The sequence below is a fragment of the Prionailurus bengalensis genome, chromosome B2 (assembly GCF_016509475.1).
Source record: "Prionailurus bengalensis isolate Pbe53 chromosome B2, Fcat_Pben_1.1_paternal_pri, whole genome shotgun sequence".
In the NCBI taxonomy this organism is placed as follows: domain Eukaryota; kingdom Metazoa; phylum Chordata; class Mammalia; order Carnivora; family Felidae; genus Prionailurus; species Prionailurus bengalensis.
The window spans coordinates 109,525,503-109,669,681 of NC_057349.1; positions in this window are offsets into that span (position 1 = coordinate 109,525,503).

The following is a 144,179-nucleotide window of genomic DNA, read 5'->3' on the forward strand; positions in this document are numbered from 1 at the left end:
CTCAATAGATTTCCTACTATTTAAACCTATCAAATAATCTTTCATATACTTCTTTTTAATGTAGGATTTTTCTCTTGAAACCATCCATCCTCCTCTTCTAATCTGAACAAATTACTATCTATGCTTGCCCTTGACTGTGGAATTTCTTTCATATATCTCTCATGCTTCACCTCAATTTCTCAGGACTCATGTTTTTTTCTTCTTCATTTAGTCACACATTTTGAAGAGAAATTTCTCCAAAAGCTTCATGAAAAAGGATAAAAAAGAAGTAATTTTTTGAGTCTTTAAATATTTGAAAAGTCCTTATTTTTACCTTATTTTACCTGATTGATATTTTGGTTGGCTCTAGAATTTAGGATTAAGAATCTTTTTTTTCCACAAAGAATCTGGAGGGCATGGTCTTTGTCTTCTAGCATTTTATTTTGTAGTTGAGTAATCCATTCCCAGTCTTTTAAAGTAATTTTATTTTAAAAAAATCTGGAAGCTGTTAGGGTCTTTTCCTTCCTTCTCTCTCTCTCTCTTTCTTTCTTTCTTTCTTTCTTTCTTTCTTTCTTAGATTTCATAATTAAATGAGTTGGTGTAAGTCCCTCTGCCCTTATCAATTTATTGAATATTCCATTAGTCCTTTCTATGTAGAGATTATTTTCCTTATTCTGGGAAATATTCCTCTTCATCTTTTACTCTTCAGAGTGGGGGATAATATTCTCCCCATTCTCTTCTTTATGAATTCTTTCTGGAATAGGTACTTGCTGAATGTACAACATCTTGGATCAGTTTTCCAATTTTCTTTTTTTGCTTTTCTATTTACTGTCATTTTTGGCTTTTAAATTCTATTTTCTAGGATTTTTTTTTTACTTTATGTCATTTATTGACTAACTCATTTATTGACTAACTCATTTATTGACTATTTTGTTTGGGTATTATTTTAAATTTCAAAGAACACTTTTTCTTTTGTTTTCTGATTATTCCTATTTTTATGAAGTCCTAATCTTGTTCCACTAAAGAAAAATCAGGATTCCTTCAATATTTTCTTGCCCCTAACCCCCGCACCATCTTAGCTTCTCTGAAGTGCACTTTACAGTTTGTTTTGGTCATTGTTTTGAATATTTCAGACTGTCCCTTGACATTCTCTGATGATCAATATATATTCAAGATGAAACATTAATAAAGAGATGGAAGTTCTTTGTGTTGGGGCAGATTTGTCCATTGGATTGGTAGATCTGTGTAATTTTTGTGGAGTGGTTGAGTGTTCCTAGAGAAAGATCCTCCAGGCTTCTGCTCTGAAATTGTAAGTCTCAGCTGGCATACGGGGGGATGGATAGGTCCAGGAACTGTTTAGCTTACCACTGGGTATGGAGATTTTTACTAAGTTCTCTCTTTCTCTCCCCCCATCACCATGCAGAAATTAAGTTCAATATCTTACTTCAGAATTACTTTGGGTCTTGTTTTCCAACTCTGGAACAATTTAGGTTCAGTTTCTCTTGGGAAAAAAAATCATCTTCAGTGTACTTGAGGTGTAGTGACCTAAAAGCACAGAGAGGGGACAATCTGGGAGTCTTACTGCTTCTTTTAAACATTTATAAATATTCCTGCTGTCTTTAAATCTTTGACATGCCCACCTTAAGAGATGCCTGACAACCCTGTTTGTTCTCTGTATTTAAAAATCTCGTATGGTTTGTCCTCTCTGTTTTTATCTTATTTTTGTTTCCCTTCCCCTGTGTTCATCAGTTTCATTTTTTAAATTTCACATTTGAATGAAATTGTATGATATTTGTCTTTCTCTGACTGACTTATTTTGCTTGGCATAATACACATTGTTTCATATGGTAAGATTTCCTTCTTTTTGATCACCAAGTATTATTCCATCTATCTATCTATCTATCTACCACATCTTCTTCTTCCATTCAGCAGTAAATGGACATTTGGGTTCTTTCTATAATTTGGCTGTTGTAGATAGTGTTGCTATAACCATTTGGATGCATGTGCCTCTTCAAATCAGCATTTTTGTATCCTTTGGATAAATATCTAGTAGTGCAATTGGTGGGTTGTAAGGTAGTTCTATTTTTAACTTTTTGAGGAGACTGTAGAAGGGTATTTTTAAAAGAAGAATTAAGAGGAGTTTTCTTTACATCCAATTTTAAATACTTTCCTTTCTTCATCTTTGTTTTGCAATTCCCTCTTAATATCATCTGTTTCTTAGTCTTTTCTTTTTTCTTACCTTAAGTGCTACATTATTCATAATTATCTCACCTATTTTTTTAAATAAACATTGTCTCAATATAGGATTATTGCTCACTGCTAAGTAAATGCTGGTTTGTTTTTGTTTTTGTTTTTTTTGTTTTTTCCCCCCACAGAGAGGTGGTCTGTTTGTCTGCCATCTTCTCCTGATCATCTTTCCCAAATATTTAAAACTGGGATAGGTTTCATTTCCACATGTAACTCTAATTCCATTGTAGCATTTACCATATTATATTGAAGTGACTGGTTTGCTTGTCTTCCTAAAATTTCACCAAGAGTAGGAACTGCATCTCATTCATTACCGTATCCCCAGTGCTCAGCTCAATAACCTCAAATATAATAGGCACTTGGGAAATATTTGTTAAATTAATGAGTGTTAAAATGCATAGATAATTTTCACTAGTGTAAAACGGTAAAATATTTTAGTTTATTAGGCTTATGATTGTTATTATTTTGATCATTATAAGAGATAGTGAAAACTAAAAATTTTAAGATCATATCTCAGCACTAATTATCCTTTTATTCTTTCCCTGCAATTAGTGAAAATGTGACTTCTTAAATGTTTCAAAGAATACCTTTGAATAATTCTATTAATACTTTTTTTGTAGTTCCATTGCAGTTTTGTTAGCCCAAGTTGTTTTAACCTTCAAAAATTTTGCCTTTCAGGTCTTAATTCTAGTGCATTTTTAGGATTTCTGTCTAGTGCTTGCTTTTCTCCTCACTGTGAAGAACTTTATAAGAGAAAGGGGGCAGGCATTATAATACACTTTTTTCATACTGAGATAAACAAAGAACTGTGAGTGGAAAGGTTTATGTGCATGAAATATTTATGCTAGAATGAGGAATCCTTCACACTATAATATAATTGTGATTGTCTCTCTCAAAGTAGTTCTTGGCTTACAAAACAAAATGCTACCCCAGGCTGAACTTCAAAGTAGGTGGAGGCTTCAAAGAGATAGACATTCAGCAGAGACAAAAAATAGAAATAAAAATGAAGCAGAGAGAGAGAGAGAGAGAGAGAGAGAGAGAGACAGAAGGCTCAGAGGTACGTTGGGATGAAAGCACAATACAATGCACCATGCTTAAAATAAACAACTATCAACATGCCCCAGATACAGTACTTTTGTATTTTCACTGATGGAAATCAGTTTTGAGATGTCCAAAAAAAGATTTTTAAGTGCATTTATTTAAGCAGCTGAAATATTTATTTTTGATGTTATCAGCATGTGGTTCAGGTTGTCTCTTGAACATGCTTGATTAAAAAGTGATTTGGCTTAGCTCAGTGTTTTGCTCATCAAAGGAATAAAGCAGTACTGGAGATTTTCACAAATAATCTTTTTAAATACCATGAATACAGTTAGCTATGTTCCTAAAATAATGTTTCCCAGTTCCCTTTGGATACTTATGTACATGTGCAATAATAGTAAAATAAAAAGAAGTCTGGGATTTATTTAGGTTTAAAGTCCAGTAAAAGGAAAGGGGATGGTACACATTTCATAAAGTTAATTCCTAATGATTGTCTTTATTATGCATGTATATATGCTCATTAATGAACATTTATCAAAAATAAACAAACAAAAAGAACAAAATGCTCATAGTTGCAATTTACATCCATACAAGCATTCTTAGCATTTCAGCATATTTTCTTCAAACCATTCTTTTTTATGGTATTATTTATGTTAAAGTTCTTTTCATTATAAATAATTTTTAACTATGGTGAATAACAAAGAGAAGAACAATAGGTAAAGATAATGAAAAAAATGATCAGGAAAGGGAAGTAAAAATTTTTATTTCTGGTACATTCCAAATACTGAAATTTGCTTTCTCATGACAGTCAGAAAACTGCAATGAACACACAGACCCAAAAGCTTTGAAAGTACTGGGCAATAACGCTTGCAGAATTTAAATGGAACACATGTTATTTGGACTCCTTTGCCATGAAAATAAAATAAAAGCCTTACAAAATAAAATGAATATTTGGAACATCATTTACTGGTTCCCCTTTATGTACAAGATGTCATGCAGGGGATATTGTGTCAAAATCCATGGACATTTTTAGCCCATAGCATATAGTACTTGACCCAAAGTAGACGCTTAAAAAATATTCTTTTGGGGAAACTAATGATGTTTTTAACTGCAATAGACTGTGAAAATAATACAACAGTTGACCTGTATTCAAAAAGATTGTGGGGGCGCCTGGGTGGCGCAGTCGGTTAAGCGGCCGACTTCAGCCAGGTCACGATCTCTCGGTCCGGGAGTTCGAGCCCCGCGTCGGGCTCTGGGCTGATGGCTCAGAGCCCGGAGCCTGTTTCCGATTCTGTGTCTCCCTCTCTCTCTGCCCCTCCCCTGTTCATGCTTTGTCTCTCTCTGTCCCAAAAATAAATAAATGTTAAAAAAAAAAAAAAAAAAAAATTTAAAAAAAAAAAAAAAAAAAAAAAAAAAAGATTGTGTAATATTGTTGGGAAGATGAGTCAATACACAAAAATGTGAAATGTGAAAATGAGAATATTAGAGGTCTTCCGAGAAGACAGTGGCCATTGGGGCATGGAGTGTGAGAAACATGGAGAAAGAAAGATGTGAGATGAGCCTTAAAGCTAAGTAAAACTAAGTAGATTTTAAATTCTCTGGCTTAGTTAACTAAAGAAGGAGAGATGTCACAGATGGGAACAACATCAGGAGCAGCAGTTGAGAGAAGATACTGGCCATGGCACGTCTGCAAAATACTATGAAATTGGAAGACTAACAGAAGAATGGTATCCTGAATGCTCAGGTTTAGGGATAAAGCTACAAGAAAGCGGTCATGGAATAATTAGACATCAAATAAGTAGTTACAACTGTGATGAAATTTACAAATGTAAAGTTGTGTACCAAGTATATGGGAGTATAATTGGCGTGTTAAGCACGTAGGAACAATGAGTGTAGCGGCAATGCACCTTTATGTTATTTCTCATTAGCTCTTTAAAATTTGGTGAGGAGTGATCTTCCTCTGTTTCTATGAAAACTCTAGTAGTGTCATGTTTCTCTCATGGTCACTTTAAATCGCAAATACTTTCTAAATCAGAAATTACAGCGTGCTTGTCTTTTGTAATAGTCAAAATTTCCAAGTCCATTCCATGTACAAGCTATCCACTTCTATCTAGGCTTCTATAGGAGTAGAGGTATGGTTGCCTTTTTCTCTCTCACTCATCTCCTTACCCTTTTACTGCTTGCTTTTTCTGGCTCTTCTAGGGGGAAAGGGTGGAGGTGTAAAGCAGCAAGGGAGGGAGGGGAACAGAAAAATTTTTATTTGACTAGGATTATCCTAAAGTGATCTTTTGGTTTCTGGGCCTGCCTGGCATGTCTCTAAAGCTGACTCTGTTGAGGGTGCTTTGTGTATCCTTATTAGGGCCTCTTACCTGTGCTTTCCTTCATAAGGTGATATATTCTCCTCTTGCAGGTTGTATATACCTTCCTCATGCCCTGAGAATCTTGTGATACCTTTAGCTTATCTCCACTGAGAACTTCTTCCCACTCCCCCTCTGCCTCCCTCTGCCCTGACAAGAACCTATTAGGCAGGGCCTAAATCAATTCCACATCTGCTTTCTATTGTGCATGACCCACAACTGGATTTGGGGACCCCAACACAGCCTTTGTCCCTATAGATTCTAGGGATGCAGGCTGATTTCAAGGCAGCCCTCTCTTCCTCAGGTTATCTTTTAACATATAGACCATTTCTCATCCTTCTTCAATTTTCTGGACAGCACACCAAAGACACCAGTTTCATTTGCTTCCCTAACTGGAGGTGACAAATAATGAACCCTTTAAAAGATCTCTTTGAAGTCACTTTCACTAGGCTTGAGGTGCAGATGAAGAACCCTTTTCCACTAATGGACATTAGCCCAGGTATTTCCAAAAAATTCTCATCTTAAAAAATTCTTTCTCTCTATATGAATATGAGGGTGAAGAGTTATTAAACTGATTTTGATACTTTTCTCTAAAAGTTTCCATCTTGGTTTGACACTTCACTTTGGTGAGGATTTCTTTTTTAGAGATTTGGATAAAACTTTCATTTTATATCCTTGTCTGGAAGCATTTAATAGGGTACCTAACAGTTTATGAGACCAGGAAATATTTTCCTGTGGAAATGAACAGAGAAATTTCATGGAATTCAAGAAGAAAGCATTTGAAGAATGGAAGATTGCTCCACAGTAAGAAAGGCATCTGGGGACCCAAGTAAGAGAAAGACTGAGAAGAACCCATTTTCTTGGGGAGCAAAAAGGTTATTGATGATCTTGGCAAGAATAGTTTCTTCATTAGTTAAATTCTCTGAGGTTGAGGAAAGAGGGGGAAGTAACAAAATGGAGACTGCATGTGTAAGGAAACAAACTACAAATTTCAGAGCTTCAGAAAATTTGGAGTGAAGAAGAGGGAAGTTGGGAATTCTTTTCAGACATAAGTGCTGGAGGAGGGAGTCAGTGGATAAATAGTGGTTCAGGATACCAGAGACAGAAGTGATCATGGAAAAGGAGAGACAAGTGGGCTCCACAAGACTGCAGGGGATGAATCTAGAGCTAAGTTAATCATTAGTCTTGAGCAGGAGACTCTTAACAAGTGTACCAGGAGAAAGAATGTGTGTGGGTGCAGACCAAATGTGAAGATCTGGTGTTTGAAAGCTGAGGACTATATATGGCTTGATGTCTTCTACTTTCTCTGCTTAATCACAAAGTCCTCGAATGACTGTTTTTTGGAATTGAGAAAAATAAAATAAACCCGAATAGCAGAAGTCCTTTAACTAGCTTTTATATCTGGATTTGACATGATAGGAAAGATATGTACAGAGGAAAATTATGAAACATATAAGTATAAATATGGGGTTGTGATGATTAATAATTTTACTTAGTGCCTACTTTGCCCAAGAACATGTGCTAAGCTCTTTACAAACATACAATTCCCTATCTCCACTCACCTAGACTACAGTGGATTTCCATTCCACTTTTGCTCCTATAAATCATTCTCTGTTCAGCAGCGAAAGTGGGTTTTTAAAAAATGCAAACCAGAACATGCCCCACTTGAGCCTTGGCACGGCTTCCAAGTGCCTGGAGATATGTCCTGCATCTTCTGGACCCTTCCTGCCCCTTCAACCTCATCTTTCCTCTGTTGTGCATTATACTGTTTTGGAGTTATTGTAAATAAATCTGTTTTTATTTCACTTAAGTTTTCTAATAGTTTTTACAAGGGATATAAAAAAGCTACGGAGTTTTGGGGCACCTAGCTGGCTTAGTCGGTTGAGCGCCCGACTTCGGCTCAGGCCATGATCTCACAGTTCATGGGTTTAAGTCCCGTGTCAGGCTCTGTGATGACCACTCAGAGACTGGAGACTGCTTTGGATTCTGTGCCTCCCTCTCTCTCTGCTCCTCCCCCATTCATGCTCTGTCTCCGTCTCTCAAAAATAAATAAAAGTTAAAAAAAAAACTACTGAGTTTTACTTCAATTTATTAATTGTCTGGTAATACTTCAAAATATTATTTAGGTTAAATCTTTTGCAACATACATATAGAATGAATGCACTGAAACAAATGAACTTTTCCCCAAACCCCAAACTCCTTTATCATATAGCTTGAAATCCTATTTTGGTTTGAGTAAAAAAAGAAAGATCTAGAATGTTGTATTCTCATTTCTATGTAGGGATAGCAGCAGTCAATGCATGGCAACAAGAATTATGGGAAAATGTCAACATCTAGTTTTCCACTCCTTTATTCATTCAGACCTCTCTCTGGCTCCATTTTGTTTTTATACAGCTCTCTCTGAATGAATATGTGTTGGGCATAATATCAAGATAAATTTTCTGTTATTTGTCATAGTGGTGCTTTTTGTAACACTACACTTAGCCTTATTCCATATTTAATGAACCCATAAATTTAGGGTAGTTTTAATAAGGCATTAATTAAAATTTTCTATGAGGATAAAATATGGCTCATGAGGTTCTAGCATGGCCTGCTTTCCTTCCTTCCTTCCTTCCTTCCTTCCTTCCTTCCTTCCTTCTAGTAATTAACAAGAATTTGTCTGCCTGAAACCAGTATTGCACTGTATGTTAACTAACTAGAATTTAAATAAAAATTAAAAAAAAAAAGAATTCGTCTGGATATCCTTAAATCAACATTATCCAGAACAAATAAAGAAAATGTAAAGACATGGTTTGGTTTTAGCAATTCTTTGTATTCTAGTAATTAAAACAAGGATAGGTAAAACTGAAAATAATTTCTACTTAAATGTTTTGGGAGAAGAACATTAGGAGATGTTTACTAATTCAGCGTGATCTCCACAAACTGACACCTTTAGCTATTTTTAAAATTTTGCAATGGGTCAATAGATTAACAATTTACACATCTTAAGGGGAATGTTAGAAAATATGAAGATATTGGGGTGCCTGGGTGGTTCAGTCAGTTAGACATCTGACTTCGGCTCAGGTCATGACATCAGGCTCTTTGCTGACAGCTAGGAGCCTGTAGCCTGCTTCGGATTCTATGTCTCCCTCTCTCTCTGCCCTTCCCTGCTCATGCTCTGTCTCTCTCTGTCTCTCAAAAATGAATAAAACGTTAAAAAAATTTAAATAAAGAAAATATGAGGATATTTAAGTAACACAAGTATCTCAAGTTAATGTGTTTGAAACAGTATGTATATTTTTCTATAATTTATACATTGCTGCTCATTTTTATAAAAGTTTTAAAAACCATTCTCTCTTTGGTACTTCCTTAAAATATCTGAATAACTTTTGTAAATATTACTTATGTAGTAATTGGCAAGGAAATAAACATCACTCACAAAAGCCGGAAAATAGATCTTAATTCAACATAGTTAGTAATAGTTTTCTTCCATGTTTAGTGTATATACATAGATTGATTTGGGTTTTGTTATGGGGCATTTGAATCCAAGTATATAATTTGTTCCAAGCAATTATTTCCCTACTCTACCTTAATAGCTTTCATGACCTCTATATTCCATGGACTATAAGGGTAGATGCATTTGTTTTACTGATTTAATATTTGCTTTAGGGAAGACATAAATGAATGCAAAGAACCAGAAAAGATGGTTTAACAAAGTGCTAACAAAGAAAATCTTATACACAGAGGATCTGGTATGGCTACTAATTCAGCCAATCCTTTTATCTTCGGGAAGCTACTCTATGTTTTACCTAGAATGCCAAGGAGACAGGCATCTTCATGCCCCTATCACACTTATTAGGTAGGATTCCATGCGTTAGAACAGTGGCTCTTAAAGTGTGGTCTGAAGACCAGCAGCATCAGCATCACCTATGAACTTGTTAGAAACGCAAAATTGTGCGCTCCACCCCAGGCTTGCTGAATCAAAACTCCAGAGTGTAGGGCAAGTGACCTGTATTTTAACAGGACCTCTGGGCAATTCTGAGAGTCACTGACCAATAAGTTGCACGTAGCTCTACACAGTTCCTGGGGATGGACTAGAGCTCCATGCAGAACATGATGGATTTATTATACATGGCTTAATTCTGCTTCTTTCTTAACTGAGCCATCATATCCTTCCTCTAGGTATAATGACATGATGGAAATCTGTATGCAGAATTAGATGGGAGAAAAGAGAATTATTCCCCATCTTCTCTATGTTTAAGCTTTTTTGTTATGTAAGACAGAAATTCCAACACAAACTGGTTCAAATAAAAAAGAGTATTCACTCAGTAACTGAGAGTCTAAGAATGAATAATAGTAATAGGTAGCATTTATGGAATGCTAAGTTTGTGTCAGACACTGGTCTAATTGCTTTTCTTGCATCAATTCATTAATACTTACAAAACTTTTCTGAAGATTGTTATATCTCCATTTTAGAGAAGCAGAAATTTAGGCACAGTGAAGTTAAATAGCAGGGTTGGGATTCAAACCTAGACAGTGGACCTAGCTTCAGGCTGGCTTGATCAGAGGTCAAGTCACATCACTGGAAATCTTTTTGCTCTCAAAGTTCAGCAGAAGTCCTGAGTCTGACTCATGTCATCTCAGGATCATAGGCTCATGTCTGAACCAATCACCATAGCCATGGGGGTGGGATGTACTAATCAGTCAAGAACAATCAGGACCATTCTCAGAGGTGAGGGTAGAGTCAGGAAATCAACTCTCTTCACAGGATACTTTTTTATGAGATGAGGGGTGAATGAGTAATGGGATACTACAGAGGAACAGAGATCACCAAAGAAGATCACTTTATTACTCAAGACCTCTCCAAGTGGCATAAGTCCCATGCTAACTAGCTTTGACAAAGAAACACTCTTGCCATGGGAAGGGGAGAGTTTCATGAGGATCTGAGGCAGGAACTGTCACTGGAGACACACTGTTGCCAATACTCCTCTTCACTTTTCCACTTGGATTTTTTTAACGGGCACCGTCTTCAAAACCAAACAATTTCATTCTCCAGTGATAAGTTCAAGATCCAGGAGAAGAGCTGATATTATCTAAGCTTGGGTGATGGAGCTAGCCCTGAGTGACAGCTGTGGCCAGAGAGCTGAAATAAATTAAGGGCTGTTTTATAATAGATGCCCATGGATGCATACTATGCAGTGGACTCTCTCCTTTCTTTTTTCAATTCAAATTATATAGTTTTGTTCAGATGCCTACTTTCCTTTGCATAACCCTAGAATTGGGAAGTGGTGGCCCCAAGATCTAGCCCCAAGTGGTGAGTGATTGATAGAAGCTAAGACTTTGTAAATATTGTTTTAGGAATGCACATATAATCCATTTCTGGTCAAAGAGATGTAAGGGGACTCTGCTGAGCTGTTTCTGAGTTTGGTTTTCCTCACTGATAAAAAGAAATTTATGGGGTCTTAAAAAAATTCTCTAGTTTGTGTAAAAGATAACAGCTGAAAACAGAATAAAGACACTACTTTATATAGTGACTTTGTTTTCACCAGACTTGGATTTTGCTTTTGATTTTATGACTATTTAAATAAATTGTTGATGTATCTGTTTCACAAATGGGTAGCCATTTTTGTCTTTATCTTGACTTGGCCATACATCATAGGTGTTTGAACTATACAGGAAAAAGGAAATGATGGCTCTGTGTGGTTTATCTTATTCGTCTCTTTCCTTTTCCATTTTTCTTGTTAGTAGAGTCTGGTACTGTTGATGAGTTTTCCCTTAAGCAAATGCTGGATAGTTTTCATTTTAGTATTTACAGAACTTTGGGACCTATGAGTCATTATCCTCCAAGAACTAATCGGATACACTGATTCAAGTGATCATTATGTGCCCCCATTTCATTTATAACAATTTTTCTATGTTTCTTTTTTCATGATAGACTCAAAGAAGCTAATTGAGAGTGAGCATGGAAATACCCAAAGAATGATTTTTTTAAGACTATTAAAAAATGGGATTATACAAATAAAGAGCAAGTGTATGCCAATATCAGCATCAATATGTCAGTGTTACTACCAAAGGAAACAGAATGGTAAACTGATTCAAAAGGCATTTGAAGAACTGGATTTTTGTATGCACTGAACAAAAAGGGTTGGATTTCTAGGTTAGGTACAAACCTAATCCTGAAGGGCAACAAAGCCATATCTTTTGGGTACAATTTCATTCAGACAGAAATTATTTGCATTTCTACCAGACAAAATCTACAAGGTAACAGGTAACATTATAGAGTTTGGACTCTGATCACTAATACAGAGTCAAAGAAAGGGTTTGTTGCTCTAGAGATTTCAAAAATTCATGGGGGAGCCTATTAAACAATGCCCCCGTGTGACATTGAAAGCACGTGTAATCATCCTTCTACCCTACTTTTTCCACATTTTTCCTTAACCACACTGATGCTATAAGATTATTACAAAGATTAATAAAATAATATATGTGAAAATTATTTATACCATAAATCTTCATAAAAATGTAGAATGATTTTTTTAGACTATTACTATAATTACACAATATTCTGAAGGCAAGCTTGACTTAAAGGAGTCAACAGATTTGGACCGTATTTTTTTTCCCTAAGATCCTAAAACAGAGACATTGGTGCTCCCAATGGCAGGATTAGAATGAATTTATGTCAGTCGGGACACCACATACACAAAAGTTTAAAGAAATCTTTACTACCCTTGGGGAGAAATGTTGCAAAATAAAATTATGATTGTTTTCTTGTCCCAGCCTGAAGATAATCATCATGGAAAATTGTGAATATCCTACTTCATTAATTCTACAAGTGATCACTAACAAGGTGCCCTGTGTGTTCTTTTGTGAGAAGACAAGGAGGAATAAGATACCCACTTTCTCCATAAGGATCCAGTTTTATAAGCAGAGACAACACAAAAGTAAACAATTGGAAAAAGAGAGGGAGAATAATTATTTGGTGTTAAATAAGGGCAACACGAAGCTCTGATTAATTTAACTTCCTTTCATTTAATCATTTACAAGTTGGTAGTAGTATTTCTTGTCTTTTATTGTATACATTCACTGAAGTGTATATGAAACTCCCTGTTGCTCTAACTTTATATTTTATAATTTTTGCTTTTTTTTCTCTTTGTTCTCATACCTCAAAATACAAAGTAATTGAAGAAAAATAATAATTCAAAAATATTCTCTGTAAATTTTTAAATTTTTGAAACAAGATGAGATGTAATAAGTCTAATAAAAATGTTAGTTCATTTAATTTCCAGTATTAAAAAGAATACAGACCTGTGTTTGAAGAACCAAATAATTTTACATGTCTAAATATTCCCAGTAATTCTATTAAATGTCATGAGTATAATAATGTCATTATTGTATAATGAGTATACTAGAAGAAATTCTGAAAAAAATAGTATTTTTTTTTTTTACTACAAACCAGTAAGTTAGTATTAAAATAGTTATACTAGGGGCGCCTGGGTGGCGCAGTCGGTTGAGCGTCCGACTTCAGCCAGGTCACTATCTCGCGGTCCGTGAGTTCGAGCCCCGCGTCAGGCTCTGGGCTGATGGCTCGGAGCCTGGAGCCTGTTTCAGATTCTGTGTCTCCCTCTCTCTCTGCCCCTCCCCCGTTCATGCTCTGTCTCTCTCTGTCCCAAAAAAATAAATAAAAAACATTGAAAAAAATAAAATAAAATAGTTATACTAAACCAGCAACATAACCACAAAAGAAAAGTTGGGCTATTTTTATGAATACAATGTTAAGAAAAGAGAAGACTACTTGTGAATTGCAGTGATTATAAAATTAGCATAACTTTGTATCTCCTTTGTGTTTGTGAAAACTCCCTAAATATGCCCTTTCAGTTTTTTGTAGAAATTATTTTCTAATAATTACTTGATTTTTATCATAATTCATTCTAGTTTTTAAAGTGCAGTATTTAGAAAGACCCAGGACAGCCCAGAGGATGGAATGCAATATTACTAAACTCCATAAACTCCAGTGGAAGGAAAACTCGGATACTGTCTATAGTTTGTCCCAGACAGACATTTCTGTATTATCACTGTTTATTCAGAATACTCTTCATAGCAAACATGTGGTTTTATCTTTAGAATAAGGTTCAACCTAATAGAATTCCAAATAGTTCTGGTAAAAGACCTAGATGCTATGTGGCCTGCAATAGTAAAACTGAGAGTTCTCATTCATCAATACTATAAGTTAGTTCCATATGCTAACTTGAGATGGTTGCCAAGAAATATTATCCAGTGAAAAATAAACTGTGGTGTCATACAGTCTGATTCCATTTATGTTTAAACTACAACACAAGAGTTTAAATTTATACACCAGTGCGGAATGGAAACCAATGTAGTCCTCTCTCATTACCTATCTGAGTGGAACATTTTTTCTTTATTTTCCAGTCCTTGAATTCATAGCATGGAAAAAAAAAAATATATATATATATATGTGTGTGTGTGTGTGTGTGTGTGTGTGTGTATGTGCAAATGGATAAAAGGTTAAAAGGATAGATGGATGAAAGGGGCTTTTGACTTTGGTCTATATACACTTGCATGTTTGACTTTTTATGAGCATATAATATTGTATACTTTTGAAATACAGTAGAAAGTCAAGACAAAACATTTTTAAAAAAGAAGAGATGAACTATAAATAAGGTCATGGAAATATATACATATATTATTCAAAATATATATTTTATATGAAAAAGCATGTTATAGAATAACATGTTATCTTATTTATTTTAAAGGGAAAAAAAAGCAAAATGTATTGAGAATGGTGTTGAAGAGAAACTTTCACTTTTTCCTCTGTATACTCTGTGTTGAAGTTTATGCAATAAGTATTTATTTCTATACTATTTTTGTTATTTATGATTTTTTTTTTACAGAGAATCACCAGATTGTTTTATTCTGCTAAAGGGCAAGTCATAAAGAAAGTTTTGAGGAATTTTAAAATATATATTCAGTGATTGGATAAGAAAAATTGTTTCACTCTGTATAGGAATTTCAATTAAAAATATTTTTTTAATGTTTATTTTTGAGACAGAGAAAGAGAGAGAAAGAGAGACAGAATGTGAGTGGGGGAAGGTGCAGAGAGAGAGGGAGACATAGAATCTGAAGCAAGCTCCAGGCTCTGAGTTGTCAGCCCAGACCCCAAACGTGGGGCTTGAACTCACAAACCTTGAGATCATGACCTGAGCTGAAGTTGGACATTTAACGGACTAAGCCACCCAGGCTCCCCAAGGAATTTCAATATTAATAAAGGAGTCACTTGTGAACTTTTCTGAAATCCTTTCTGATGCTTTGTTTTCTTAATCTAAGAAATTAAGTCCTTTGTTTCAATATTATATTTTCATCCTTAATATCTCTAATGAAACCTTTTTAACTGCTTGATGTTTACAATATTCTTTTTTTATTCTCGATAAAGATATTTTGCACATTTCAATGTGGTCCACTAATTTTTCTTTCTTATGGATAGACTGAGTTTTTCACAGAGCTTGCACTTGTACTCCTCAGATGTCTGGTTTTTTGTTTGTTTTTGTCTTTTCCTGCGTGTTCAGATTTGTGGAATCTCCATCTTTCTTATTGGTGATGTGTACTTGAAGGATGACTCACATCGTAGCTGACATACCTCTTGGTAAAAATGAAGTTTAATTTTGGGGTAATAGCCACAAAGAGATAAAAGAGTCTCTGGTATTGCATTTTGTAAACTGTTCTCCCTCTGGGGGCTGCCTCTTCCTCTTGTAGTTATCCAGTGAGAGTTCACTGATGGGAAGCTACTTAGTTCAGCACTAGGTGACGAGTCTATACTTCCTACCCACCCAGTGTCAGTGAAGCCTGGATGAATTGCCACCTGTGGCAGGCCCTGGACTGGAGCTTATGCTTTTTGTGCATCCTTGAACTTGATATGGCAGAGTAGGCACTGAGATGGCCAACATGATGTGAGGAGGGAAAAATACAGAGCTAGAAAGCTTCCCTCTAGGTTCTGTGGGTTCTGACCTATGTTCTGATTCTCCAAAATCTTCTCATAGTCTTTGTTTTAGATTCTGGGATCCATCACATTCCTTTTTAAGTTTGTGGAATCTCCAGGTTTGGGTTCGGGGGAAGGATTGAATAGTTCGTGATTGTTCATGATCTGATCCTGACTGACACACTCGCCTCCCAAATCTCCTTGACATCTGGCTTTATCCTTATTATACTTTAGTTCCCAGGTCTGCCATTTCCTCAGGAAGCCTGACTCACAGATTAATATACAACTCTTTATGCTTTTCTATATGACGTTGACAACTGGGATGCCTTCAACAACTGGCCGTGTCTCTAGATGTTAAGGTCCATGAGAACAAGAGAGATGTCTGCTCTTCTTGTTTACATCTTTACCTATGACATCTGTCACAATGCCTAGACGATAGCTGAGACTCCATGAATATTTTTCAAAGGAAAAGTAAAGGGAAGAAGAAAAAAGGAAAAAGAAACAGGTGTATTTTTGTTAAAGTGGAATGCAATGTATATCTATTCGAGAGCAATCTACTTCTGAATTAGTCACATCTGTAATACATAAAAAGTGTGGAAACACAGACTGCCTTTATCCTGGATGCTAAATGACATTTGGCCTTTTTGTTTTATTAATATCTTTGTTACATCAAAAGTAGATAAATTTTCTGGAAAAGAAACAAAATATGTTATAGCATGAAATAAAAATTAATTCTATATTATTCACTGGGAATGAATAATAAAGTGTTAACTGTGTACAAAATATTATGAAGAAGAGACTGTAGAATTCCCAGTAGGCAAAGTATTCCTTACTTAAAAGTTTGAAAATCTATGTGAAGCGTTTAGGAAAAGTTAAACCTTTTTTACTGAAAAAATGACCACAGAAAACTAGTGAAGATTAGAGCAATAAAGAAATAAAAAAGGAAATCGCAGAATCACTTTCAAGATCCTCCTTCTAAATACTTTAACAATTAAATAAGTTCTCCCTATCTGTTCTAACATAAAAGTGAATTACTCAGATCATTGTCTACGTGTTTAATAAAGCAGATAGTTCTATTCTAGGCACATTTCTCATGTTCTCAGATGCTAGTTCATAAAGCTTTTCAAATATTAGACTGTGTCAGGACATAAAATGATTCTATGACTCAGATTTTTTTTTTTTCCTGAGGCATTAGGCTTTGGTAGAAGCCGTGGGTCCTTGCATGTTATCCTCTTATATGATCCAATTCTCCCTTTCTGGTACAATAATTTAATCTCAGAGACACATGTATGGATACATGAACAGACAATACTTCTCCCTCCCATCACCTCCTCACTTATCTATCTAGTTCTCCAGGGTTGTCATCTTCATTCGCGATCTGCAATTACAGGATAAAGTCAATTGCTTTACAATGAAGCAAACAAAAAATTTTTTATCTCCAAAATCTCTACTTTTCTCAGTCTTTCACAATACAGTTTCTATTTAGTGCCAATTTGTTTTGTTCTTTTTGCTTGCCATTGAGCCAACTTTCACTCTGTCATGTAAAATGCACACTGTGGAAGTTATCAACTACCAATTAAGCAAGTTCCAAGTGCTAGGAAGGAAAACAAAACAAAGCTCTCAGCAGGCAAGGCTTATACTGATAGCTGGAAAGCAACAAATTAAGACTAATTCACATAACTTCAGAGCATGACTCAGAGCCACAGATCATGAGTCATGGCTTTCACTAAGATAGTGCCTGCAATACACATGGAAGAGCTTAGTGTATGCAAAAACAAGCTGAAAAATGCATAAATCCACCATGGACAGATCAGTGTATTGCAAAAATGCGTATTATGACTAGGACTGTCATGTCAATAAAGGATGTACCTGTGAAGAAATCAATATTTCAAGTGACCCAAAATAGAGTGCATTGTAAAATAGAGGCTTTGTTTATATTGAACTTGTCACTATGACTATGAATTTCCAGTATGAGGAGGAGTTTGAGTAGTACCTTATGGGACAAATAAGCCACAGCCACTTGAAGACATGCCATGAAGAGAGAAGTAAAAGCAAGACACTCATGCCAAGTCATCTGTGCTTGTGGGCTCAATTTGATGACTTCCCTGCCATCTGATTGGCTCAGGTCTATGGTTATTAGACTCACTCCCTATCCTCACTTGGGGTGTCCTGCCAGTCTTTTGGCATGAAACCCTATTTTCTAATTCCTCCATTTATCATGGTATGGACCATGTTACTTTTTGCTACCCTTGGATCCATTTTTTGCCAACACTGCAAGGATGTTAGAAATCTTACTTAAACCCTGGAGTTTCATCTCCAGTTTTGTTTGTTGTTTACCTGCTACTTCCTCCACCCTCAACCATATATATGCACACAAAGATTCTTCAGTCCATTTTCTTTTCTTTTTTTTTTTAATTCTTTTTTTTTACATTTATTTATTTTTGAAAAACAGAGTGAGGCAAAGCATGAGCAGGGGAGAGGCAGAGAGAGAAGGAGACACAGAATCTGAAACAGGCTCCAGGCTCTGAGCAAGTGGTCAGCACAGAGCCCGATGCGGGGTTCGAACCCACAAACTCTGAGATCATGACCTGAGCCGAAGTCGGACGCTCAACCGACTGAGCCATCCAGGCACCCCTCTTCAATCTATTTTCTGACTGTATGAGGTATGTTATCTTCTCAGCCAGGATCAGTGGTGGATCTTTTTGTAGATGTTACAGATAGTCTACTAGGTAGAGGAAGTGGACCAAAGGACATAATTCCTAGGTAGATAAAGTATGGGTTCAGAGATCTGGAAACAGTTGAATATGTTACTTGGACATATAGGTAAACGAGATAATTTTTTTAAGAGGAGGAGTGAGATGAGTGAAGATAAGAGGTTAAAAAAGTGAGATAATAAGAAGGCCACACACTGAACAAACAAAAAGGAAAACAGAAACAGATTTATAAATGCAGAGAATAGACTGGTGGTTGCTACAGCAGGGAGTGGGGTGGGGAGTGGGCAAAAAGATGAAGGGGATTAAGATGTGTAAACAAAAAATAAATAAATAAAAAGGCCACAAAGAGTAGGGCACCTGGGTGGCTCAGTTGGTTAAGCTCCAACTTCGGCTCAGGTCACGATCTCGCTGTCCATGAGTTCAAGCCCCACGTCAGGCTCTGTGCTGACAGTTCAGAACCTAGAGCCTGCTTCAGATTTTGTGTCTCCTTCTCTCTCTGCCCCTCCCCCACTTGTGCTCCCATGCGCATCCTCTCTCTCTCTCTCTCTGATAAATAAATATTAATTTTTTTTTAAAAAGAAGGCCACAAAGAGTATGGCATTAAGAAGTGAGAAGGGAATTTATGCTGTGGAAGTTTGTAGGAATGCTGGTCTGAATTCTTGGTGGAAGAACACAAAAGATAAGAGACAGGCACATCTAATCTGTTTCTTCCTTCACTGAATTGTTATATCTGTGAGCAGGGCAGAACCCTGGCAATATAAGGTACTGGTGAAGAGAGCAGATTCTGAATTCTAGCAAACTTGGTTTCAGGTCCCAGCTCTACTGGTTACTCTTATATGAACCTGGGCAAGTACACACACTCTTTGGGCTCTGTAAAATAGACTTAACAATTGTATCTGCTTCTTTGAAATAGTTGTCTATGCACACTGTTTCTATCTCGTAAACTCCCGCCCATCAAGATTTTGGCCCCATCATGCCATCCACTCTTGCTGTGGTCACCAGTAACATTCATGTTGCTAAATGCACATATGATCAGTTCTCAGGACTCAACTTACTTAATATGTCAGCTGCATGTGGCAGAGTAAAGGCATCTTTCTATATTTGTTTTTAGTTTATTTATTTATTTTGAGAGAGAGAGAGAGAGAGCACGCAAACACAAGGGAAGGGAAGAGAGAGGAGAGAGAGAGAATCCCAAACAGGCTCTGCACTGTCAACAAGGAGCCTGATGCAGGGATTGAACTCACGAACTGTAAGATCATAACCTGAGCTGAAATCAAGGGTCAGACCCTTAACCAACTGAGGCAAGCAGGCACCCCCATCTTTCCTTCTAGGTATATTTTTTTCCTCTTGGTTTTGAGGACAGCACATTTTCCTGGTTTTTCCTCCCTTGCCACTGGTTGCCACTCTTAGATTTCCTCTTACTGGTTTTTCCTCCCTACACCACCCAACTCTCAATGTTGTGCCACAGAATTTAGTTTTTTTTCTTCTTGTCCATATACATTCCCTCCCTTAGCCATCTCAACCAGTCCTGCCAATTTGAATTCTATGTATATGCCATAGACTCCCAAATTTACATCTTTAGCCCAGACCTCTCTCCTGTATATCAAATTGTCTACTGAAAACCTCCATTTGCATGGTTAATGAAGATACAAAATTTAACATACCCAAAATGGAACTTCTGGTCTTTTCCCCCTATCTCTTTACCTGGAGTCTCCTACCCTGTAATTTGATGATGATTCCAGGCCCACAGTTTTGGAGTCTACCTTTTTCCTGCTCTTTCCCTCATATCCCATATTTAATCCATCAGTTAATGCTGTAGGTTCTACCTTCAAAATATACCTGGTCATTTCTTACCACTACCTGTGGTTTTACCCCAGTCCAAAACCCATCATTTTCACCTAGATTATTGAAATAGTTTCTGAACTAGTGCCCCTACTATCCTTGCCTCACTAAAGTTTCTTCTTAATCCAGAGTTTGAGGAATCTGTAAGTCAGATCATGTTGGTCCTGTACTTAAAGCCATTGGAAAATGGCTTCACATCTCATGCAGAGTAAATCCAGTTCCTACAAGGTCAACTCCTCCAACCATCACCCCACTTCTTTGACCTCACTTCTGTCTCTATTCTCTGCCTTGCTCTCTCATTTCCAGCACATTAGCCTCCCTGTGCTACCTGGACATGCCATGCTAGTCCCCATCTCATGCCCTTTGCACTGGTTGCTTCTAATAGCATTCTTTTCTGCAGATATTCTCACAACTGCCTTTCTTTACACTTAAACTTTTGAAGTGTGTTATATTACAAACTCAGCGTGCCTTGCCTTGATCATCTTATTTAAAATTGAAACCAGTCCCACTTCTGGCATCCCTGACCCTTTTCTGAAACTGCTCTATTCTCCAATAGCACTTATCATTCTCTAAAAATGTATTTAATTTTTTTATTTATTACACTTACTGTTTGTTATTTGACTTTTTCCAGTGGAATGTAAACTCCAACAGGACAGGAAATTTTATCTGTTTCATTCATATATCAAGCACCTAGAAAAGTGCCTGGCACATAGTAGGCATTTAGTAAATATTTGTTAAACTTGAATAAACAGATGCCATGTTGGTTTTTGAAGGTTAAACAACATACTCTGAAACTTACTTTGTTGATTATTTGATAATACGTTATTTTCCAAAAGCTTTCCATTTTGAGAGATGGAAGTAATCTTTAGGCAAAGGAATGTATCTCAGACCAGATTTTGAGGTTTTAATGAGCTGAATAAAAACAGTATCCTAGGGATAGGGAAGTTTTTATCTAAACTTCTAAAATGAGACTGTGTGTGTGTGTGTGTGTGTGTGTGTGGCAGGGTGATTCTATTTTGTTTCACTAATGGCTAATAATCATCTTATATGTATAAAGATCTTTGAAGAAAATTAGTTCAAAGAAAATCCATGATTATAAATGTTTCATTTGTTGAGAAATAGTCTGATAACATTCGGTCTACTTTGAATAATCAGGTATATGGTTTGACATCTTTTCTTATAAAATAGAATAGATTCAGTTCCATCTTTTCAAAAGTATGAAGGTATATTGGGAAGCCACTGATCCATAACCTGAAGAATATCTTCTCTGTGAACAATTATTTTCACTGTCTATTGGATTTAATCCATTTCACTGAATTTTGAGCTAAAAAAAAAGAAGTAAAGATTCTAGAGGTGGCTGAAAATGATGGATAAGAAAGGTAAGCATTGTGCATGCCCATTGAGTCTCTATATTATTGATTTATTATTGAACATTACTTCAGTTCTATTATATATAAGCAGTGTATTAAGGAAGTAAGATACAGTCCTTGGTCTCAAGTAGCTATAGAGAAAATTAAAATAAAATACAAAAGATGCCACAAATTAAATGTGCACAGATGCCGTGTAAGCAAAGACGAGGCTTGACTGCTTCTGATGAAAGGGTTAGAGAAGGGATTATCTGAGCTTATCTAGACAAGTATGAGTAGAATTTCATCAGAGAAAAAAGAAGGGATGTTAGAGGCCCAGGAAAGTAAAAAATCAAATCTATGGAAAGCATCCAGAAAAAATTAGCCTAAAAATCAAGTAGGATGAGAGGGGCAGATTTGTGTTGGAAATCAGAAAATGATAGAACTGATAAATAAGTCAATTTACTAGTTCTTTGGAAAAAAAATAAGGTAGATACACTTACATCTAATTCAATCAAGAGAGGGGTATATATAATGCAAACAAAAAATATGTAGAAATAATCACAAATAAAAAGGAAATTAAAGGAATTCTATGACATTACCTTCTTCAATTCTCAAGTCCATGCAAAAAACCAAAAATGTGAAAATCTAAGTTAAAGGAATAATTCTGGGAAAATATAATTTACCAAAACTGATTCTAGAGGAGTTAGAAACATTTTCAATATTTTGAAAGAAAATAGAGATATTTTATAATATTCAAACACCATTCTTGATAAAAGTTTAAAATAGGAATAGATGGGTGCTTTTATGACAAAATAAAATATATCTGTTTCAACACAAATGTCGGGATTAGGCTTAAGGGTGAAACACTAAAACAAGTTGGATTAAAGTCAGGAATGCCCACTATAATTTCTGACATTTTATACTGAACTGGATGCCCTGGTCTTACTGTTAGACAAAGGAAGAAATCAGACTTATATATGTTACAAAGGAAGAGATAAAGTTACCAATATTTGTAGATAATTTATTAATTATATGTACAACTCAAGTGAATTCCTAAAAATAAAAACAAACTCCATATTTAAAAAACAATGAGGAAATTTAGTAATTTTTCTGGAACAAAATCAGTATTGTCATTCAGCTAATGACAGTCAGAAAATATTTGAGGAAGGCTCTATCTCAATGCCATCTGAACAAGTAAATACTTAGGAATAAGTTTTACTATGGTATGTATAAAATCAATATAAAGAAAACTTTAAATCCCTATTGAAGGACCTGAAAAAAGACATGAACAAATACAAAAAACATATTGTATGCTTAGATAATAAACTTAACATCAATATGTCTCTTCTCAGTAAGGTATAATCCATAAATTTAGTATTATTCAAATAAAAAAGAGTAATTGAAGCTAGACAAGATAATTGTCAAGTTCACTGAAAATATGGAAGAATGGTCAGAAAATAATAAGGAAAAAATATAATTAATGGTGGTAGTGGGGTGTTAATAATTCTATAACACATTACAACATGTTCTAAAACTACAAGAACTAAGATGATGTGACAGTTACTTTACTAGACATTTCAGTGAACAGAATAGCAAACTTAGAAAAAAAAATCTGTCTGTACATATATATACATTGCACACAGGACACAGTATGTGATAAAAGTGCGATTTTGTATCTGTGGGGAAACACGATTTTCTAAATATAAATAACACTGGAAACATTTGGTATCTATTGGAAAAGGTCAAATTTATGCAGACCTCATTATTTACATCAAAATGAATTCCTGATGTTTCATAGCTTAAAATGTTAAAAAAAAAAAGGAAAGAAATCATAACATACTACAACAAGACCCCACCATAAAACAAGTGATGTATCAAAATTCAGTTGTTTACAATGTGGGATTAATACATATTACTGTGAGGTTAATGAAGTGACCTGAACAGCAATAAGCCTGCAAAACCAGTAGGCCCAAACTTCTGTGATAACTAGCTTACCATCTATACTCAGTCTTGGCTATGGTTTGTCATCTTCTCATGGTAGCTGCTTAAATACTGATGGGGAAGATTCTTGGACTATGGTTGGCAGCAGTAATCTCAGGATTTTGGAGAACAGTTGGCACCCATTTTGTCAGCTCCCCCTGAGTAGATTAGGAGCAGAGAATACTGCCACAGAGCTCCCTTCCCAGCTTTGCTATCCATTTTGTGTCTCAACCCACACCTCACTGGGAATAAGAAATCTAGTCCACACTTATTTGGAAATGGGGGCTACATGAAGATGGGAACCCATTATATCTAAGATAAGATTTTCATACAAACAATGTGGAACTTTACTACAAAAGAAATCATGGAAGAGTTTTCAAAATAGTCTTGGAGTGGGGAAAGAAGCTTTTGTAAGTATAACATAATACCAAAAGATATTGAAAAATAAGTTGATAAGCTTGGGTGAGATAGGACCCACTAAGTACAAAGTCTAAAGACAAATAACAAATTAAAGAAAAAGAGATATTTGGAACTGAAACAAAGTTTTGATTTTTAAAAATATAAACAATATCTAAAATAATTGAAAAGCCAACATCTTGACAGAAATGTGTTCAAAAGATAACACATAATTTATAGAAAACAAACAAAATGTTCAATGTGTGTGTGTGTAGAGATTTATTATAAATGATATGAAAATTAAAATGACACTGAGATTGGGGCACCCAAGTGGCTCAGTGGTTATGTGTCTGATTCTAGATTTTAGCCCAGGTCATGATCTCATAGTTTGTGAGTTTGAGCCCCGCGTCAGTGAGGCAGTGTGGAGCCTGCTTGGGATTCTCTCTCATTCCCTCTTTCTTCCTCTTCCCAGTTTGCTCTCTCTCTCTCAAAGTAAATAAACTTAAAAAAAAATTACACTGAGACCTCATGTTGTACTTATCAAATTTTAAGTAAAAAATCTTTCATGATATACTCTGTGGGCATAAGAGTGGGGGAACATCAGTTCTTGTGCTTTTTAAAAATGTTGTTACTGAGAATATAAATTGTCAGGGCTATTTGGCTAGATCTATAAAAATTAAAAATGCACATATTCTTCGATCCACTAATCCACTTATGAGGCTCTATTCTACAAATATATTGTGTAAATGATTTATGTACAAATTTATTATTGAAGTATTTTTTATAATTGTAAAATATTGAAGCAACCTAAATGTCTAATAATAGGGACTGGTTAAATAAATGATTTTATATTCATACAATGGACTATCATGAAGCTGTGAAAGAAGATGGGTATCTATATACTTACAGGATTTCCAAGATATATAATTAATTGTAAAATGAGGGACTCAGAATGGAATAATATACACCTCATTTCCCTAAAAAAATATGCACATATTTTACATTTATTTCATATAGCATATTTCCATATACACATTTTGTAAATACATTTTGTAATCTTACTTAAAATATCCCAGAAAAGATACACAAGAAATGGGAGACTAAGTCTGGGGAATGGGTTGTTGAGGATCAGGACTTTCCACTTATGTCTTTATATTTTGAGTTTTGACGGTATGGACCATAAAAAAATAAGTTTAAAAGGGTTCTATTACTAATATAGTTTATAAACTATGCATTCTAATTTAGCCTTTGTATTTAAAGAAGAAGAAAACAAGACTTAGGACAGTAGTTACAGATTTTCCAGCTTTCTGCAGACAGGACCACAGCTAGATCTTGGATTTTCTGCCTCTCAGTTCAGGGCAAAGTCTACAGCACCAGAAGAAAGTAAATTTACTTAAGTGGATATTATAAAGAACTCACACTTAAGGAAACAAAACCAAAATTTATAGTACATTTTAATTTGAGATTATGTTCTATGTATGGTCTGATACAAAATATTCTTTAAAAAATTTTAAGTTTAGGGGCGCCTGGGTGGCGCAGTCGGTTAAGCGTCCGACTTCAGCCAGGTCAAGATCTCACAGTCCGTGAGTTCGAGCCCCGCGTCAGGCTCTGGGCTGATGGCTCAGAGCCTGGAGCCTATTTCTGATTCTGTGTCTCCCTCTCTCTCTGCCCCTCCCCCGTTCATGCTCTGTCTCTCTCTGTCCCCCCCCAAAAATAAATAAACGTTGAAAAAAAAATTAAAAAAATTTTAAGTTTATTTATTTATTTTGAGAGAGACAGAGAGAGAGGTAACATGAGGAGAAGGAGGGACAGAAGAAAATCCCAAGGAGATTCCACACTGTCAATGCGGAGCCAGGTGTGGGGCTCTATCTCACAAATCATGAGATCTTAACCTGAGCCAAAATCAACAGCTGGATGCTTAACTGACTAAGCCACCCAGGTGACCTAATCTGATACAAAATATTCTGAAAACGTTACTGTCTTTCAATCCATGAGGATGTTAGTCATATCTCCGTCTTATGGCATGGTCTATTGAGTAGCTTTTTCAACAGCGGTGACAGAAATTGAGACTTCTTTATCTTTCAGATTCTCCTTTATGATCAAAATCTTATAGCTGTGAGATAACTACTTAAGGTCAGAGATTATCTGTATCTGTGGAACAAATATTTCCTTCATACCATGTTGACACCATTTCCTTTAAGACTTGGATCCAAACTTGTCTCTTCAAACATATTAGCATTCCTTGTCTTTCCTGAATTATTTCCTCTCTGATTGTGCCTTTAATTCTGTGTCACTTCAACTCTGAAAGCTATAATTGATGCAGTGTGTCCTTCCTTTCAATTAAACTGTACAAATATTTATGAAATTGCAACCATGTTCCATGTACCATGTTTGGGATTTGAGTTCAAAATGTGAATAATAAAAAGCTTCTCTCTTCAAAAACTCAGCTCAATCACTAGATGATCTTAGTGATGAGATATGAGAAGGATTTCTTATTTTGTGAGCCACTAACAGATTTAGGGGAAATAGAAGAAACAAGTTGGAGGACAGAGAGAATATACATCAACTTGCAATTTTTGAAGAGCTTGTAGGACACATACATGGATCTATCCAGAAGACAAAGGAAAACACAACTCTTAAGATTGAGCAAGTGTTTGAGATAAAAAAATAGAGATTTTGGACACATTGCCTAATAAAGGATACGTTGGAGACTAGGCCCTGGACTTGGTGGGAAAAGTTACTGATGCCCATGGAAGACAATAAGCAAAAGAGAACAAAATATGAGAAGAATTTAGGAAATGGTCAGAGGAGGAAGAGGAAATGAAAGCTACTCATTATTTTATGCCAAAGAGTTTAAAAATTCCTCTAGGACAGAACAGTGACTTTTACTTCTTCTGTACCCAATTTCCAAGGCATTAGTGCAATGCATGCAACAGGTGTTTAATAATTGCTTGCTGAGTGGATGACCTAGTGGCATGTATGAAAACCCACCTTTTACTTATTAGCAACATTTCTATTGCTAACTTTTTACTAATTAACAATGTTTCTATTGCTAATATGGACCCAGTATCAAATACCAATATTATCAATAAATCAAGGTAAAAAGGAATATTAAAAACTGATTTTCCTGAGTTTTTTTTTTTCAGTGTTAGAACTCAAACTAAAACCTAGTTAAGTTAAAAAAAAAAGACTGTTCAGACATAACCTACTCACCCACGTTTTCTAAGAGGTTTAAGGGTTGTATGTTAACATTTCTATTGATATTTTACTCTCTCTCTCTTTTTTTTTCTCTAACATTTTGGGCTCTTTTTGTCACATTAGAAACATTAGGCCTAATAATTTTTAAGCATCTTAAAAACATTTGGCTTTTGTACAGGATACCATTTATATAGCTCTTGCCAACTACAGCAACACTTCAAAAATCATATCATAAACGGTTTAGTACCTTGGTAGGAAAAAGATAGTCTTTTGACTACACTGACTCTTTTAGCTACTTGTAACTTACTATAGAAGCCAGGCTAATTGAGTGAAAGACAATGCTCTTAAATTGTAAATTGTATGATCATTGCCTCATTAGATCACATAGTAAACCAGAGTGAGTAAAAGACAAAAATTCTGCATGGATTATTAATTAAGTGAAAAGAGGAAAATTAAAATCAATCACAGGAAAGATCAGCAATGGTTACTCATATGGCAGCTGGATGACCCTCAAACAAGAAGATTATGCAGAAGTGTTGAAAGAGATGGAAGAAGAAAGGCATAACATTTGTTGGACCTGATGGCATCTTACAGGATTCAGGCTCATAATTTCCTAAGTGACTCAGGAGCATTGCACAATCAAAGCTTTGGGAAACCCAGTTGCTTAAGAAAACTCGAAAGAACTAAATTGTGCTTTGCTGACCTACGTCATTATGATTCTTCCCCAGTTTCCCCAAATGCACCCCAGAACGGTGTGTTGACTTGCTGGATAGACTAATTTTTGTTTGATTAAAAATGTCTTAAGAGTTCTTACCACACACATTGATCTATTTAATTTTTTTCTGTAAGTCTAAATAACTAGGAGTCGGAGCCATTAACCCTTCAGTATTTCCTGTGTTATTTTGAGCTTCTTCAAAAGATCTTTTAGTCATGTGCTGAAAATAAATTTAGGCCAAATAATTATTCCTCATTCAGGAAGAGGATGAAAGCGTGGGGAACTTAAAAATAAAGGGGAAAAAATTAAGCAAAGCTGTTGTAATCCCCAAAGGCAAAATTTTCAATCCAGAAAAGTGGATTCCTTTTCAATTTACAGCATAAAAACAACCTTGAGAAAATAAACATCGTGGCTTACACAAGTTTCCATCACTAAAAATTGTTTTTCACTAAAAAAAACCAAACCACAAATATGTGTAAGAAGTGATAGGGGACAGGGTTCTGATATTTGTTTGTTCTATCAAATATCACATTTGTTGGTTTTTGTTTACTGCAACATAAATAATTTCATCAGGAGCTAGGAAAAAAGGCAGTTAATGACTTTATGTTCACAAATGGAAGGTTAATGTTTCTTGCTTCCAAGAATTTAGCACTAGGTAAGTGTCAGGCCGATAATTAATAATTTACAGTAAAAAGCATAAATCATATTCTGTCATGAATTTAGCTTTCCTGGGAAATACACATACTTACTAGCACTGTGTGTTTACTCATTTATCTTACTTATGTTAATAAAATTTGGGATGTTGTCACTAGAAGCAAGGGTTTAGTTTGCTAACATTCCTTTAGGAAATATACTATGTTTAGACAGACTTTTAAAACAATCAGCATCCGGACCAAACATCTGATAAACTGTAAGGCAGGAATAGGTACTTTAATTTTAGATAGCGTAAGGATGACTTATTTCCTCTCAGTGCAGATCCATGGTTTCTTTTTTCTAGGACCAGTGCTGAGTGGGAAGGCATTGAAACTGAGCTTTGAGCAGACTGGGGAAAGATGTTCAATAATACTTTTAGTCTGAGTCAGAACCCCACTTAATCTCTAGGCTTAGGGGGCCCCATTGTTTTTTTCTCATTAGATTGCAAATGACTGAGGGAGTTAACAGCTTCTTTTGTATGCCAAAAGTATACTTTGGGAATAACAGATTCTTACTACCTTTAAAAGTATAAAAAAAATCAGTATAAAAAAAATCTAGTAAGGTAGTACTTAGAGACATTTCTGAAATTTGTATTAGAAAAACACTTTCAAAGACATTTATGTGCACCTCCTTTTCTCTTGTTCTCCCCCTCAATGAATGTAGGGATTTCTACCACTTGGTCTCAAAAAAATGAAGAACAAAATTCGATCATTGCCCTTCCATTTCTTTTTTTTTCCTTTCCTTTCTTTTCCTTTCCTTTCCTTTCCTTTCCTTTCCTTTCCTTTCCTTTCCTTTTTTCTTTTCTTTTCTTTTCTTCCCTTCCCTTCCCCCCCGCCTTTTTTTTGCATTCTCTTCACATCTCCACCAAAGGCTCTTAAATGGCATGGATGTTAATTTATGACACAACAGCTATTGTGTTTGTCCACATCTTATGATTAAATGATTGTGTGAAAATTCTAGTCTCTATTGTTCCTTGATTGGGAAAGTCTTTGAAAACCTAAAAGGTTTTTATGAACTTCAAAAAGGTATGATGGCCAATTGTTTGAACTCCTGTGAAGGAATTCTCCCACTTATTCATAGAACACAGTGTTGTGATGTTAGAAACTCAAATGCTTTCCACACAGGATGTTAGTGCATGCACACATGTCTGCTGCTGTGATGTGGGAAATACAATACTTCCAGGTTTGTAAGGATATCAGCTGTAAACAGGATGCACAGTAACAGTTATGGACACAGTGCCTCTCTCTGTGGAGAGAGAAAAGTTTTGAAGATCTTCGTGGCAACATTCTGCTGCAGTAAATATAAAAAATACATTCAAATCTTTTACCAAATATTTCTAACATACTCTATATATGTCCCAAACACAGGATCCTGTTTTAGGCAATAGACATTAATAAAATTGTAGAACATCCTTCAAATATCCCAAGCATAGCACATATATAAGGTTTTGAAAGAAGTGCATTTTCATTTTATGATAAGTAAAAAGTATCATTTATGATAAGTAAAAAATAAAACATAAAGAGAGATTTGATCTGGTTACTCCCAAATTCTCTTCAGATCAAAGACAGTGAGAGTTTATAATTGCATGCAGTATACAGAAATAGCTTTTGATTTAATGAAAAGTTTATTTATATATTAGTTTTACAGGAATTTTACAGCTATATCATTATGGCAAAGTATAAGCATTTACTGTTTAGTAGGGTTTATATTGCCATAACCATTGAATTTATAACTGTCGACCTTTCATCACTTTTGGAAAGACATAAGTAAGCAACACATTCAGAATTGCCTTTGGTTGAGACTTGCTTCCTGGAAAAGTCAAGGGAAGGCATTTTAGGCAGTATACATAATCTCTACAAGTTGTCTCTATGAGATAATAATTGATTGTGGTCTCTCATTCTTTTAAAGGGCAGAATCAGTGTGATGAATCTAAGGAGGATAGTAAGGAATCCAATCTTCCAAAGAAATGCTTTCTTCTATCCACTTCCCCAAATCATTATTACTATCATTAGGCTTCCTCTTTCCCTTCTTTGCATTTTACCATGGCAAACTTCCCTCAACCCTGCCAAATTACACACACACCTCTCCTTGCTTCCTTGCAGTGAAACTGAAATCAGAAAAAACACACAACTCCACTCAACCCAATCTTACCTACATCTCCATTCATATTTTCAATTGATTCCTCTTTGGGGCCATTTTCTTTCTGGTTTTAGTTCTTGCTGCACGCATCAGCTGCTTATTTACATGCATCTTCAACTTGTATTCAAGATTCTCTAATCTGAGAAGAAAAATGCAAGTAATAGCCACTTCTATTTTGCATGCTCCATCCACCTGACTCTCTTCTTTTAATAGCCAAACTTCTCAAGTCACATTATTGTTTCTACTTCCTTACTGCCCAGTCACCATTCAGTGCACTGAAATTTGAGTTCAGTCCTCACATCTGCCCTTTACCTTTGTTCGGCTCCCACTGAGGTTATCAGTGAAGTGCTAATAGTGAAAATTAGCATTTTTTTCTAGTCTGGGTGTTCCTAGACTTTTATAAAGTATTTGAAACTACTCATCAGTCTTTCCTTAAAACTTGCAAGTCCTCTGGTTTGGGTGACAACTTAGTTTCGGCTCTCCTCTTCCTCACTTTATTTTGATTAGTTTTCAGTCTCTTTATGGACCCTCCAGCATTTTTAAATACTGCAAATCATCAGGTATCTATCCTGTGGTCTTCTCATTTTTCACACTTTTCCTGAATGATCTCAACTACCAATTGTATGTCGACAAGTCTTGTTGCAGGCTGACCTGAACACAACTCTTAGATTTTTTTGGTAGATACAGTAGCCACAGAAAAAATTGGGGGGAGGGTGGGAGCTAGCTACACTCCACTGTTACTACCACGTAATAATGAAGGCAAGTCTCAGCAAATTCTGCTACATATGTGAAGCATTTATTATCTAAATATTCATTAGAAAGTAATCACAAAAGAAAGAATTGTGTAATATGTTCTGCAAAGCAGAGGAGATACCAAGATTCTAGAAATAGTAGTTCTGTCACCTCTATTATCAACATCTGACAGAGTCCTCCCACTCACCTAAGGCATCTCTAACAGTTTAGGCTACTGGCTTTGCTGGTTTCTTATTCTCTGTTTATTCATGCATAAGGATGGGTAGGATGTACTTCTAAAATATTTTATCTGATCTACATGTTATTCATTCTTTTGAAAGTATTTTGAAAGCACATTTGAAAGTATTTTGAAAACATATTTTACTGAAAAAATTTTAAGTCATTCATTTCACAAATACAAACCCATCTCTGACAATGTGGTGCTAATTAAAGCAAAGCATTAGTTTTGATAGAGATCCAGGTGGCAGAAATGCATGTACTCATAGGAGATGCCTCTAGAAGATGGGCTTCTTCCCGACCCCCAGCTTTTTTGAGCTATAATTGACAAGTAAAATTATATATATTTAAAGTGTACAAGATGATGATTTGATATACATTGTGAAATGTTCACTGCAAGTTAATTAACACATCCATTATATAGTTATCATAGTTGTTATCTTGTGTATATGTGGTGAGGACACTTAAGAGCCATTGCCTCAGCAACTTCCAAGTATACAATACAGTGTTGTTAAGTATACTACCATGCTCTACATTAGATCCTCAGAACTCATTCCTCTAATAGCTGAAAGTCTGTACTATTTGACCAACATCTCCTCATTTCCCCCACACCCCAAACCCTGGAAACCCCCATTCTACAATCTGCTTCTATGAGTTTGACTTTTCTTGGTTTGACATATAAGTGATATATAAGTGAGAGATGTCTTTCTCTGTCTGGCTTATTTCACTTATCATGTTGCAGTGTTTGGGGAGATCAAATGTTCCTCTTGGACTATTTCTGCTTGATTAGTGATGAACAGAACCTGGCTTATAGTGTGGCCTAAGTGTCCTACCTAAAATATCACACTGCATATGTGGATATTTTCACACAGCAACACCAGTCTCAGGTCCTTATGTTCATCTCAGAATTTTCTTCCCAGTTCTAGGCTCATATGCAAATGATTATATCAAAAACACAACTTGCCCAAACTGAACTCATATTTACTCCTTCTCCAATCCCTGAATATTCCTCCTTTATGTTTTGTACTCTTTTGTGTTAGTGTATGGTCAGTGACCCCCTTTCCAAGACTCTTGCACACATGTAATCACTCAACAAATCCTGTCAGTGTTAGAGCCAAATTCTTCAAATCCCAGCTCTGTCATTTACTAGCTATGTGACCCTGTGCAAGTTTCCTAACCTCTCTGAACCTCAAGTCCCTCATTTTTAAAGCAGGAATGATAACATCTGCTTCACAGGTTTTGTGTGAGGGTGAAATGAGATGAAGTAAGAAATGTGCCCTGTGTAAGGCTTGGAACGTGAAGAAGGCTGAATAAATGTTAGTTTCTTTCTTTTGCCTTTTCTTTCATACCATCATCATCCTTTGGTACCTTTGAACTAATTCCTAATTAAGTCATTTAATAAACTTTTATGTATCTCATCATGTGCTGAAAAGGTACCTCGCTAAGGTGTTGGGAACACAACTGTGCCAAGATAAACATTGTCTTTGCACAAAGGGAGGTACATTTTAATGGAGAAAACTGGTGTGGAAAGAGCAAGCAAATAATTATTACAAGGGAAATGGCGATAAGGATTATGAAGGAAATACATAGAAAGCTGAAACAGAGAAGAACAGGAGCTGGGGACTACTCTGCACGGGGTTACTCAAACCCTGTAGAATCATGCAGTCTACACATTGCTCATTCCCTGTCTGCAAACAGAAGCATGGACATTTAGAATGTTTAGAAACATGGCTTTAGGACATGGCTGCAATAGTCACGTGTACGAACAATGACTGTTTAAACAGAGCCCATCACCCTCATGTTATAAGTGGTGTGAGGTCTATAGAAATCCTGTGTCCAATAAAACCAAGTTATAGCTTATCATTTTAACTTAAGGTAAGTTTGTCAGCTGTAACTCAAATATGTATAAGATTCAAAAACCATTTCTTTCATTGAAAGATAGTTTAAATTTATAGAATCAATTATTGGAACTTATTACTGATGAAGGAATAATTATGAATTTTAAAATTACAATGTTATTTGCTTCATTTTGGATTAATTAAATATGAAGATTTTTGCATGTGCTAAATGGCTATTTTCATTCACATCAGCCTATCTCTGAGATGTTGTCTCTACTATGAATGTAATCAAAACAAAACACAGAAACAGTGTAAATATATATGTTATCTTCTGCAAGTAGAACTGTCATCAATCCAACCTAGATTAAATAAATTCACAAGCAAAAAAAAACAAGGTCACTTGTCATGTTAAAAACTTTAAATATTGGGGCGCCTGGGTGGCGCAGTCGGTTAAGCCTCCGACTTCAGCCAGGTCACGATCTCGCGGTCCGGGAGTTGGAGCCCCGCGTCAGGCTCTGTGCTGACAGCTCAGAGCCTGGAGCCTGTTTCCGATTCTGTGTCTCCCTCGCTCTCTGCCCCTCCCCCGTTCATGCTCTGTCTCTCTCTGTCCCAAAATTAAATAAACGTTGAAAAAAAAAAAAACTTTAAATATTGATACACACTATTTTTAAAGTGTGCAAATAGTCTCTTCTTGTTGGGAGTCACTGTTTCACTAATAATTCTTTTTATTTGTAATTATAAATCAATAAAAATTTATGAATGCAGTAGTAATTTCTATATTTATTGATGTATGCACACTTTTAATCAACATTTACAGTTTTTTATGTTGTTTCATTTTGTGTTACTTTCCCATGTTAGATTTATTCTTATGAAATTTAATAAAATGTAGTCTTGTGTTTGATGGATTTCATAATAAAATACTGAAACCTTATTTTGAGAATGTTTATTTTCTATTTTATTTTTCTGCTAATTTAATTTTATTGCATTTTACAAAACTATTAGACAAGGTGGATTGGGAAAAAAAATCTAGTCTTTGCCTCTTGCAAAGCATTCTTGTAGATGGGTAGTTGGGGAAAAATCTCTAGGGAAGGGACAGCAAAAGCATATGAACTGTAGCCTCCTACTTCCCAAATATCTCCAAAATTCATGTCTTTCTGTACTGATGCTCATAGTCACTACTGTGGTTCAGACTCTAATCACCCATAACATGGACATCAGCAAAAACGTATGGTGCTAGGGAAATACTTTCTTTTCTTCTTCCTCCTCCAATCTTCTGTTTCTCTTTTGTATCCACTCTGAACAACAAAAACAAAAACAAAACTAGAAAACTGACACAGACCTGTTTCTAAAATTCTGGAATGATTATCATTTGTACTACCTTCTGGGTATTTCTCACATGCTGCCTTAGTTTATTGAATTTTTATACGTGTGTGTTTTTATATGCCCACATTTGTGTGTGTGTGTGTGTGTGTGTGTGTGTGTGGAGAGAGGGAGAGAGAGAGAGAAAGAGAGGCAGACAGAAGGACAAACAGGCAAACAGGTTATGTATTACCATCTCAGAAACTAAAATGTAAATTCTGTGCAGGGATGGCTTACATCTTATACTTTGCATCCAAAGGGTTCAATATATTTCCTTACACATAGTAGGTGTTTAATTGTTTGTTATTGCTAGCAGTGCTATAATAAATCTAACAATGCATCCTTCTTCCACTGATTCTTTTTCTGTCTCTCTGTACAACAAAGTCAGTACAACTTTATTAAGGCCTCTATTATTTGTTGGGGAAAAAGCTTTGGGAACTTTAATTTTTGACTCAGCAAACCACAGGATGTCTGTACAGAGAGCAGACCACAGTGGTCTGGTGGGCGAGCTCATGTGGACATGTATACCCTGGGACCCTCCAGATAATACTGTTTACCCCATGTGACCTTTCACCAACTCATTGCTGACTTCATCGGCAGTGAAGTAAAACCTTTGCTTTTACCAATTTCTGTGCCCTTAAAAGGAATTCAATAGATACCCCTTAAGCCCCCTCATATTTAACAATTACAGTTCTATAAAGAAAGTCACCCATTTAAAAATGTAATTAGCAATGAGAAAAAGTATGCACTATGTTTGCAGTGTGAATCTTGCCTCTGAACTGAAGACCAAGTGAAGCCTGCTTTCTAAAATCAGAGCCTATAATTCTTGCAGTAATGTAACTATTTCAGAGAAGGCCATTTAAATGCTCATTGGATGAGCATTGCTGAGTTTCTTTTTAACAATGTGAAATAACTACTCTCAAAAATAAAGGGTCAAACAATTCATAAGTCTAAAAATAACATTAGATTTAGGAATAAAGACCCAAACTTAAATGATAATAATGTTTAAAAATGCATTTTAAAGTAATTTGAAGATAGTCTAATATTGTTTTGGTGGTATGAGGTTCTTAAAAGGAGACTTTCAGGAGTTGTGTGTAGTGACTGGTTTGGGTTCATTAAATTTCAGAGACAACTCCCAGAGCTGATTTTCAACATCTTTCACATTCCTGAGATCACTCTTCTATATGTTGAGTTCAAAGTAGTTTGCAAGAAGAAATCTCTCAGGCAGAGACATAGAAGAAGGAGATAAGCATTGGGTTGCAAATGCTTTCCAGTCAATCAAACCCAAACCAGGTTCCCTTAATTTTTCAAACCTTGTATATTTTAAGAAAATTTAATCCACATGTGTCTTATTCATTTACAATGAAATCATGGAATTTTTAAAAACAGCTGTTTAATGTCTAAAAAGTCATTTTGATATTTTTGCTTCCTCCAGTCAAAACCAGAAGTGCATTTCTTCATCAGAAATTGATTCCAGGATCAAAGACTGAAATTCAATTTGAAACTCTAAACCAATTCTTCTAAGGTGAATGTTTAAAATCCATCAAAAGAATTGTCCCTCTTAGAAAATTCATAAACTGAGGAGATATTTAGCTCATTTAAGTGCTCAACAATAGGATTTGGGACTTTTATTTGGAGACATTTGAAATGTCAAAAATCTTTTGTTTTTTTAAAATGCAATAAGGCCAAGGAAAAACTGGTGTTATTATAATGCTTTTTCATTCTGAGAGATCAGATCAGTTTACCAAATATTAGTTAAGCAGTATAATATTGTGTTCTCCATATAAACAAAACCAGTAGGTTATGTGTATTTGTGTATAAATAAATATATTATAAGCAATTGGCTCACACAGTTAGGGAGGCTGAGAAGTCCCAAGATGTGCATTCTGTAAGCTGGGGACTTACAAAAGCCAATTTGTAGCTCCAGTCTCAGTCTGAAGGCCTGAGAACCATGAGAGCTAATGGTCTAGGTTCCAGAGCTGATGTTTCAATCAAATTTAAAGGATGAGAAAGTCCAATGGTCCATCCAGCTCAAACAGTCAGGCAGGTTCCTTCTATTCAGCATTTTTGTTCTAGTCATGTCTTCACCTGATGGGATGAGACCCAAGTATGTTAGGGAGGGCAATCTGTTTTACTCAGTCTATGGATTCAGAAACACTCTCACAGACATACACAGAATAACGTTTGGCTAAATGTCTGGGCACATTGTGGCACAGTCAAGTTCACACATAACATTAACCACAGCAAATATGTCTAGCACAGCATTAGTCACTGGAAATGCTATGCTAATAATGTGTGCTCTGTTCTTGAAAAGCTCATAGTCTAGAAAAGACAGCCAAGCATGTAAACACAAAATTTCAAGGCAAGGTCATAAATGCGATGATACAATGTGCAAAGGGTAAGAGTAAGAGTGACTAACTCCAAACTCCATTGAGCTTTGAGGAGGAGAAATAGGTGCCCGATGGAAAAAAGTAAATAAATAAAAACTTGGTTTTTTTTCCTTTATGTTACTGCTGTGTGAATCAAATAACTGAATGATCATAGTTTTTATTTAGTAAGCCACTAATCTGTACTAGGTAGAGTGTGAGGCAATTTATCTCAAATCATTACAACCTGGGAAATTGTTATTATCATCATATTATCTTTACAGAAAATGAGATCAGGAAGTTTCGATGACTTTTTGTAGTTTTCCTGGTGGTATTCAAATCCAGAGTCACTTGGTTGCTTCAGAAGTCAATGCTTTTTTCACAATTTTACATAAAATGTTTACAGTAAGATTTGTAAGTTTACTTTTGTTTCAACAGAGTAAGATATCATTGTGATTCTGTTTTTCCATTTCAATTTAATTTGAAAGATGTTACATCAATAAAAATGTTCTGGGAGCACTTGGGTGGCTCAGTTGATTAAGTGACCAATTCTTGATTTTGGCTCAGGCCACAATATCACCGTTCGTGAGATCAAGCCTTGAGTCAGGTTCTGTGCTCATAGCACAGAGCCTGCTTGGGATTCTCTCTCTCTCTCTCTCTCTCTCTCTCTCTTTCTCTCTCTCTGTCTCCCTGCTCCTCCCCTACTCACACTATTTCTCTCTCAAAATAAATAAATAAACATTTAAATATTGTTCTGAACTCTGAGCATGGAAGGGACAATCTGATAAAGTATCTCTGTTGGGAAAGAGTGATTGTTACTCTACTATTATCATAGGTATTGTGGTATATTTCTTGAAGGTAAGACGAAAGGTAGTGTAAGAAGTAGCAATGGATACAGCAAGATTCCCCACTAGAAAATGCATGTGTAAGCATCAGTTAGAAGACTGTCTCCTAAATAAAATGGCAGAAGCAAGCCCAGAAGGAAATTTTTAACAAGTGAGTGGTGACATTAGACATCATTTGTTACTTATGGAAAATCCAATTCCACTTTCATTCTTTTTCTACTTTGAACTCTTGAGGTCTTCCCTGTTCAAGCTTTACTCTTGCCTACTGTTCGGTTTCTCTTTCTCCTTTGTCAATCACTACTTGTGTTCCTCTTAAGGCAGCATAAGAGAGGCCCTTTTCCATCATCTAGACAAGAAAAGGCAACCAATTCTGGAATTTTTTTTTGAAAACAAACAAAACAAAAAAAATTTTTTTATCCCACCCTCTCACACAATGTAAACCCATATACACTCATTTGCGAATACATAGGAATATACACATATATGCATACAGAAGTCTGTATTATGACGAGAGAAAAAAGGTAAAGCACAATCAACAATTAGTGGAGAATGAGTAGGTGATACATGAAGATATAGGCTAATGAGAAAACCAGGAATAGGAGGTGTGAAAAAAGTGTGCTGGGTGGTAAGGATGGGTGCATGAAATCTGTGTTGGTGTAAACAGCACATATATCCAGCCGCAAGTGAAGACTTCCAAACTAATGGCCATAAGTTTTAACTAATCTACTCCTGATAAAATTTTCAAGTATTTTCTTTCCTTTGCAATTCTCAGTATATAAAGTAACAATACTGAAGTTTTCTCTTCCGTAAACTACAGGAGACTGTTCGAGATTCCCCATTGCAGATTGGAAATCATGGGTTTTGAAACCTGGGCTCAAATCCTAGTTTTTTTCCCCTTAGGGAAATGTCTCTCTGCTTTAGTTACTTCATTAGTTATTACTGATGTGAGAATGGATTACTAATAATACCTACCTCATGAGATTTTTGTGAGAAGTTGAGTATCTTAAAACAAATAGATAGACAAAAACCTGGCACATAGAAATACTCAACAAAGGGCAGCTAGGAGTAATTATTATTTTTAAAGTGATCAATACCGGGATATGAAAGAACATTATGAAATGATTCAGCAGGGCTTGAATTTATTTTTTTACCATAGGAAAAAAAAATAGCACAGGAAGAACAAGGAACAAGTGCTTCCTTGCTGGGAAGTAATTTATGATGGTCTCAAACACTATGTCTGCTATGCTCTGGTCTGTGAAGAATAATCTTTTTTTCTTTTTTTTTTCTTTTCAAAAATATCCCTTAAATGCTAACAGTGTTCTTCTTTTCTTATGCACAGATATCAATGGGAAATTCATACTTAGAAAAACTGGTTCCTTTGTTATATGAAGAGTCAAACTTTTGACTCCAGTAAATGAGTGCTTGGAGAATGACCTTAAATTTATGAAGACAGAGAGAGGATGATAATTAAGAAATTTAACCATAAAAATAACCAATTTTTAGGTTCCACATGCCTTAGCATAATACACATAACTCACCTTCTAGAAAATTTCATGTTAACAATATCTCTATTATGGAATTGATTCCTATGTGATCTATCAGTCTTGTTTGCAAGGTTATTGTGAAGACTTAGATAATCTCTCAACATCTCTGAGCATTAGTTTTGTATCTGAAATGTGAAATTAATTATATCTATCTCATGGTGTTATTGTGGATATTAAATAAAATAATAATAATCCAAATATTAAGCATATTATTTGAGATGTAGTAGGCAATGTCCATAAGTGTTAGAAAATTATTCTTATAAGCCTAATTTTCTGCTGGCTTGTTTTACTTCTATTTCATCAGATTGTCAAGAATATAATTTATCAGACACAATATATTATCTCCATGATGATTAAATCAAAAAATCAAATGTCTCTATAACTTTCCATAAGGAATCTTTCCCTACTTATCTGGGAGATACCTTAGATTCTGCTTTTAATTAAGTGTCCTTACAATCTAAAATAGACAAAGAATTTTGAGGGGAAATAATGACTAATAATGACTATAATAATAAATAATAATAAACAGAATAAGAGATTTTATTTATAAAGATAATTTAGGAGTAAATAGGTCATTTTAGACTCTGAATTATAAATATGTTGGTGAGTGTTTGTAGGCAAGAAATACCTTGACGTTGTATAAAGGAGGGGAAAGAGTTTCTTTTTCATCACAGATGAAAAACCAACATTTTTGCAATTGTCTTATGATGATTAGAATCATAGGATAAAACTGGGTTGAAACCAAGAACATATCCTATCATGGGAATTAGACTTTATTATCTTCATCTCTCCTCTCCCTGACTGTTGCAATAAGGTGATGTGTTCTATGCTGCCATGGAAAGGAGGCTGGGGCATGAAGGATCAGGGGAAGAATTTATTTACAAAGATAAGCTGTTGTGAATTCTGGGTTAGTATCCCAATAGGTTAAAAAAAAAAAAGGCACTGAAATCATCCACGTTAGCATAAATGTAGTTTGACAAACTTTAAATTACCAGGTTGGTTCTGATCATTATAAAGCATTGAGTAAACATCTGTGTGTGGCACTATGCAAATAAACAAAACAAGAAAATCACCCAAAAAACAAACAAAAAAAAAAACCTAGACAGAAATGTCCTGTTACCCATGTATAATTTCAGACTATTTTTTAAAGGTGTGATAAATCCAGTAAGTTCACAGAAGTTTGCCTGTTGAGGTGTGCCTAGTGTAGGAGGAGACTCGGGGAGTTCATGACAAATACCCTGTAAAGTTAAGAAGACCTACAGCTGTCTAGAATGACTGCCAGTTAGGGACTCTGGTGCCAGTCAAAAGAATACTGGCAGAAACAATTGCCGGTGGAGGGCTGTTGAGGCTCTTTTCTAATCCATGTTTGAGAGGGCAAATGACATTAGCCTCCTTTGACACAATGGGGAGAAGCAGAGTCCAGGATGTTTAACATTCATTAGGCACCAGATACTGAACAGATCATGTAAAGAGATGAGTATTTATCCATGTGAATGAAGTACGTAATGTCTTAAACATGCTACATAATTTGAAACATGTTGAAGACAGCTTCAAAAAGAGTGTTTGATTTAATAAATGTTAACAAAAATGGAGTATCGTTGAATGGGGGAGGGGCCGAGAAAGAAGATATATTTTTCTTTGGGTTCCTATGTTTCTCCAGAGTCACACAAAAGTAATCTTTGGAAGGCATGCAACATAACTTTTTTCTAGGGCTTCTTAAACTAAGATACTAAAATGATCTTCAAGGAGTCTCAAAGTAGAAAATAGGTACCAAGGTAAAGTGGCTTCTGTTGCTGTTTATATCCAACTTTATAATGCAACTTACATGATGATCCTGGTAGAGACACCTCCAGAGAAGAGGCCCTTATAAAGAAACCTGCCAGCATATTTATTTTTCAAGTAAGTAAATTGTCTGACTCTCCTTGAATACATTTATTCCATAATGGAAGAAGAAGATTTTGAATCGTTTCTTTTTGTACAGACACGTTTTTAAGCAGCTTGAAAGGATTGTTTTATCTCTGCAGATACTAGTTTTGCAAGTAGCTTTAAAACGACTTTTTCATTGCTGTCACGCATCATTATTTACAGAATCAAATGGTTTGATACTGGACTGCCTAGACTAGGAAACAAAAGGTTCAAGGTCATTCTGGTTCTAAGATGTTATAACTCTAATAGCCTTAATAATTGTCTCCTAAAAGTGAGTCAGTTGAAAATTTTGAAGATCAAGTCAGTAAAACTGTTTATGTGACGAGTGACATGAGCTGCAAGATAGGAAATGCTGGTTTCCCAATAGAAAGAGCCACCACATGCCTGCCATGGCCAGAAAAAAGCCCTTGTGAGAAGAGTGGCTAATGTAGGATGAACCTCACGTGTAGACTGCTTCTTGGTAACGTGCTTACCCACCAGTGTGGTAGGGGCTAGAGGTGAGCTAGAGGTAACCCAGACATTGAGCTGGTTCAGTTGGTGTGGGGATAAATCCTTGTTGATGACTATCTGACCTGGTCATCCTGTAACCCCCACCCCTGACCTGCTAAGTCAGCAGTATGTATTTTAAGAGGCACTCCAGGTAATTCTGATGCATGTTAGTTTGAGAACCACTGCTTTAGACTATGAAGTACAGAGGAGAGGCATTTAATTCACCCTTGCGGTTGGGGAGGGCTTCTGGAATGATGAGTCATTAACTTGGATATGCTGGGGGAGAAACTTTGAGTGAGCTTCTACAGAATGAACAGTTTAATGGGGGTATAGCTCAGGGGTAGAGCATTTGACTGCAGAATGAACAGTTTAAGAAAACGTATGGAGGCACTTACTCCATAAGAGGTGTAATTCCTTTTTTTTAATGTTTATTTATTTATTTGAGAGAGAGAGAGAGAGCAAGTGAGCAAGGGAGGGGCAGAGAAAGAGGGAGAGGGAATCCCAAGCAGGCTTCACGCTGTCAGCATGGAACCTGGTGTGGGGCTTGATCTCATGAATCATGAGATCATGACCTGAGCCAAAACCAGGAGTTAGACGCTTAACTGACTGAGCCACCCAGATGCCCGAAGGCGTAGTTCTGAAGATGACATCTAAAATGTGGACATGGAGGAAAAATAGTGGGAAAGAGGGAAAGCTTGTAGGCCAACTTGCTGCAGACCTTGTGTGCCATGCAAAGTCTTAGCATCTTTAATGAGCTACTGAAAGTAATATGAAGTGGATAGTTTAAAGACACCAGATAGGAGGTTGTAAAAAGCCCAGCTAAGATATGGTAGAGCTATAAAACAGAGAATGGACTCAGTAGCTCCTTACGAGGTATAATTACCAGGCTTCAGTGCTAGATTGAAAAAAGCAGACAGAGTAATAGGATGACTAGCAGCTTTCTAGGATGGGTGACAGGAGAGTGGTGTTGTCACCAGATGAGATGCGATATGCAAGAGGAGAATGTGTGTGCGTGCATTTAGGCGTGTTGCATTTGAGTTGCTGTAGAGCAGCCTTGAGGAGGGTGACATTCGGTAAGAGATTCAATAGTTATTTCTGAAGTCCTGAAGAGAACAGGCTTAAGGTTGAACAGTATATAGGGCTGTTAAAGCCATGAGGATAGATCAAATTCCTCAGGGGTACAACGTGAAGCTATAGAAGTTTTGTTTTCCTTAACCATTTATAATAGCCTCCTAATAATCTGGTATAACTATCAATCTCTTCTCAGAGAAACGCACTGATGGGTAAAACTCCGCAAATCACCTCTGTATTCATGAGCCTCTCAAAGTTCCTCTTCACTTGTCTAGGGATCCAAGTGAAGATGTAACTTTATCTTACTTACTTCAAACTACACTTGATGTGAAGTTCCAGGGGCCTTAGAAATGGAAACTAAAATAGTATCAGTTGATAGGTTGTGTGGCAAATGCTCAATAAGTTAGATCACAATAACCACAAAGTAAGTGTTTCTTAATTCAATTCTCCAAAACCCAACTTAAATTCTTTCATTTTAATTTCTCTCTTCTTGGTTTCTGTCTTTCTGTGCTCTTCACAATACACCCTTGCTCCCATTAGGAAAAGCAAACAAGTGAAGCAAAACAGGTCCTTCTGGATTGGCGGCAAGATGGCGGCTTAGGAGGACGCTGGGCTCACCGCACGTCCTGCTGATCACTTAGATTCCATCTACACCTGCCTAAATAACCCAGAAAACCGCCACAGGATTAGCAGAACAGAGTCGCCGGAGCCAAACGCAGACAAGAGGCCCACGGAAGAGGGTAGGAAGGGCGGCGAGGCGGTGCGCGCTCCACGGACTGGCGGGAGGGAGCCGGGGCGGAGGGGCGGCTCGCCGGCCAAGCAGAGCCCCCGAGTCGGGCTTGCAAAAGCGGAGGGGCCGGGCGGACTGTGTTCCGACAGCAAGCGCGACTTAGCGTCTGGGAGGTCAGAAATTAACAGCTCTGCTCGGAAAGCGGGAAGGCTGGAGGACAAAGGGAGGGAGAGCTGCTGAGCCCCCTGACAACAGAGCTCAGTTTGGTGGGGAACAAAGGCGCTCGCCAGCGCCATTTCCCCCGCCCATCCCCCAGCCGAAATCCCAAAGGGAACCGGTTCCTGCCAGGGAACTTGCTCGCTCCGCGCAAACACCCAACTCTGCGCTTCTGCGGAGCCAAACCTCCGGCAGCGGATCTGACTCCCTCCCGCTGCCACAGGGCCCCTCCTGAAGTGGATCACCTAAGGAGAAGCGATCTAAGCCTGCCCCTCCTGCCCCCGAGCACCTTGCCTACCCACCCCAGCTAATACGCCAGATCCCCAGCATCACAAGCCTGGCAGGGTGCAAGTAGCCCAGACGAGCCACACCACCCCACAGTGAATCCCGCCCCTAGGAGAGGGGAAGAGAAGGCACACACCAGTCTGACTGTGGCCCCAGTGGTGGGCTGGGGGCAGACATCAGGTCTGACTGCGGCCCCGCCCACCAACTCCAGGTATACACCACAGCACAGGGGAAGTGCCCTGCAGGTCCTCACCACGCCAGGGACTATCCAAAATGACCAAGCGGAAGAACTCCCCTCAGAAGAATCTCCAGGAAATAACAACAGCTAATGAGCTGATCAAAAAGGATTTAAATAATATAACAGAAAGTGAATTTAGAATAATAGTCATAAAATTAATCGCTGGGCTTGAAAACAGTATACAGGACAGCAGAGAATCTCTTGCTACAGAGATCAAGGGACTAAGGAACAGTCACGAGGAGCTGAAAAACGCTTTAAACGAAATGCATAACAAAATGGAAACCACCACGGCTCGGCTTGAAGAGGCAGAGGAGAGAATAGGTGAACTAGAAGATAAAGTTATGGAAAAAGAGGAAGCTGAGAAAAAGAGAGATAAAAAAATCCAGGAGTATGAGGGGAAAATTAGAGAATTAAGTGATACACTAAAAAGAAATAATATACGCATCATTGGTATCCCAGAGGAGGAAGAGAGAGGGAAAGGTGCTGAAGGGGTACTTGAAGAAATCATAGCTGAGAACTTCCCTGAACTGGGGAAGGAAAAAGGCATTGAAATCCAAGAGGCACAGAGAACTCCCTTCAGACGTCACTTGAATCGATCTTCTGCACGACATATCATAGTGAAACTGGCAAAATACAAGGATAAAGAGAAAATTCTGAAAGCAGCAAGGGGTAAACGTGCCCTCACATATAAAGGGAGACCTATAAGACTCGTGACTGATCTCTCTTTTGAAACTTGGCAGGCCAGAAAGAATTGGCACGAGATTTTCAGGGTGCTAGACAGAAAAAATATGCAGCCAAGAATCCTTTATCCAGCAAGTCTGTCATTTAGAATAGAAGGAGAGATAAAGGTCTTCCCAAACAAACAAAAACTGAAGGAATTTGTCACCACTAAACCAGCCCTACAAGAGATCCTAAGGGGGACCCTGTGAGACAAAGTCCCAGAGACATCACTATAAGCATAAAACATACAGACATCACAATGACTCTAAACCCGTATCTTTCTATAATAACACTGAATGTAAATGGATTAAATGCACCAACCAAAAGACATAGGGTATCAGAATGGATAAAAAAACAAGACCCATCTATTTGCTGTCTACAAGAGACTCATTTTAGACCTGAGGACACCTTTAGATTGAGAGTGAGGAGATGGAGAACTATTTATCATGCGACTGGAAGCCAAAAGAAAGCTGGAGTAGCCATACTTATATCAGACAAACTAGACTTTAAATTAAAGGCTGTAACAAGAGATGAAGAAGGACATTATATAATAGTCACAGGGTCTATCCATCAGGAAGAGCTAACAATTATCAATGTCTATGCACCGAATACCGGAGCCCCCAAATATATAAAACAATTACTCATAAACATAAGCAACCTTATTGATAAGAATGTGGTAATTGCAGGGGACTTTAATACACCACTTACAGAAATGGATAGATCATCTAGACACACGGTCAATAAAGAAACAAGGGCCCTGAATGAGACATTGGATGAGATGGACTTGACAGATATATTTAGAACTCTGCATCCCAAAGCAACAGAATATACTTTCTTCTCGAGTGCACATGGAACATTCTCCAAGATAGATCATATACTGGGTCACAAAACAGCCCTTCATAAGTTTACAAGAATTGAAATTATACCATGCTTACTTTCAGACCACAATGCCATGAAGCTTGAAATCAACCACAGGAAAAAGTCTGGAAAACCTCCAAAAGCATGGAGGTTAAAGAACACCCTACTAACGAATGAGTGGGTCAACCAGGCAATTAGAGAAGAAATTAAAAAATATATGGAAACAAACGAAAATGAAAATACAACAATCCAAACGCTTTGGGACGCAGCAAAGGCAGTCCTGAGAGGAAAATACATTGCAATCCAGGCCTATCTCAAGAAGCAAGAAAAATCCCAAATACAAAATCTAACAGCACACCTAAAGGAACTAGAAGCAGAACAGCAAAGGCAGCCTAAGCCCAGCAGAAGAAGAGAAATAATAAAGATCAGAGCAGAAATAAACAATATAGAAACTAAAAAAACTGTAGAGCAGATCAACGAAACCAAGAGTTGGTTTTTTGAAAAAATAAACAAAATTGACAAACCTCTAGCCAGGCTTCTCAAAAAGAAAAGGGAGATGACCCAAATAGATAAAATCATGAATGAAAATGGAATGATTACAACCAATCCCTCAGAGATACAAACAATTATCAGGGAATACTATGAAAACTTATATCCCAACAAATTGGACAACCTGGAAGAAATGGACGAATTCCTGAACACCCACACGCTTCCAAAACTCAATCAGGAGGAAATAGAAAGCTTGAACAGACCCATAACCAGCGAAGAAATTGAATCGGTTATCAAAAATCTCCCAACAAATAAGAGTCCAGGACCAGATGGCTTCCCAGGGGAGTTCTACCAGACGTTTAAAGCAGAGATAATACCTATCCTTCTCAAGCTATTCCAAGAAATAGAAAGGGAGGGGCGCCTGGGTGGCGCAGTCGGTTAAGCGTCCGACTTCAGCCAGGTCACGATCTCGCGGTCCGTGAGTTCGAGCCCCGCGTCGGGCTCTGGGCTGATGGCTCAGAGCCTGGAGCCTGTTTCTGATTCTGTGTCTCCCTCTCTCTCTGCCCCTCCCCCGTTCATGCTCTGTCTCTCTCTGTCCCAAAAATAAATAAACGTTGAAAAAAAAATTAAAAAAAAAAAAAAAAGAAATAGAAAGGGAAGGAAAACTTCCAGACTCATTCTATGAAGCCAGTATTACTTTGATTCCTAAACCAGACAGAGACCCAGTAAAAAAAGAGAACTACAGGCCAATATCCCTGATGAATATGGATGCAAAAATTCTCAATAAGATACTAGCAAATCGAATTCAACGGCATATAAAAAGAATTATTCACCATGATCAAGTGGGATTCATTCCTGGGATGCAGGGCTGGTTCAACATTCGCAAATCAATCAACGTGATACATCACATTAACAAAAAAAGAGAGAAGAACCATATGATCCTGTCAATCGATGCAGAAAAGGCCTTCGACAAAATCCAGCACCCTTTCTTAATAAAAACGCTTGAGAAAGTCGGGATAGAAGGAACATACTTAAAGATCATAAAAGCCATCTATGAAAAGCCCACAGCTAACATCATCCTCAACGGGGAAAAACTGAAAGCTTTTTCCCTGAGATCAGGAACACGACAAGGATGCCCACTCTCACCGCTGCTGTTTAACATAGTGCTGGAAGTTCTAGCATCAGCAATCAGACAACAAAAGGAAATCAAAGGCATCAAAATTGGCAAAGATGAAGTCAAGCTTTTGCTTTTTGCAGATGACATGATATTATACATGGAAAATCCGATAGACTCCACCAAAAGTCTGCTAGAACTGATACAGGAATTCAGCAAAGTTGCAGGATACAAAATCAATGTACAGAAATCAGTTGCATTCTTATACACTAACAATGAAGCAACAGAAAGACAAATAAAGAAACTGATCCCATTCACAATTGCACCAAGAAGCATAAAATACCTAGGAATAAATCGAACCAAAGATGTAAAGGATCTGTATGCTGAAAACTATAGAAAGCTTCTGAAGGAAATTGAAGAAGATTTAAAGAAATGGAAAGACATTCCCTGCTCATGGATTGGAAAAATAAATATTGTCAAAATGTCAATACTACCCAAAGCTATCTACACATTCAATGCAATCCCAATCAAAATTGCACCAGCATTCTTCTCGAAACTAGAACAAGCAATCCTAAAATTCATATGGAACCACAAAAGGCCCCGAATAGCCAAAGGAATTTTGAAGAAGACCAAAGCAGGAGGCATCACAATCCCAGACTTTAGCCTCTACTACAAAGCTGTCATCATCAAGACAGCATGGTATTGGCACCAAAACAGACACATAGACCAATGGAATAGAATAGAAACCCCAGAACTAGACCCACAAACGTATGGCCAACTCATCTTTGACAAAGCAGGAAAGAACATCCAATGGAAAAAAGACAGTCTCTTTAACAAATGGTGCTGGGAGAACTGGACAGCAACATGCAGAAGGTTGAAACTAGACCACTTTCTCACACCATTCACAAAAATAAACTCAAAATGGATAAAGGAGCTAAATGTGAGACAGGAAACCATCAAAACCTTAGAGGAGAAAGCAGGAAAAGACCTCTCTGACCTCAGCCGTAGCAATCTCTTCCTCGACACATCCCCAAAGGCAAGGGAACTAAAAGCAAAAGTGAATCACTGGGACCTTATGAAGATAAAAAGCTTCTGCACAGCAAAGGAAACAACCAACAAAACTAAAAGGCAACCAACGGAATGGGAAAAGATATTCGCAAATGACATATCAGACAAAGGGCTAGTATCCAAAATCTATAAAGAGCTCACCAAACTCCACACCCGAAAAACAAATAACCCAGTGAAGAAATGGGCAGAAACCATGAATAGACACTTCTCTAAAGAAGACATCCGGATGGCCAACAGGCACATGAAAAGATGTTCAGCGTCGCTCCTTATCAGGGAAATACAAATCAAAACCACACTCAGGTATCACCTCACGCCAGTCAGAGTGGCCAAAATGAACAAATCAGGAGACTATAGATGCTGGAGAGGATGTGGAGAAACGGGAACCCTCTTGCACTGTTGGTGGGAATGCAAAGTGGTGCAGCCGCTCTGGAAAGCAGTGTGGAGGTTCCTCAGAAAATTAAAAATAGACCTACCCTATGACCCAGCAATAGCACTGCTAGGAATTTATCCAAGGGATACAGGAGCACTGATGCATAGGGCCACTTGTACCCCAATGTTCATAGCAGCACTCTCAACAATAGCCAAATTATGGAAAGAGCCTAAATGTCCATCAACTGATGAATGGATAAAGAAATTGTGGTTTATATACACAATGGAATATTACGTGGCAATGAGAAAAAATGAAATATGGCCTTTTGTAGCAACGTGGATGGAACTGGAGAGTGTGATGCTAAGTGAAATAAGCCATACAGAGAAAGACAGATACCATATGGTCTCACTCTTATGTGGATCCTGAGAAACTTAACAGGAACCCATGGGGGAGGGGAAGGAAAAAAAAAAAAAAGAGGTTAGAATGGGAGAGAGCCAAAGCATAAGAGACTGTTAAAAACTGAGAACAAACTGAGGGTTGATGGGGGGTGGGAGGGAGGAGAGGGTGGGTGATGGGTATTGAGGAGGGCACCTTTTGGGATGAGCACTGGGTGTTGTATGGAAACCAATTTGTCAATAAATTTCAGAAAAAAAAAAAAACAGGTCCTTCTGTCCATACAACCCAAATCCCCTTGCCCTGCACCCTTTTACTGTCTTTGTTTCTTATGTATCCAGATCAGGGACTTGTATTGTCTGGTACAGTATTTCCTTCAGAATAATGGTTTTCAATTCAGGCTTTATAATTTTGTATCTTCTAAAACCCAGTTTTTTCATCTGTGAAAAGGGTTAGCGATTTCTATTTTGCAGAATAATAGCATCAGGATTAAATAATTTCAGCTTTGCAAAAGCATGAACCAGAGAGCTCTTTCTTCTTCCCCTAGATCGTGATCAAGGCGGAGACCTGAAGGAAGGGTCCATAAGGAATGATTAAACATTATTAGGTTGCTAAACCATCCCAGGACTTTTAACTAGGAGAAAAAAAAATATTTACTAGCTCTCTTCTCAAAGAACATGCTTGTCTGTGGTTGGAAGGAAATACTTTGATAAGCTGCATGGAGTGTGAGGTGAGATGCCTCCTTCCCCCAAGGAGTATTTTGAGTAAAAACAGATGGTCATTAAACTGACTCCCTGGGAGGGTGGGTTCAATTTAAAAGGGAGCTTTAATTTGTTATGTAGGTTGTGCAGAGCTGAGCCACCGACCCATCACTGACTTTAACCATCCCCCATGTGGCCCACAGCTTCCCCTCTAAATAAATATTTTTAAAATATTGAATTAATATTATGCAAATTGGTAGCCACCTTGCATCCCTGAGTGTTTATTACCAGTCTGAGTATGACAAAAATATTGGGTGAAGTAAGATTCACCCAATTGGGTTCCTCTGAAATGGTGCAATTGCTATATCATGCTTTGCTGAAATAATACTCTAAGCTAGGGCTTGCTCTGATTTTATTTTGAATCTCAGCAGAACTGACACCATGTTCCTAGCAAAAGTTATGAGTCTGAGGAAGCCTGTGGGGGCTGACACAAGTCAAGAGCAGATTTGGGTGTGTGAAGGCAGTCCTATCTGTAGTAATTCATTCTATTTTTTATACTTCTGGGGAAACTTTTATTTTTTTCTGAGAAGAAAGGTTCAAGTGTAAACTGTTTGAAAACCCACTTGAAAAATTTGTGAGGTTTACACTATTGCAGAACAAATAAAGTCATAACATGTTTTTCAATTTATATCATTGATTTCACATATTTACATTTCAGTTTCAGAGTATTTTTGCAAATTTTTCCCCTCTAAGAATAATTCCTCTTTGGCTCTCCCCACCATTCACATGCCCCACCTATTCTAGTTCCCTTTTCAATAAGTAAATAACAAAATCTCCACCTCTGCTTGATAGCTTTGTGGCAAATGTATGAAACTGCAAAGTAAAATGTCATGGCTTTCATTTTTTAACAGGAGGACTAACGTTTTACCAATTACTTTCATGTCACTCTGTTCTACTCTTCTGACCAGACCCCATTTTATGTCTGACCCATCCTTTTGGCTGTGATGGTCAGGACGTAGGACTTACAATTGTCTGTGTGGAAGATGAATCTCACAGTGAAATGTACAAAGTGATACAGAGGAGCTTACACTTTAGGAAGACCGACGGGTGTTCAAAAATAAGATATTTCTTGATTTTTAAAATGAAGAAGAATATGTTTAATTTGGGGAAGAGAGTATGGATGGGTTTCCAAAACAGGAGATTTGTTATACTTGCTATAGATTCACTGCACAAGGTGACAAACCACTTAGTGTAAAATGGAGCTTAAATCTTTGGCGATCAGAACACCATCTCAGGAAAAATCTGCTCTGAAATGTGTACTATTAAGCCCTCTCACAAATCACTGTAAAGATGAGAGCTAGAAGAAAGATAAGACAAATTGAAATATATTGCTTATAAATTTACTACACTCTTACCCTTCAAAGTACCTTGAATCAACTTTAGAACTGTTTTTGGATCAGAGCCTATGAAAAGATGTACCATGGGCCAACATGTTCTCCTTTTAATTAGGGAACGCACATAATTTAGGGAAATAAAGGTGAGCCTTAGAAGCTCTGTTTAATGGTTATTGGTCACAAACTTCCTTTTTTATTAAAATTAGCTTGTAATAAAAAAGAGAAGCCACTCTATAGCACAGATTAATTCCCCTCAATTAATCTTCTTTTTTTTTTTAATTTAATGCAAATTATTGGAGGAACCAAATAAAAGGAAGAACTTTCTGGAATTTCCAAGGGCAAATGAATTTGAAGGTCTCAGTAAAGGAGGTCACGGTGAGGAGCAATGGCTGGTAGCAGTGAGGGAGAAATTGTGATAAGAGAAAATAAATATAAAGGACAAAGAGAAAAATGGAAAAGTAGTGTTGTTTTTAATCAGCTTGTAAGAATTGGTGAAGTGTTCTGAAGTACCATTCATACACGCATGCACACATGCACACATGTACTGCACAACCAAACAACCCAGTGGTTTCCATTAAAACTGGAAGTCAGAACCATAGCTAATCTGCAATGTAAGCACATGGAATCAGAAAGGCTAATGGATTCCATAGTCATCAAGCACCCTCCTGCTTTGGATCACAGACGAGGGGGGCATGGTTTAACATACGAAATAAATGCATAGATTACATAATACAGCTTTAAATTGTAGTTCATTTTAAACAGGTCCCTGTTATTTAATAAAATCGAGCACACGTGTGTGTGTGTGTCTGTCTGTGTGTCTGTGTGTCTGTATGTGTATGTGTGATGTCTAAGGGCATGTGGTTTGAGGAAGTATGATGTATGTGATCTGAGAAAATCCACACAAATGAATTCCATCCCTCCCTATCAAGGAAATAACCCTAATTGTGGCAGCTACCTGCTTAAACTGTATTGTATTACTAGTCTCTGATCAGTATCTCTACATTGCTTGTCTTATATGCTAGAGTAGTAAATAATAACAGGAAGCCATTAAAATAAGGGTTTATAGTTAAATCTTTGTTGGTCACCCAAGAGGAGTTTTGGTTCTGCTGTACGGAAATAACTGTTTCCTCATAAGACCTGCTTTATTACCTGTAGTCTTTTGTTCCATGAGGAAACATCTTCACCTCACAGAACAGTCTAAAGTGTTAAGCAACGTTGCTAAAAGTACATGGTTCTCCATTTCTCATTGCTCTGAACTTTCTCTTATAAAACTTATGAGTGCTAGGCATGCTCAGGAAAACATCTTAGTATGAAAGGATAGACTTAAAGCTCCAAAGGAATCAATGAAGTAACCAGACAAAAGCATGGGTCAAATAAGATTGGGGAACACTGAAGTATAAATATCAGAAAATAGAAAGCTTCAGGCTTCTGAAAAAGTTTCTTTTTTCCTTTTAAAATTACTGTATATACAGGGGCACCTGGGTGGCTCAGTCGGTTGAGCGCCTGACTTCGGCTACGGTCATGATCTCGCAGTCTGTGAGTTTGAGCCCCGCATCGGGTTCTGTGCTGACAGCTCAGAGCCTGGAGCCTGCTTCAGATTCTGTGTCTCCTTTTCTCTCTGCCCCCACCCCTCCACTGTTTGTCTCTGTCTCTCTCTCTCAAAAATAAATAAACATTTAAAAAATAAAATAAAATTACTGTATATACAAAATAAAGCTAAACTAGTCCTGTTCCTTGGTTTCAATGACAGTAAAATTAAAGGGCATTTTTTTACTAGATTTGTCTTGATTGCTACATTATTTTTCAAGATTTAGAGTCTTCGAAAACAGTATTCCTAATTTTCTTCAGAGTTTTAGATACTATATATTAGTCTTCAGAAAATTTATTATACTATGTCAATTTCATAAAAATGTATTTTTAATAAACTAACTTCAATAGTTATATAGGAAATATATAAATATGCTAATTTTATACTCTAAATACAACTATAAATTTTACATATATTCATATGCATACTTATATATGTTTGCAAATGTTCGATTCAGTTTATAAATGAACATAGTGTATTTGTGAAGGTTTTTTATAGTTTTATCATTTTGACTTTAGGATGCATTTTTTCACAGATAAAATTTTATGATTGCTATTTGACTCAAGTATTAGTATAGTGAATCTTACTTAATCCTAAATGTCCAAGAAAAGGAATATTAATAATGTATTTTGACCAACAGCTGCTTTATGAACGGTGCATCCTAGTTCCAGCTTAAGATGCAGGAGAGGCTTTATTCTCATCTTCCCGGCGGCATCAACAGCTCAAAAGTCTGGGTGCGGTGGAAGTGGGCAAACACTGAGGATGAAGAAATTCCTGTGTGTGGCTGGATGCCATCTCTTTGCTTGCATAACAAAAAGCAAATTGCCAGCCAAGTTTCTCCTTAGGTACTCGAAATTGGAATGGCTGGCATTTGCAAGTAAACTATACCACAACATAAAAAGTTTTAAGTTGATCTCAATCTCTTGCCATCCACCCACCATCCATCCAACTAGTTTTTCTTTTTTAATTTTTTTAAATGTTTATTTTTTTTTCTGAGAGAGATAGACAGAGTGAGAGTAGGGGAGGGGCAGAGAGAGTAGGAGACACAGAATCTAAAGCAGGCTCCAGGCTCTGAGCTCTCAGCCCAGAGCCCGATGTGGGGCATGAACTCACAAACGGTGAGATCATGACCTGAGCCGAAGTCTGACGCTTAATCGACTGAGTCACCCAGGCGCCCTCAACGAGTTACTTTTTTTAATGTTTATTTATTTATTTATTTATTTAGTGAGAGGGAAAGGGGCAGAGAGAGATGGTGAGAGACCAAGCAGGCTCCATGCTCAGCACAGAGCCCAGCTCAATATCATGACCCTGAGATCATGGCCAGAGCTGAAATCAAGAGTAGGATGCTTAACCGACTGAACCACCCAGGTGCCCCTATTTTTGTGAACTTTATATTGTTCATGTTTAGATTGTAAATCTTTCAAAGAGATGTCAGTTCATCCCTCAGAGTAATTGCAATTTTCTTTGGAGTCTTACATTTTTGGTGGCAGGAAGGTCTAAGATGAATTGGGCAACCTCTTTCCTTTTAAAAGTTCATAAGGGGGGAAATGGATAGAAACCTACCAAACAAAGAACCACACTGAAAACAAAATAAGTTCTAATTCAAAAATTATTCTTTCCAGCCCCCAGGATGAAGGCAAATTGCAGTTAGGCATTGCAATGCAATAATTGCAAACATATTTTCTCCAAAACCTGAAAAGACTAAGTGGTTTTTCCAACTAAATATCTGATTGTAAGCAGAACCTTTCAAATACATGTGTGACCTGTATGCCTTTATCTAATTGCTGCTTAATAGATTTTACAGATTTTCTAAAAGTCTTTCAATGAATGCTTTAGAGTCTCAGAAGAATTATTTTCTGAAATTTTTGTTTGAAAATTGTTTAAATGAACCAGTATTCCATGAAGCATTGGAGAATAAAACAGATATTTTAAATAAGGAAACTGACTTTTGTATTCATGAAGATTCTTATACTATGGATTATTTTGTTTTCTGGAAATTTCTTCACAATTCTAGCTTCCTTGATTTCACAATACAGCATTTCCTTGATTCTCCTGCTATCTCTGATCTCCACTTTTTTTTTTCTCTTTTGTCCACATTCTCTTCCTGATTTCTAAGTGCAGGTGCTCCCCCAGCATTCTGTCTTCCCTATTTCCAATCTCTCCCTTTCCACTCCAACAGCTTCAATTACCACCTTTACTAACATGATTTCAGAGCCTATGAGTCTGGTTCCAGTCTCTCTTTTGCATTTTTTCCTGTCTGCCTAAAACTCTTCATTTAACTCTTCCAGAAGCACCATAAACCTAACACACTCAAAACCAAACTCATCACATTTTCTTTAAAAGCATCCTGATCTTTTCTCCTGACTTTCCAGATTGTTCAGAAGATCTCCATTTTCTCAGTCATCCAGGCTCCTCGAGCATCTCAGATGTCTCTTACCATCTTTAAGTTTCTATATCAGTCACCCAACTACCATTCCATCCTCTCCCATTTCTTCTGCCCTACCCTGGTTTTAGGTAGTCATTATTCCCCGCACCCCGGGACAGTGTAACAAAACTTAATTGGTACCTCTGCTTCCTATCACTCTCCAGTCTGAAATCCATCCATCCTACACACAAATTAATCTTCCTAAAGTGCAGTTTCAATTCTATCACTTCTCTACCAGAAATCCTTAAGAGCTTATCGTTTGCCACTGTATTCAGTACAATATCCTCCTTCTGCCACTCAAGTCTATCCAAACACAGTCCTACCACACCCTTCCCTGTCACAACAGCCTGCACTTCAGCCAGACATGAGTGGGTGGTATTCCTGGGACAAACTGTGGTTTTCTACCTTTTTGCCTTCATCAACGCTCTTTCTTTCATGAAGAGTATCTTACCCTGTCATCTGTCTTAACTTGTTAAAATTCCACTTAGTCTTCAAATGTTGCGGGCATGCACTCCAACCAGGTGCAATTCCTTCTCTTTATGTTCTATGTTTCCTCACACTGCATTGTTTGTTATGCTTCTAGTGGGTCCTACCTTATTCCACTTTACCCTGCAGCTACTTCAGGATGTGTTTATTTCAGTTTGACACATTTTTTTTCGTTACTCATATGTGAAATGAAATGCATCTATTGTAGTGTAAGGTCTCTGAGGGAAGGGTAACCTTATTCGTATTTGTCTTTGACGTAGCACAAAGCAGGTGCCTAGGCAGTAGTAGAGGTTTTAATTACTACTGGTTTTTACTGAGTTGTGAAAAGAAGACACAAAGAGCATTTAGTACACATATACATAAGTTTGCTCAAAGTTATTTGAGACATCTTAGAAAGCATTCCAAGATTTTAGTCCTAAGGAACATTGTCTTGCAGAATCTAGAAGTCAAGATGACTCATTTCAATTTTTTATTTTAATGAAGGGCAAATAGGACTGATTGCACTATTTATGCCCAGGAGCAATTTTATGTCTCTATATTCAGAAAGTTGTGACCATGTAAGAAGATAATTTTGGTTTTCCTTTAAACATTTCTCGAATTCGATCACTTTGCTTCATTTTCTTATCTATAAATTGGGGAATGATATTGTCTACTTCATATTGTGGTTGAGATTTACTTGAATTAATACATGTAAAACTCTTAGAGCAATGCCTGGTATACAGTAAGCACCTGATAGCATTTAGCTAATATTATTATCAGTCATAAGCAAGGTTGATCCTTTCAGGAATCACCCCAGAGTGATTGGAATGGACATATCTGCAGTCATGCACAGATTTTCCTTGCACTCATATCTTTGTCTAAGTCCCTCTTGGATGCTGCGCATCACGATAACTGGAACTAAAGTGATCTGTGCCCATTTCCTTATTTCACCTAATATATCCATCACCACTTCTGAGTAAACGTTATTGGATGTGTTTAGATGGAGGATTCTAATGCCTTTCCATTTCATTGTAGGGGTGAATCAGATTCCATATCAATTGCTTATTTAAGAGTATGGTATTTTAGTTTCATAAAATGTAAGCTTCATATGAAAAAGGGGTTGAGTCTAATTTACTTATCACTGTGCCTCAGGCCATGGCACACTGCCTTCTGTATTGTAGGCACTCAAAAAGCATTTGTTGAATGAATGAGTCACTTAATGGAGTTAATGACTGAGACATGATTTGTTTTTCTTACCTTTAGAAGATACCTTACAGACGAGCTCTTTCTGAGAGCAATTAACGTACAGTTTTTAGTACAAACCTAAATTGCCCATTATTTTGTATTAATAGATTCTTTGCAATATCTTGATGAAAATTTCTATTTATATGAACTTGCAGTATAAGAAATTAGGAGTAAAGTCTTGTTAATATATAGCGGTGCTAGAAATGTTCTATCTTACCTACATGGAAATCACCTAATAGGATTAAATAACATTAAGCAGGTGTTTACTGTGTGCCAGACACTATTGTAAATGTTTTGAAAAATAAAATGTGTATTTTCCCAAGTGCAATGCGGTATCCTGGATTGAATCTTGGAATGGAAAAAAGACATTAGTGGAAAAACTGGTGAAATCTGAATAAAGTCTGGAGTTCGGTTAATTGCAATGTACCAATGTTGGTTTCTTAGGTTTTGACAAATGTACTGTGGGAATGTAAGAAAATAACATTAGAGGAAACTGGGTGAGTGTTTACAGGAACTTTCTGTACTATCTTTACTTTTCTGTATACCGAAAATTATTCCAAAGGAAACCGTTTCCTTAAAAATATGTATTAATTTAATCCTTAAAACCAGCCTATGATACAAGGACTGTTGTTAACCTCATTTTGGAAGCAAGAATCTGAAGTACAGAGAGGTTAAGTTATTTCTTCAGGGTCAACAGCTGCCACCATTGCTAAGACACTGGTGTTCAATACAGGTGCCTCACTCTAGGTTGTATATTCTTAACCAGTATATGCTGCTTTATCTTTTGATTCAAGTGATCAAGAAGTGAGTAGTAGATGCAACCATAGTTCAACTGATAATCTTCCTGGGCTATTCAGAATTCTGTACAATCTCTACCCACTACCAAAACTGCAAATTCCAAACTGGGTACATTTTAATTTGTTTTCATGGTCATGCCCTAAATTCATCAATCCCAGACTGAGATGTTGAACTCTGTGGTCATTTGGGTTTGTGAGGAAAACCACTGTCCTAGCTCCCTATACTGGTGCATGTTCCAACACCATCCATGCAGGGCAAATCTGTATCAGGGCCACACTTCTATGCTTCCTCTGTCAAACTATTTATGTAAAATACAAAATTTCTGAAAAAATAGCAACCGAAAAAAATTCCGAGAAAGGAAACACACTGAAGCAAAAGCACTCTAGAAAAGGTAAATAAAAAAGTCACTCATAAACTTTAAAGTCTATGACCAGAACTTTAAGCGTTAGTAGTAGCTAATATGTTCCAAATAATCTTATTGTACACAGCAGTCAAAAACCTCTTTATTCTTTAATGGGTGTTTCTAGCTGCTTTCTTACACCCTTGAAAACTTTATGTCTTGCCTGCACAGCTGCAGCCATGACCACAGGCCACTTCTTTTTCTCATTATATTGCCTACCTATTTGTAACAATATCCTTTATTGTTTCCTTAACCACAAACAGCACTGTGGGAGAAAGAAACCCTTGGCCCTCTTACTTATTTCAGTATGACAGATGAAAATGTGTGGGGGAGGAGAGCCAACAGGAAGAGAGAACGTTTTTTTCTTTCCCTCTTTTGATGCTGCTATTTCAAAGCACACTTGACACATTTTTGTTTTGTTTTGCGTTTTAATTCAGCCAGTGAATACCTACAAGATTTGCAATTGTTGGGATAAATGAAATTATGTTTTTCAAACTCTGTATGAGAGTTCGAAATTTAGTTTACCTAAGAAGAATGTTTTATTTCTCCATAGATTTAGCCTATGGATTCTAACATTTGACACATTGCCACTATACTCTTCCTTTTTTTTCCCCCCCTCTGGAAACTCTTTATTTTCACCTAAAAGACGTTGAGAGCAAATACTTATTGTAAGCCCCATAGTATTTTATTTCTTCTTCAGTTATATGTATTTCCTCTTTTGCTTTTGCTTTTGTCTTAAAATCAGTTTTGACAAATTGCTGAACAATTCCTGAACCTGGATATTTATAATGATATATATATTTTTAGTTAAATATGTCTAAGAAGATTTTTTAAATTGGAATAAGATTATATAGAGATTCATTGGAAACCAGCCACAATTGGATGCAATGTGTAAATAAAATTCTAACAGTGGCCGAACTAATTTATCTCGGGGTTGGTGTGAGATTTCCTGGTGCTGCCGCAAATCCTGTTACCGGGACCGCCTGGGCCTGTCTTTCCTCCTTTCCCCTGACACTTTCCCTGCCTCGGCTCCTTTCTTCCATTTCTGTACACACACTCTGAAGGCTGCCTGAAGTGGATCCAGGGCGGGGAAAGGATGGAGTTTATTCGCCTTTGCTCTCTCAGGAGTTTTTATTTTTTGTGACGAAAGATAACTCGTCTAATCTGATATAGTTTGAATTTTTGTTTTGTTTTGTTTTGTTTTGTTTGCAGGATAGCGCTATTAGGTTGCCCAATTTTTTTATGCTGCTGAGCTGAAAATTCACATAAATGTAAGTGTCTTGAGTACATGCATTATGTATGCGTGTGTGTGTGTGTGTGTGTGTGTTTCAGCACTTAGGACAAAATTTTCCTAGCACTGTGTCCCTAATATACCATTTAACACACACGTTTGCCTCAGTTATCACTACTGTCCTTACTTGTCTGAAAAATATCCTGAGAATATTAGTCTATTTTTTATGAAGTCTCAATCAACTCTCAGTGTTAATTTTAAGGTGTATGTGTCCAGAACACCCTATCTCGCACTCTACATTTCTAAGCCCAACCTGTTTTTCGAGCCAAGTTGAGCCCCACTTCTTCTCTCAGATGTCACTGATCTATTCCAGCTCTTTCTCCTTCTTTTTATTCTCTGATGCCTGTGAAGTATGCTTCAATGCCAGTCTTTTGGCATGTAACACTATTGTTAATATATTAGTACCTTTGGTAATATAGACACAAAAATCTGTCGCTGCTTTTTCTATCAAACTAGATCTTTAGTTTCCATCGTGACCATACCTGATATTTATTGGTATTCTCTGTGCCCTGATTGTGGGAAGTGTTAGTACATTATGGTTGATATAATATGCCTTCTGTTGACAGGAAAAAATTAAGAAAATATATTCTGCTTGTTTTCCTATGTGTTAACTTAGGGTTGTTTAAATGTCTCACAAAAAAGCATAAATAATCTAGACTTAAATTTAAATGTATTTTGTAATGATTTATGAGAACTCTAAACAAATGGGTAGAAAATGACTAGTGCCTCTAAGCAGTTGACCAAGAAGAAAACAGGTACCAGGGAAGAATGATGACTTTTATATCAAGTGCTTTCAGAGGGTGTTAATGACTGTCTGAGTCAAGTTATGATGCCAGGGCGGTGCATTAATGTAAGGCTGATTAGGAACCTTTGTTTGGCAAGATTTCACAGGAGTGAATCAACTAAGTGTTGTTTGTGATTCTGGCATATTCCTTGAAGATGAAAAACAATCACTGTTTCAAGGTCACATTAAAGATAACTCTTGAAAGATTAAGCTGAAGAAGCTTCAGATTTGGGTAGAACATGGTTTCACATTCCATGCCCTGTACTCATTTATGTGCAAGTATTTAGAGAGTATGATTGTGGATATTTGAGCCACAACCAGAAAGTAAAAAAAGAAAGGACATAATACATGTGGCTTTAGAGATACTATCGTCAGCATAACAGGCCATTGAGCTGCAGAAGTCTGGTCCAGGAAGGATGATCTCAATTTAGATTAGAATATTCAAGCAGTAAATAAGCAGATATTACATTCTGTAACATAAGAGACAGTTACATTTGCAGCCCTGCTGTTGAAGATTAATAACTTGAGTGTGAATAAACTTACACAGGAAAATTAGTACATACAGCAAGCATTTCATTCTAAATATTGTAGTCGTCTACTGAAAACAAAATAAGTAGTTTTGTCACTGTATTTGCCTTAAAATATCCACAAATGTGATGTAGTATTATTCCATATGCCAAATAAAGAATGTTCAAAATTTGGTTATAATCTAAAGAGCTTTGAAAACCACATGGACTCTGGATCTTCAGAGTTACTTTAGGATCTCATTGCTTTTGTTCAAGAAAAAAAAAAGAGAAAGAGAAATGCTGATTCATGTACATGCATAGCTGATAGCCATTATCGTAAGAGAAGAGAATGAAAACAGACCGAATCATAATCTGCATTCCATACTGTTTACTTTTTTATCAAAGTGGCTGAAATGAGAAGCTTAACTGGCTCATGGACATTCCCTAGGCAACATCATTCTTCATTCTAAGTTTTATCAAGTTCTTAGAATTCTTAAGATAACCTGCAAAGAATCAAAATGAAAGCTTAAGAGAAATAAGAAGAAAACAACTTTTGATATTTTTAAGACCAAAACCTAGGACTGCATAATGTTTTGAGGAAAAGAACTCCAAATAGCCATTCCACACATAGTTAGGGATGTGTGTATGTGTATGTGTGTGTGTGTGTGTGTGTGTGTGTGGTAGGGGATGGATAGGTAAGAAGGGGCAAAATGGAGGGAGAGAAAAAGAGAGAGGAAACAGACTGCTTGCTTTAGTTACATGTTTTCTCATTTAAATAATAGTTTTTATGTCCATAAATGTTTACTTCAGTTCTTTAAAATCACCAAGAGTCATGAATTCTACTCTTTCTAGTCTCATTTCATGAAAATTTTCTATTGAGCTCTACATCTTTATCATAAGGGTCGTGCAGCTGGGACTGTTCTTGATACGAAAAAAGTGCAAGATAAAATCATTTCTATACTTCTTGGCACCCTGTACCCCATTCCAGTTGTTTCTTCATGTCAGAAATTTTCTTTCTTTCTTTCTTTCTTTCTTTCTTTCTTTCTTTCTTTCTTTCAAGTATAATTAACATACAGTGTCATATTAGTTTCAGGTGTACGATACAATGATGTAACAATTCTAGACATTACTCAGTGTTCATCACAATAAGTGTCTCAATCCCTTTCACCTATGTCGTTCATCCCTCCAGCTCCCTTCTGGCAACCACCAATTTTTCTCTGTACTTAAGAGTCTGTTTTTTTGTTTGTTTGTTTCTCTCTGTTTCTTTGTTCACTTGCTTGTTTCCTAAATTCCACATATGAATGAAATCATACAGAATTTGTTTTTCCCTCATATACTTATTTCTCAAAGCATTATACCTTCTAGGTCCATCCATGTGTTATTACCAGTGGTAAAATCTCATTCTTTTTTACAGTTGATATATTCCATTATATGTATCTATGTATCTTGTATATCCATTTATCTATGGATGGATACTTGGATTGCTTCCACATCTTGATTATTGTAAATAATGCTACACTAACATAGGCATGCATATGTCTTTCGAATGACTGTTTTTGTTTTGTTTTGCTTTTTCCATAAGTACTCAGTAGTGGAATTATTGATAATATGGTAATTCTATTTTTAATTTTGGGGTGGAACCTCTATACTGTTTTCCACAGTTGCTGTACAAATTTGCATTTTCACCGACAGTGCATAAACATTCCTTTTTTTCTCCACATCCTTGTCAACACTCTTTGTTTCTTGTGTTTTTGATTTTAACCATTCTAATAGGTGCAAGATGACATTTCATTGTGGTTTTGCTTTGCATTTCCCTGATGATTAGTGCTGTTGAGAAATTTTTCTTCATCTTTTTAAAAAGATGTTTATTTATTTATTTTGAGAGAGAGAGAGAGAGAGAGAGAGAGAGAGAGAGAGAACACAAGCAGGGGAGGGGCAGAGGGAGGGAGAGAAAATAATCCCAAGCGTGTTCCATGCTCAGAGCAAAGCCCACTGTGGGGCTCAGTCCCACAAACTGAGAGATCATGACCTGAGCCTAAATCGAGTTGGATGCTTAACTGACTGAGCCACCGAAACACCCCTCTTCTTTACCTGTATATCCATTCTTATATCCTATCAATGCATATGTGCAAATTATTATACTTATTGCACAGGAGACATGGATACACTTTTATTGAATATATCTGCAAAGTTTCTTAGGCAGAATGTTCCAAAATTATAAATACAGTTTGCGTGAAAATAATATACATTATGCTATCTTACAAGTTTATAGTAACCAATCTTTTAGTTCAACGTTGAGTTCCATATACCTCAATTATTTCTTTTTTTTACCTTGGTAAAAAAAGAGCTTAACATGAGAAACACCTTCCTAACAAATTTTTAAGTGTATAATACAGTATTGTTAAGTATAGGCACAATGTTGTAGAGAAGATTATAGAATTTATTCATCTTGTATAATGAAAGTTTATATATACTTGTTGAAAAACTCTGCATTTCCCCCTTCCCAGCCCCTAGTAACTACAGTGAAACTGTGCTTTTACTTGATTATTTAGATAACTCATATAAGTAGGATTATGTAGTATTTGTCCTTCTGTGATTGGCCTATTTCACTTAACACAGTGTTCTCAAGGTTCATCCATGCTAGCACATATGGCAGGATTTCCTTCTTTTTAAAGGCTGTATAATATTCCATTAAAATATCTACATACCATATTTTCTGTATCCACTCATCTGTCAATGGACATTTAAGTTGTTTCTACCTCTTGACTATTGTGAATAATGCTTCAATGAACAATGGAATGCAACTATCTTTTGGGGGTCCTGTTGTCAATTCTTTTGGATAGATATCCAGAAAATGGGATTGCTAGATTATATAGTAGTTATATTTTTAATCTCTCTAGGAGCCTCCACACTGTTTTCCATAGCATCTATATCATTTCATATTCACACCAAGAGTGTTTAAGGGTTCTAATTTTTCTATATCTTTGCCACCACTTGCTATTTTGGATTTTTTAAATAATAGCCATCCTAACAGGTGTGAGGTGGTATCTCATTTTATATTTTTTTAATGAATAGTGATGTTGAACACCTTTTCACATACCTATTGGCTATTTGTATGTCTTCTTTGGAGAAATATCTATGCAAGTTCTTTGTCCATTTTAAAATGGAGATAATTTTTGGGGTGCCTGGGTGGCTCAGTCGGTTGAGTGTCCAACTTCTGCTCCAGTCATGATCTCGTGGCTGGTGAGTTTGAACCCCGCATGGGTCTCTGTGCTGACGGCTTGCAGCCTGGAGCCTGTTTCAGATTCTGTGTCTCCCTCTCTCTCTCTACCCCTCCTCTGGTCATGCTCTGTCTCTTTATGTCTCAAAAATAAATAAACATTACAAAAATGTTTAAATTGGGGTATTTTTTTTGTTGGTAGTTATGTTTTGGGTTCTTTTTCTTTATTGTTCTTTCTTTTCATTTTTTTCTTTCTTTTCTTCATTTTCCTTTTTCTTTGCTTTTCTTTTCTTTCTTTCTTTCTTTCTTTCTTTCTTTCTTTCTTTCTTTCTTTCTTTCTTTGCCATATAAGAGTTCCTTATATATTTTGGATATAAACCTCTTATCAGATATATGTTTTGTATAGCTGTGTTCTCTTTCACTTCCAGAGATAAGCCAGGGGCCAGGGATCTTACCAGTTGTGTTGCAATGAGTTGCAGGATGGCTCTTGGGGCGGGGGGGGGGGGGGGGGGGGGTGGTGGTGAATGTGTGCAAGTCTCAGCCTTCTCCAGAGCTCTAGTAGATCTACGGTATTCCTGGGACCATCAGCTGCCTGAGACATGAGACACAGAATCCAATTCTTTGGCAGCCCCTGGAAAAGTTGTGACATTGGAGGCATGGTCCAAATCCTTCCTTCTCTGGGAGAAGCGTGGGATTTGGAGGTTTTTACATGTTTGCTCTGCTCTGAGCCAGGGGAAGCGCTATGGCAAGGGTTTGCATGCTAAATTGCTTTCTCAGTGGCTTCCAATCTGGAGTTCTTTTTTTGTTAGCACTCAGAATTAGACAAGACAGAAACCAGTCCCTCAGGCGTCCCTCAGAAAAATCAGAATGTTGGGTGTATGGTCCAGTCCTTTCTTTCCCTCCTCACAGTGAAGGTGAGACCTCGCAGTTTCCCTCTAATTATATGGTTCTGTGTTGGGGAAGGGATTGCGGTGAAAGGTGGCTCGGATTTTCCTTCTGACTTCAGTGGGGCCTGGTTTCGTGTGCACCTGGGATGCAGGTGATTCTCAACTGGTTTCTGAATTTCTCACAGGTGGAATTGGTCCGTGTGTTGTGGAATCAGTGTGTCCATGGGAGGAAGGAGGGTCCAAAGATTTCTGTTTCACTGTCTTGCTGATGTCACATCCCCTTTTAACTATTTCTTTTTTCTCTCTAGGTACTTGGTTCAATAGTCATACATATATCTTGTATGCTGTACAATTGTTAAAAGACAATGGGGTTTGGGGCGCCTGGGTGGCGCAGTCGGTTAAGCGTCCGACTTCAGCCAGGTCACGATCTCATGGTCCGTGAGTTCGAGCCCCGCGTCAGGCTCTGGGCTGATGGCTCAGAGCCTGGAGCCTGTTTCCGATTCTGTGTCTCCCTCTCTCTCTGCCCCTCCCCCGTTCATGCTCTGTCTCTCTCTGTCCCAAAAATAAATAAATGTTGAAAAAAAATTAAAAAAAAAAAGACAATGGGGTTTAAGGGTATATCAGAAAGTAACATAATACCAGTGTTCAGAAACTTAGAAGTGATTAAAACTTTGGTGTAATGTTATGAAATTCTCCTTATGCAAGTCTCCAGCCAATGGGAAGCGAGTAAATCTTCAGCAAATGAGTTCTTGCTTTTGTTACACTTCCAATTCAAGATATGTAGGTTAATTGGAATTGGGTGAGGAATTACTAAATATTAAAACTTAGAAGATGATTTTATAAATTTGCAGCTTATTTTGAGAAAGAAAGAAAGAGAGAGAGAGAAACTGAAAACTGCATTGTGTGTTGCTTTCCATCTTGAGGTAGAACAGTTAGAGGTCAGGTATGAGGTACAGAGATGAAAGATCTTTCTAGAAGAACAGGTCCAGATGTCCTAAGAAAACAATGAGCGCAACTGACATTGCGATGAAAATTAGATGATCTTGAACACCTACCTTCTCTATCCAGTAAGGATGGCCAGAAAAGAATGTAACAATAACCTCACACTCTAAACTAAGACACACTTGATCATTCGTAGTCCAGGTGAGCAGATCAGAGGTGGTGTGTGACCACCTGGAAACTAGAACCTGGAAAGAGACAAAGGGTCACTGTGTTGAAGTGGAGATTAGAAATAAAATCTAGGATTGATCAAACTCAGTCTTTCCACATGTCTGGTTTATCTTATTAAATTGTCAGTTTCATTTGAATAAAAGATCTAAACCTCCCAAACACAGAGCTGCAGAAAGGAGAGAGCCCCTCTCCTCTGTTTACTTGGTGAGCATATATTTAACGGACATACCCTAGGTATCTCATATTTCAGTTATCAGCACAGAGTTTAGGGAAGGGCTGGGACGACCTCTGATTGTTAGCTGTGATTCACAAAAATTACAAGGGTCTCAGCTTTGTTCTACTAGCATACAAATTAGTTCATACTTCAGATAAGATTATCTTTCTTCATAAGAAGGTGGTGTTAGCTTCAAGTATGTATAAATTTTATTGTTTTTCTTGACTGCAAAGGTTTTGCACCTGCGCTTCCTTAAAGCTCATTGTAAAAATGAAAGCTCCAAAGATAATTATTTTCTCTTTTGCCAATACCAGTTGATCCTACTACAAATGACCGTGGTTGTGAAGTTGGCAGACTGATACAATTAGTTCCCCTAAATGCTTGACATTCCATGTCAGTAAGTAGAAAGAAAGACAAAAAAAAAAAAAAGTCTTTCCTGCTGGGAACATGGTAGAAATGTTAGAATTCTTTCCAGAAGAAGAAATCCAAATCCACAAACAGCACATTGTTTGCATGTTTTTCTAGGCTTTATTTTCAGCCTTGAAAATTTTCACGCGGTGCCGCCTGCCAGAATATGACACACACCACTGGGACTGAAACTAGCACCTGTGTGAAGCGAATCCATGACCATTAAAATATTCAGTCCCTGGGTGGGACAAAATAAACCCTGTTTCATTGAGGTTGTGCCAGGAAAAGGCCACAGTTTAGCTGGCACTGCAGCCGTGGCAGAAAACAGTTTACCAGGCACTTAGAATTCACAGCATTGCTTGAACTCTTAAACATAGCTACGCTGAACTAGATTATAAGATGTGGTTTCATTTGGTTGGTACACCTCATGTATATGGTATGATACTTCGATTACTGCACATATTGTCCTGATACTGTAATCTCCTCTTGGCTTGTCTGTTTACCCTCTAGACTAGTAATAGAAGTGAGTGAAGTGAGGCCAGGTTTAATAAAAGTCAGTATTATTTCCCCCCACTTCTGATAAAGACATGGGTGCATTACATGAGTGATGCAACCAACACTTAACTTCACTGTGTAGATGACCCTCAGGAATGGCAGGGGCTGGAACAAAATGAAGAAAGCTTACCACATCCAAGGGTGTAGAGGTCACTCAGCTCTACTTGAGTATTGTTGAGTGGGTCCTGGTGATAACAGATTCTCCACATTCTCAAGAGGAGTTATATAACGTGAAATTACTTAATTTTTAAGTGTTACTATGGGCCAATGCCATCTATAAGATATGCAAGGGCAGAAACTGTATATCTTATCTTTCAATTTCAAGTCATGCCCTTATATAGGAGATAGGTGTGCTCTTCCCCTCTTTCGTATAATATTACTGAATTAAAAGACTATATATTTTATAGACATGCATGTGATATAAAAGAGATACTACCACGTGGTAGTATTTTGCTTACACCTTCTTTGTCAATGAAAAACACTTTTGCATTAAATAGGACAAAACAGATATCAGAAAGAGAAAATTGAAATGCAATATGGATGAAAAGTATACAGAAATAACTCGCCCTACAAAATTTCCAGTTTTTCTGTTTGTATATATCACATCCTTAATATGGAGAAAACATTAAAAACCCATCAAACTACTAAAAATATGTGAATAAATAAAGGAAACATATTTAGGATCCTGAATATAATTAGACAAAGTATGAGAGTGGTCACTAAATGGTTCCAAGGACATGCGCCAACCTTGAAGAAGTTTTCATTGGTCTGTGGGTAAGTGAAAAAATACAGACAATTATAGTGTATGGAGTATATATATTTATTTGTGTGTGTGTGTGTGTGTGTGTGTGCATATAGATGTTTACTGTCCTTTTAAAGAAATAACTAATTTTCCTTTTGAGATTTCAGTTCTTTCTACTTTTTGAATATTAAAACTATGATATAGTAAGAGTGTATGTTAATGTTTTTCTACTTTCATCAATATCTCTTTTGTCAAAATGAGACAATTAATCCTAGTTGGTCCCCAACATTTTATTTAAAAATTTTCTTGATCCATGAAATCTTAAATTCTGAAATTCACTGTACTGGGGTCTCTCTAAAATTCCTAATGCTCATCCCTCTCTCATTCTTACATGTTTACCTGTGATTGTGTTACATGTCAGATGACACCAGCCTGGTAAGTAGATGAAGATCCAAATTATATGGCATGACAAAGTGAACATCTACAAAAGGCTTAATAATTTAGAAAGATGGGTCAGACTTTAAAGGATGTTTATTTTATTTTATTTTATTTTATTTCATTTTTTAATTAAAATATTCTTAATGCTTATTTATTTTTGAGAGAGAGAGGGAGGGAGGGACAGAGCATGACCAGGGAAGGAGCAGAGAGAGGAGACACAGAATCTGAAGCAGGCTCCAAACTCTGAACTGTCAGCACAGAGACCGACGAGGGGCTAGAACTCTTGAACCACGAGATCATGACCTGAGCCAAAGTCAGATGCTTAACTGACTGAGTCACCCAGGTGCCCCTAAGATGTTCATTTTAAACATGAACAAATGCTACATGATTTTTTTTAAGGAATTGAGAGCCCCAAGCCAACTACATAGTTATCTCAAGGGGGGAGATGCAACCCAGTGTGAGATCTAGAAACCACTAATAGAACTGTGTAGAAAATTGCCCTGTTAAGCTCTGCCCTTGTCAGCAGGTAAGTGGATATTTCATATGAATCTAGATGTCACTTTCAGGAAGGATGCCTCTGAGCAAAGTTATGCTCATTATGTGTGGAACCAAAGCAGGGAGGCAAGAGTTTTGATCCATGCCAGATGAAGAATAAAATCCAGGACTCTTGGTCTAAAGAAGAACATTCTGGAGGATTATTATCTATATCAAATAATTTCAGGTATAGATATTTTCTTTATGACATCAAGGGTAGAGTCAAGAATGATGTGCAGAAGCTATGGGACACATGGTTTGATACAAGGAAGTGTTTTGTTAGAATAGTAGTGGTAGAAAAAGGAGAGATGGGGGCAGTGGACACTGAGGCTAGCATTTGATGACAATGAGGTCTTGGCCAGTCATGGGACTAGATCTTTCAACCCACAGTTTACCATGGAAACCATGTGTTATCATTACTATTTTATCAGTGCCAGAGATGACTGTGTGGGCTGGTGTCTGGGTTGTGTGGAGAATTTAAATCAGCAAATTCTGCTTCTACTACCTCTGGGATTTGTAACTAGTTACCTCACTTCTCCGAGGCTTAATATCTCATTTGTAAAATGCGAGTATAGAGCCCAGTGAGCTTGTTTTTGTTTTTTATTGCTACTATAACAACACCAAAACAGACTTAATGGCTTAAAACAACAGAAATTCATTATTGTACAGCTCTGGAGGGCAGAAATCTGAAATGGGTCTCAATGGGTTAAATCAAGGTGTTAGCAGGGCTGGTTCCTTCTGAAAGTTCTAGAGAAGAATCACTTTTCTTGTTTTTTTTTTCCCAGCTTTTAGAGGCCACCTACATTCCTTGGCTCTTGGCTCCCTTCCATCTGCAAGGCCAGTAATGGCGAGTCAAGTCTTTTTCACATCACATCTGATACTCATTCTTCTACCTTCTTTTTCCCATTTAAGAATTATTATGATTACATTGGACATACCTGGAAATTCATTAGGAATTCATTAATTTGAGGTAAGATGATTATCATATAAATTAATTTGCAACCTTAATTTTTCTTTGCCAGGTAACATAACGCAGTCATAAATCTGGATATTAAAAGATCCACATCTTTTGGAGGTCATTATTCTGTCTATCATCTCCTTTAAAGTCATCTTCAGATTTAATGTTCTATGCATCTGGGAGATTATCTCATCTTTTTTATTATTTTATATCTTTTTAAAGTTCATTTATTTATTTTGAGAGAGAGAGAGAAAGGGCAGGGGAGGGGCAGAAAGAGAGGGAGAGAGAGAATCTCAAGCAGGCTTTGGGTTTGAGCACAACCTCTCACTGATCATTGATTGAATTATAGACTACTCTTATAAAGGGGTCACTCTTAAGAAGCCAGTCTTAAAAATAAAATCATATGCATTCTTGGCAGTGTGACAGACTACACATTCTCAAGGCTGTGCCTTTTCAGAAATTACCAGAGAGGCAAAATAGAAGCGACTTGTCCCTGGTTGAGCATGGTAAAAACATAAATTCCTTGAACTGTGGTAACAGCCTTTAAGCTACATGTACATGCAATGATAAAGTGTAAAAATCTAACTGGCTACACAAGGCTTAAGTACAACCTTTGAACAATAAGTGGCCTATGCAGTCCTACAGGCAATGCAGAGGTAGACATGCTAAAAGATAAAAACAAGGAAAAATATCTGACAGGGACACCAGAGGCTGCACACTGAGGGAAGTAGACTTCACAGAGTCAGATCAGTTAATGTGGCTGAACAAATAAATAAATGACTAAGCTAACAGCTGCAACATCAACCCATGGGGGAGGGTATCAGTCTCCAGAAGTTGCTATAATATGTTATTTAAGTTTCCAATTTTTAGTAAAAAATTATAATACATGCAAAAAATTGGAAAGCATGACCCATATACAAGAAAAAAGAACAGGCAGTTCTTTTGAACTGCTTTTGAAGGGGTCCAGATCTGGAACTTAGCAAAGACCTCAAAGCACCATTATAAGGATATGCAAAGAACAAAAGGAAGCCATGCAAAATAATTAAAAGAAGGTGTGAGAACAATGTTTCATCATATACAGACTATCCATAAAGAGATAAATGTTATTTTTAAAAAACCAAATGGAAATTCTAGAGTTGAAAAGTAAAAATTACTAAAATAAAAATTTACTAGAGGGGCTCACCAATAGATTTGAGCTGGCAAAAAAAAATTAGCAAATTTGAAGATAAATCATTAGACATTGTGGAATTTGAATGCAAAGAGAAAAAAAGGATGAAGAAAAATGAACTCAGAGAAATATTAAATACACCAACATATGCATAATGGAACTCCCAGAAGGAGAAAGAGGCAGAAAGAGTGAATTAAGTAATGAATTAAAAAAAAAATAAGGGCTAAGCACTTCTGAAAATTGATGGAAAACTTTAAACTACACACCTAAGAATTTCAAAAAGAAAAGCAAAGATATTTGTACTAATCATACACAAAACATTGAAAGACAAAGACAAAGAGAATCTTGAAAGCAGCAAAAGAAAAAATAATTTGTCAAGTACAAGAAAACCCCAATAAGATAAATAGCTGACTTCTCATCAGAAACAACAGAGGAGGGAACACAGAGGGATGACATATTAGAAAAGCTAAGTGAAAAACTGCCAACAAGAATTTTATAAATAGCAAAACTATCTTTTGAAAATGAAGGCAAAACAAACACTTCTCAGAGAGCAAAAGCTGACAGAATTTGTTGCCAGCAGCTCTTCCATAGGAGAAATACAAAAGGAAGTTCTTTAGGTTGAAGGCAAATAGAGAATATCAATGAATGTCTGTTAACAACAGACATTACATCTAATCCACAAATGCAAAAAAGAGTGCCAATAAAGGCAATTGTGTAGGTAGATGTAACAGAAAAAAAACAAAAAAAACAAAAAAAAACACTTGTCATTACACATTTCTCTTTTTTTCCCTTACTTGATTTAAAGAAAAATTTTATGAAACATATGTACATAATTTTATTTTGGATTTATAGAAATGTCATATTTGACAACACCAGCACAAGGGTGTTGTATTGGAGCTAGAGAATGACACCAAATAGTAAATAAAATCCACAAAAAGAAATGAAGAGAATCACAAAATTATAAGAAGGTTAATGTGACAAACTAGAAATATGTACTTGCTCTCCTTTCTTCCTTCAGCTTCATTAAGACATAAGACTGTATAAAGTAAGGGGCACCTGGGTGGCTCAGTCGGTTGAGCATCCAATTTCAGCTCAGTTCATGATCTCGCACTTTGTGGATTCCAGCCCCATGTGTCCAGTTCTGTGATGACAGGTTGGATACTGGAGCCTGCTTTGGATTCTGTGTCTCCCTCTCTGCCCCTCCGGCGGTGACGCTTTGTCTTTCTCTCTCTTTCTCTCAAAAAAAAAAAAAAATAGGTAAACATTAAGAAAATTTTAGAAAAGAATATTTAAGACCGTATAAAGTAATAATTATAACTATTATTGGGTTATAAAATCTAACACTTTTTCATGACAATATATACTTAACAAATTAGGAATAAAAGGAAATTTCTTCAATCTGATAAAGAACATCTACAAAGAATTTACAGCCAAGATATTTAGCGATAAAGATTGAATGCTTGTCCCCAAAGTTGAGGAATAAGACAAACATGTATCCTCTCACTGTTTCTATTTAGCATGGTACTAGCCAGGTGAGTTAGGAAGTGAAAACAACAAAAGTCACCCAGATTGGAAAGGAGAAAGTTGAAACTATCTGTATTTGCAGGTGATACAATCTGGTCTACAGAAATCTTAAGGAATCCACTAAAAACTGTCAGAATTGATGAGTGCAGCATATTTGCAGGCTACATGATCGATATACAAAAATCAATTGTATTTCTCTATACTAGCATGACAACCTGAAATGAGATTAAGAATATAATTTCACTCAAATTAGCATCAAAAAGTATAAAATTCTCAATAATAAGCAATGAAGTACAATATTTGTACAATTGAAAATCAAAGAATATTGTTGAAAGAAATTAAAGAAAACCTAAATAAATGGAAAGGCATCTCATGTTTATGGGTTGAAGGATATAATATTATTAACATGGCACATACTGCCAAAACTAACCTACAGATTCAACACAATCCCTGTCACAACACCAGGGTTTTTTGTTTTTGTTTTTGTTTTTGTTTTTGTTTTTGTTTTTGCAGAAACTGACAAGATGATCCCCAAATTCATCTAGAAATGCAAGAGACCCAGAATAGCCAAAACAATTTTGAAGAAGAACAAAAGTGGAGGACTCATATTTACCAATTTCTAAGCTTAATACACAGCTGCAGTTATTAAGACAGTGTGATACTAGCATGAAGGATAGACTTATAAATAAATACAATGTGACTGAGAGTCCAGCCATAAACTCTTATATTTATGGTCAATTTATTTTTGACAAGGGGGTCAAGACAATTAACTGGGGGAAGGTCAGTTTTTATAACAAATGATGGTGGGACAGCTGAATATCCACACACAAAGATTGAAGTTGGACCCCTTCTTTACAGAATACACAAATTATACAGCTCTCAGAAGAAAACTTAGGAGTAAATCTTTATTTACTTGGATTAAGCAGTGGTTTCTTAGATAAGACAACAAAAGCACAGTGACAAAAGAAAATAGTAAATAAATTGGATTACATCAGAATTAAGAATCTTGTGCTGCAAATGATATTATCAAGAAAATGCAGACAACAGATAGAATGGGAGATAATATTTATAAATCACATATCTGATAAGATAGAGGTAACCAGAATATACAAAGAACTTATATAATAATAAAAAAAACAATTAAAAATCAGCAAAGGATTTGAATAAACATTTCCCCCCTAAAACATACACAGATGAAAAGATGTTTATTTAACACTACTCATCAGGGAAATGCAGATCTTTTCAGTAGGGGATACCAGTTGGGGAAATATGGTATACAATATTCAACATTGCAAAATCTTATAGGAATTGTGATTTCTTATGTGTGTCCATACTTTAAACTTATTGCTCATTTTGTGTTTGCATTTAGTTACATGGAAAATGCCCATAGAGGCTTGTGATAATGAATGTAAAGTCTCTTAATCTTTCTCTTTCTCTCAATAAATAGATCGATGATAGATAACTCACTAGATAAAAGAAATATAAATTCCTATTACAATCCAAATTTTATTCTATAGTTTACTTTTTATTACGTCTTCAGACCAAAGAGGACATTCTATACTTTGCTGCATTGAAATTTTATTATAAAAGAAAAATATAATGATGGGAACATTTCCTTTTAAGTAAATTTTTAAACATTAAAAAATGTTGATTTTTATGTTGCTTATACAGATCAAGGAAAACTTAGAATGTGGGTGACATTCTTTATGATATAATTATTTATAAAGTATGGGAAAAATAAGAACATGACTTGGGAATTAGGCTAAAATTAATTTTAAAGTTAAGCATGTCCTGGAAATATATGGCACAGGTAGTCAAAAACAGTGGCAATTATGGCTAATAAGCAACTTTTATAAACAAAACAAAAAATAAAATCACTGTTACTAAAATGACACTTTTGGCAACTATATATAACTCTTTCTTTTTTTGTCATAATACAAAAACATTTTTGTTTTTTGTCAAGGTCTTTTCTACAAAAGCTTCATCAAAATACAGCCAAACTTCTCTTTCCTTTCATTGGTATTATATTAAATACCATCTAAGTTGGAAATAATACACCCTAAAATTATTAGTATTTCTTTAAATCTTAAAAAATTACCTCTGAATATCATTGATCTTCTCTTTTTACCATTAAATATTATTTTCTCTGTCTCTATATATGTATCATTGTTAAAATTTATACATATATCAATACTCTTTTTTTATTATTCTGTCATCATCAAAGGAAGGTAACAGGTATTAGAATTATAAATAATTTTTCAACCAATGAAGGGATAAAATGTCTCTGTAATCCTCCATGAAATCTAGAACCAAGAATTAATGAGAATCAATATTTCCATTACCAAGTTCTCAAAATAAAATGTTCTGCTCAAGTTATCATAATAGTTGAAAGATATTTTCCCCCTCCCCAATCTTCCTACAGCAATACTTAAGATTAAAATCTATTATTTAAAGATTTATTTTACGTTTTCTTTTTCTTTTCCTTATCAAATATCCTTTCCTTCTCTTTATGAGTATGTGCTGAATTCACAAGTGGGTAAAAAAATTTGGCTTAGAAATGTAAGCCCTTCTGTTTCCTGAAATTCCCTTCATATTTCTTGTAGAGGTGGAAAACTTGTAGCAGTGCTGCATACAGATGAAGAGTCAGAAAAGACCTCATGTTTTCTTTTTCATCTGAGTTTTGTAAGCATTTGTCCCCTCAGCCACACGGATCTCAAAACCTAACAGGCAGCTAAAGCCATAGCAAGTAATATTACATCCTCTGTCTATTTACTGATTAAGGGTGATTAGGTCTGTGAAAACCTATGCCAATCTGCCTTTCCAGAGATTGACTTATTCCAGGGAACTAATTTAATAACCTACACTGAAATAAATTTTCTTTTTTCTATTAGAGATATTCACCTTGGAAATGAAGACTCAGCAGAACTTGAATTATACAGATATACTAAATATATTGATGGAGATGTACTGAGAAATATATAATACTAGAAAAAAAATTATCTGCCTACAGATAAAGGTACTAGGGCCTTATCATGGCTGGTAAGAGTTTTCTCTTTAGGTGAATACCAACAAAATAGTTCTCTGTTTTTCAAGTTGTCTCATTTTCTTCTGATTCAGTATTTATATTTGACTGGTATATGAAATAAGCCTATAGTTTGCTCTGATCTCTACTTTGTATAATATTATGAAGCTATTAATAGTCTCTGGTCAGGTATAATCTGTCCTATTTAGACCCTCCCTCAACTAATGAGTCTAGGAGAGATTTTAGTGAACACATGGTGTTTTTGGCACTCAGTGTTATTTCACACTTTTTTGTCTTTGTATTTGGAGGAGAGAGGTGTAAAATAGCACTACAACATTCTTCTAGGGAATCATTCTTTCTATTCTCTCCATAAGTGATGGTGGAGAGACAAACTCTACATTTCACTCAATTTTATATTCCAGGAGTAGGGCTTGGTTAAGTCATTGGCTTATCCCAATATTCAGCCACAGTGATTGAAGAATAACCCAGTCATTGTTTATGGGAGGGAAATATATTTGCTGAAGCTGGTGGGAGGAAAATGGATTTTTTTTCACCCAGTGGGGCATGATATGAGGAAGTCAAGTCAAGACCTGCAGAAGCCATCCTATCTACCCAACAGGGAGAACCTAAAACTGCCAGAGAAACCAATTTTGGAGCCTCAGGATAAAGTTATTACCATGGAAGGCAGAACAGAGAGATGGAAAAGAATAGGCCTTTGGTCATTCCATTTGAGGCCCTGAGGAAAAAAAATACTCATCTGAAATTAAATATATATATGGACTTTTAAATTACTAATGAACAGATTTAATTTATTTTAAGTTAGTTTACTCTAGAATTCCTGTCATTTGCTAATGACACAGCCAAAGAAGTGTTACTCAACTGATAAAGAAGTGAATGATGGGGTGCTTGGTGGCTCAGTTGGTTAAACGGCTCATGTCATGATCTCATGGTTCATGGGTTTGAGCCCCGCATCAGACTCTGTGCTGACAGCTCAGAGCCTGGAGCCTTCTTTGGGTTCTGTGTCTCCTTCTCTGTCTCTACGCCTCCCCTGCTTGTGCTCTGTCTCTCTCTGTCTCTCAAAAACAAATAAATGTTAAAAGAGAAATAAAAAAAAAAAGTAGTGAATGTTCATTTTACCAAAAGAATAATTTTCTTTATGGGTATATTTGACCATCAGAGAAATTTATCACTTACAAAGTTTTGTGTATGTGTTTTCAATCCATGGTGTGATTCTGTGTGATTGGAAGGCACAGACGAAGAGTCCTGCCTGCGTGAGGTGTGAACCTTCTAGCAGGTAAACACTTGGTTCCAATCTTTAGGCCATACAGGAAATGCCACTTTGGAATCCAGTCTTCTTTTTTTTTTTTTTTTTTTTTTTTTTTTTGATGCCATGCTTAACTGTTTTATGCTGTGAATTTCTTGGGTACTGTGAAAGCCTATTCTAGAGGCTTAAGCCATGGTGCTCACAAACTCCCTGCATGTTTTTAACCTTTTAAAAAGAAATATTGGCATGCTGCTTTTCTTTGTTCACATTTGGGGACTCCTTAATAGAGGGTCAACAATGTCTACTAAAGACTACAGATGGCAGCTGCCTGCAATTTCCCCCATTTTCTATAATTTCCTCTGGCCTTTACACTTGAAATGAGCAAAGAGGAATTTCTTTAAAATTTTTTTTAGATAAATGCTATACTTATGTTACATAATAAACTCTAAGTTATAATCTATCATCTCCCGCAGTAAGTCCTACCATACCTGTGTTGGATTTCCTGTGACATCCTCCCCTAGAAGGCAAGTTCCTTTTTGCATTTATTTCTACTTTAGAAGGCTGGCTCTTTGTTTTGTTCTTTCCCCATAGTACACCATTAAAAAAGGTCAATTTTACGAACACTTTTGGCTTGAGTATTTTTCCTTTTGCTTTTATTTGAAAGACTGAAAGTTTGCATCTAGTTTTTCCAAAGAATATGCCTTTTTATTATTATACATCGGACTGAGCCAGGCTTGAAGTCTTAGGCTGTATATACATGGTTTAAAGGGAGAAAAAAGTATTGGAAAGCATTCATTTCATTTTATCAAAGTGAAGTCTGGCCTATTGACTCAAACCTTCCAAATATGTCTAATTAGTGGATCAAATTACTTGGACTTGCTCTTCTATACAAAGTTTTTCTTTTATTCTCTCTACTCACTCTTTAATATCTAAAAATATGAATTTGGCTCTGATGCTTCACTGTAAATATTCTCTCAAGATTACCAATTCTAAACACAGAATTCAGTCTCTAATCTCATTTTTCATGGCACTTCCACTGCACTTTATAGCAACAATTGCCTTTATTTTTCAATGCAGTCTTTTGCCTTAACCATTAGAATGCAGAATCTTGGGCTTTGCTTTTTCTTCTCACATCCCAAATGCAGGCATTTCAAATAGTTCCATCTTTAATTTTCCTTTCCATCTTTCTATTTCCCTTTTTCTTGTTCATGATACATGTCCAAGACCTCAAAAGTCAACTTCATGTGTAATTTAACCTCAAAATCTGTGTTCATCAGCTCCAGTTACTATGCTGAGAGCCAAATGCAAACATTTAACACCTGCTTAACATCTTCATTTGGAAGCCACTACAGTATTTCAACTTCAACTAATCCCATTTTTGTTCAGCCTGAAAAAGAACTTCCTCCTTAGACTGAACAACTTGGAGTTAGTATTTATTCAGACTTCCTATTCTTTTGAAGCCAACATCCATTCAATCAGCAAATTCTCTGTATTACATATTCAAGTTTTTCTTTCTATTCCTTCCCTATAATTTTGGAACAGATCTTAATCACCTCTTTACTCAATCACCGGATTACTTGCAAGATTTCTTCCCTAGGCCTCTCATATCCAGTCTGTCCTTTTCCATGTACATGGATAGATCAATCTTGTTAAAGCATTGCTCTGTGCTTTTCAGACCTTCATTCAAACTCTAGCATTGTAAGCTAACACGCTCACATTTTTCTAACCCAGCCTTTACTCATCTCTACTACCTTTTCAGCTTTACTGCTTGTTGTTCCTCCACCCAAAGACTGAGGATGCTTCACTATTCAGTGTCTCCCCAGTCCATGCAAATCCTCATGCCTGGAATAATTTCCCCCATCTGTATCTGTGGATGTTCACCATAAAGCTGCTGAAATATCCCAGCCTTCAGGATCTCTTCTTTTCCTTCTTGCCTCTTTTCTCTGACCTCTCCCAGGAAGTGTCCTTTCTTTTTCTCTACTTTTGTTAAATCAAAAATTTTGTTATTGTTACTATTTTTTAAATTATTACTTGTTATTTAAAACTGCTGTTTAAAACAATTTCGAATTAATTTTTGCATTGTTATTACGTTTGTGTGTCTTCTTGCCAAGAAAGCTATAAATTCTTCCAGAACTGGTAATTCATATTATTTATTTTTCTGTTTTCTCTAGTTCCTAGTGAAGGAAATGCTTAGGTGTTCAAGTAAATCTTTGAACATATTGCTAATTCTGTGAAGACTGAACAAGATTATAAAATAGCCCTCAATACTGTACATTATTTATTTTGTTCACAAACAATTCTCTAAGTGGGAGAAAGGATTTCTTCTCACTAGCAATGTATAATATAATTCTATGTAACATGAGACTGAATTAGTTAAAAAATATATAAGAAGTTTCCAAATAAACAATATGACTGAAGCCTCAGATATTTTCTCACTCTCCATGCCCTTTGGCAGTAACCAGAGCTAGGTTTGAAAGCTAAGCCCACTGCTGAATAGTTGTGCGGCACTGGCCAGAAGGTATCACCTTGATAAGCTGGTTTTCTTATTTGTAATGAGAGAATGATATTCCATCCCTGATGTTGTTAAGAAAAAAACAGGACAGCATGTACATGTAAAGAAGTGATACAGAGAAAACGCTCAATACACAATGGCTACTATTGATATTATCATCTATGATAGACTACTTTTTCTTAGCTAAAGCTTAGATTCCTGTCTACTAAGTAGCTTTAAATGATGGTTGCTCCTCCCAGGTTTACCACGCATGTGTCCCCTGCTTTTCTCAAATTAAATTGCTGATATCCTTCCTACCTTGCTTAGAAGATCATAAAATCCGCCATGATGTTTCATCATTGAATTGTTGCAAAAGAATAGAAAAATTGGCAGTTCTTATTGTTATTTATTTATTTATTTTTTACTTATTGCCATCCAAAACTGTTCCAATTGTATAGTACAGTCCCACGGAGATAGGGGCTTCATTTTTTTGGTTAACTTCTAATAATATATGTGTTTTGATCTATTCCTCTATCTTTTGACCATACAAGTGATAGAACATTGTTTAAATTAGAAACAGGTTGAGTGCACATTTTGAAGGAGTCCTTACAAACTTCCGTAACTCTTGATCAGTGTAAGCAGAGGTACCAACACATGTCACATTGCCACTATCAGTCATTCTTGATATCTGTCTAGTGGTTTACAGTTTACAAAGCGTCATCACCACCTTATCAACTTTGAATTTTGTTAAACCTGGTTAGAAAGGCAGGGCAGGTATCATTATCTCATTATAAATGGGGGAACTGAGGCTCACAGAAATTAATTTGCATAAAGTCATACAGCTTATAATGGGGAGCAACATTCAGAGCAGTCTTCTGACTTCTAAGTGAAGACAATTTCAACTAATCTTAATTCTTTTTTTTTTTGAGAGAGAGTGCAAGTGGGGGAGGGACAGAGAGAGAGGGACAGAGGGACAGAGCCTCTGAAGTGCTCTCTGAGCCGACAGCAGCAAGCCCAATGTGGGGCTTGAACTCACGAACGCTGAGATCATGACCTGAGCCGAAGTCAGACATTCAACCGACTGAGCCACCCAGGTGCTCTATCAACTAATCTTAATTCTTAATGCTCATGAGCCATATGGTAAGATTGATCATGTTTGCCAAACAAAATTTTGAGACAAATTAGTTATATTTCTAAAAAATTACGATTTTTGTTCTCGCTAAATAATACAACGAGGAAATCTTTTCATGTTATTGTCCATATCTTATGGTTAAGTATGAGTATAAAGCATTCTTATATTGATATAAACCCCCCTCCAACTTTCAGTAACTTTCATGCCTTCTTCCTTCTCTCATTTCTTTGACATATAAAGTGTTTGAAGTTAGGTGAGTCAGTAAATAAAGGAACATTTAAACATATATAATGATACATATTTGATGTGAATGGACTTTCCACAAAAGAAACAGAAAAACCAGGTGCTGAAAAATTGCTCCCATTGTTCACCCTCATCCAAAAAAACTCTGGTCATGTCTATGAACATAGGAAAAACATGATAGTAATTATGTAGCTAGGAAGACATTTAAATATGATTTTCACTGCTCAATACTATAATAGTTTATTAAAGACAGAATTATTTTTTCCAAGAAGACAGACATATCTGAGTGACAGAAACAGGTTATAGTATTTTTATTTTAGGTATTAGAATCATCTATTTGTAAAGATGATTCCATTTTCTTTTTTTTTCTCCTAACAATAGATTTTTAAGCCTCAGAATAACTCACAGTTATTTGATTTTGAACATAAAAATGTTCTCATCAGTATTTTTGGTGTAACACAGACATCATCTTGTTTGCCTTGGTTCCCCTCTTGGTAAAGTGAGAATAATAAAATTTACCTCATTAAAGTTTTATAAAGCATAATCAGGTATACCTAGAGCATAATAACTACTCAGTGCACATTATTAGTATTAGGAGTAGTACAGTTTCCCCCTTAAACACATAGTGTAATTGATGACAAAAATGGCACCATTGTCCATTTCCCCTTATACCCATGTCCTTTGCAATGGGACTTTATACCTTCTCTTTGGCTGATCCTGTGTTTTACTTTTACAAATAGAATGCAGGAGAGATGCCACTGGCCTGTCTCCTGGGACCTCTGCCTCCATCATATAATCAAGCCAGGCTAACCTAATGGAAAATGTGTTTTTAAAAAAGCCATATGACCTAAAGGAGACCAAGAGAACTTTATTTGGATTGCCCACGGTAGATTAAGTAACTTCTTTCTTTCTTTCTTTCTTTCCTTCTTTCTTTCTTTCTTTCTTTCTTTCTTTCTTTCTTTCTTTCTTTTAAGTTTATTCTTGATAAATTTGAAAGTCCTCCCTTTTTCTATTTAATAAGATTTAATACTTTTGGAATAAGGTTTACTTTGGTGTTTTTTTGAAAAATATTCTGGGGTAAGTTTAACTACCTGTAACATTAAAAGGAACCAGACATTAAAAAAAATTTTTTTTTTTCCTTCCAGGGGTGGTGTGTAGAGCTTGGAGCCTCCTTTGGTTTCTGTGTCTTGGCCTCTCTCTTCCCCTCCCCTGCTCACATGCTCTCTCTCTCTCTCTCTCTCTCAAAAATAAATAAACATTAAAAAATTCTTTTTAAAAATGAAGTTTTGGAGTAATAGAAAAATCAAAATGCAAAATGAAAAAGTTTTATTGTCATCGCTTAGAATGAGGCAAAGTAAATGAATACTCTTGGAATAAAAAGATAGAAACTAAAAGGAAAACGAATTTAATGCTGAAAAACACCTGGAGAACCAAAGAAGCATTTTGTTTATTGAATTTCCAGACGAGAAATTTTCTTATGTTGATAATATAGAGCATTTCCTACTCTAAATAAACATGCTTCCTAACTTAGCATGAACTTCCTCATACTAATTAGGTAACTTTAAGTATTATTTGTTGTGGTCCATGACATGGCTTTATCCACCTTGTTTTCCCACCAGAAATATATGTATGACATCTGGACACTGTTAGGGAATACATTTTCACTGAGGTTCCCATGGTCTGCATCACCTATTGTTTAAAACACAATAAACTGGCAGGGAGTGAATCTATAATAAAACCAGCAACAGTTGCTTGGCACCTGGAAGTACATGATGTGATACAATTACTAAGTAGTTTGTAGGGCAAATTGTCACTCTTACCCAAACCTTGTAACTGTTAGTGACTAGCACAGGTAAACACTATTTCTAACTCAATTTCCTTTACTGATAAGAGCCAGATACAGTTAACCTCAGTTAACCTCAGTTAACAACAGTTAACTGTGAACCAAATGTTTCTGTATCATCCTTCAAGGAACTAAAAACCAATCTTCTCTCATATCCAATGAAAAGATATTCTGAGGACTTCAGTGAGGCCATGCCTTTTTCCCTCATTCAAAAGTATGAGCAAATACAAAGCAGTTTCTTCTAAGGGGATCCATAAGAAAAAACTAGTTAGGCTTACATCAGGAAACAAGAGTATTATTATTAGCTTCTAATATCTACTCATGGACAAAAAAACCACATCTTTTAAAAATATTTTCAAGTTTTTTGTGATTAGAATTTCCATCTTTTTGGTCACCAGCCTACTTAAAAAAATCCTATTAGGATCAATAAATGGTGTCTGTAGGATTTGTGGGAGTGAACAATATACTGAATAAAATGCTTGCAATTTCTATTGTCCCCAAATGCGCAGTTTTATACATTACTTCTCTTAGTGTAGAATAATCAAGTCTTAATTCTTCAGCGAACCATTAAAACATTTTCACAGTCAATTTTATCTCAAAAATACAATTAGCTTGTTGTTTATCCACCTATTTAGATAGCCAACCAATTAGTAAAAATATCACAGATTACATTTAACCAAATTCAAATGTGAGTTGAGTTTAATACTTGGCTAAGTGGCAAAAATTAACTTGAAAAGCTATACAAAGTATATACATACGATTAGAGGGAAAGCCCTCATTAAATTAAGCAAAATGACAAAAACAATATAAACTCTTAATGAGAAAAACAGCACACGATTGAATCAAAATAAGAAAGAGAAATAAAATTATCCTTGAAGAGCTTAAATTTATCATCAAGTTCACTATTATTACCAGACAAACCATGATTTTTTTCATTTTCAAAAGTGTCTTTTATCCACAAAATAAGAAGTATCAATTTATAAATACAAGTACTTAACATAGAAAATATGTAATGTAAGTTGAGAAAACTTTATAGCAATCTCAAAGCTTCTCATTTCAGAACTGTGATTTATTTCCTGGTCTATTTCCTACCCACATCATGGACATCATGAGTCATTGTTTCTCTAAACTACGTTTTTTCCCCTTCAATGAATACTCTTTCCAGTATAAATCTGATTGACCTTCTCACTTTATGTCTTTCTTCCTTCCCTTTTTTCTAACTTGAATTATTTAAAACATTTATTTTGAGGCTCTAGGTCATCCTGAATATGGCCATAGACCATATGGGAAATAGCTTTCTCTTTTGTGTAACATGACTAACATAATCAGTTAGCAGTTAAAATAACACGTATCTATCACAATGCTTGGTAATCAGAGACCTATGAAAATTAGGTGATGGTTAGGCAAATAGATTCTGGAATCAGAATGTTTGGGTTCAAATCTCAGCTCTAAAACTTACGAGTTGTGTGGTCTTGGGAAAGTTGAATGAACTTCTGAGTTTTTATTTTCTTATCTGGTAAAAGGGAACAATACAAATACTTGGCCTAAATTAACATTTGTTGGTGAGAGAATCACAGCCTTTATGGAAACTAAGTATCAGAAAGAAAAGCTAAGATGGAAAAAAACATTATTGTGCAATTAGCACAGTTAAAGTTTTTTTGTAATACATTAAACTTGAAATTTGTGTGTATTACAAATCTAGGAAAGAAGCAAACCCATGTTTGGTCCATTTTATATATACAGAGAAATATGTGTATTATGTTTGTAGCCTGAGTATCTGTGTTCCCTTTTCTAAGAATACCTTTGTTGTTGCAAGAAGATACAAAAAACGTTACAAATATTGCATTAAATCCCATATACAATACAAATATGTAAATGAAATTTTAGCAATTTGTTATTCATATCTTTCTTGTATCTAGCATTTCTAAAATAAATTATCTCAGTTATATAAGAAACAGTATTTTTACTTTTTAAAGTGCTTATTTTTTTTTGTTAAGAAAAATGACACAAGTTAGGGCGCCTGGGTGGCTCAGTTGGTTAAGTGACTAGTTCTTGGTTTTGGCTCAAGTCTTGATCTCATGCTTTTGTGAGTTCGAGCCCGGTGTCTGGCCCTGTCCTGGCAGCATGGAGCTTGCTTGGGATTCTCTCTCTCCCTCTCTCTCTCTCTGTCCCTCCCCACTCGCTCTGTCTCTTGTCTCTCAAAAGGAAGGAAGGAAGGAAGGAAGGAAGGAAGGAAGGAAGGAAGAAAGAAAGTTTAAACAGGTAATTTTTTCAATTTAAAAAATGAGGACATGACAATTTAATTACAATAAATTACAATTTTTCTGAGGAAATTACTATCAAAACTCCTAGCACCCTCAGATAACTACTCCTAACGATTAAGTGTATCTACTTCCTTTTGCATATGAATACATGTTTTATAATAATGGGACCCAAACATACATTTCGTAGTCTGGCGACTACTTTGCCTAGCACAATGTGTGGCAGATAGTAGAGGCATAAGGAATATTTTAATGAGTGAGTAAATGAATAATTGAGTCCTAATAACAAGCAGGTGAAGATTCCTTTGGAAATATTTGATCAAGTTTATTTAAAAAAACAGGATTCTTACTGGAAGTATTTTAAATATTCAGATCCATTTGTTAGAGAAATGCATATTTACTATAGTGAGCTTTTCATTCAAAGAACAAAATATACCTCTCCATTAATATAGGTCTTTTATATTTCACAGTGGAGGTTTCCATTTTCTTCAAATAAATTTGAGGTATTTTGATTTTTTTAATTGAAGTTATGAAGGAATATATAGTTTATTATTTTGCCATAATAGAAGTATTTCTGGCATTCTATTACACACTGCGAAGCTGGCAGTTGGTTTCAGAAAGATATTGTTTACTGTACTAATAAAGGATATTTGTTCACATTTTACTATGGATTTTTACAAGGAATTGCTTTTTCTGGTTAATCAAGATGACCATTATTCTTCCTCTTTGATCTATGAATGGGATAAATTCAATGAATCAGTTCCTTAATGTTAAATCATCTTAGCATTCTTGGAAGTAGTTAAAAATAATTGCTTCCTGTTATTTCATTTAAGATCTTGGTATTATTTATAAGTGATAATGTTCTTTGGTTTTCATTTTTCTCTGTGATTTCTCTCAGGTTTTGGAAGCAAGTTTACGGCAGCTTCAAAAAATGAATTGGAAAACTCTCCATTTAACTCTATGATCCAGAAGAAAAATTTAACACAAATACAAGAATTATTTCTATTTGAAAGATAAGATAGAGCTCCTGAGTGGAATAATCTGTATCTGCAGTCTTCTTTTACAGTAGGCTTAAAAAAATTAAACTTCTAATTTTGAGGTAAGTGTATATTCACATGAAGTTTTAAATGATATATAGAGATCCCATGTACTATTTATGCAGTTTTCCCCAATGGTACCATCTTGCAAAACTATAGTTTAATATCACAAGTAGTATATTGGCCTTACTACTGTCAAGATACAGACCGTCGCCATTGCCGCAATGATCACTCATCACTCATGTTACCCTTTAATAGCCACACCTACTTCTTTCCCTCCCCACCTTCTTAACTCCTACCAACCACTAATATGTTTTACACTTCTATAATTTGATCATTTAAAAAAGTAATAAATAGGAAATCATATGGTTTGTTACCATTTAGATTTTTTTTTCCCCTCTCACTGTGATTTTCTGGAGATTCACCTCATAACAATCCTAGTTCCTTTGTCTTTCTGTATAAATTTTAGAATAATATGGGGCGCCTGGGTGGTGCAGTCGGTTAAGCGTCCAACTTCAGCCAGGTCACGATCTCGCGGTCCGTGAGTTTGAGCCCCGTGTCAGTCTCTGGGCTGATGGCTCGGAGCCTGGAGCCTGTTTCCGATTCTGTGTCTCCCTCTCTCTCTGCCCCTCCCCCGTTCATGCTCTGTCTCTCTCTGTCTCAAAAATAAATAAAACGTTGAAAAAAAAATTAGAATAATCTTACTTGTTCTAAATAATATAGCTATAAAAAACCTCCTAGGGTTTTCACAGGAATTGTATTAAATTTAAATGTTAATTTAAGGATAATTGACATCTTTTCTATGTCACCTTTCCCCACTTACTTAGATCTTTGATTTCTTTCATCAGTGTTTTGTAGTTCTCAGCATACAAATTTTATGTATGTTTTGTTGATTTACACCTAAATATTTCATTACAAATGATACTGTATTTTAAATTTTGGTGTCCACATGTTCATTGGTAGTATATAGAAATACAACTGATTTTTATATGTTTACCTTGGGTCCTGTGATCTTGCTGAGCTTACTTATTATCAAGGAATTTTTATAGATTCTTTGAGATTTCCTACATAGACAATTATGTCATCTACAAATACAGATGGTTTTATTTCTTCCTTTCCAATCTGTGTGCCATTTATTTCTTCTTCTTGCATTACTGCACTGACTAAAACTTCCAGTATGCTGCATTGATTAAAGGTGGTAAGAGCAGAAATCCTTTCATATTCCCAATCTTTGGGTGAAAGCATTCAATCTTTGACCCTTAAGTATAATGTTAGCTATAGGTTTACCAAATTGAGGATATTTCTTAATATTTATTTATTTATTTATTTATTTATTTATTTTTCTGAGAGTTTTAAAATTATGAATGGGTGTTAAATTTGGAAGAGAGCCAAAGCATAAGAGACTCTTAAAAACTGAGAACAAACTAAGGGTTGATGGGGGGTGGGAGGGAGGGGAGGGTGGGTGATGGGTATTGAGAGGGCACCTTTTGGGATGAGCACTGGGTGTTGTATGGAAACCAATTTGACAATAAACTTCATATATTGAAAAAAAAATAAAAATAAATAAATTTTGTCAAATGTTTTTGCCTCATCAGTTGACATGATTGTGAGATTTTTCTATTTGGCCTGTTAATATGGTGGATTACAATGACAGCTTTTTAAATATTGACTCAGTCTTGGGGCGCCTGGGTGGTGCAGTCGGTTAAGCGTCCGACTTCAGCCAGGTCACGATCTCGCGGTCCGTGAGTTCGAGCCCCGCATCAGGCTCTGGGCTGATGGCTCAGAGCCTGGAGCCTGTTTCCGATTCTGTGTCTCCCTCTCTCTCTGCCCCTCCCCCGTTCATGCTCTGTCTCTCTCTGTCCCAAAAAATAAATAAACGTTGAAAAAAAAAATTTAAATATTGACTCAGTCTAGCATGCTTGGTCATGGTGTTGCTGAATTCTATTTAATATTTGATTAAGGTGGGGCACCTGGGTGGCTCAGTCAGTTGGGTGTCTGACTTCATCTCAGGTCATGATCTCACAGTCTGTGAGTTTGAGCCCTGCATCAGGCTCTGCGCTGACAGCTAGGAGCCTGGAGTCTGCTTCAGACTCTGTGTCTCCCTCTCTCTCTGCCCCTCCCTTGCTCATACTCTGTCTCTGTCTCAAAAATAAATAAAAATCATTAAAAAAAATTTGTTAAGGAGTTTTACATTTGTATCTATAAAATTTATTCATCTATAGCTTTCTTCTTTTTCCTTTTTTTTTTCTTTGTACTGTCTGTCATATTTTGATATGAGGGTAATACCAGCTTCACATAATAAATCAGAAATTATTCTCTCCTACTTTTTTTGTTTTTTTGAAACAGATTGTGTGGAAAGGGTGTTAATTTTTCTTTAAATGTTTGGTAGAATTCCCCAGTAAAACCTTCTCGACCTGGATTTTTTTTTGAGAGTTTTATTTTTTTTATTAAAATTAAAAAAAAATTATTTTTAAGAGAGAAAGAGAGATAGAGCTTGAGTGAGGGAGGGGAGACACAGAATCTGAAGCAGGCTCCAGGCTCTGGTCTGTCAGCACAGAGCCCTATGTGGGGCTCAAGCTCATGAACTGTGAGATCATCACCTGAGCCTAAGTTAGATGCTTAACTGACTGAGCCACCAGTTACCCTGGTTTTTGAGAGCTTTAAAGTTTTATATTCAATTGTGGTAGTTTATACTTTTGAGTAAAAGGGTTATTTTGTGTTTTTTTTTTAAATCTAAGTTGACAAATTGATATGTGGTGTTGTTGGTAACATTCCCTAATTATTCTTTTGGCATTTGCAGGCAGTGTGGTAACATCTCCTGTTTAGTTCCTAATATTGGTAACTCATGTCTTTTCTCTTTTGTCAGTTTTGCTAGTTATTTGTCAATTTTATTGATTTTTTTCCAGAGACAGCTCTTGTTTTGTTGATATTCTCTGTTGTTTTTGTGTTTTCATTTCTATTTATTTCTCCTCTCCTCTTTATTATCTCCTTCCTTCTGCTTGAATGAGTTTATTTCAATCTTTTTCTAGGTTCTTGAGGTAAGAGTTTAAATAATTGATTAAAGACTTTTCCTCTTTTCTAGCATGAGCAGTTGGGCCATAAATTGCTCTCCCAATACTTTGTAGCTAGATCTCACAAATTTTGACAGGTTGTATATGCATTTTCATTGAGTTCAATGTATTTCTTGATTTCCCTTTTAGATGTCCTTGGGACCCATGGATTATTTAGAACTGTGTTGATTAGTTTCTAGTTGTTTGGAGGTTTTCCTGTTGTGTTTCTCTTACTGACTTTTAATTAGATTTCGATTACTTAACCTGTCTGAGTTTTTAAAAATATGTTAAATGATGACAATAATAACACAGTATTGTAAGTATTGAGTTAGCACTTAATGCCTGGTACATAAATATTTAATACATTTTGTTATTGTTATTTTTAATAATTAAGATCTTATGCACTGTTTCAGAAGTTAGAAAAAAAAAGAGAAAGTCCTCAAGTTTATTTACTAAAGATGTTTTTAACTTTGATACCAAAACTGGCAAAAAAGAGTACGTGAAATTAAGATTATAGACCCAGGTACTTATGAGTATGAATATAAAAATTCTAGAGATGGGGCACCTGGGTGGCTCAGTTGGTTAAGCGTCTGACTTCAGCTCAGGTTATAATCTCACGGTCTGTGAGTTAGAGCCCCGCATTGGGCTCTGTGCTGACAGCTCAAAGCCTTGGAGCCTGCCTCAAATTATGTGTCTTCCTCTCTCTGCCCCTCCCCTGCTCACGCTCTGTCTCTCTCTCTCAAAAATAGTGAATAAACATTTAAAAAATTAATAATTCTAGAGAAGTTATTTTCAAATGATTTCAGTTGTGTATTAAACAATAATATGAGGAAAGCATTTTCCAAAATCAAAAAGTATCTACCAATGCAATGCACCACAACACTGATTAAATTAGAAAAAGAATATTGTCTTAACAGATGTAGAAGCATTTAATGAAACTCAGTGATCAGTCCTTAAAAAAACAAGCCAACAAAATAAGAGCAAAAAATAAATTCCTAGGCCTGATTACAAGTCATTATCAAAAACTTAACAAGAAATAATACATATGGTAATGCAACATATTCATTAAAGTCGAGAAAATGAAAACATTTTGATTCTTTAACACTATAGTGGAAAGCTTAGACAATGAAATAATGAACTGTGAAGAATAAAAATTAGAGAAGAAGGAACAAAGCTGTTGGTATTGAAAGGGCGGGCCTATGCCAGCCGACTCCATCTTGTTCTGTGTCCTTCACCTTGACCACACCTCCTCCCATCGACTCCATCTTGTTCTGTGTCCTTCACCTTGACCACACCTCCTCCCCTTGAGTAAACCCTCCCTCACCTGCCCTTCCCCAGGACCCCTCCCCAGCCAATCGGCTGAGGCCATAGCCATTACCTCACCAACTGCCCCCAGGCCCCAATAAAACCTTTGTCCTTTTGAAACTCGCTCTCTTTCCCTGGTATCTCACCGCTGCGTCGGTGCAGGTAGGGGATTGAGCTCGAGCTAGCTCGAATAAAGGCTCTTTGCTTTTGCATCGGACTCGGCTCCCTGGTGGTCTTTGGGGATCACGAATTCTGGGCATAACAGTATATGATGGCTTGTATGGATAAATCTAAGATTTTATAGAGAGGCTCTTAAGCTATAAAGAGATTTCAGTGTTGTGATTGGATCAAATATCAATGTATGAAAATCACTAGCTTCTCTTATATGAGGAAGAGTAAATTAGAAAAGACAAAAAGAAGAAATAAACACAATGAAAACACACAAAAACACAATACACACAAAAATAAAGGTTTTTAAATAAAAAAAAACAATAAAAGGTTTTTTTCAACTTTTGCAGGATAATTTAGAAACTACTGATAAATGTAAATGGAGAGGAATGCAAAGACAAAAGCAAAATGACAAAGATGTGTTTGCAAGACCAAAATCTAAAATATATGATGCCAGGTAATGCGGAGAAAAGCAATCAGCAAAACTAACAAAATTAGATTTATTGCAGGTTAAATGAAACCAGAAAAAAAAAAGACTATAGTATTTGCTTTAAATTTCCTTGTAAAATTATTCATTCATGCATTAATTCAACCAATAATTTTGAGTCCCTATCATGCGTATGCCTATTAGGTACTCTTCTGATAGCATATGTACAATATGCTCTCATATGCTTGGTGCCTAATTGGTGGGAAACACAGGAAAGAGAGTTTTTAGTAATCCTGGTTAATACAGAATTGGTGGAGGGCCCTTGGATTAAATTTCTTCCCCCCAATGAAAGGAAATATACAACTCTGGAAAAATCTGAGTTCCTTGTATTTGGAAATGCTTCTCTTTAGTTAGGTAAGAAACATTACTCTTCTGTGTTTTCCAGAAAAATTTAGTAATTTAAGGTAACAAAGTTTGAAGTATTTTGAGAAGCTAACATAAATAACTTGTATTGGTCACTTCACTGGTAGCAGCCTATTTGTGAAGGAGGCTCATTTCCATCCCTTTTACTACCAGATTATGGTCTAGGTCAGGGATCATTGGTCATATAAAAGAAAAGCAAGTGTGGATATTTAGAATGCAAACCTTAGCATTTCCCATTCTGGTAAGCTCAGTGGGTGATATTACTAGAGTTGAGCCAAAATGCAGGGACTTGTTTCCAAATAGCCTGACCCAAAATAAAGATAATAAAGGAGCTATTTTCTTTGGTTTCCTTTCACAATTGCTTTGGGTTTTTTGTTTGTTTGGATAAAAACACCAAGGATTATTCTATCGTTTGGTTAAAACATATTTCTTGCAGAATCCCTTTCTTTCCCAGATGCAGAAAACAACTCTGTGTAAGTTAGGGGAATAAACCTAAGAAATAAAAGAACTTTTGTCACCTCTTTGTTGGGTCGATAACAAAGGTCTGTGTGAAGCTCATACTCCCGAGGTGTATTCATTCAGTTCTACAAAGTAGATGCTTTTTACAGGCACCAATTTCCTCTGGTCCTCTTGATATTTCTACTGAATGAAGTTACTATTGACCCATTGCAAATAGTCAAAAATATGGCTTTTTCCTATTAGCCTCAGAAGGATTCATTTATATTTCTAGGTCAGTTTTACATTGTTTTCCCACCTGATATTTCTTCAGATATTTGTCAGCAGTCTTGTGAGATCGGTAAAACAAATATTATCCCTCTTATTTTACACAGGAAGGAATAAAATCTTATAGAGATGATGTGATTTTTACTAGAACTGAGTCTTCTGGCTCATCCTCTAGTGTTATTTTATTAAATTCATTCATTTAAACACTTATTAGTCAACACATTTATTAAGTGTCTACTTTAGCCAAACTCCATTGCAGGAACTCAGTTGCCTCTCAAGTTTGATCGTTAATGTTTACAAGTATTAGAAAGACTTCTGGTGTTAAAAACTTCCGGTATTAATTGTGAAAGAACATTCTTGTGTCAATTCTTTGTTTTAAAAGCTGGTCTAGGGGCGCCTGGGTGGCGCAGTCGGTTAAGCGTCCGACTTCAGCCAGGTCACGATCTCGCAGTCCGTGAGTTCCAGCCCCGCGTCAGGCTCTGGGCTGATGGCTCAGAGCCTGGAGCCTGTTTCCGATTCTGTGTCTCCCTCTCTCTCTGCCCCTCCCCCGTTCATGCTCTGTCTCTCTCTGTCCCAAAAATAAATAAACGTTGAAAAAGCTGGTCTATATTATGATTACAGTTTGCCCAGGCATCAATTTTGATATTGCACTTATCCCGAGTTCATGCAAATATAAACAGAGATATTTCTGATATTAAAAACAGTGAAGTAAATATTTGACAGCAAACATTTCAAACATTTCCCCTTAGTTGTGGATGAATTTAGAACTTGCTAGGTGCTAAAGTTACACTCTTGATTGTAGCTTATGAGCTGCTTTAAAAATTGTGAATCCACCCTGTATTAGAAGCTTACAACTTTCATCCACCAATAAAATGTCCTCATATGTTTATATTCTTTCTCCAGGTATTTAATATGATCAATGTCTTTTCAAATAAATATTAAAAAAGCTCACTGCTTTTTTTCCACAGAAATATGCCATAATATTTATTCTATAACATATAGCAGATGGTCATTGATTTTTTTTTTCTTTTTTTGGTAGCTTTTAATTTCCTGTGAGAGCAAGGAAGTAACACAAGAAGAAGGTAGTAAGGAGGCAGTAATGAATTCAGCAGCACTGTTCTGTGTAACCAAGTACATCTCAGACCATTGTTCATATACCAAATAGGAATTTTAGTGTTCAGACACAATTCCCCCTCCAACATTTTATCCAGATATTCCACGCGATTTCTTGAAAGACTTCCCTTTCACCATTGAATTACCATGGTACCTCTGCCAAGATCAATTGGCCATGTATGTGTGAGCCTATTTCTGTTCTACTGATCTATTTTTCTTTTTTTTTTCCATTTTTTAATGTTTATTTATTTTTGAGAGATAGAGCATGAGTCATGGAGAGGCAAAGAGAGAGGTAGACACAGAAACTGAAGCAAGCTCTAGGCTCTGAGCTGTCAGCACAGAGCCCGATGAGGGGCTCAAACCCACCAGGGTGACATCATGACCTGAGAGGAAGTTGGACACTTAACTGACTGAGCCATTCGGGCGCCCCATTTACTGATCTATTTTTCTATTGTTAGGCCAATACTAGACTCTAGACTATTGTTAGGCCATTACTAGGCTCTCTAGGTTACTGTAGCTTTATTATTTGGTTTGAAATTGGGTAACGTAACTATTCCAACTTTCTTTTTCTTTTTAAAGGTTGTTTTGGCTACTCTAGCACTTTTGCATGTCCATATTAACTTTAGAATCTACTTATTATTTTCTACAAAAATTGTGATCTTATTCAGAGTGTGTTGAATCTATAGATCAATTTGTGAACAATTGACACTCTAGCAATATTGAGTCTTCTAACCCATTAATATGATATATATTAATTTATTTAGGACTTCTTTTTGTTATTTCAGTGTATTGTATATTTTTAGTGTAAAGTTCTTGCTCATCTCTTTTTTTAAGTTTATTTATTTGTGTTGAGAGGGAGAGAGAGAGAATCCCAAGCAGGTTCTGCACTGTCAGTGAGGGTGATGCTCATCTTTTGTTATTTTTTAAAAACTTAATATGTTATAAATAATTTGAATATATTTTATGGCAAATAATTTTTTAGATTTAATTTTTCCAATTGCTTACTGCTAGTATATAGAAGTATAGTTAATTGATTTTTGTATATTGAGCTTGTATTTTGCAACTTTGCTAAATTAACTTGTTTTGAGTTTTTTAATAGATTTTTTGTATTTTCTAAATAAAATAATTGTTGTCTGTGAATAAAAATCATTTTAACTCCTCCATTCTTTTATTTTTTCCTTTTCACTTTTTTGGTCTTGCCTTAAAGCACTGGCTAGTACTTCCAAAACCATGTTTTAAATAAAACATGAATAAAACATGTTTAAAATTCATAAAATTCATAAAATTCATGTTTAAGTCAATCAAAATCATATTTAATCATTGTCTTCTCCCTAAACATATGTGAAAATAACCTAATAAATAATCATTAAGTATAATATAGTTGTGGTTTTTTCATTGATATATCTGAAAATAATTTTCCTTTTCAGATTGAGAGAGTCCTCTTATCTTCCTAGATTTATCAGGAATCATCATGAATGGTGGTTGAATTTTGTCTAATGCTTTTCCTCCAGCTGTTAAGTTGATCATATTCTGTTAATGTGGTGAATTTTTATATTGATTAAATTTTGAACATTTAATAAATTTTGCTTCAAGGGATTACTCCAACATGATCATGTGTAGTATCCTTTTTATATATTGTCAAATTCAATCTGCTACTATTTTATATCATTTTTGTGACTATTTTAATGATGGATGGTGATTCTTAATTTTCTCTGGCATAATATCTTTTTTAGGCTTTAGTATCAAGGTTATGCTTGCGTAATAAAATGAAGTAAAGAATGTTCACTCCTCTAATTTCTGTAACGTTTTATGTATATCTTTTTCTACTCCTATACTTTCAACATGTCTGTGTTGTTATATTAAAATGAGTCTCTTATATATGCCTTGGAAGTGGGTTTTTCTTTGTTTTCTGGTCTGAAAATTTTTGTATTTTAATTAGGGAGTTTATTTACTTATTTTTAATGTTATTATTGATTTAACTGCATTAAGCCTACCATCTTGGTCTTTCTTTTCTAGTTGTTCCCACTGGATTTTTAAGATCTCATTTCTTCTTTTCTGCCTTTTATGGGGGAGATTAATCAATTATTATTTAATAGTTGGCCTAGAAATTATAATATACTTTTTTTTGCTTATCATAGTCTGCTTAAAGTTTTTTTGTATGTACTCACATAAAATTCCAACAATTATACTTACCCTCATTCTATTGTCGAATATTTTACATCTGCATGAATAATAAATTCTATACATTATAAATTCTAAATAATACAGGGCTATTTTTCGTTACAACAATTAGTTTGTTTTATAAAGAAACTATGAGAAGACAAAAGATAATAATTATACTTTTCTACATATTTGCCATTTCTGGTGTTCTTCATTCTAGTGTATCCAAATTTCCTTCTCATGTTATTTGGCTTCAAGCTTAAAAGTTTTGTTTAGCATTTTTTTTTTTTAAGATAGGCAGGTCTGTTGTTGTTTTTTTTTTATGGATTCTTTCAGCTTTCATTTGTATGTCATGTTTTCCTTTCACTCTAACTTTTTAAAGTAATTTTTGCTGGATATAGACATTGAAGTTGACAATATACATATTTTTTTCTTTTCAGCACCCCAAGGATGTTATTCAGTTGTCTGAATTCTATTGTTTTTGAAGATAAGTTATAGTTCTGGTCACTAGTGCAGTTCCCTCCTGTTTAGGACATAGCACAGAAATTTCTAACTACTTCAGTAGTTTAGAACTTCAATCTCTACTTCCTTAGCTTAGCATATCACTGTTCAGCTTTAACTTCACCTCTCTGCACCATTCCAAGAAAGCCAAAGCAGAGCACCTAAATGTACAAAGGACTCACCTTTATGTTTCTCTTACCTCAAGAATTAAAAAATTGAACTTCTTGTTTGATGCTTGAAAATAGTTGACGCATACATTTTTCCCAGTTATTTATTTATTTATTTATTTATACAAGTTAGGGACCATTTGATTATCATAGCCAGAAGTGATATATCTTTGATTATTTTTATTTTATTATTTTTTTAAACCTTTATTTATTTATTTTGAGAGACAGAGAGAGGAAGAATGAGAATCCGAAGCAGGCTCTACACTATTAGCACAGTACCTGGTGCAGGGCTCAATCTTACAAACCATGAGATCATGACCTGTGCCAAAGTCAAGAATCAGATGCTTAACTGACTGAACCACCCAGCTGCCCCTTTGGTTACCTTTAAAAGTAGGTCAGTATACCCAAATAAAGAACATCTGATCATCTATATTTTATAAAAATTCTCCATTTTTTTGCTACTGTTCATTTTTTTATGGTCCTTCCAATATGGATAAATACATTTAAATATTTATCACCAGCTTTATATTATATTAAGACTGATGGTAATAGTTATTTCCAAATATCTCCACCCATTAATTGCTACGTTATAGTTTAAAAAAAAAAGATCAATATTTTCAGAAGGAAAAGCCAAAAAGGAAATCAGATACAAAAGCTAAAACAGGCTTTTAAGGTCAAAAATAAAATAAAATAAAAACATGTATACTAAATGAGCTCTAAGAAGATTCATAATCATGGTATAAAACAAGGAACAGTTTAATCTTTTAAAAAAATTTTTTTAAACATTTATTTATTTACTATTGAGAGACAAAGTGTGAGCAGGGAAGGGGCAGAGAGACAGGGAGACACAGAATCGGAGGCATTTTCCAGGCTCTAAGCTGTCAGCACAGAGCCTGATGCAGGGCTCGAACTCATGGACTGCAAGATCATGACCGATCTTGAGCCAAAGTTGGACGCTTAACTGACTGAACCACCCAAGCACCCCAACAGTTTAATCTTGACTTTCATTATTGAGAAACAATGGATTTTCAACTCGTTAGTTTTTAAGAGAATTTTAAGGCCTGAAAATAATCAGTACTTAATAGTAAAGTTGCAAATTTGTGAAGCGTTGTTTAGAATAAATTGTCAAGAAGTTATGTGTTGCCACCTATTCTAGTTTGAGATGTGTCAGATATTTCTGGAGTCTAACTTTCGAAACTCATATTTTTTCTACTTAAGCTGGTTCTTTCTAATAATTCTGTATTATTTGTCTTTCTATTTTTCCATTCCTGTTTTTCCTTTCTTTGATTATTGAGTTAGCATATGTTTTAGAAATAGATCACACTGAAAATAATAATAGGATTATTGTACTGGAGAAGAGATTGGGTTGGATGACTACTGAAATTCTTTAATGAGAGATCAATTTTAAATTCAAGGATTTTGTGCAAAGATAAACTGATAAATGTAGCAGCAGCTACATGAATGTATATTCATTTGTGTAAAGGACAAAATATTTGATAAAATACTTTGTAGTATAAATGATGGATAGGTAGATAAATAGATAGGTAGAGATATAGATATAAAATTAAAACTGTTATTGATGCCTAATAATATTTTTCATCACACAACACTTATTTACCATTACATAGAAAAGATGAATAATGGATCCAGAAATACTCTTTCAACTAGCACCATTGATGGCTGTCTATCTTACTGGTTCATCATCACTTTCTCTTATAATATAGTAATCACATGGCTACCTAGTAGTTGTTGGATTTAATTCTTAATTGAGGAACAAAAAGTGTTGGAAAATGGCCCTAAATAAGAGTATCAACAGAAATTAAATTGAATCAGTAATCAAAATCTTCCAACAAATATAAGTCCAGGACCAGATGGCTTCACAGGTAAATTCTACCAAACATTTAAAGAAGAGTTAATACTTACTATTCTCAAACTATTCCAAAAAAGCAAAACAAAAACAAAACAAACACAAAAACAAACAGAAACACAAAACAAAACAAAACAAAATACAACAAAAAACAAAAGGAAGGAAAGCTTTTAAATTCATTCTATGAGTCCAGCATCACCCTGATACCAAAGCCAGGTCAAGACTATGAAAAAAAGGACACTGAAAGCCAATGTCTCTGATGAACCTAGATGTGAAAATCCTCAACAAAATATTAGCAAACCAAATCCACCATACATTAAAAATAATCATTGACCACAATCAAGTGGGATTTATTACTGGATGCAAAAGTGGTTCAATACTCGCAAATCAATCCATGTGATATATCATATCAGCAAGGTAAAAATAATATGATCATTTCAATAGATGCAGAAAAAGCATTTGATAAAGTACAGCATCCATTCATAATAAAAACCCTCAACAAAGTAGGTTTAGAGGGAACAATACCTCAACATAATAACGGTTATATATGAAAACCCACAGCTAACATCATATTTAATGGTAAAAAATTGAGAACATTTCCCCTAAGATCAGGAAGAAGACAAAGATGTCTATTCCCACTATTTTTATTCAACATAGCACTGGAAGTACTGGGGGGTACACGGTGATCAGAAAAGGAAAGGAATAAAAGGCATCAAAATTGGTAAAGAATTAAATTTTCATTATTTGCAGATGATATGGTACTATATATAGAAAACTCTAAGACTCCATCAAAAAACTACTAGAACTGATAAATGAATTTAGTAAAGTTGTAGGATAAAAAAATCAATGTACAGAAATCTGTTGCATTTCTATATATTAACGACGGAGAAACAGAAGGAGAAATTAAAGGAATAAAAGAGGGAAATTAAGAAAGCAATCCCATTTACAATTGCTCCAAAAATAATAGAATACCTAGTAATAAACTTAAAAATTTTTTAACGTTTATTTTTGAGAGATAGAGAGACAGAGTGTGAGGGGGAAAAGTGCAGAGAGAGAGGGAAACACAGAATCTGAAGCAGGCCTCAGGTTCTGAGCTGTCCCCACAGAACCCAATGTAGGACTTGAGCTCACAGATGGTAAGATCATGACCTGAGCTGAGGTCAGATGCCTAACCGACTGAGCCACCCAGGCACCCCTACCTGGGAATAAACTTAACCAAGGAGGTAAAAAACCCTCTTAAAACTATAAAACATTGATGAAATAAATTGAAGACGACACAAAAGAATGAAAAAATATTCCAGGCGCATGGATTGGAAGAACAAATTTGGTTAAAAATGTCTATACCAAAAACAGTCTGCAGAATTAATGAAATCCCTATCAAAATACCAACATGACTTACAGAACTAAAACAAATCATCCTAAACTTTGTATGGAACCATAAAGGACCCTGAAGAGCCAAAGCGATCCTGAAGAAGAAAAACAAAGCTGGAGATATCACAGTTCCAGATTTTTAAGTTATACACAAAGCTGTAGTGATCAAAGCAGTATGGCACTGGCACAAAAATAGACAAGAAGTTCAATGGAACAGGATACAAAGCCCAGGAATAAACCCATGATTATATGGTCAATTATATCTTCAATAAAGTAGGTGAGAAAATGTAATAGGAAAAAGGCAGTCTCTTCAACAAATGGTGTTGGGAAACTGGACAGCTACATGCAAAAGAATGAAACTGGACCACTTTTTACACAATACACAAAAATACACTCAAAATGGATTAAGGACTTAAATGTGAGACCTGAAACCATAAAAATCCTAGAAGGGAGCACAGGCAGTACTTTCTCTGACATCAGCCATAGCAACATTTTTCTAGATATGTTTCTTGAGGCAAGGGAAACAAAAGCAAACATAAGCAACTGGGACTACTTCAAAATAAAAGGCTTCTGCACAGCAAAAGAAACTATCAAAGGAAATTACTGAATGGGAGAAGATATTTGCAAATGACATAACAGGTAAAGAGTTAGTATCCAAAGTATATAAAGAACGTACACGACTCAACACCAAAAAACCCAAATATTCCAATTAAAAATGGGCAGAAGACATGAACAGCCATTTCTCCAGAGAAGAAATACAGATGGTCAACAGACACATGAAGACATGGTCAACATCACTCATCATCAGGAAAGTGCAAATCAAAACTGCAATGAGGTACCACCTCACAGGTGTCAGAATGGCTAAAATCAAAAACACAAGAAACTACAGATGTTGGCAATGATATGGAGAAAAAGGAACCCTTGTGCACTATTGGTGGCAATGCAAACTGGTGCAGCCACTGTGGAAAACAGTATGGAGGTTCCTCAAGAAATTAAAAGCAGCATTACCATATTATCCAGTAACTTCACTACTGGCTATGTACACAGAGGAAATGGAAACATTACTTTGAAAAGATATATGTCCTTCTATGTTCAGTGCAGCATTATCCGCAATAGCCAAAATATGGAAGCAGCCCAAGTGTCCATCAATAGAAGAATGGATAAAGAAGAGGTGGTCTATATACACAATGGAATATTACTCAGCCATAACAAAGAATGAAATCTTGCCATTTGCAGCAACATGGGTGGACCTGGAGGGTATAATGCTAAGTGAAATACATCAGTCAGAGAAAGACAAATAGCATATGATTTCACTCATATATGGAATTTGAGAAATAAAGGCAATGAACAAAAGAGAAAAATTTAAAAAAAAAGAAAAAAGGAAAAAAAGAAAAAAAAGAAACAAATAAAAAAACAGACTCTTAACCATAGGGAACGACTGATGTTTACCAGAGGGGAAGAGGGTGGAGGGGATGGGTGAAATAAGTGATGGGGATTAAGAGAATACTTGTCATGATGAGCACAAAGTAATGTATAGAATCCTTGAATCACTATATCATACACCTGAAACTAATATAACATTGTATGTTAGCTATACTGGAATTAAAATAAAAAAAACTGTCAAGTTCATCAACAACAAGGAATTTCCAAGAAATTGCCCAAACCAGAAAGAACCTAGGGAGACATAATGACTTAATGTAATCTGGTATCCTGGATGAGATGGTGCAACAGAAAAAATTAAAACTAAGGGAATTTGAATAAAGTGTGGATTTTGATTAATCATTTGAAGAAAATGGGTATCAGATTTTTAGAGGACAGACCTTTAGCTTACGAAAGATCACAGTTCTAAAATAGAGGCATATAACTTAAGGGATTTTTTTTCCCCCTGAGATGTAGAGAAAGTGATTTATATAGAAAAAAAATCATATTATTATTTTTCTCTCTTCTGTTTGATTTTAGATACTTTCCTATATAGTTTTGATTTTATCTTCCTTGTGAACTTTTTTTTTTCTGATGATAGGTGAAAGAATATTTTAAAGAGTATATGTATTATCTATATAAAATATATTGTAATTTAAAAGCATATTCCCATTAGGCAAAAATCAAGCCTTTACATATTATATACAAAAGTTGGCACATTGTGGACTTAATTTAATATTGACATTATTGAATGATATCTTTATGCTGGAGTGGACACTGGAATTGCATCCTAAAGACGAGTTTGCAGTAAAAATGGACCATGAGAAAAGAGAAGTATTTGTTGTCTAGGAGCGTATGGAAAAACCCAGGGATGTTAGCATTAGAAATATAACTTCCAAATGGATGGAACATCATATATCAATAGTGTAATTTCAGGCTGAAGGAGAAGTGAAGTTTTTCTTATTGATTTGTTTAAACTTTTAAAAATTTTTTTTAACTTTTTAATTCATTTTTTGAGAGAGAGAGAGAGAGAGATAGAGAAAGAGACAAAGTGTGAGTGGGGGAGGGGAGGAGAGCGAGGGAGACACAGAATCTAAAACAGGCTCCAGGCTCTGAGCTGTCAGCACAGAGCCTGACGTGGGACTCAAACTCATGGATGGCGAGACCATGACCTGAGCCAAAATCGGACACTTAACCGACTGAGCCACCCAAGTGCCCCTTAAACTTTTTATATAAAGGATATAGATTATATATCTTGTTTGTGAAAACTAGTTTCTCTGCTTGTTAGTGGATGGCAATAGTTTCTAATAAGCAATGGAATACAGTACTGAGATAAATAACAGTTGTGATTAAATAACTTGGTGCTTTAGAATTTTACCAATGGAAGTTAACAGCATGCTTTACTTATGTATTTAAATCTTATAGAGTAATGATGGTTAACTGAAAGATGAGAACTAGAGACATAAGACAAAACCATTACTCCCTTTATAAGAGTGGAAAATAGAATACATCCGGGGCTGAAAGGGAAAGTATAGTCCCAATAACAAGAAGATCCATTAATTTATTTTCTTGATTTCTGGGTCTAATAATACATTAAAAATCAGTCTTCTACTGCTTTTTCATTATTATTTTTCTTTTATATAATATCCTTTCTCTTAAATATAATCTATCTCTGAAGTAGTAAGATGTTTCAGGTTTTTATTAATGCCTGATATGATTTCCTCACCACCTTTCTTTCTCTGAAATTTCAATGAACTTTCCTTTTAACCAGTCCCTTTTCTTTCTCAAGTTTTGATTGTACTTTAAAGAGACTTTAAACTGTAATTATTCCCCCTTTGTAGTACTTTATCTTCATGACAAACATTGTCTTTTACAATGAATTAAGTGGAATTTTAGTTGGAGCTATATGAGATGGCCATTTTTTAGGTAAAAATCATAATATATCAGCAATTTTCCATATGGTTTCATCTACCACATATTGTTGTCTTTCATAGAAATATTGTGTAGCAGTAACATCCTTTTCCCAACATAAAAAAAATCCAAATTCTCTTTACTAGTTGGCCATAATGTTTAATAATGTCTTCACATGGGTGAGGAATAAATCAAGTAAATTTTCAAGCAGCACACCTTTTACTAGAGTCTGGAGTATCTTAGGAACCACCTGCTTTGATCTCAAAGGTGATACTCCAGTTAAAGCAAGCAGAAATTGAAGTACTAAAGGCTAATTTAGCCTCTCTTGGAAAGAGGCTTCAACTAATACCCCCATTCTGTGTAGACTCAGAATTTTAGAACAGAAAGGGACCTTAATGGTCCTTTATTCCAGTATCAACCTTTCGCAAATAGGGCACAATTCCAAGATTTGGGAAATGATTATTGAAAAACTGAGGTGATTCAGTTAGTTGGTGGCAAACCTGAAGCTGGATCCAGGTGTCCTGCCTGTTGACAGCTTTTCATTACATTGTACTGTCTTCATCTGTTTGCTAAATCTATTAATTGGATATGTCTCTGTTACAGCTTGTGTCCATTTGTATACTGTTAGTTATTGAAAATAATCCAGTGATTTACTTCAGTGACATACCTCTTTATTTTAATTAATAATGGCTAGAAAACTCAAAGATAGAATCACTACATTGGATTCTAACTCCATTGGTTTTTCACAATGACCCTCTCAAATTCTACGTACCTCCTCCACAATGTGCCATGATTTTGTATAGTCTTGATTATATAGTAAATATTATCTACTTTTTAGTATTTAATAATTTCAATCTATTTATAGAAATTCATTTTTTTTTCCTGATAGCCATTTCACCAATTCTTTAAGGTCTATATTAGTACTATTCACTGCCAAGAAACATTATAGGTCGGGGCCTCTGGGTGGCTCAGTTAGTTAAGCATTCAACTCTTGGTTTCGGTTCAGGTCATGATCTCGTGGTTTGTGGTCTGAGACCTTCACTGGGCTCCATGCTGACAGTGCAGAGCCTGTTTGGGATTCTCTCTCTTTCTCTCTCCCTTTATCCTATTCATGCTCGCATGTGCTCTCTCTCAAAATAAATAAACTTAAAAAAAAAAAAAAGAAATGTTATAGCTCACAGAGACCTTATTCTCCTCTTAACTCAGAGAACAATGTGTGTGTGTGTGTGTGTGTGTGTAATTGGTGAATTATTCATTCAGTACACTGAAATTACTGTGTTATTTTTTTCTTAACTTTAAAAAAAATTTTTTTTTACATTTATTTATTTTTGAGAGACAGAGAGAGACAGAGCACAAGTGGGGGAGGGGAAGATAGAGAAGGAGGCACAGAATCCGAAGCAGGATCCAGGCTCCGAGCTGTCAGCATAGAGCCTGACACGGGGCTCAAACTCACAAACCGCGAGATCATGACCTGAGCTGAAGTCGGACGCTTAACTGGATGAGCCACCCAGGCGCCCCTTAACTTTTTATATGCTAGTTATCTCCATAAATACTATAGATCGTGACCTCCTTGGCCATGGACAATATCATATATTTTAAAATGCTTTTTATATGCCAGGTGGGTGAAAAATGTATGTTGACTTATAAGTCACAATTCAATCTAACCAAATCAAATTCTCATACATGCCTCAAATATCCCATTCTATTATTGAAATGTAAAAAATAAAAATAAAGACAACTTTCAGTTAATCATTTCTACTTATTCAGTTTTTCTAGGTGGGTTTTGGCATTAAAGGTGCATAAACATGTCCTCTTGGGGTAGAAGATAAACAGCCTGAGGCTTTGAACAAGGGAATACAGCCTCATCAAACAGTTCTTCACTATAAGAAGGAACACCAGATGAACAGTAGGGATGAAAAATGCATTTTTACTAATTGATTTATTGATTGCTGATTAGGTCATGAGAGTGTCAAGGGGTTCAGAATGAGTAAGTATTCATGATGATCTCCAAGATCTCAACTATGCATGGGGACATGCTTAGAGAAAGAACAAAAATCCTGTTTCTTCATCTTGATAGTGGATAAACCTATTATTCATTCATTTAACAAATATATTTTGAGCTTCTAAATTTTTTTCTAAGTTCCCCTAGTTTCTTCCCTCTTACTCCGAGAGATATATTTTTGGGTGACTCTATTTGAAATTTGTTTTGTTAAAAAAATAAAACTTCCTTTTTGAGATCGTTTGTTCCAACCTGCTTTTTAATAGATTCTCTTTCTTGTAAACACTGATATCTTTAAAGTCATATTTCAAACTCTGAACACCATTCTATCATCCGGTCCCCAGTATGATTTGTTTTTGTTTAGTTTTCTTGGGAATATTTTTAACTCAAATATCTAAGGCTGCATCAGCTTCCACTTCTTTACATGTATGTTCTTGTCAACTAATAGAAAAGCCAAGTCAGTTAAAAATTAAAACAAAACAAAATAATTGTTTTGCTGATTTAGAATTTGCTATAGCTAATTTAATTCGTTGTTTGGATGACTGCAGTCTCTTGACAGCCAAATCAGCCAGGCATATACAAATCTTAGAAATGAGATTGGCATTGCCACTGTCTAGTCAAAACACTTATTCCGCAGTTGAGAAAACTGAGGTGTAAGAGGCGAAGTAATGTGTTCCAGGTCTCACTCCTAATTTGTGTCTCTTTACATGGGTTGCCACTAGAAAGCTTAAACTAACAAGCTTCATTTCTTTGATTCTCACTAATATTCCTTCTTTTGACATTAATAAGGTTTAAAGAAAAGCTGTCCAGAAGAGAGGTATCATCACAGAGCCTTTCTCTTGCTTATTCCTGTTTCTTTACTTCTTTGAATGTTAAAATCGGACATTCCCATTGCTTCTGACACTTTCTATTTTCCTGTAATTAGTGATGGTCCAGAATTGCCTTTCAAACACTGAGTACTACTCTCTTTCACCCGCCCGCATCTAATTATTTTTTTTTCCCTTTTCCTCTCTTGTCAAGTTAACAGTGTCTGTCGATATTTTTAGAGGACAAATCGTGTGTGAAGCAAGACAATTTTTAAAGTTTCTGGCACAATAGATGATCAGTCCAAATATTTGTACAATACATGCTGTGCTTCATGGATGGCTGCTGATAATTATATTGAGGTCAATAAGCAAGGTTTCCCTCCAAGGCACAGATTGGGATTCAAAAACATTTGATAGAGAAAATCGAATTGGAAAGGATGATGGAATTTGTTGCAATTAAGCTGAGCAAAGCAGTTGAAATGAGATCCAGATAACACTGTTATTGTCCTTTACTATCTGTGAGGAAATCAAGATTTATTTTACACGAATTATTCAAACGCATTTTATTAGGGAAAACTTCTACAGAGTATATTTAAGAAACCATAATCTTTTCTTCATAGTGAAATTGTTAAAAGGTCAAAACACTCTAAAGATTGTGGTATATGTGATTTATAGTAGATGGGAAGGGAAAAGAGAGAAACACTAGCCAAGATCTGCCTCTCACAGAGTTGGTTTTTTTTTTTTCCACGTTTGAGTAAACGTTTGGCAGTTATTTTTTCCTGAATCACTATGATAAAAGCACTGCCTGTGAAATGTATCCCAAATGAATAGCTTGGAACTGTCTGTGAGATGGTTACCTATCTCTTTTAGAGTAATTCAAAATTTTGCCATTAAGTAATAAATAATGCTTTGTTTTTTGGCAATATCTCATTCTTTCACAGACTTCATTTAACTGTGTCCTGCCACCTTAGTGAGGTGAGCAATGAGTGCACAAGGGAAACAGGTGCTTAATGGGTTATGAGGTTCTTATCACACAACTTTCATACTCGGTATGTCAGACTGGTGCTGTATCTTATGATTAGAGGCTGGCATACTTTGTTTTAGTGAAAGAATAAAAGAATAATGGAATTTGAGTGGATTTCAGAGAAAATTTTATCTATTTTAAAAGTTTTACTAGTTAGGACCTAAGTCATCAAAAGCTAAATGACTTGCCCATTTTTTCCTAAAATTCCTCTCCATTGCTGGACTTTCTGAGACTGCCCTGATTTCTCTATTCTGAAATTAAAGACCTATGTTGTATTAAAAACATTTTAAGTACATTACTACTTTAATACTAGTAACTGGCATGTGTTACATACCAATTATATACTAAAACACCATGCCACCTAGCTTCTCAGTTTCTATTTATTATATGTGTTTAATTATCCTAATTTGGCAGATTTGAAAATTCAGCTCAGGTCACATAACTTGCTCAAAATCACACAGGTGGTCATCCCTGGATTCAGCATTTGAATCACAGTAGTTTGATTCCAGATGTCATACTATACTAAAAGAGAGCCCATTTAGGTAGGTGCTAGATACAGTAAATAGTAGTGTGTGTAGATATATTTCTTTGGCCTGACGGAGTTGCATCTTAGTTGAGGGTTGTATGCCTCCTTAAATATATAACCTTAAAAGTATAACCATGAATATTAAAAAGTGTTCAGAATAGTGCATGAGCCATAAGTGCTCCAGGTATGTGTTGAATGATTGAAGGAAATATAAGAAATAAGTGTTAAGCTATTAGTATAGATGATAACTTCCATTTAAGTTTAGAGGAAGTAGAAACAAAGCATGCCTTTTCTGAAAACAAACTACATTTAAAAAATATCGTGATGAGAAAATCACTGACCTTGCATAGTTTAATGAAATAACACAAAACTATCACACCGACTTACATCTATCCCAGTATATTATTTGCAACAGTGACAGAAGTGATGTTTTAATAGCAGGTGAGTTGGTTAATAAGCAATGGACTGAAAAAAAAAGCAGTGGGAGCACCTGGGTGGCTCAGTTAGATAAGCATCTGACTCTTGATTTTGGCTCAGGTCACTATTACAATTTGTGAGACTGAGCTCTGCATCGGGCTCCACACTGACAGCAAGGAGTTTGGTTGGAATTCTCTCTCTCTCTCTCTCTCTCTCTCTCTCTCTCACTCTTTTTCTCTCCCTCTCTGTGTCTCTCCCTCCCTCCCCTGCTCAGCTCTCTCTCTTTCTAAATAAATAAATTAAAAAAAAAGGAATGTGCTCAAACTTTTATCCATCTTATATTTTAAGTCACATGAGTGTAAAGACCATGTTTCATAAGCTTGATTATTTAACATACATCAAAATCTTTGACACATAACTGGGTGTATAATAACAGTTGCAGATTTGGACTGAAATTATAAATTTCTCATGTGTAAATTCAAACTTTCTGAGATCATTTTCAAATATATCTCTAAGGGATATAAATTCATATGTTGACCATGCCCAACTGAAACAGAGTTTATTTTTTATTTGTGTTTCATAGTTAAATATCCTCACATGTCCCATTCTATTGTAGGTTCACTTGCTATTTAAAAAATAATCTTATTGACTTCTGTTACAGACTTTTTTTCTACTTTCCTTTCACTGTTTTAAAACATTTTTTTTACAATTCTCTATAATATTTCAGGAAATTTTGAATCTAAGCAACATAAAATTATCTATGTCTTATTCAATACCATTTATTTATCTTAATATGTATAGTATTTTACACTACTCTTAATAGTTATAAAAAAGTATATGTATGAAGTTTCACAATCCCACATTTCAAGATATACTACAAAGTATAGTATGCAAAACAGTATGGCACTGGCACAAAAATAGACACAAAGCTCAATGGAATAGGATCAAAAGCCCAGAAATAAACCCATGATTATATGGTCAATTATATCTTCAATAAAGTAGGTGAGAAAATGTAATAGGAAAAAGGCAGCCTCTTCAACAAATGGTGTTGGGAAACTGGACAGCTACATGCAAAAGAATGAAACTGGACCACTTTTTACACAATACACAAAAATACACTCAAAATGGATTAAGGACTTAAATGTGAGACCTGAAACCATAAAAATCCTAGAAGGGAGCACAGGCAGTACTTTCTCTGACATCAGCCATAGCAACATTTTTCTAGATATGTTTCTTGAGGCAAGGGAAACAAAAGCAAACATAAGCAACTGGGACTACTTCAAAATAAAAGGCTTCTGCACAGCAAAAGAAACTATCAAAGGAAATTACTGAATGGGAGAAGATATTTGCAAATGACATAACAGGTAAAGAGTTAGTATCCAAAGTATATAAAGAACGTACACGACTCAACACCAAAAAACCCAAATATTCCAATTAAAAATGGGCAGAAGACATGAACAGCCATTTCTCCAGAGAAGAAATACAGATGGTCAACAGACACATGAAGACATGGTCAACATCACTCATCATCAGGAAAGTGCAAATCAAAACTGCAATGAGGTACCACCTCACAGGTGTCAGAATGGCTAAAATCAAAAACACAAGAAACTACAGATGTCGGCAATGATATGGAGAAAAAGGAACCCTCGTGCACTATTGGTGGCAACGCAAACTGGTGCAGCCACTGTGGAAAACAGTATGGAGGTTCCTCAAGAAATTAAAAGCAGCATTACCATATTATCCAGTAACTTCACTACTGGCTATGTACACAGAGGAAATGGAAACATTACTTTGAAAAGATATATGTCCTTCTATGTTAAGTGCAGCATTATCCGCAATAGCCAAAATATGGAAGCAGCCCAAGTGTCCATCAATAGACGAATGGATAAAGAAGAGGTGGTCTATATACACAATGGAATATTACTCAGCCATAACAAAGAATGAAATCTTGCCATTTGCAGCAACATGGATGGACCTGGAGGGTATAATGCTAAGTGAAATACATCAGTCAGAGAAAGACAAATAGCATATGATTTCACTCATATATGGAATTTGAGAAATAAACAAATTTAGAAAGAAACAAATTGAAAAATAAACTCAACTATAGAGAGCAGACTGATGGTTCCCAGAGGGGAGGTGGGTGGGGGATGCATGAAATAGGAGATGGGGATTAAGAGTACACTTACTATGATGAGCACTGTGTAATGTATGGAATTGTTGAATGACTTTATTATATATCTGAAACTAATATAACACTGTATTTTAGCTGTAACAGATTTTTTAAAAAGTATATGTATGGATTTTCTTATATAGAAATTTTCTCACACCAAAGAAATAAGTCAGATTTTTCTGTGTGAGTAATTCTTTCGGGCAATTGGCATACCATTGTTTATCACAAAACTAAGGGATTTTAACCTCAATGATTTCTTGAGGTTACTTTACATCTGACACTTTTCCAAGGAGTGGCTTATAAACTGAATGAATGTGGTTCTTCTAAAGAAGAAGAGCATTTTTACTCTTTCTAAACTTTTAGTTTCTTTTTTTCTGTGCTTATTATATCTCATAGTGACCTTTCTCACCCTTTTGGAACTCATGATGTTTATTATCTACACTTCATATTTACTTGCTAATCACACATTTTCCTGATAAAGAGTGGCTTCTGATTAAAGGGGTATTCCCATGAAAAATAAGAGACCACAATTGCAGTGTTTAGTTTAAGTTTGCAAGTGAAAAACTGTGTGATCCTGACAAGTCAATCAAACTTCTCTTTGTCTCAGATTTATAACATGTTGGTAAGTGTATCTAGTATATCTTTATAAAAACCTCTACTAATCTAAGAATCTTTGTTTTATAAAATCATGATACTCAGATTTGCTGCTCTGCAAGTAAATGTAAATTAATACAACAGTTTTCACTTTGCACCCAGTAGACTGGAAAAAAACTGATAAGAATTTTAACAGTATTTCTGGTTAAGACATGATGAAAATCACTCTCATTCATTACTGGGGGAAATGCTAAGTTTTCAGCCTTTATCAAATATGTGTGTATGTGTATAATCATTCGACCCAGAAATTTCATTCCTGGGAATATCTTATAGAAATGAGAAACATCAATATTTAAAAATTTATATAGATGATGTTAATTGCTGCGTCCTTAATATCAGAATTGCTGCTTAAAGGAGCAAACAAGCAAATAAAACCTGATAGAGGAAGAGTGTGCCCATCAGCAGATCAAACAGATTTATGCTTCATTCAAACCATTATGAATAAATGCATTAGAGTTATAATTCCTAGAGTTATAGGAGATGACTTGTGAGAAGTCAGACTTCTGTGAAGTTTAGTTGAATGAAAAAAAAAAGTGCAGAAAACCATCAAAAGAGCAGGATTTATAGGAGGTAATCACAGGCATTATTCCTTACCCATGACTGCTCTTTCACAACCATTTAGTAGAGCTGTAGAATTTTGGCTGTTGGATAAAATATAAGGCAAAGTCATAGTTTACTGCTCACTATTGAATAGTAAAACATCTTTAAATCATTTTGCCTTGAAAAAGACTCGGTTCAGTAATTAATATGTTCAGTCAGTGTAATAATTAAAGACTTCATTCAAAGTTAAAGCTTCTCCTTTCCCTAGCTCTGGTTTGATGCTAACGAGGAAGCTAACTACCTTCCTGTGTTTCTACCCTTTCTCCCACAATTGTCAAATATTGGTTTCTGACTCTTCCAGAATCAAAGGAGTAGTGGTGGAAGAAGAGAGGAGGAAAAAAAATGTAAAGGATCAGGAAAGATTTTATGTGAGAGCTAGCCTCAGTTGGCACTCCTTGGACTTGGTGGGTGTTTGAGGCTGACTCTACTTCTAATGGATAGTCTGTGGGATCTTTGGAAAACTGGACATGTCTCCCTGCAATTCACTTGACTTGGGCTGATGAAACTCTTTGGTAGTTTCTGACTTCTTCCCAGTCCTCTGAGCATCTGCTGGTGCACGTTAACCTCCCTCTGCTGAGACCTCTCCAACACTCCAGACAGCCTTCTTAGGCAGGACTTATAATAACTCCACCATAACTCTCTCTTTTGTGGCTCACATCATGTCCACAGAAAAGATATACTTGGCATTCTGTTCATAGAACACAGTTAATTCCCAATAATGCCTTTCTACTCTTCCACCAAGCCCCGTTTAACAATTCGCTCACCTTGTAGCTCCATAGGCACCGGGGCCATGTATCAAACTTTCTAAATAGTTCCTTTGATCTTCCTCACACTAGGCTTAAGGTGAGGGATAAGTCCTTCTACCCAGTCTCCCCTGGGAGCAGGAATTGGTACTCTGCAAATTGATAGCTCTCTCCAATGAAATCCTCTCTTCAGTCTCCAACTCTGGTGTCTTTTTCTTTTTTTATTTTTTTTTTAATATATGAAATTTATTGTCAAATTGGTTTCCATACAACACCCAGTGCTCATCCCCAAATGTGCCCTCCTCAATACCCATCACCCACCCTCCCCTCCCTCCCTCCCACCCCCCATCAACCCTCAGTTTGTTCTCAGTTTTTAACAGTCTCTTATGCTTTGGCTCTCTCCTCCTTTAACCTCTTTTTTTTTTTTCCTTCCCCTCCCCCATGGGTTTCTGTTGAGTTTCTCATGATCCACATAAGAGTGAAACCATATGGTATCTGTCTTTCTCTGTATGGCTTATTTCACTTAGCATCACACTCTCCAGTTCCATCCATGTGCTACAAAAGGCCATATTTCATTCTTTCTCATTGCCACATAGTACTCCATTGTGTATATAAACCACAATTTCTTTATCCATTCATCAGTTGATGGACATTTAGGCTCTTTCCATAATTTGGCTATTGTTGAGAGTGCTGCTATGAACATTGGGGTACAAGTGGCCCTATGCATCAGTACTCCTGTATCCCTTGGATAAATTCCTAGCAGTGCTATTGCTGGGTCATAGGGTAGGTCTATTTTTAATTTTCTGAGGAACCTCCACACTGCTTTCCAGAGCGGCTGCACCAATTTGCATTCCCACCAACAGTGCAAGAGGGTTCCCGTTTCTCCACATCCTCTCCAGCATCTATAGTCTCCTGATTTGTTCATTTTGGCCACTCTGACTGGCGTGAGGTGATACCTGAGTGTGGTTTTGATTTGTATTTCCCTGATAAGGAGCGACGTTGAACATCTTTTCATGTGCCTGTTGGCCATCCGGATGTCTTCTTTAGAGAAGTGTCTATTCATGTTTTCTGCCCATTTCTTCACTGGGTTATTTGTTTTTTGGGTGTGGAGTTTGGTGAGCTCTTTATAGATTTTGGATACTAGCCCTTTGTCCGATATGTCATTTGCAAATATCTTTTCCCATTCCGTTGGTTGCCTTTTAGTTTTGTTGGTTGTTTCCTTTGCTGTGCAGAAGCTTTTTATCTTCATAAGGTCCCAGTAATTCACTTTTGCTTTTAATTCCCTTGCCTTTGGGGATGTGTCGAGTAAGAGATTGCTACGGCTGAGGTCAGAGAGGTCTTTTCCTGCTTTCTCCTCTAAGGTTTTGATGGTTTCCTGTCTCACATTCAGGTCCTTTATCCATTTTGAGTTTATTTTTGTGAATGGTGTGAGAAAATGGTCTAGTTTCAACCTTCTGCATGTTGCTGTCCAGTTCTCCCAGCACCATTTGTTAAAGAGACTGTCTTTTTTCCATTGGATGTTCTTTCCTGCTTTGTCAAAGATGAGTTGGCCATACGTTTGTGGGTCTAGTTCTGGGGTTTCTATTCTATTCCATTGGTCTATGTGTCTGTTTTTGTGCCAATACCATGCTGTCTTGATGATGACAGCTTTGTAGTAGAGGCTAAAGTCTGGGATTGTGATGCCTCCTGCTTTGGTCTTCTTTTTCAAAATTCCTTTGGCTATTCGGGGCCTTTTGTGGTTCCATATGAATTTTAGGATTGCTTGTTCTAGTTTCGAGAAGAATGCTGGTGCAATTTTGATTGGGATTGCATTGAATGTGTAGATAGCTTTGGGTAGTATTGACATTTTGACAATATTTATTTTTCCAATCCATGAGCAGGGAATGTCTTTCCATTTCTTTAAATCTTCTTCAATTTCCTTCAGAAGCTTTCTATAGTTTTCAGCATACAGATCCTTTACATCTTTGGTTAGATTTATTCCTAGGTATTTTATGCTTCTTGGTGCAATTGTGAATGGGATCAGTTTCTTTATTTGTCTTTCTGTTGCTTCATTGTTAGTATATAAGAATGCAACTGATTTCTGTACATTGATTTTGTATCCTGCAACTTTGCTGAATTCCTGTATCAGTTCTAGCAGACTTTTGGTGGAGTCTATCGGATTTTCCATGTATAATATCATGTCATCTGCAAAAAGCGAAAGCTTGACTTCATCTTTGCCAATTTTGATGCCTTTGATTTCCTTTTGTTGTCTGATTGCTGATGCTAGAACTTCCAGCACTATGTTAAACAACAGTGGTGAGAGTGGGCATCCCTGTCATGTTCCTGATCTCAGGGAAAAAGCTCTCAGTTTTTCCCCATTGAGGATGATGTTAGCTGTGGGCTTTTCATAAATGGCTTTTATGATCTTTAAGTATGTTCCTTCTATCCCGACTTTCTCAAGGGTTTTTATTAAGAAAGGGTGCTGGATTTTGTCAAAGGCCTTTTCTGCATCGATTGACAGGATCATATGGTTCTTCTCTTTTTTTTTGTTAATGTGATGTATCACGTTGATTGATTTGCGAATGTTGAACCAGCCCTGCATCCCAGGAATGAATCCCACTTGATCATGGTGAATAATTCTTTTTAAATGTCATTGAATTCGATTTGCTAGTATCTTATTGAGAATTTTTGCATCCATATTCATCAGGGATATTGGCCTGTAGTTCTCTTTTTTTACTGGGTCTCTGTCTGGTTTAGGAATCAAAGTAATACTGGCTTCATAGAATGAGTCTGGAAGTTTTCCTTCCCTTTCTATTTCTTGGAATAGCTTGAGAAGGATAGGTATTATCTCTGCTTTAAACGTCTGGTAGAACTCCCCTGGGAAGCCATCTGGTCCTGGACTCTTATTTGTTGGGAGCTTTTTGATAACCGATTCAATTTCTTCGCTGGTTATGGGTCTGTTCAAGCTTTCTATTTCCTCCTGATTGAGTTTTGGAAGAGTGTGGGTGTTCAGGAATTTGTCCATTTCTTCCAGGTTGTCCAATTTGTTGGCATATAATTTTTCATAGTATTCCCTGATAATTGTTTGTTTCTCTGAGGGATTGGTTGTAATAATTCCATTTTCATTCATGATTTTATCTATTTGGGTCATCTCCCTTTTCTTTTTGAGAAGCCTGGCTAGAGGTTTGTCAATTTTGTTTATTTTTTCAAAAAACCAACTCTTGGTTTCGTTGATCTGCTCTACAGTGTTTTTAGATTCTATATTGTTTATTTCTGCTCTGATCTTTATTATTTCTCTTCTTCAGCCTTTGCTGTTCTGCTTCTAGTTCCTTTAGGTGTGCTGTTAGATTTTGTATTTGGGATTTTTCTTGTTTCTTGAGATAAGCCTGGATTGCAATGTGTTTTCCTCTCAGGACTGCCTTCGCTGCGTCCCAAAGCGTTTGGATTGTTGTATTTTCATTTTTGTTTGTTTCCATATATTTTTTAATTTCTTCTCTAATTGCCTGGTTGACCCACTCATTCTTTAGTAGGGTGTTCTTTAACCTCCATGCTTTTGGAGGTTTTCCAGACTTTTTTCTGTGGTTGATTTCAAACTTCATAGCATTGTAGTCTGAAAGTATGCATGGTATAATTTCAATTCCAACTCTGGTGTCTTTAAACACAACTTTTTCAATTCCTGAAGAAAGGTTTGGGAAATGATCTGAAATTTGGTTTCAATAGTCTGCTTTGCACCTCCTATCCAGATGATCAAGTAGTCAGAGCTCAGGCAAATTCGGGAAATGGACTGAAATTTGGTTTTCAAAACTCTACTTTGCACATCCTGTCCAGATAATCAAGTAGTCCGGGCTCAGGTAAAACTGAGATAGTTACCTTTTAATGTATCCTATACAATCTCATTTTATATGTATATTAGCTATCTATTATTACATAACCACATTACCACAAATCAGTGAATTAAAATGGCACACATTTATTTTCTCAAGTTTCTGTGAATCAGGAGTCTGGGCATGGTTTAACTGAGTCCTCTCTTCAGGATCTCACAAGGCTTCAATCCAGGTGTCAGCTGAGGCTGGGGTCTCAACTGAGGCTTGACTGGGGAAGGATTCACTTCTCAGCTCATGTGGTTGCTGCAGCATTCAGTTTTTTGTGAGCTGGTGGACTGTAGGCCCAAGTTTCTTTCTGATTATCAGATGGGGGATGCCCTCAGTTCCTTGCCATGTGATTTTTTTCAAATATGGCCTCTTACTTCCTCAAAACCAGCAACATAGAGACAGTCTTTCATCAAGATAGGTATTACAATTTTATGTAACATAATCACATGCCTATAATCATGTACACCCAATAACCTTTGGTGTACTCAATTTACTAGATCATAGGCCATAGATCACACTCTTACTCAAGGTGAGGGAATTATACATGGGTGAGAATATCAGAAGTCTCAGAGCGTCTATCTGCCACAGCATGGTAAACAATGAAAAAAATCAGATATATGTGTGTATTTGTTTATGAATGTAGCTAGTATCTGTATAAAATTAAATGACAATGGAGATAATACAGATGAAAACATTAGGTATTGATATTAGTCATCTTGGAGGTGGATATTAGAATATATAATATAATATAATAATATATAATATATATATAATATATTATATATATTATATATAATATAATATATAATATAATATAATATATAACATATAATATATAATATATAATATTAATATAATATAATATATATAATATAATATATAATATAATATATAATATAAAATATATAATATAATATCATATAAATTAAATATAATATAATATAATATAATATAATATAATATAATATAATATATAATATATAATTATATATTATATTATATTATATTTAATATAATAAGGAAGAGGAGAAGGAAAGAAGAAAATAAAAAAGATAGAAAAATAATCCCTTTTCATCCTTATTCTTTCCATCAGAGAGGAGAATACTTTTCTGTTTTCCCCTCCATTACTGCACTTACATTACCGCATCATAATTATTTGTTTATTTTCTGTCACCTCTAGTAGACTGAGAGCTCCCCTTCATCTCTTTATCACCAATTACATGTACCTTGCTTGGCATATTGGCAGTATGCACTGATGAAGAGTGAGACTTTCATTAATATTATGTGTCCTTCTATGTCATCACTCATGTTTATTCCTCTGCTTTCTTTTTATCATTTTCTATTTTACAAGGCCTAAACATTTTATAGCTGGAAAGAGCCTTAGAAACAAAGCGTTCATCATTTCTCAAGGTACAGTATATGAAGTCTCCTAGATTCTAGATCTTAGAGTACTCCTTAAAAGTGTATATTTCTGGGTGGCAACCCAGATCTCTGAATCTGAATCATTTGGACAAGGTTAAGGAAAATCCTTATTAACAAATATCTGGGTTATTCTTACACAAATTAATGTTCCAGATTTACTGTAGCACAACCCTTGAATTTAGACATAGAACAAAAGGGATTGAACTTGGAATCCTTGGGTGTTGAAAAGTCATTTAAGGACTAACTTGATAATATCTGGTATTGTAACAAAAGTTAATGTATTTCTCAATTTCTTTCTGATTTTGTGTGACTTAACACATGTGAGTACCACTGTTCACATTGTTAGCATTAAATAAATTTCCTAGAGAATGTATTAGATTGTTTAGATTAGTATCATGAAATTGACTGTGTTTGGGCTATAGATATGATGTCCTTGAATCTCCATGGGAAGCTGGCTTGTTTGCAGTTGGGTATGGCCTAAATAAGAAACATTTATGGTCATTTAGTAATCATTACTGATTACGAATAAATCTATTCTATGCCCTTAGATCTTGTAATTTAGTCAAATATAGTTTTCACAGTCTCACAGGACTTTTTAATGGGTTTTATTGGTTTTGTATTTGTGTGTCTGTTATTGGAAGTAATGGTAAGCCTGAAGCACACTGTTAGATTAGATTATACAGCTAAGAAGTCATCGGTTTATCTTAAACACCTTGCCTTTTTAGTCGATTTTGAAAGAACTTCAATGGTTTTCTTTTTCAAGGTAAAGTACTTTTGCCTATTTTTAGAAAGCCTAACTGTAAGCAGAATAAAGATCACATATGCACTGTGATATTTGTGTTTAGTTGTCATACATTTTCTCTTTCCCTCTCCTGCCTTGAATCCTTCTCCTTCCTCCTTTTCTCCTTCTTTTCCTTCCCTCTCTCTTCTCTTTGACACATATAAAACAATTGAGTGAAAGAAACAAATTAATATCACTCTCAAATTGTTAACTAAACTCAGATGTGTTTCTAATTTAAGACCAAATTACAGTTCCATTTTTAGTTTTTCCATACACAGCTGCATACCATGTTATTCACAATTTTCCCTTTGCCAAAAATATTGTTAAACACTGCTTTTTAAAAACTATCTGAGAACAATATATATTTTTCTTGAATATTGCCTTCAAGATTACAAATAGTCTTTTATTTGTTCCTGAAAAGAATGCTTAAGTATTCTCTTAAATATTTTATTGTGTATAAATAGAACTGAAAAACTGAAATACATTCTTCTGTATCACTTAGAGGTACCGTGCCAAGTCTTTAACCATTTGGGCTTGCATTTTGGTGCATGTGCTTTACTTGTATATGAAACAGATTCATCCCTGATACTGACTACTGTCCACCATTATGGTCTGGCTATTGTCTCTTTTCACCTAAAAAAATTACTTAGAGAACTTGAAGAAACATTAAGTAATATCCTCTAGTCAATAACTTTTTCATCGAACTGAGACCCTATGGATTGAGTGACTTGCTTTTGTCTACAAACAAGGTCATGATGAAGATGGGTATAGTGTCCAATGCTCTTGGTGTACCATTCTTATCTGTCAGTGATACCTTGTAGAATTTTGTTCTGCCTCTCAACCTTTTGGTTGCTCCAACATAAGTCTTTTATAGCCTGGTGGTTTTGATATAAATTATGCAGCTTCAAACCAAAGAGAGTTAAGATATTTTAAATTGGACCCTGATGCTCATTGAACATTATCATAAAGGTAATCTGGAAGGTAACTTTAAGGCTTGTTCTTACAGAGTAGTTTGGCCAATAATGTCATTTAAAAAATCTGTGCTTAATTTGAAGGCTGATATTCTGAAATAGATTTCCATAAACCTAATTGGAAAAAACTGCTTCTCCTCATATTTTCTTCAAGTCTTTTGTATACTAATTTTTAGGTCATTGTTCCCTGAACGATGAGAACAAGATTTTTAACTTTATGAGATAAGGATTTTTCCTTAACCTATAGGTAAGGAAGCTCTTAAGAAGAGTTTTTGAACTCTTTGTGAACATTTGTGAGTTGATAGAACATATGAAAATAAGCAAGTTACTAAATCTTTCTGTATGGTTTTTAAAACCTATGATGTACGGACAATAGTAGTCACCTTACAGAGCTGTGGAGATAATCAAATGAAATAATTATATGAAGTTCACATCACCATGTGGGACCACTATAAGCACTCAATGTGAGATTGTGGTCATAAAGATATTATTATGTATTTCTTAAAGTTTTTAATTTAAAATATAGATGTGCAATTGTGTCTTCAGAGAATTTTAAGCATACCCTGATGATGGCTTTCATATCCTTTGACTGATTTCCTAAAGGAGCTTTATAGTAAATGAAGCTGGTATGTGGGTTTTTTTTCCAGGAGTGGGTCATTCATGACCTTTTTTGCAATGTGCTGTCTTCCAGACTTCAGTCGGGCAAATTGTCTTGGACCAGGACTGAGATCTCCTGAGAACTGAAATGAAACAAAAGGAACCATGTTAATAGTTTGGACTTTCACACTGATGGCATACTGACATCCTCAATTTGTGGTCAAGAGTATGTTTAATAGCATAAATCACATGACTTCACTCCAGGATTCACCAGGCCAGGCAACAAGGAGTGTCTGCTACACTGAAAAACACTTTGCATGTACTGACCTCCTAAAATAAAGGATCCTATAAATTAAATGAAACAAAAATTATGAAAGCGTTATTAATCCTCTGAGGAGAAGAACTCTAAAGGAGAGTTGTGCTGACTTTGATCATGGATTTTGGGTAGTGCTGGGGTCAGCAAGTGCAATGTTACTGCATTCATTACATATAGATGTGTAGTAAAATGTGCTTCCAACCACCAATTGAATCATTTCTCAGGATGCTTCCAATAGCTCCATAAACAATATATACTATGCTCATTTCAAAGGGGTAAAGTGGGTAATAACGCAGGAAGCTTTTGATTCGGAAAGGACCATAATGCTTTTCAAACAAAAACAGGACTACTTCAAATTCTTTTTTTTTTTTTTTTTTTTTTTGGTGTCTTTGCTGCAAATAGATATTAGAGACAGAAAGAAGTAAATGGGTTTTGGAGGGGCAGAGTGAAGACAGAAAAACACTTTTACATAGAAATCAAATAACACTAAAATTGCAAAGTAATACCCAAGTTGGCAAACTCTAAAACAAATGTGTTTTAAATTTAGCCCTGGAAGATTTCTGTGATATAATCCACAAAGAAAGACTGAGTAAAGAGCTATCTCCATTTAAATCCTGCTTGATGGGAACTGTAATTTGTGGTGCCCTTACTTATATCTGAGGGAAAAATTAGGTCCGTTTGTCTTCAAAAGAGGTTTTAAGATAGAAAGTTAACAGGTGTACAAAAGATTTTGGATTAATAAAAATGTAATAATATTTCTTTGGAGCCAAATAACAGCATGCATCTGGGTTGCTTAATACTGGAAGTATTTTTTTAAATACACAAATAAAGCAATTTTTCTAAGGGTGGGGTGAGCAGGGGTGTTATGGGTGGCTCTTCCTGGCCTGGGCTAAGGTTAAAATGCGTATTGAGGAGCATCAGAATGAACGCCCAGAGATCGTTCTGTGTTGACTCTTGGCAGACTAGTAGTGCTATTTTTTTATTTTTATTTTTTAATGTTTTTATTTTTGAGACAGAGACAGACAGAGTGTGGACAGGGGAGGGGCAGAGAGAGAGGTAGACACAGAATCTGAAGCAGGCTCCAGGCTCTGAGCTTTCAGCACAGAGCCCGACGCAGGGCTCAAACTCACAGATTGTGAGATCATGACCTGAGCTGAAGTCAGACGCTTAACCGACTGAGCCACTCAGGCGCCCCTAGTAGTGCTATTTTTGAAAGCATATTTACTAGACAATAAGATACATGGATACAGTTAAGAGTTCACAAGCCTGGGCCTGAAGGTTCACTAATGTTAGTAATCACTGGTCTCCTGAGATGCTCAGGTAATTTGATTACACAAAATAAGCAAACAGCATTTTGTTGCATGGATTTTTATGAGGAAGTTTATATATCAAAGACTGGTGATTCAATTTCAGTATTTTACTGGGGGCAAGAATTTGAGATACTCTCATCTACTTATAGGTTATCCTAAAATGCAGTGTTGCCAAATGAATAGAGTGACCTTAAAATCAAGGTCATGATGGTTCAGAGAACCACAGCATGATAAAGATGCTCAGCATCTTCGTACAGCCTATGTACAGTCAAATTCCTAAGACATATGAGTATTTTCAAAAGACCTATTTGTGCTGTTTTTTCCTCCCAAAATGTCTTGTAATTTTAGAAATTGTACATATATGTCCACAGTAATGTCTACCTTAGATATTGTTCCCTGAAATGGTGTTTTCCCTATGAACAATGAAGTAAACTTCTATGTGTATCGAACAGGTAGATTTGAAACAAATTCCTGAAAGGAAAGTTGTTATCTTCTTTATCTTTATGTGCTCTGCGTTGAAATGGGTAAAATCCCTAAGGTTAGGTATAGAAGTTCTAGAAAGGCTTCAGATATGAGACAAGGCTGCAAGTAAACTCATATTCAGGCTATGCTAGCACAGCAAAGTACACTATTTTTACTTTGATGGTGTGTCGATTTGGAGTGAATCCAGAAGGGGCTGGTAGATACTAGTGGGAGCTACTGGTGCCTTCAAAGTACATGAAGCATTCATTCAGTTTAGCCACTTACTGAAATCCTGCTAATTGAAAGGGACATAGGGAAGCCTGGGTGGCTCTGTCGGTTAAGCGTCTGACTCTTGGTTTTAGCTCAGGTCATGATCTTGTGGTTTTGTGAGTTCAAGCCCCATGTTGGGCTTTGCACTAGCAGCACAGAGCCTGCTTGGGATTCTCTGTCTCCTCTCTTTGACCCTCCCCCACCTTCACTGTCTTTGTCTGTCTCAAAATAAATAAACTTAAAAACTGAAATGGACATGAATTTTATATATTTATACATTATATGTATAATATATATATATGTTAATTATATATACATACACACACAAAAGGTACAGGAACATCTTATGTGTATATATTAAAGCCCAGCTGTTGATGCTCATTTCATTCCCTGCATCACACACTGCTAGTAGAGTCAATATTTATCCTATGTCACCTTGTGTTGTTATTTCTCTTCTTATGCATATTTTCTCTCTTCCTAAGCATAGTAGCTATAAAATCTTCAAGGGAATAAATGATCTTATACACAAATATAAAGTTTCAGGCATTATATATTTGTAGACATCAGTACAGAAGAGACACATTATATATGGCTTTTTGGCAATAGGGTGAGGGTATGAGATGGTGTGGTTTGGTTAATCATTATAAAGGAATATGGAGGTGTCTTAAATGTATTTCTATTTTTTAAGAGATAGTACAGACTTTGAGCCACTGAGAATACTCACTAACTGCACTGCTGTCTTCCTGTGCCCCAAAAAAGGGTTATGGCTTCAAGCAGATCTCAGTGGAAGCACATGCCAGCATATAGAGTCTTGGATGACTGTGACCTGGTTTTCCATCTCAGGAAATAATTGGTACTTATATTAAGAATTGAGAGGAGAAGGGAGAAGAGACAGAAAGACAGGGAGATACAATTTCACTTCTTTTCAGTGAAGTCAAATCCTCAATTCTACAGCAAATTATCACAATAAATCTCTGATTATTGAATATGAATTACTGGTCCTCACTTCACAATATACCAAGAAGTTTTCAGATAGTATATATGCTATTAGAGACTCATGACATTTTCAAACCAAAATAGTTTTGGGTAAATCTGTCAAATTCAACATGAAATTTAGCATACATTTTTTTTCCCCAGGACGTGAGAAAGGAGCTAGTAGAGACAGAAGGATGACTACGTAATCAAATAATAAACAGATTTTGCATTGCCAAAAATGTTTGGGAATCTCTTTGCTCAGACTTCCCACTTCTTTCTTTCTTTTTTTTTTCTAGACTGAAATGGTACACAACATATTTTACTTCCTTTTTCTCTTAAAACCTGGTCATAGCTCTGTTTAGTTTGAGGTCAGTCTAACCATCCCTCTTTCTTAGAGGATGTCTAACCTCAGTGTAGGAGGCTGAAATAGTCTCCCTTCTGGTTGGCTGAGGACACATCAGTGAAAACAGATATTTTGGTACTACTCTGGTATCAAAAGGAAAAGTGAAGTGAATTTTTTCAGTATTCCAAACAGCAGTTCCGTGAAAGTAACACATTCATATACCTTATTGGTATTCCTTCTGTAAAAGCAAACTAAAAATCTAAATTGGGAACAATTATTGTAAAGCATCTTATCATATGAGACATTTATTTATTTGTTTGTTTATTATTTTACTATGTTTACTATAGTTTGTTTACAAAATGTGAAAGCTTCTCTTCCATAATGGTTAGGAAAAAAGGGATATGTAATTTTCTAAATTTTTTTAATGTTTATTTATTTTTGAGAGCCTGAGCAGGGGAGGGTCAGAGAGAGACATACAGAATCTAAAGCAGGCTCCAGGCTCTGAGCTGTCTACACAGAGCCCAACAGCGGGCTCAAACCCAGGAACCGCGAGATCATGACCTGTGCCGAAGTTGAAGTCATGTGCTTAACCTACTGAGCCACCCAGGAGCCCCCAGATTTGTGATTTTCTAATGATGCACCTTGAAGGACTGGTCTTTGCCATGAGAACCTTGACTAAAATTTCTGACACTATTTATAATCCTTACAGATACACATGATCATGTTCCGCCCATTTGTTTTATGGCATTCATTACTCCTAATTCTTAGATATTTATTCATTAACCTGCGACCTGGGGAAAAGATAAATATTTGTGTCCAGTCTCTAATTCTCCATTAACAAATGCTAACATAGCAATCCCTATCAAAATAACACCACATTATTCACATAGTTAGAACAAACAATCCTAAAACTTGTATGGAACCAGAAAAAAAACGAAATAGCTAAAGCAATCCTGAAAAATAAAACCAAAGCTGGAGGCATCACAATTCCGGACTTCAAGCTGTATTACAAAGCTGTAATCATCAAGACAGTATGGTACGGGCACAAGGCCAGACACACATAGATGAACGGACAGAATAAAGAACTGAGAAATGGACTCATAAACATATGGTCAACTACTTTTGAGAAGCAGGAAAGAATATCCAATGGAAAAAAGACAGTCTCTTCAGCAAATGGTGTGGGAAAACTGGACAGCTGTTGGGAAACAATCAGCAAAACTAAAAGGTAACCGACGGAATGGGAGAAGATATGTGCAAATGACAGAGCAGATAAAGGGTTAGTATCCAAAATCTATAAGGAACTTACCAAACTCAACACCCCCAAAACAAATAATCCAGTGAAGAAATGGGCAAAAGGCATGAATAGACACTTGTCCAAAGAAGACATCCACATGGCTAACAGACACATGAACAAGCAAACAAACACCCTCTCATTATTTGCTCAGAGTTGATCACTACTCAATACAGTAAACTTAATTTTAAGGAGTTTCATGTGAACTATTGGTTACTATAAATACATAATTTTGTGCTATCAAAACTGTCAGCCTTAATGTGAAGATCAGGATCTGGCTAACCTTTTGTCCCTATCCTTTTAATATCAAGGATATCCTTTCAATACTGATGAAATAACACTGATCTCCAGTTTTTTACCTTAAGCAAGAGCTTGGGATGCAAATCTATCTAGGATTCTGTAGATTTATACATGATAGAGAACATTTATCTGCCCCTTAAGATTCAGATTCTATGTCTCCCTCTCTCTCTGTCCTTCCTCTGCTTGGGCTCTCTCTCTCTCTCTCAAAAATGAATAAGCATTAAAAAAATTAAAAAAAAAAGAAGTTGGAAGACTAATTATAACTCATATTTATTGAGTGCTTTCCTTGTGCTAGCCAGTGTTTTAAGAGCTTTACATATTTTTGCTCAAGTAATCCTCTTAACCTGTGAAGTAGTTACTAATTATTCTCCCCTTGTCAAATATGAAGGAGAGACACACAAAAAAGTTAATCATCTTGCCCAAGATCACAAAGCCAGTAAGTAGAGAAGTTGGCATTCTGGAGTTTAGCTCCAGAACTTCCCTCTTGATCATATGATCCATAGTCCCTCAAGACAAGATGCCATAGTCACTGTAATCCAAACCACTAAATTAGAAGACAAGATCAGTATTATTTTCACATAACCTTGAATGCATCTATTTTATAAAAGTTTTAGTCATGGATTCTAATACAAATGTGAACTTTGGTAATAAAAATGTGAAGAAAAAAATCGTGAGTCAGATGTATATACTGATTACTGAGGTAAATGCATCGTGCTGTTAGCCACTATAGAGGATACAACCATGCATAAAACATGTTTCCTGCCCTCTAGGAAATTACAATTTAACAATTGAGAGAAATATGTAAATAATACAATGTAATATGTGAAAGGGCCACACCATTGTGTCAACACAATGCACTTGAGAAACGCAAAAGAGAAAGAGATACCATCTAGGGTAAATGAAATCTAAACTAAAACCCTGAATGTTGGTTGGGGATGTATTATCAAACTTTTGAATGTCAGGTGAAATACTTTTAGGCTGCTGAGAATCACTAAAGAAAGATCTTCGTGTTGGCAGGTGGCATGTACAAGTGAGTTTAATAATGCAAGAAAAATCACTGAAAACTGTAAAATTTTATTAGATATAAAGACTAATTTTAATGAAGGTGAGAAAGTGGTAAAGTTGGTAAGAACTAATAGAAGTCAGTATCCAAAATGAATTGGAGGCAGAAAATAAAGAGACACAGGTGAGCAGGAAAAAGACCTGAATTACAATGGAAGCATTAGAAATCAGTAACATGAGATAAGCAAGCGAGACTGTAAAAGGAGATCCATAGAACTTGGCATTCAAATATTTTTGTTTAACACTTACTTGGCAAATATTATTTCAGTTCTTAAGATGTGCTAGCTTCTGTTTTAGGAATTGATGATACAGTGATTTGGTGATTTGGTAGAATCACCAAAACTTGCAGATGGATTGAATGCACAGTGGTAAACAAAGGAAATTAAGTCTCTTCATTCATAGAGCTTATAACATAGTGAAATAGATAATGTACATGTAAATAAAAACATAACTTAAAATAGTGGTAAGTTTGTATGACGAAAATGAAACAGGCATAACTGAATAAAATGAGACTTTGTCCACGCGACGTGCAGGAAGGCAATTAAAAAAACTGACGTGGAGCTTTTGCAGTGAAGAAAGATAAGCCATTTATTAGTGTGGTGCCACCCAGGAGAATAGGGAACTAATACTCAAAAGTCCCAAAGTCCCCAAAGGCATAATTTGGGGCAGGAGTCTCTTGAGAAGGTGGACACCATTGATTGGAGGCCCATGAATTCATGCTGACAGATGTTACTTAATAACTTTTGGTGCCACTTTGTCTGGTCCCATGGAGGTCTGCTCCATCTCAAGAGACTTGCAATCTGAAAAGTATCTTTGTTCTTTATGTTAGAGATTTCATTAGGTACATCTGGTGATTACGTATTTAAGACAGTGGTGATTAACTGTACAGATATAAACTAACTACTTGTACATGTGTAAGCTAGTGGGGTTGCATTCCTACATGTTCCTCTGAATGATAAGCAAGCATTCCTATATCATGGGCCTTGGTCTATACATTCCCTGACTGGTCCAGCCATGACTGGGGATGATGTGACTTCTAGGGCTCATTCTTTCATCTGAACTGACAAGCGGGATGCTGACTTTATAGATGGGAAGATGGTAAATTATGAGCAGAGGATATTTTACACAAGGTGCGCTCAGTGGAGACTCACTGAGGAGGTGACATTTGAGCAGAGACCTGAAAAGTAAAAAGACTGACACATACAAAAGCCTAGAGGGAAAATTCCAGATATAAGTAACAAAAGTATAAATAATAATTTGATTTTCTTTTTTTCACATAACAGGAAAGAAAATAAAGGACTTTTTAAAAGGGGGATGTTATGACTCTATTTATACTGTAAGCAGATCATTCTGACTGTTGTATAAAGCATAGCTGTAGTAGGTCAAAAGTAAAAACAAAGAAGCCCAATTTTTCAAGGTAGAATCACCAAAACTTGCAGGTGGATTGAATGCACAGTGGATGGGAAAGAGGAATCAAAAATGATTGCTCAGTTTGATTGGTTGAATAATAGCAGCATTAACTTGACTGGGCAAGACAAGAGGTGGTTTTGAGGGTTCAAAGATTCATGTGAAGTTTGAGATAGTTCATTGGTATCTGTGTAAATATCGTATAGACAGTTAGAAAACTGACCCCTGAGTCACTATAACAATCAAGGAGTTAGAATAAGAAAGAGAGAGCAGCCAAGGCAACCAAAAATGGGTAGTAACAAAGCTAAAAGAGACTAGTATCTGAAAACCTGAGTAAAATTAAAGTTTTAAGGAGGGAGAGGTCTACAGAGAGATCAGGTATGATAAAAACAGAGTATTCATCATTAGATTTGGCAAGATGGAGGTAATCGGTGACTTTCATGAAGGCTAAAGACAGAAGGCTGATTGAGAAAACAAAGAGAATTTGGAAGAGAAGAATTGGAGAGAATACACAGACAACTGTTTGAGGAGCTTTTCTATATGGCATAGCAGAGGAATGGAACAGGACCTGGAGAGAAATTAGAGCATATTCATGTTTATTTAGATGTACAAATATATTTAGGAATATTACCTTTTTATGGGGCATAAAATGGAAAATTGATGATACAGGGCATAAAGGGGATTATTGAGGAAATAAGCCTCTTGATTTGGTAAGAGGGGTTGGGGATGCTCAGGAGGGTTTCCTTGCCCTGATAACAACTCGTGTAATAGAAGAAAAGGCAAAGTTTATAAACGCGAATGCAGTAGGATTGTTAAATTTGTCAGAAGACAGATTTTTGTTTTATTACTTTTATTTTGTCACTCAAGTATGAAGCAAGGTAAAGAAGGTGCTAATAGGTGATTGACCAGAGAGGAGATAATGTAAATTTATCTTGGAGAGTGGAAGAGCAATTTTGCTAGAGAAGTGTAGTGGAATTTTCAGGAAATGTTTCATGTCCCCAAGAGATATGGGGTCATACAATTAAAGTGAAATCTCAGCCTGGCTCTGTGTTTTTCTCTAGCCATGTTCAACTGCTCTGGTAGGTAATAAATAGGATTTAACTTGACTCGAGGTATTGCAAAGAGTTACAATAGAAGGATACAAGGGCAAGAGAATTGAGGATGTGTGCAAAAGAGTGATCTCACCGAGGAAGCATGAGATCTGTGTTGGGTTAGGAGGAAAATGAGGGCATGAAGGGGCTATTGGTGGAGTCAACAGATAAGAGTTCCAGTGGAATTAAATAATTGTTGGAGTGGGACACTTATGATAATTCAACTGGAAAAATAAGAAATAGTAGTCAGAATGAGTTGTTTAGAACCAGTGTTTCAGAAAGTATGTGCCAATGTCTAAGGTATAAGCAAAGGAGTCAGTGGCCAAGTTGGGGTGAAGGGAAAAAGGCTTTGGATGGGAGGTCAAAGAAGTGAGAGGAGTGAATATCAGGTCTGTTCCTCTGTTGGATTTGCTAAAAATGATGATAGTAATGATAGTAGGAAGGAAGATAGTGACCAGATGCTTACATTTTCAGTGAATAGGGAAAATGACTGGGATATCAGTAGGTGATAGCATTTAGGTAGTAGTGAGTAGTAAAATTTTATAGTGTGAACCTTAAGAGAATAAGAGTATTTTGAAGGAAGGAGGAGGGGACAGTTGAAAGGATAGATGTTTATTTCTAAGATATGTGGAAAAATTTTAAATGGTGAAATGAGCATGGGAAGGTTTCTCTGCTGAAGTATAACATTTAATGATTAATGGGGAAAATTCAGGTGGAAAATTTTAATAATAGATAATATTTATTGAATGCCTAGAATTATGCATGTTATCTGACAAAGATGTTGCAAGTGAGACAGTTATTACCCTCAGTGGTAATAGAGGAAAATACAGTTTACGGGAGTTGAGAATCTATCCAAAGTTGTTGTAAGCTTGTAGTAGAAAGATCTGGAATTGAACCTAGATCTGTGTGATTACAGAGGCTATGCTTCTTCCACTTCACTGTATTATCATTTGCTCGTTCAATCTATTTATGTGGAATAAAAATATAAGATATATTAGCTGTTGAAAAAGGTTCTGAGATAAAACACTAAAAGACAGGAACTGTCCCATTCTCATATGTTCTAAGAAGACAATATATTAATTTTCACCCAACAATAAAAATGTACAAGGCATTCTGGGTAATAAAAATAGGAGAAATATCTATCCTCCAGTTGCTCTTAACTGTTTGTAAGTATACATAAAACGTATCCATAAAGATAACTATTTAATGTCAGTTTTTCAGTGCTAAAAGGTGTTATAAAAAAGAAGCACAAAAGTATACAGGGCTAGAAATCACTGTGGGCTGGGAAGGATGAGACGGTTTCACAGAAGATGAACTCTGCTGGACTGCCAAGGATGGAGAGGACCTAGCATGATGAGAGAGGAAGGCACTTGAGGCAAAAGTGAAAATAGAGAGCAGTGGTAGAAATGCTAAAAAAAAAATACTGTTATGCAAAAGAATACAAAGAAATGTCCTCACTGGGACACCGCACTGGAATAGTTCAGTTGGGACCATGCTGTGAAGGGTCTTGAATACTTGGATAAGAATTCAGCCTTCTCTAGGTGCCTGGGTGACTCAGTTGGTTAAGTGACTGACTTCGGCTCTGGTCATAATCTCATGGTTCCTGGGTTTGAGCCCCGCGTTGATCTCTGTGCTGACAGCTCAGCGCCTGGAGCCTGCTTTGGATTCTGTGCCTCCCACTGTCTCTGTCCCTCCCCTACTAGTGCTCTGTCTCTCAAAAATAAATAAAAAATGTTTTAAAAGATTTTTAAAAATTCAGCATTTTTGGGGGAATTTTTGAAGGCTAAACTGAGGAAGTGAATGAAATCTGGAATAATATCCATTAAGGAACTTAGAATAGTACATTCTTGATTATGGATGGTGTAAGGATGAAAAGTTTATTGTGTAAACTCTGGCTCTTCTTTTCTGCTTGGATTAAATGCTAACTTTACCCAAGGATCTTCCAAATGAATCTCTGCCATTACTGTCTCTTTCCAAGTCACAGCTCCATCCCTTCACTTTAATCAAGCTACTTGCAACTTCTGCACACATCTGGTCCAGCATTACCTCTGGACATGTTTTGCTAAGGTCTCTGCTCTGCCTGGAAGGCCCTCATTCCTCAGCTGCGTGACCTGAGTTTTGCTTTCTTTAAGACCTGGCTAGAGGCTCCTGTTCTCCTAGATGCCTTCCCAGACTAATTTCCCTCCTATGAGATTAGCTCCCGGCTTTGTATTACTTGGCACTTGTGGAGTGTTTGTAAGTATGTGATTTTGGCTTTACTTGTGTTGTCTATTTGTTGTTTGTGTGTTACCTTTGTCTTTCTTGAGGTCAATGACCTTGTCTTCAGCTCTTTAGAATTCTTCAGTTTAATTAGTATAATGCTTTGAAAACAGGAGAATACAAAGAAACGCCCTTGAACTCAGCTTTGTTTCTCTGGACTAGGTTATCTTTGGTTTGAGAACAGCAATAATAGCTAATGATAGTGTATCAAATTGAACAATCATTGTTATATTTTGGATCTGATCACAAAATAAGATTTAAAAAAATTTCTACATCTAAAATTTCATTGTGGTTTGGCAAAAGTCTTTTATTTTCTTATTTTTTATTGTAAGCACTATCTTAATTGGAAAAGCTAATGGAAACTTCACTGAGACTTCTCTGGAGACATTTGTAACTCCTTACAATTTATTTTATATCTTCCAATTTGAGCCAAACAAAAATGCATTCTTTCTTTCATATTTGGAAAAAAGAGACACTTGTCAGTCATAGGTTTTAAAGATCATTTCCCCAATATCTCATTTAACTAAAGAAAGCATCCTGTAGAACGTAGAAGCCCAGTCACTAGACCTCCTCTTCTAAATGCAACTTTCATCCTAATCAAACTCCAGTCATCCTACAAAGAAATGTTTAAAACAGCCCTCTGTTGATCTGGGTACCCTCAGTCTCTCCACTCTCCCATATAGTCCCCCTTCTCCTTTTTTATTTCTTTCCTTTGATCACATTTATCAGTAAGTTCAAGGAAGGGCTTTAAAATTTTTAAAGTATAATAAAGAAGAAATATCCACTTAGTGTTAACTTGATTAGGTAATTACTTGAAACACCTTAATCTTAGTTTATTTATACATAAGAACATTGTACTTGTTAACCTGATAGCCTATTTAATTTTCTGTATGTTTACAATTATTTTCTATTTTCCTTTATAAATCATACAGTTTTAGTCAGAAAGGGCCTATTACACATTCTCCTTAATTTAAAAAACTAAGAGAAACTAAACTTCATCTAAAGAGATGCAACCAGTTAGCTCCAGAGCTGAAACTAACACTTTATTAAAAAATAGAGACACACAGGCATACACACATACACCCTGATTAAACTTCTACTATGACCCAGGGCTGTGTGGATTTGGGTTACAAGATGTTAATGGCATGTCTGGCCCTTTGACTTTAGAGAGAGGGAGGAAGACAGATAGATAAAGCAATCAACTGCAATATTAATTGTTATAAGAAAAAAAATGTGCAAAGTGATATGGGAGTTCAGAAGGGATTTAGGGGAAGTCTTTAGAGAAACACATTTTTTTTAGAGAGAGAGAGGGAGTGTGTGTGTGTGTGTGTGTGTGTGAACAGGGGAGAGGGGCAGAAGGAGAGAGAGAGAGAGAGGGAGAGAGAAAATCCTAAGCAGGATCCATGCTGAGTGTGGAGCCCCACTCAGGCTTGATTCTACCACTTGAACTGAAATCAAGAGTTGGGACGCTCAACCTTTGAGCCATCCAGGCACCCTGAGAAACACATTTTAGCTGAGTTTTAAAGTTCCACTAACATTCTTCTAAATTAAGTGTAAGAAAGAGGACATCAGAAACAGAGGAAACAACATGAGTGAAAAATAGGGAGGTATTAAAAGTGCATAGTTTGGGAGACATAGGGATTGGTTCCAGGGATACATCTATGTGGGGATGTATTTTAGTTAACCTGGGATAATGCTTAAATGCATTGCAATGTATTCCAGTGAAGGAAGACTATTTCAGATCAGAATTTATATGAAGTGACACCTCCTTTATATCCCCATCTCCCTCCAAAATAATACAAACACATCCTTTTACTGTATTTTGTTTATTGCTTTGCAAAGAGCAGGGGCTAATGAATTCCTCTGGATTTATATGGAAAAAGAATTCTAGAGTTTCTTCTCAGCATGGAGCAAAAGTCTAGCCACCTGGCTTCTGATCCTCAATTCAACACTAATCAGCTAGATGATATTGATGGAAATCTTCACCTCCCTTAATCTACACAAAGGCATGACACAATGTCTTCTACTTTCTAGGATTGCTGTCATCATTAAATGATATAGCCAATATATATATTCTAGGAAACTCTCCATTTTTCTGAGTTGCTCTGTCCTCTTGATTCTACTAACTATTGAAGAGTAAGTTGTGAGAAATAGAAGGAAAAAACCTAAAGTGTGTGTTGGGGTGGTGGTGGTTGTTTTTCACATTTAAAAGATAATATATTAGTAGGGGTCTTAGCTTTACACACTGATTTTTTTTTTCTCCAGAGTCACAGTGAATTGGCCAGTTAATTCAAAAAATGAGATTTAGCCATCATAAAAGACCAACTTTGTTCCTAGGTTGTTGAGCAAATATTATTACTCATTGACTCCACAGGAAGTATTATGACATAGTTACTAGTGGCCTGAAACAAAAGACAGAAAACAATGACAACAGTAACAAATATTAGCATGACACCCTTTATAAAAGAACTTTCACAAGCTTTACCTTGCTGAATCCTCACAACTATCCTGGGAGGTAGAGGTCATGACTATTTCTATTCCATAAATAGGGAAATGGACCAAGAGAGATAAACTTCCCCAGCACCACACAGTGAGGAAGGGACAGCTGTGACTTTGACCTGGGTCATCTGAAATCAGATTCTGGGCTGTTCCCACTATACTCCATTTCATTCCCCCCAAAACAATACTTTTTAGTTAAAAAAAAGAAGAAGTGTCATCTATTTTTTTTCCTGGTAGTTTCCAGAGTCAGAACTGAAGCTGTTCGGAATGAGACAAGCATCCCAGAGAGGACAAAGCCTGGAGATGATAGCAGCATAGACAGCATTGCTCCAGCACTTGCTTCATGCCAGATGTTGCTATAAGGACTTTGCACATATCAGTTCCTTTAATGCTTATAGAAACCCTCATACCTGAAATATAACATGCCTCTCCTCATCCACGTATACCAAGAGGTTAAATAACCTGCTTATGCCTGTGCCGTGAGTTAACTAAACATCTGACTTTGCATCTAGAAAGCTTGGCTTCAGACATAACCACTTGTACCATGCCTCTTCCACCAGCCTGTGTCTGATACACTCTGGTCATCCCCAGCATCACATACCAGAGAAAAGCCAGACTGGCAGACAGAGCAGTTGTGAGGAGACTAAGGTGGAAAAAAAAAGTATACATTGATCAATGTCAAAAGGTAAGAGGGCGTGGGGGAGGTCTCTAGAAAAGGAGAATAGGTGGATCTTTCCATGATAGACTGTTTAACCTCAGGCAGTGGGCTTAGCTGTGTGGCTAGCATATGGCACAGCTCTGGCTCCTGAGGGCTCCGGGCAGAATTGGTAGCACACAATCCAGAGAGACAAAGGAATCAGATAGTAAGTCTCAGCTGGCTAGACTATGGGTAGAGTGAGCCACGGACCCAACTGTTGAAGGGGAAATGCAAGGCTGTGTCTTACAATGAAACAAAACCAAAAACAAACAAATAAAGAAAGGCACAATGCAAGATCCTAGGGCACAAAAGTGGAACAGGATGACCAGTATGGATTTATAGCTTGGAGGCCCTGCAAGAGACGAGGCTGTTGGTCACACCAAGCAGAATGGGCTCTGGGCATGGTGTGCTCTATCTCAGCAATGTAAAGCTGGGTGAGAAGCTAAAGCCAGCTAATCTTTGAATTTCTACTTCCCAATCTGCCATAGGACCACTTACTTTGGAATGAATAAGAGAAGATATCTTTAATATAATTGGGAGGCAGGCTTCTTAAATTATAAAGTTAAATTAAGATTCAAATTAAATTATAAAGGACAAGCCAGTATATGATGGAAGAAATGGCGGTAGCTGTGATATTGGGTGTCTAAGTCTCATTCTAGATGTCACCTCCTCCAAAACACTTTCCTGGATCTCTCTGCAAAAGCAGTGCATTGAAGTGCACTTACTGCTTTATACTTCAGCTGGCTTTTTTTTCTTTTCTTGGTTTTTTTTTTTTTTTTGATCCATTTTAGGAATTTGGTTGAGAATTAAGTTATTGTTACTCAGTTTGTGTCACAAAATCATCAATCTACAAAGACTCTTATTTATTTATCTAATCCCTTTTAATTGAGTTTCCATACCCATGGTTCTCTATACAAAAAGACATCATTTAAATGTGCTTCCATAATCTTTTTATTTGTACAGCAAGTGGGCATTGTTGTTTTGCGTGCAAGCATTTTATTTTACATGCATGGCATTGCTATAGGTTTTTCTGTTTTTTTTTCTTTTTTTAATTTACTCATACTCAGCATGATTCATTGACGTTATTCTGTTAAATTTAATTCTTTGCTTCTAACTGTGGCAAAGCACCCCATAGTTTGCTTCCATGATGATGGAACCTGTATTGCCTCCAACTTGTTGCTAAGCCCTTCAGAACCTAGGTGAGATTTTCTTCAGCAAAGTTAACAGGAGAAAGATCACTTACTCATAGCAATTTGATTACATATTGTGTAGTTGCTCTCAAGAATGGTATGCTTTTCAATTCATGTGTCTGTCTAGGTTATTCATTTCTTGAGGGCAAGGAGAGTTATCTTACTCATTTTTGTGTCCACACTGCCTAACTCAATGCACAGAAAATGGTTAGTGTATACCTACCGAATAAATAAATGGGATCAGATGGGCCAGTCAATTTCATTCCCCAAGGCAAGTAGCATTCTGAGATATAAATGATACCCATATCACACCAATTTACTTCCATAAGAGAGTCCTTTTTCAGTTTACTAGTGGCAGGAGTCCGGTGGGAGGAACTATTCAAAAGCTGCCAGAGCTTAGGGACTCTGTGTCCTGTCTTTGAACTGTTGTTTCCGCAGAGGAGTGGAAGTGCTTTCCATTATTCTGAGTAAAAAGGACATGCTCCGTGGGGCTTCCCATAATTGTTCCGAGAGCCAGCAAACTGGACTTCCAACACCACTTCTCCCAGAAATCAACATTGTTTCCTCTCTCACTCTACCTTCCGGTTTAAAAAAAAGAGAGAGAAAAGTTCCTGTTTGTGATGAACAGAGGTCAGGTTTCTCCGTGGGAATGTTCGCAAAGAATTAACATCCTTCTCCAGACAGTGTCACAGTGTCATGCAGCACGTTTACCTTCCACGTAGGGTCCCCGTGTGGAATGTGCACAAACTGCGATATTCATTAAGGGATGACAGACTAATGGCAACGTCAGGAGTCAATGCCAGACCAATTGGAAGATGAACATCAGTGACTGTTTCGCATAAAATGATACAGGTTCCTGGCGTGAAATCAAGGCGGCGGTAGCGAGTAGCGTTATTGTTTAAAATAAACCTAAGTATTCCCAAGCATTCGTCTATGCCTGCAAGCACTCCAGTTCAAAACATCTATGTGCTTTTTCAATTATCTATGCCCAGAAAAAATTAGAAAAAAAAATCAAAATAATAAAACCCACTGCCTGCTGTAATGTCTAATTTTTAAATTTCTCACCATGTTTTTATCTCTTCTAATACCAGAAGTTTTTATTTTATATGTAATGTCTAAAATATGTTTTTTGAAGCAGAAAGAGAAATATGTTTAATAATAAAGTAATAATAGTTTGATACAAGGAGGGAAAGAAAATGCAGCATTGACAACTGATCACTTTTGTTTAGTACCATGAACCTGAAAGCTCCTGAGAATCTGTAAACCTGTGTTGCAGAATTGGCATTGCTGAGTGACTGGATGATCTTAGACTTCCTGCCTCTGCATGGGGCTTCTGCATCTGTAAAGCAAAGCCTATACTGGACAATACTAAAATCTATTCTTGTGGATTTGGTAAAGCCCTATAAATTTCATTAAGTCTTAATTGTTGCCTTCGAAGGAGATTGAATCAAAGTAGGTATCTAACCAAGACTTTTGCATTAGTTTTAAAATTACTGGGATCTCAGGAAAGATGGACAAAGAGTTTCTCCTTGAACCCCAGCAAGGTATATTTTCCAAGAAGAGTATTATAACATATAGCACATGTGAAAATAAACTTGGAGAGTTCTATGTAATAATGAGTACAATTAACATTTAAAACAAAGCATAGCTTTTCCAAAACATATAGTCATATTCTCTATAATCTTCTCTTGATGAAATTGGCTTACTGCCTAATGAAAATATCCATTAACAAGAAATATCTCAAAGATGACTTCTTAAAAATGATTAATCTCTGAAGTTGTAATTAATCATCATATATTATTTGGTAGTGGTTTTGGAAGGAGATGCATCAATGTCAGTATCAATGGCTAATGCTTATTGAGTGGATAAGCACAGTTTTAAGTTGTTTGCAGGGGATGATTCAGTTAATCCTCACAAAAACACTATCAAGACTCACAAAAACTCTATCAGCTCCCGATATTATATTTATTTTATAGATGATGAATTTGAGGCACAGCAAAGATAAGTAATATGTTCAAAGCTTACAACTAATAGGGAACTGAGCTAGAATTCAACTCAAGTATCTGATTCCAGAGTCCATACTCTGGAATCCATAATGCCAGTATAAAAGCATATCAAAAATGGCATTCTATTTTAAGGAATTCCTCTTTCTTCCTTTATCCCTTCCCTCCCATCTTTTTCCCTTCATCCTACCCTCTCTCTTTCTCTCTCTTTCCTTCATCAAATATAATTTAAATCTCTACTAAGTGTGAGACACTTTTAGGTACTGAGAATTCTAAAGTAAATTAAATGGGATCCCTAATCATCAAAGTGTTCACGATTTAGTTCAATAAACAGATACACATGCAAGTAAGCAGATACACATGCACTCTAATAACCACCAAATGGGCACAATGAAAGAGCACAGTGGGCTCCAGAAGTCTGGGAAACAGATTCCAGAGATGATACTTAAGCTTGTCTTAAAGAATACAAAGTATAGATTGAAGGGACAGACCGTTGTCAATAGAAGTTTGTGTAAACTCTCAGAAGTTTACAATTTCATGACACTTCTCTGGAGTAGCAAATCTTTTGATGTGGTTTCAGTACTTAAACCTGGAAGATAAGAATAAATACGTGATAGCCATACACCCAATAGATTTATGGTCTTTCCTTGGTCACCAGATAATTATCACCTTGATATGTTTTACAATTATGTTTTTATTATAATTTAGATGATAAATATGAAGACATCAGTTCTGTTTAAGAATCAAATCAGCTCCTTGTCAACATTCACATTTGCATTTGCTGTCCACATGATAATCCTTTGAAGTATAGAGGATGAATGTCACCATCTTTTGTTTTACAGTTTAGCTCACAGAAGCTCAGGGAGATAAGGTTGCTTGATGAAATGAACATTAGCACTACATGGCAGCACCAACGTTTTGACTCCTGATCCAGTTCTGTTTCCTGGCACCACATTCTATGGCTGGACCAATGCTCCATACCATATCTTACTAATATGTTAAGGTGGGCAAGGCCAAAATATTGTAGAAGTGTGGGTTCCTGATGCATCAATGAGTCAGTGTGTCAGTTCTATACTATTTCTAGATTTCTTGTTATGTGTATGTAAACCTATTTGTTTAAAAATGACTAAACAAACTATGGAGTAGCCTGTAGTCAATTAAAGCTGAAATCGTACTTCATTTACTATAATAATATTTTTATATTTATTTCATAATAGTATTTTTTCTGATAGTTCTTTGCCAAAATATTTTTATTTGCTGCTTGTGTTAAGAAAAAGCTTTAAAAAAAAGACAGTATAAAGGAAATATATGCTGTGAGATGTCTTAGCTCAGGATGCCATAATAGAATATCACAGAGTGGGTGGGTTAAAAAACATATATATATATCCTACAGTTCTGGAGGCTGGGAAGTCCAAGATCAAGGTGCCAGCAAGATAGGTCTCAATCTGAGGGCTCTTTTCTTGATTTGTTGGTGGCTGCCACCTACCTGGGTGCTCCCATGACCTCTGTGTTCACTCAGAGAGAGAAAGAGAACAAGTTCTCTGATGTCTCTTCTAATAAGGGCACTAATCCAATCATGAGGGTCCTACTCTCATGATCTCTTTTAACTCAAAGTACCTGTCAAAGGCCCCACAAATTCCGACACACTGGGACTTCGGCTTCAACATATGAGTGGAAGTGGGTGGGACACACACACACACACACATACACACACACAAATTCAATCCATAACAGGAGATGATTCTGCATAAGTTACTTGCATTCTGCATGTTTTATGAGTAGAGACATGACAGCATTTTCTTGGACTCTCCTTTTACAGGTGTTCTGAAAGCAAATAGTTTTGGAATACAGAGATAGTGTCTCCTTCTGGACGACAGGGAAATTTATTATTTTATTTTATTTTATTTTATTTTATTTTATTTTATTCCATTCTATTCTATTCTATTCTATGAGAGAGTGTGAGCAGGGGAGAGGGGCAGAAGGAGAGAGAGAGAGAGAGAGAGAGAGAGAGAGGGAGGATCTTAAGCAGGCTCCACACTTGGTGCTCACTGCAGAACCCTACATGGGGCTCAATCTCACGACCCTGGGATTATCACCTGAGCTGAAATCAAGAGTCAGATGCTCAACTGACTGAGCCACACAGGAGCCCCACAATTTTTATTTTGCAGTCTGAAGCAAGATTGGACAGATTTTTTTGTAGTCCATCAAAAAGATTGGGTTTTCCTAAATTTGGGATTTCTTTCTTGTAACAAAACCCATTTTGTGATGTTAGCTTCTGGAAATTAGGGCTCAGGGAGCCTGTCCAAGCAAATGCTGATGATATCTTGGCTCCTGGTATTGTTGTGAGTAATAAACTATCTTTTGTCTCACCCAGATCTTATGCCTTTTGCCCATATCCATAAATCTGGGGCAGGCTAACTTTTAGCTTGTAAGTAGGGTAAAAATCTCAAATCTAATGTCAAGTTCTTGACAATAGCTAGACAAGAAAACCCTATTGTGATAAGGAAAGAAAAATGCACATATGAATATATAAAGAACTTCTAGGTCAAAGTGAAGTTCAGTGCTGATGCTGCATTACATATTTTAATGTTCCAATTATTATTTTACAACCAAGGCCCTCACGTAACATCATAGTCAGAAACTATCCCGAAATAATCCAGAGTTAAACTAGTTCAGAAAAGAAGTATTCATCATAGGGAGAATAAGATTTCCTTGATGGAAATAGCTTACATATCAATAAAACTCTTCACACATTTTTGACCCAAACCAATCTAATTAAATATCATGTATTAATTGATTAAGTTATTCTTTTATTGAATAAAATTTACTTATCTGCTATGTATGGACTGTTCACAGCTGCAACAGGAATTCCTCTTGGCACTGAGGACTATAGTAACATAAAAAATGGTGGAAGTCCCTGAGCTCAGGAAACTCAAATTCTCGTCTGGGAAAGAATCAACAGTTAATAAATAAATATGATTCCAGATAGGGGAAAATATACTAAAGAGCAAAAAAGTCACAAGGGAATAGAGACTAATAAGGGCCAATAGAGGACATGAAATATAGAGGAAGGCGTCTTTGAGAAGATGATGTATGAGCAGAGACCTGAATGTCTTGAAAGAGTAAGTCATGTGATTTGGGGAGAAGAATCTTCCAAACACATGAAAACTAGCCAGTCAGGAACAGAAATGAATGTAGCTTGTTCCAGGAAAAGCAAAAAGGCCAGTGTGACAGGAACAAATGCACCAAGTGAGAAAATGGTAGGAGACAAAGTTGGAGCTGAAGGCAGGGCCCCACTCATGTGTGACCTTGTAGGCCTTGGTAAGGACCTGGACTTTACGGTAAGTGTGATAGAAGGACACTTAGCAGAGGATGCTTGTCCAGTGTATAGACTGTACAGGGTAAGCATGGGAAGAATGCTATTGCACCACACCAGATATTATAAGAGAAAATAGTGGTGATGATTACAAGAGGTGATGAGGGAGTCAGGTAAAAAGCCATCTTGGAGTTATATTTTGAACATAGCTACTATTAATATACTGGATATGTGGTGTGAGGAAAAGGCCTTACTAAAGGATGATTTCCAGGTTTTTGCTTGGGCAATGGACTGAGTGGTGATGCCTCTGATTAAGATAGGGAAGAAGCATGAGGAGTTTTTGTGGAAGAAATCATGAGTTCTTTTCTGGTACAGGAAGTTGAATTTTCCATAATATGTTGAAGTGGGGAGGTTGAGTGGGCGGTTCTAGAGTACAGAGAAAGGGTCTATGTAGGGTAGGAAGGGTTTGGGTTGTCTAGTGCTGTGTAACAAAACCCCCAAACCTTAATGGCTTAACAGTAAAGTGAATTTTGTTTCAAATCTGCAACTTGAGTAGGTCTTGATGGGGACTTCATTTCTGCTTTATTTGGCATCAGCTGGGGCAATGAGAAAGCTGTAGGCTGAAATCATCTAAAGCCTCAATTACCTGTTTGGTGGCTGATGATAATGGTCATCAGCTATCTGCTAGGCTGGGCCAGAACTCCTACACATGGCCTAACCATGTGGCTGCTTGACTTCCATGCAGCCTGCTGGCTGAGTTCCAAAGGGTACATACTGAGAGAAAGAAGGAACCAGGGTAAAATTGTATCACCTTTCCTAACCTAGTCTCAGGAATCCTGCAGCTTCACTTTTGCCTCTTTCTATTCATTAGGAGCAAGTCCCTAAGGTTGGCTCATATTCAAAGGAAGGGGAATTATTCACCTATCCCAAGTGGTGCAGCAAAATGTTTGTGGCAGTGTTTTTAAAACCATCACAGCTAAAGAAATAAATTTGGGAATCATTGGCACATTGATGAAATTTATACCTATTAGAAGGGATGGACTTGTTTAGGGAGAGAGTAATGTCAGAAGGGGAATAAGGGTAAAGACAAAGTCATGGAAGACATCAACATTTAGATTCTCTTGGAGAAAGAGAAGCCAAAGAAAGAAACTGAGAAGGAGAAGCCATTGACGTAAGGGCAACACCAGGAGAACACTGTGTCCTGAAAGCCAAAAGATGAAAAATGTTTCACAAAAGACAGAACATTGTGTCAAATTCTGCTGATGGCTCAGATATGTCTAGTAAGATGAGGACAGGAAACTAGATGTTGTTAAGATCCTGGGGACACTGACAAGAACAGTTTCAGTTATATGGTGACAACACAAATCTGATTAGAATGATTTTTTTTTCATTTTTAAAAAATGTTTATTGATTCTTGAGAGAGAGAGACAGAGAGACAGAGAGAGAAGGGGAGGGTCAGAGAGAGAAGGAAACAGAATCCGAAGCAGGCTCCAGGCTCTGAGCTGTCAGCACAGAGCCCAACGTGGGGCGTGAACCCACAAACCGGGAGATCGTGACCTGAGTTGAAGTCAAGCGCTTAACTGGCTGAGCCACCCAGGCGCCCCTGATTAGAATGATTTAAAGAGAGAATTGGGAGATAAGAATGCAAAGACCATTTTCCAGTCTTTTTTTCTTATGTCCTCCACTGTACAAGCCTCCATGGGGTCACAATATAGAAGATAAGAGGGGAGGGGAAGAGCTAAGGCAAAGCATAAGCAGATGGGAAGTCATTTAAGCAAGGCGTTTATTTTTAACCGTGGTGGAAAATAATCCTTCACGGAATATTGGTTGCACTTTTTCCTTCTGTGAATTTTTGGTGGCCAAACCGTGTCCAGTTTTAACCCGAAGGTAGGACTATACATTGATTCTTAAGACTGACTTTTGAAGTAGTTCTTATATCCTGACACTGACAGTGGGAGACACTTCTTATGCCATGACATTGACGGCAGGAGACTTTCAGTGATAGTCTGAAAACAAAGCAAGGGCTTATTAACTACAGGCCACATTCTCAATGAAAAGCAGAGGCAAGAACCTATTGCATGTAAGCATATTTTCAGTTGCTAATTTGGGTTAAATTTATTTTTCATTTTAAGCAGAGAAACAAGTGCTTTAAAATGGATCTTATGAACCTTTTTAACCCTAAGTTTTCAAACTGTCCTTTTAAAACTATACTAAATTAAGTCAATCACATTTTCTAGGTAAGAAAATTAATAACAGATAAGACTCAGTACCTACTTTTAGTGATCACCAATCTTACCTTACTATTTCCAATCGTTCTTTAAAATATGTAATGTTTAATCCCAATGTAATGTTATGAGATGGGTTCATCCTACAAATGAGGAAACTGAGGCTGAGAGGGATCAAATGACTTGCCTAGAGTCAGACAAAAAGGTGGTAGAGCCAGGCTACTGAGAAATTTGCCTTGGAGTCTGGGCTCTTAATTACTGGGCATACTGCACCCTCAAAAAACATGCTCTCTTACCAGAAAAGGCAAGTAAACTGCAACTGCTTTTCAACAAGTTTTTTTTACAATTTTTTAAGTGACCAAATAAAATTTTATTGAAGTATTTAAAAAGTGCACCTCTCAGAGAAGAAGAGAATGTGAAATTCTCAGCCCATGGGTGATTTTTTTTTTGAGTGTAGAAACCCCATACTGCAGTGCTCTGATTAAAAATACACCAACACAGGGAGAATGCCAATTGCCTCTGTACTTTCAGGGAGCAGAGAGTTCTTTCTTGAAAACAACTTTGTTTGAAAGACAAATACGAGGAAGGAAAAGTATTGGTAGTCTCATCAGGAGGCAAGTCCTGTTCTCTGGGCTGGCAGCCGTCTACCAGTTCTCAGAAATGTTTAGGATGCTGGCTTTCTCCAAACTGGAGTTAAAAGAAAGCCACTTGACCAAGTGGTATCGATTGTGCCACTGGGCCAGAACCCTGTGGGATGAGGATGAGAGCCCTATGACCTGAGTATAGCTGGTTTCTTTACCTATCAGCCCCTTGTCATCCAGCTAGGAAATAATATTTAATTCAATTCAATAAAAATATATTGAGCAGCCACTGTTGACTGGCACAATTTGTGGTCCTGGGGATAACGAGATGAAGGAGACAAAGTCCCCTAAGAAGTTTCAGTCTCTTTAACATGAAGAGGAACAAGCAAATGGGTAATTTAAAGTGTATGGTAGATATTATTATTATTGGGAGGCAGAGGGTAATTTAAAAGCAGGTGGTAATTCAGTTAGGTTTTGAATGATAAATATTGGTATTTCATAGCATCTAGGTGGGATAGGGACAGAATAGGCATTCTGTTGGAAAAACACACAAAAAGCTTTTCAAACACAAAACAGAAGACAGGTACATTACTGTTTCAGTCAAAATAAATGTTCACTATAATATAGTCAAACAGTATGTAAGTAAGAAAGTAAAGAAGTCTGAGATCCCAATATTCAGAGACAACCACTCCCATGTTTCTGTTAGGGGATCACTATGAGAGTAACACTTGTAACCCCTCTTTCCCCTTACTCACTCTTTCCTGTAAAATCAGAATTGTTTTATCTGATCATGAGCAGACAGAGTCTTTGGTAGAATTTACATTTTTGATGTTTTCAGCTCTGTTTCTGCTTCCAAGTAGCAAGCACATGTTCTAGAGGTATACTTAAAGACTTATCACTCTCTGTTCCCACTGCTGGAGCCCAAATGGACATGAAGAATAAAATTTCCCTGTATGATGTCTGGGTAAGAGTCAAGCATGCAGAATTAGAATCTCCTTTTTGTGCTTGGTTCATCCTGAGGTGAGACCCTGATGGAAATACTGAGCAATGCATCTGGCCCTTCGATCAATTGACATTTCGATCCAGAGCCAGCAACGTAAAAGCTTATAGATGTTTTGACTTCTACCTGCTTTCTGTTTTTATGTGTCAATTGTTTCATGTATATTTATCATCTATAAGACCGAAATAATCTTGCCTTAGAGA